Source organism: Podarcis gaigeae, assembly GCF_964106915.1.
Source record: "Podarcis gaigeae genome assembly, chromosome: 6".
Taxonomy (NCBI): domain Eukaryota; kingdom Metazoa; phylum Chordata; class Lepidosauria; order Squamata; family Lacertidae; genus Podarcis; species Podarcis gaigeae.
In genome coordinates this window covers 21,776,979-21,921,157 of record NC_139682.1, presented here as the reverse complement: position 1 = coordinate 21,921,157, position 144,179 = coordinate 21,776,979, and the positions used below count along the sequence as shown (strand labels likewise).

Genomic DNA, 144,179 nt, shown 5'->3' with positions numbered 1-144,179 from the left:
AATTAGGTTGGTTTTCATTACTGAAATTGGAAGTGTTTGCTTCTTTTAACTGTAACTCGTACCCATAGAATCTGGTGATGAAACCCTTTTTTTTATATCTGTTGTTAAGTTGTGGGTGAATATATCAGACGACACAGTGACTCTTCAAACAGCTCTTGTTTATTCACAGGCCAGAACAGAACTGAACGGAAGGGTTCAGTCAGCCTGCTTATATAGAGCTCCAGTACAACGTAACTGTAACAATTTTCTAAAACTATCCAATCACTGAACATCACTTTCAACCCCTTATTTACATTGCTATCTACAGTATCCCCCTGCTGGCCCAGGATGAGAACTTCAGTACATAACATCTGTGATGAGTTCATCCTTCCTAGTCTTCTTGGTTTTCATGCCTGCTGCCCAAAGAGAAATCTGCTGTACTTAGTAGGTGAGGAGATCATCATGATAATCCTGGCATTTTCAAAACAATGAACAAGTAAAAACAAAACTAAGGCATCATCTGTATATGAAATGCCACCCATTTCAATAAGATGCAATCTGAAAGCATGTTGCTGATCCATGAAGCAATCTCCCATCATTTTATTCTATCTTAAAAGGTGGTACACAAAACTCTTTTGTGATAAAAAAAACCCCATGCCTATCTCACTTTGATAAAATTGCTAGACTTATTATGAAGTATTCATTCTAACAGGCACAAAAATACTGAAAGTACACTGGTTTTGAGGGGAGGTCAATATAATTTGAATATAGATTAAAACATGGGCCTTTAAGACTCTGCCACATTCCATATGGGTCTTTCATTTCCGTAACTTTGAGTACCTTTTGGTCCTGGAAACATGCCATTATTCTTCCCCTCACATAAGTTTATTGCCTTTCAGACAATAGTAGGATCCCAAAGCAAGGAAGGCAATTATCTCTTGCTTTTTCTGTTGTTGCACACCCTCCAGTACTATCCATTTACCCAAGTCAATATCAGTTTTGGAGATGTGGTGCTGCGCAAATGGATACATATTTGAAATAAGGCTGGGCACCATATAGTGCAGAGACTGGGAACCCGATGCAAAATATGGAATAGGTATCAAAATATGAACACGTATCTCATTTCTGCCAAGTATCCTGGAGGAAAAAGGGATGTCCCATTTTTTCGCGTGAGAATGCTGTAGCAATTTTGGGTGCTGCACTCTTGCGCTGCAACCTCGCCCCGAAAAAAGCACATGGGTCACGTGACTCGCCCGGGAGCATGTCCTGGAAGACATCCTGGTATTTGATCTGAAATAGTTGGATGCTATGATATCTACATCTTGTGGCAACCAGGAAGAGAGCCTTTTCTGTTGTGGCTCCAACAGAATACCCCACGCACCTGCCCTCCAAAAAGAGATATCATAGAATCATTGAATTATAGAGTTAGACATCTCCACAATGGTTGTCTAATCCAATGCAGGGATCTTTGGCCCAACGTGGAGTTCAAACCCACAGCCCTGAGATTAAGAGACTCATGCTCTACCAGCTGAACTAGAACAGCAGCACGTATGACAAATGCCATTGTATGATGTCTTTCGCCATCTTATTCCTTTGGCCAAGGCTGATTTGAATACCTAGCTCTTGTGGGTATGTCTTATAATTACAGTATTTTTTGCTCTATAAGACTCACTTTTTCCCTCCTAAAAAGTAAGGGGAAATGTGTGTGCGTCCTATGGAGCGAATGCAGGCTGCACAGCTATCCCAGAAGCCAGAACAGCAAGAGGGATTGCTGCTTTCACTGCGCAGCGATCCCTCTTGCTGTTCTGGCTCCTGAGATTCAGAATATTCTTTTTCTTGTTTTCCTCCTCCAAAAACTAGGTGTGTCTTGTGGTCTGGTGCGTCTTATAGAGCAAAAAATACGGTATGTACTGCGGTTTGTTGTATTGACAATTCTGAGTTGTCCTTTGGTATATAGGCAGGCCAATTCAATGTACTGGCTTTGATGCAGATGAAAAACCATTTCATTTAGTCAAACTTACCCAGATGTGCACTTTTATTATCTGCAGAGTTTTGTTTTGTTTTTTAATCCATTGATTTTGGGTTGCATATCCAGGACTGTGCTTGTACTTACACAACAAACCTCTATTTCTGCAACACAACTTCCTCCTCCTCCTCTGCTTTCCCTAGCTGCCCATCGCACACCATCAAAATCTGTTCCAGAGCATTGAGATGAGGAGTGCACAGGGAGAGGAAGTCCTGTTGTGCAAGCAGAAAACCACTCATGCAACATTGGATCCACCCCATTATCTAGATTTTTTTATGTCCACTGCTTAAAAATCAGTTTTTATTGCTATTTTTTATTTCTCACCACTTCCTGTAAACCAACTGGAATTCTTTGTTTAAGCGGTATATATCTCTTACTGACATAGGAGCCAGCTCGAGGGCTGTGGCTCCCTGGGCACCCACAATAATATAATTGTGGAGATCTGGCACATGTGTGGGTGTGACTTCAGCCAAAGCATGGCTCAAATCTAGGGGAGAAGAAAGAATTGACTCACAGAATGAGAAAAGCCAGCAGGCAGCAGCGGCCCTGGCTCCGAGAGAGAAGCAGTTCAGCTCCTCCCTCCGCAGCCTGCTAGCAAGGCACCATTTCTAGGGGGCTTCCTCGGACATGGGGGCAGGGTCGTTCTGCCTCTGAGTCCGAGCTCCTCCCCACAGAAAAGGGTGCCTCACTGGCTGTGGAAAGGAGGAGGAAGAGGAGCTGTTGTTGGCTGCCACAACACAGACGTGCAACTTCACATGCAGACGTCTGCATTGCGGTGGCAGGCACCCACACTCCTGTGGGCAAGATGGCACCCCTGCTTATGGATTCATTAATTTGAATGTGTTTTGTAAACTGTCCTGGATTTTGATAGCGGAGTGGCCGGAGTGGCCGCCGGGACCACATAACACCGGTCCTGAGAGATCTGCATTGGCTCCCAGTACGTTCCTAAGCACAATTCAAAGTGTTGGTGCTGACCTTTAAAGCCCTAAACGGCCTTGGTCCAGTATACCTGAAGGAGCGTCTACACGCCCATCATTCAGCCCGGACACTGAGATCCAGTGCTGAGGGCCTTCTGGCGGTTCCCTCATTGCAAGAAGTGAGGTTACAGGGAACCAGACAGAGGGCCTTCTGGGTAGTGCTGCCCACCCTGTGGAACACCCTCCCTTCAGATGTGAAGGAAATAAGCAGCTATCCTATCTTTAAAAGACTTCTGAAGGCAGCCCTGTTTAGGGAAGTTTTTAATATTTAATGCTGTATTGTTTTAACACTTGATTGGGGAAACTCAGCCAGATGGGCAGGCTATAAATAATAAATTATGATTATTATTATTATTACATTTAAAAATAAGATAATTAAACAGAGAGAGCTGGTAACTGACACTGGGAACTTTCTAACACTCAGGAAACAGAAAAGCCAGAGCCAATTCTTTCTTCTTCCCTAGATTTGTGTGTCTCTGACCAAACTTGAGCCATGCTTTGACTGAAGTCACACCCACACCATGCATTTAAAACCCATGGCTCCCCACAAAGAATCTTGTGATCTGTTTTTTATTAAGGGGGCTGGGAATTGTAGTTCTGCAAGGGGTAAACTACAGTTCCCAGGACTTTGGGGGGGGGGAAGCCATGGGTTTTAAATATGTGTTAGATGTGTGGTGTGGGTGTACCTGGTACGAGAGCAGCATGCAGCTTTTCCATTTAGTTCAATCATAATTCGAAGGCAGATCGTACTGCTTGCTGTTCAGGCTCTCGGTCCTGGGTGTGTTAAGCAGTTCTATGTATCTGGGAGTAAAGAGGCCAGGCACATTCAAAGAAGCTTTCTCCCATTTTGCAGAGCAATTTCCTTGGGCACATAAATGTGTTTACAAATAGGAATTGCTATCAGTGAATTGCTAACATTGAGTGGGAGTGAAAAGGGCAAAGGGGGAAAACAGATTTGTTTCACTGAGACATTTCAACATACTTTTTAAAAATGCTTTGTTAAATGGGAAGGCTATCTAGCAACTCAAATACAACATGCATCCATAGATCAGTATGTTTTGAAGCATGTGCCTTATTAGCACTGCAAGATTGTTCAACAAACACATTAAGGGAAGAAGACTTGCTAATTTAGGAGTTACTGTGCTATTGTGTACTTATAATTCTACGCATACAGATACTTGGGACTTATTTTTCTGTAAAGATTTTGAAGATTGGCTGACTGTATGTATGCTTTCTCTCAGAAAGGTCTTTTCTGTACAGTAATTGTTTTTTTTAAAAAACTAAGCTCTACCTGTGTGAATGACACAGTTAACAACGTCCAAGATCACAGGGCCCTGCCCCAATGAACTTACAACCCACAATCTGAAACAGGGAAGATGGCAGTGGAAGGATAAGGAAAAGGGTAAAGGTATAAATGGCAAGATCATGCATTTGGAATTGAAAACTGTACAGTGACGGATCCTGCCTAATGTCAATAGGTGGGGAGTTCCAAAGCTTAAATGATCCCACATTGAAAGAGCAATTCCTAGGAAATGCAGAACAAATATTATGTGGGTCTTGTAAAAGTGCCATTTCTGCAGATCAAAGTGGTCAAATAGGTCCTTGTGGGGCAAGCCGATCCTTCAGGTAGACTGCTCCCAAGCTGTCAAGGTCTTTATATACTGATAGTAAAATCTTCAGCATCTTAAAAAGCAGAGACTTCACCTTGCCAACAAAGGTCCATATAGTTAAAGCCATGGTTTTCCCAGTAGTGATGTATGGAATTGAGAGCTGGACCATAAAGAAGGCTGATCGCCAAAAATTGATGCTTTTGAATTATGGTGCTGGAGGAGACTCTTGAGAGTCCCATGGACTGCAAGAAGATCAAACCTCTTCATTCTGAAGGAAATCAGCCCTGAGTGCTCACTGGAAGGACAGATCCTGAAGCTGAGGCTCCAATACTTTGGCCACCTCATGAGAAGAGAAGACTCCCTGGAAAAGACCCTGATGTTGGGAAAGATGGAGGGCACAAGGAGAAGGGGATGACAGAGGACGAGATGGTTGGATAGTGTTCTTGAAGCTACCAACATGAGTTTGACCAAACTGCGGGAGGCAGTGGAAGACAGGAGTGCCTGGCGTGCTCTGGTCCATGGGGTCACAAAGAGTCGGACACAACTAAACAACTAAACAATTAAAATCTTGAACTTGTCATCAGTGGCCTTCTCTAATAAGGGTCTCTGAGTCAAACTTCCTCTTTCTCCCCACCTTCCCATGCTCCTCATATGTCAAGGAGTCAAAAGATGCATGGAGTTTTCTGCACTTCAGATGCCCGGGATCTTGTCTTAGGAGAAGATGCTAGTTTAGAACAATCCAGAGTGTGTTTATTTGGAGAAATTTGCACTACAATGCTGAATAATGTGGAGGGCTGGATTTAAACTGGGGGGAAATAGGAAAGTCTCCCTTTCAGATCTACCAAGGCTGAATTCATCTTGCAGTCAGGAAGCCTGGTGACTGTGAAATCCCTGACAACAGTTTTGCTAATTTCTTTGAACTGCTTGAACACTGACTGTTTAATTTTCTGTATCAGAGCAATGAAAGTACCCGAGCAAGCATGATTCTTTCATTCCCTCTTAATTACTGCAAATCAGCAGAACGAGCAATGTGAATAAAAATTAATTTTAGATTGTGTTTTTGCTGTCAAACTGTTTCTGCCTCATTACACATAATAGCCTCTCATTGGCCCTGCCTCCTGGAAACTAGTGAGTGTCACATCAACAAAGAGCAGATTGCACACATGACTATTTTGCCAGCCTGGTCTTAGTGACCGCAAGCATGAATCCAGCTAGCAGAATATAAATTTTCTTGTATCAGGAGGTGCTGCATTCCACTTCTGGCAAGAGATACAGATGAGGCAGCCTACAAAAACAGGAGACACAGGAAAGAAGGCAAGATACATTTCAGTCAATAAGGGTCACAACCTAACCAGTGTAGCGTAGCAGTTAGAGTTTCAGACTAGCACCTGGGAGACAAAGGTTCCAATCCCCACTAGTGAAGGGAGAGAAATTCAGGTCACTTTTCATTTAAAGGTAATTTGTTTCAAAAGTGGGAATTTCGCTGCCGTTTCGTAGCTGCAGTGAAAGGTCTGGTGAACTTTGGGCAGAAGGAACAGGGAACTGGGGGTTGCTTGGAGTGTAAAACTCCTTTTGCAACCACTCAGCAGCACATACACAAGAGCCACCGGTATGGAGAAAGGCTGGATTCGACCCATATCTTGCACACCACCATGTTTAACTGGGGGAAATTGGAAGCAAAACTCTTTCAGCCTCCTAAGGGTTTGCATCACCTATATATCCTGGGTTTTGTGTATGTGTGTGACAGTGCTTTATAATACGACATTTAATAGTAGGTTTTCATGGTTGTACATAAAAAATTTGCAACCTGCCCTGGGGCCTCAGGGTGAAGGGCAGGTAATAAAATAAACCACCACCTCAACAACCACATGGATGCTTTAGTTGAGATTCCAGCGTTGCAGGGGGTTGGACTGCATAACCCTTAGGGTCCCTTCCAACTCCACAATATTATGATTCTAACCAAAAGTTTCTAATTAGAATTAGCTTTCTCTGGGGTTCTGCCCAAGCTGCTCTTTGAAGAAAAAGAGTTTGGATTTGATACCCTGCTTTATCACTACTCTAAAAAGGTAAAGGTAAAGGTACCCCTGCCCGTACGGGCCAGTCTTGACAGACTCTGGGGTTGTGCGCCCATCTCACTCAAGAGGCCAGGGGCCAGCACTGTCCGGAGACACTTCCGGGTCACGTGGCCAGCGTGACAAAGCTGCATCTGGCGAGCCAGAGCCGCACACGGAAACGCCATTTACCTTCCCGCTTTGAGACTCCTTAGAGTAGTGATGGAGGGACGCAGGTGGCGCTGTGGGTTAAAGCCTCAGCGCCTAGGACTTGCCGATCGAAAGGTCGGCGGTTCGAATCCCTGCGGCGGGGTGCGCTCCCGCTGCTCGGTCCCAGCGCCTGCCAACCTAGCAGTTCGAAAGCACCTCCGGGTGCAAGTAGATGGTTTGGCCCCTTTCCATTTTAACAGTACGAATTCTACAAACACCGTCCAAATCTCCTCCTTTCCTGCAAATTCGCCGTCTTACCTTAATGGCACATGTTAATTTATCATTAATAGCTATATCCCACATGTCTTTATACCATTCTTCCATTTTATTCTTCCTAGCTATCATGATTTGTGCAGCTGTCAATAAATTTGTGAGCAAGTCCTTCATAGCCTGCAAACCTTCCACCCCATCGTAAATTGATAATAATGCTACCTCTGGGCTTTTGGTCAGCTTTAAACCAGTGGTTTCTGTTATCTCGCCTTATAGCAATTGCTGCCTGAGGCAGCTGCCTCACTCTGCCTCATGGTAGGACCGACCCAGGACAAGAGAACAGTATGGTCTGCTTTGGCTTCCTTTGCTGTATTCTCCTAAAATGGATTAATATTTGTGTATTTGTAAAGTCCTGAGGGGTGGTGGTGGGGAACCTAGCAATTGGTACTATGCACAAAACTGCCTATAGCGCATGTGGTTCCATTGCAGATGGTAATCCCCATCTACACCCTTGCAATGACAATTCCTGGGCCCTTGATGGAACTAAGTATCTTTGTTGTCTCTCCTATAATGCTACTGCTATCGCTACTGGAATTTTAACTTTTATGCATGTAGGACTGATTGCATACCCTCCAACATTTCTCTGATGAAAATAGGGATGTCCTATTCCATCATAATAATTTTACTGTTTATACCCTACTCATCTGACTGAGTTGCCCCACCTACTCTGGGCAGCTTCCAACATATATAAAAACATAATAAAACAGTAAACATGAAAAAACTTCCCTATACAGGGCTGCCTTCATATGGCTCATGGGTCAGATAACTCCATACCCTCCAACAGTTCTCCAATGAAAATAGGGATGTCCTATTCCAAAGTGGGACATTCCAGGATAAGATCAGAAACTGGGATGGCTTCTGTAAATCCAGGACTGTCCCTGGAAAATAGGGACACTTGGAGGCTCTGTGATAGTGTTCTACTCTCCTAGGAAAGATGCAAAAATTCATATTCAGAGCAAATATGCAGTGCCCTTTTGTGTGGATAGATGGCATTTCACGCTGTTTCTTTATTACTTTGCTTTTATCATCATGTTCTTTTGTGTTTTTCTTTCTGGCTGTTTTACTTGGATGATTATTTCAGATCAATCCTTAGCTGCTCCCTCAAGTCTCTTCACTTTCCCAACAAACCTCCTCTCAAGCTCATGCTCCTTCCCACTTTTTGCTTTTTCTTAATTCTGAAAACAGCAAGCAACTGCCCCCAATTTCTTCAGTGGGTAACAAGCTGTAAACATTGCCACAAACTGAAGTCAGGAGGTAGACGGTTGGGTTGTCCCTCCCACCTGTCAAAGTTGGCCCTCAGGAATGGTAGGGAGGTACTGTCCAGGCAGGATTGAACTCTGCACACATCATTTGAAATCCTGCTTTCTGCAGGGCTTGGGTGCAGTTCCCCTGGGAACTGGCTGGTTTGCCCAAACCAAGCAAGACTGAACATCACATGCTTCAGCTGATGGGCATGGGGCTCAACCTCACAGGGTTGTTGTGAGGATAAAATGGGGAGAGGGAGAATCATGTTTGTGTTAGAATATTCCGTTCCACCTTAAGAGGAACAGACATGACTGCTGTGTGTCACATGCCTGTTTACACTCCAGCACAGCTTGCTGGGAACTTCCGTTTTGTGTATAGCTATTGCTTATGCTGATTGCTCTTGGACACGAAGGAGAGAAGACATGTTTTTCCTTTGTCCTGATGTATGCTGAAATATACTCAGAGTCGAGAGTGGATTTCATGCTCTTTATTCAGCTCATAGTGGTGACGAGGAATGAAAGTCCCCTCAAATTATCTGCTTTATATACATTATTTACACAATGGGCTGCATGTGATTGGCTAATTCTGGAATTCTCCTGTAGGCCAATCAGGTTGTGGATTCACTTCCATCTGGAGCCTGAGTGGGAGGCTCCTGCAGACCAATCATACTGCTGCATTGTTCTAGGACCAATCAGACTGCTGCATTCTGAATCCTATTGTTCTAGGGCCAATCAGACTGCTGCATTTTGGATCCTATTCAACTCAGTACATAACATATGCTGAATAAACTGCCTGTAAATATGCTCTCACAACCGTCTCATGCCACTTCTGTTGTGCAGCATTATTTACTCTGCTTAGTGTTGTGTGCTCCAGCTTCTGAAGGCTTCTGAAGCTGTGGGTCACTGTTTCATGCTGAGCCAAGGACTGGAGATTGCCTGGCTTACTGGCTGGTGGACTGGGCCAGCTGGGGCTTGCAAATTGCCCCCGTTCCCTTGGCTGCATCCCAACAGTTTGCCACTTTACGCTCCTTGGAGAAAAAGTGAGATGGAAATGCAGCAAATATATTTAATTTCCCCACATTCATGGCAGTGACAGCACAAAGGGCAGAAGTGGGGTGGGTAGAAGACTGCTGAAAACCTCATGGCATTCAAGGTGCTGAAAGGAGACCCTGCTCTGGAAAGAGGCCTCTGCTAGGGCTGTACCAGATTGTGTGATGTAGCTGGCAGGCCTAGAGAACAGCTGGCAGAGCCTGGCAGAGATGCAGAACAATCCCAATGGAACAATTGTCCCTTTAGTGGTTGTTCTGAGGGCAGCCCACTCAACCAAGAAGCCATAAGACAACACTACCCACACGAAAATATGAACCAGGTACAAAGAGAGTTCAGCCATTAAAAAATAAATAAAAACCCCAGCCAGCTATAATAAATAAATTTGTGTTTTTTAAAACAAAAAAAAAAGCAACAAAAAAATCCCCAGAGAAATTGTGACTGCACTCATAGCTCTACTGAAATATGCACTAGGAATGTGGCAGTGATTAGAAATCATCACGGTCTAATTGAAAATCCATCTTTCTTCAGATATATCCAGGTGATCAATCGCAGCAGGTCCCAAGCACATTTTAGAAGCTACACTCACACAAATGCACCAGGGAAAGGTAGCTGAACTCATCACAACATGTCACCCTGAAATTATTGTGCTTTTTTGAAGACTTCTACAAAATGCATGTTGGGTCCAAGGTTAAGTATCTAGAATAAAAGACTACTTCCTTTTTCTCCACAAGCTGTCTCATCAGGAAAATATTTCAAGCTATTGATGAACTGTTATTTGTTTCATTAGCTTTACAGTGGTACCTCAGGTTACAGACACTTCAGGTTACACACTCCACTAACCCAGTAATAGTACCTTGGGTTAAGAACTTTGCTTCAGGATGAGAACAGAAATCGTGTGGCGGCGGCGCAGCAGCAGTGGGAGTCCCCATTAACTAAAGTAGTACCTCAGGTTAAGAACGGTTTCAGGTTAAGAACAGACCTCCGGAACAAATTAAGTTCTTAACCCGAGGTACCACTGTACTATGTTTAATTGATCTAAGAAATATACTCATTATATTGCTACAAGTTGTAAAAAAATCTGTGTTTCGCACATACTATATGCTCTAACTCTTCCCCAACCCGATTCCTCCAGATATTTATTATTACTAGTACTTGTACTATTTCCATCCCTTCATCCTAAGGTCCCAGGACGGGTTGCAACAACTTAAAATTCAGTTTAAAATGGTTTTGAAACTTGCAATTAAAAAAAATACTCTGAATATCATGAACTACAACTTCCGTTGGCCCCTTACCATACAGCTACTAGTCAGGGATGATGGGAATTGTAGTCCAAAACATCTGCAGGGCACCAAGTTGGGTAAGGCTACTCTAGGTCTTTCTTTCTTTCTCTCTCCCCACACATGATTTGCAAGCACAACAAGGTGTTGAGCATTTTATGGCAGAGAGCCTAGAGCTATGGATGTATGCTTCGCTCGAGGTGTTGAATCATTGATAAGGTGGGTGACTGCATATGTTTTATTGTTTGAATGGAGCATTATGTGGCAAATATAAAAAGAAACATCTTGCAGCAAGTTTATTGCTCGAATCGAGCATTCTCACCTGAATTGAGCATTGTGCTGAAGTATTCAAAGGGAACCATAGATTGTAATGAGTGTCGCGAGGAGAGGAGGACTTCTTAAGTGCTGCCATTTCTTTGCTGACAAAAGTTAGGTAATTGAAAAAACAACACATGAAACCACAATATTAAAAAGAAAATGTGTATGCGTGGACACCTTAATATCACGTCCACAAAAATCCATTTTGTGTGTAACGTCATATACAATGAAAGGTGGACTGTACACTTACCTAGAAATGAGTTCTACTGAAATGTATGGAAATTACTTCCAAGGAACTCTCTTCGGGATTGAGCTGCGTATTTACACAAGTCATTGCCTTTTCCACAGTAAAATGTTCTGGGTGCTCGAAGCTAGGGTTGCAAAAGACCTTGTCTGTTTTCCTAGTCTTCATGGGTCTTTGAGCATGATAACCCTTGGTGTGATAAGGCAACTTTGTCCTCCTTTTCTGGTGATGTGTAAGTACCGTATCTTGTTCCATCAGGTAAAGGATTTATTTGCCCGCATCTGCTCCAGAGGGTTTGGGGAAAACCCAGGGTGGATTTTGCCGGGTGGCAGAAAAGGTGAAAGTTCCATTGCACAAATGTAAAGCCTTGTGCTGACCAAAAGTTAGTTGGATACCGCCCTTTATGTTTGGCCCTGAACAGTGGCGTGCGGTCAGTGGGCTAGGGGGACTAGGCTGGTCCTCTAAATGTTCCCAGTAAATTAGAATGTTAAAGTATTAAACCCTGGTGCCTCCTTCCCAAATCCTGGGAATCTTCTGCCTGGCTTAGGAAGGGAAGTGTGATGCTCTGACGGGATCCAAGACCCTTCTGCCACCTCCCCAATAACAACAATAATAATTTATTACTTATACCTTACCCATCTGGCTGGGTTTCCTCAGCTACTCTGGGCAACTCCCAACAGAATATTAAAGACACCATAAAACGTAAAACATTAAAAACTTCTCTAAACAGGGCTGCCTTCAGATGTCTTGTAAAAGTCAGATCATTGTTTATTTCCTTGACATGTGGTGGGAGGGAGTTCCACAGGGCAGACGCCACTACCCAGAAGGCCCTCTTCCTGGTTCCCTGTAACCTCACTTATCGCAGTGAGGGAACCGCCAGAAGGCCCTTGGAGCTGGACCTCAGTGTCCAGGCTGAACGATGGGGGTGGAGGTATACTGGGCTGAGGCCATTTAGGGCTTTAAAGGTCAGCACCAAAATGACTTGAATTGTACTAGAAAACGTACTTTGGGAAGGAGGCAGCAGGACTCCAGCAACCTGTCAGAAACTTGGCGCTTCCTTTCCAAAGCCGAGGAAGCTTCTGCCCAGCTTAAGAAGGCATGATGCTCAGGCACACGATGTCAGGATGTCACACGCACAATGAAAGTTCCCCTCCATCTCCTCATCCTGTGCGCCCCCACCCCCCAGCTTTATCCCCAAGCCTCCAGAGTGGATTAGGACTTGCTGATCAGATGGTCAGCGGTTCAAATCCCCACGACGGGGTGAGCTCCCGTTGCTCGGTCCCTGCTCCTGCCAACCTAGCAGTTTGAAAGCACGTCAAAGTACTAGTTGATAAATGGGTACCGCTCTGGTGGGAAGGTAAACGGCGTTTCCGTGCGCTGCTCCGGTTTGCCAGAAGCGGCTTAGTCATGCTGGCCACATGACCCGGAAGCTGTATGCCGGCTCCCTTGGCCAATAAAGCGAGATGAGCGCCACAACCCCAGAGTCAGCCACGACTGGACCTAATGGTCAGGGGTCCCTTTACCTTTTAAGCGGAGAAGAAAGAGAAGTTTTGTAACATGAGTGGAAGTCATTCCACTCACACTCAGCCCTTTTGTCTCACTACCTTAGTCCTTAGCTTTCCCTTCAGTAGATCTCTTTCAGGCAAACTTCCTTTTTAGGGATTTAGTTAAAAGTACAATCACAAAGTTTACTTTGATTACCTTTCCCCCTCCTTTTTCTCAGGCTGAAAAGTTCCCCCAAGTGAAAAACGTGTCACCCAGGCTAAAATGTGAAAAAGGAGGTGCTAAACGGTAGTCACGCTTTCTTGAGCCTCTTGACAGATGCAGAGGACCTGACACTGTTGATGGCAGGGCAGTTAAGACCTGGAATCATTTCCTTCTCTTGCTTCATTATTGATTTAACCATCATAGAGGGAAAGTTCATACTCTGAGCATAAATGTGCTTTGCTTCTAAGTTATAGCTCTGGCAAAAGGAAAAAGGGCCATTTAAAGTTTGGATAATAAACATGTTTTTCATGTGGCATGGCTTAATTTCTAAATAAGTGGTATGGAATCAATCCTGTCTTAACATCATACTTGGACCCTCTTTTATAGAAGCTTTCCCTTGATATGCAGAGAATAATGGCTTATTTCCCCGCACACAGTGTGGTGTAGTGGTTAAGAGCAGTAGTCTTGTAATCTGGTGAACCAGGTTCGCGTCTCCGCTCCTCCACATGCAGCTACTGGGTGACCTTGGGCCAGTCACACTTCTCTGAAGTCTCTCAGCCCCACTCACCTCACAGAGTGTTTGTTGTGGGGAAGGAAGGGAAAGAAGAATGTTAGCCGCTTTGAGACTACTTCGGGTAGTGATAAAGCAGGATATCAAATCCAAACTCTTCATCTTCTTCCTTTAAAAGGTGCTGTACAAGTCCTATAGTGATGAAAACAGCATGGTTAAAAATTGCAGCCCCACCAAGTCAGAATGTTACCAGAAGCTACTAACAATATGTGTACAGTACATTGGTCAAATATCCTCAAAGAAGATAAGGTGGGATCCTGTAGCCAGGAATGTACACCACACATTTACTCCTCATCTCCAAACCAGCAATTAGGTTTGGAAAAAGATGATTAATCCTCCCACTCCAGGTTAGGTAAAGTGGAATAATTCATTTCACTTCACATTTAAAAGTAAATCCACCTAATTCACACTTTCCTTTGGAATTTGTATTTCTTCAAATTTTGCAATGTAGTTTTCCAACCAAGTGATATGTAAAAAAGAAAAAGAAAAATGCACATTTCGGAGTAGGTAAAAGGTAAGGGTAAAAGACCCATGGACGGTTAAGTTCAGTCAAAGGCAACTATGGGGTGCAGTGCTCATCTCGCTTTCTGGCCGAGGAAGCCATTGTTTGTCCACAGACAGCTTTCCGGGTCATGTGGCCATTATGACTAAATCGCTACTGGTGCAACGGAACACCATGATGGAAGCCAGAGCGCACGGAAACGTCATTCACCTTCCCACCGCAGTGGTACCTATTTATCTACTTGCACTGGCTGCTTTCAAACTGCAAGGTTGGCAGGAGCAGGGACCGAGCAACGGGAGCTCACTCCGTTGCGAGGATTCAAACCGCCGACCTTCCAATCAGCAAGCCCAAGAGGCTCAGTGGTTTAGACCACAGCACCACCCACGTCCGGGTAAGGTGGGCATAAAAACAGATATATTAGTTCAAATAAGTAAACAAACATTCATTATAGCAGAGGACATTGCTTTGCAAACAAAAATAAGTGTATTCAGCAAAATTGCATATAACACACCTCTGTTGGAAGAAATCACACTAAACTGCTGGGGTTGGGGTTTTTTTTGTGTGTGTGTGTGTGTGTTTTGCAAACTGATGTGGAAATCTGGAGAATGGAAAGTGGGGAAAAGGAGAAACAGAGAAACAAAAACTGACAGATTTGACTAGCCCTATCAAAGCTACAAACTCCAGGAAAATCAGTCCCATGCCCTGCAACATAGTCATACCTCATGTTACGTTTGCTTCATGTTACATTCTTTCAGGTTATGTCCCACGGTAACCTGGAAGTACTGGAAAGGGTTACTTCCGGGTTTTGCCACTCATACATACACAGAAGTGCTAAATTGCACTTTGCGCATCTGCACAAGCGCCAAATCGCACCACACAACTGCGCAGATACGGCGCTTCAGGTTGCGCTCTTTTCATTTTGTGAATGGGCCTCTGGAATGGATCCCGTTCGCAACCAGAGGTACCACTGTAATTAAGCTTGAAAAAGACCTTCTACTGGGACCAGCATCTATTAACTCTTCCCACTCCAGCTGTGACCCCCTGAAAATGCTTCCTTCGGTGTGGCAACTAGGTTTGAAGAAAGCCTATCAAACCTAATTGCAACTGGGCTGAGGAGGGGAGGGAACTCTGTCGGAAGTCGGTGGGGGCATATGCACACCATGCTGGCCACCATAACAGAAGAGCCTCCCTCACCCAGAAGAAAAAGCGTAAAGGAAACCAGTAAATGTCTGCTTTAGAGAAAGTGGTAATGGCAAAGACACCACTAGGAGGATACTTTTCCTCAATGCTCCCTGGCCCGCTACTAACCCCCAAAGTTTGTCTTGTGTTACAAATGTTTCTTGCTTAACCTTGCCAAACATAACATGGTTTTTGTTGTTTGTTTCACAAAACACAAACGACACTGTGACAAACAGGCTAAGAAATTTGCATTCTCTCCCATGGGCGAGATTTTTGCTGATAGACTGGCATGCTAGATCAGACATCAGAAATGGGTCTCTGTTCACTCCAGTAGCAGAGCAGTAAAAATTATTAGATGGAGGGCTGGCACTCGTTATGTTTGATGAGGCCCTAAGCTACTGAAGGTAATGGGGCCCTTTATATGTCCAGCTGTCCTTTTCAACAACAAATTGTCAGTGTTTTTGTCTTGAATATATGCTATATGGTAATTTATGGACCCTAATAGGTATCTAAAGCCATTTGCACATAACAAAATATGCATTTTATCAAAGTAATTATTGAACTGAAATAGAATTAAGAAGTATATTCATAGTGAAATTTTTTTGGGGGGCGGGCAAGAGAGTGGGGCCCTAAGCTATAGCTTGTTTAGCTTATACGTAAATCCGGCACTGGTCATGAATGGAGTTCAATCAAATGAATAAAATCCTCATTCACATAATTATTGTTGTTTGTCAGCCTGAAAATTATATGTTAATTAATGACCTTTTTTTACATTGTTTTGTTGTTTCCTTTACAGTGCTACCTCGGGTTAAGAACTTAGTTCATTCTGGAGGTCCGTTCTTAACCTGAAACTGTTCTTAACCTGAGGTACCACTTTAGCTAATGTGGCCTCCCACTGCCGCCACGCTGCTGCCACACCATTTCTGTTCTCATCCTGAAGTAAAGTTCTTAACCCGAGGTACTATTTCTGGATTAGCGGAGTCTGTAACCTGAAGTGTCTGTAACCTGAAGCGTATGTAACCGGAGGTACCACTGTACATTGAAATGAGCATTACTTGCATAACTTACACTAAATAGTGAGCAGCAAGTACTGTTCTAGTGCAGTACTTGGAGGAAACCAAACTGCAGCGGAACGGAAACAGTGCCAGTGGTGACAAATACAGATCAGAATTGAAATTGCTGCTTTTTTACATCCCTAAGCACCAGGAATGCCAGCTTGGCCCCACGAGCGTGGGTGTCTGGGGCGGAGGGCGCCATGCAGCATCCATGGCCCCGCGCTGAAATTTGTGGGTGCCTTGCACCTTCATGGGGAATTTTGTGGGTGCTCAGGCACCCAGGGCTCCAAGGAGCCGACACCTATGCTAAGCACCTTGAATTAGGCCCAGAAATGTATGGGAAATAAAATGTGAAGGTAAGAGACACATTGGGATGCGGGTGGCGCTGTGGGTTAAACCACAGAGCCTAGGACTTGCTGATCAGAAGGTTGGTGGTTCGAATCCCTGCGATGAGGTGAGCTCCCGTTGCTTGGTCCCTGCTCCTGCCAACCTAGCAGTTCGAAAGCACATCAAAGTGCAAGTAGATAAATAGGTACCGCTCCAGAGGGAAGGTAAACGGCGTTTCCGTGCGCTGCTCTGGTTCGCCAGAAGCAGCTTAGTCATGCTGGCCACATGACCTGGAAGCTGTCTGCGAACAAACGCCGGCTCCCTCAGCCTATAGAGTGAGATGAGCACACAACCCCAGAGTCAGCCACGACTGGATCTAATGGTCAGGGGTCCCTTTACCTTTCTAAGAGACACATTGTAAAGCTCTTTTCATGTAGAGATGCTTACACAAATGATGGGGTAGAACAAAGACAAGGCACAGACCTCACATTTGAGCTTGGAGTGTTGCATTTCATAACACTGATACTCCCAAAGTCAGCACAGGGACATGATTTGGAGCACATCAGAATACTGTGGATGGGAAGAAGTTGACTACTTAAAATAGTTCTCCGTGTGGCTGAGCGAGTACACCAAATGTTCCTGAGGAGATAATTATAGGACTAATGGGGAGAGGAGACACGAGGATCAAATACATTATTAGGAGGGCAGAGATCCATGGCAGAAATACAGGAATGTAATTACCCCTGATTTCAATGCCTATAATATCTAAGTGTCAACTTTTTGACACTACAATAATAAACGCTTTAGATACAAAGCCACCACATGGTGCTGATTTATTGCAGCCCTTTGGGAAGATAAAGCTACAGACATTATTCCTTCGCTTTTGCTTATATTAGAATGGACAAAAAAACCACAAAATGTTAAGAACCTCTTTTGTGGTTTCTGCCTAATGGATGCTAGCAATTGCATCCAAATTGAAATGTCAAACACAGCTGATTCTTCACAGACCTAAGGACGGATGGAAGGAGGGCATGGCTTTTTGCTGAGGCGCTTTTGTTGGCAACTGTTTTGCCGTAAAATCATAGGCATTTACCTCTCAGGTGGCCCATTTAGGAGGAACAAGAAGAAGGTTCATCTGATTCCTCCTGCTCTCCATGTTGTGAGCTGGAAGGGTCTGTAAATGATAATATTAATAATAATAATAATAATAATAATAATAATAATAATAATAATAATAATAATAATAATAATTTTTTATTTATACCCCGCCCTCCCCAGCCAAGGCCGGGCTCACAGCGGCTGAGCAGGTAGACATTTTATAAAGCTAACCTGAGGCAGTTATTCAGCTTTCGCACTTCACCAATTGTGGCAGTACAACTCTCGGCTCAAAAATATGCCAAAATGCTCTTTGTAAAGCCCAGACAGCCACTTGTCTCTTTGAGCTTTCCTTCTCAATGTGCTTCATCATGGCTATATTTTTTTTTCATTAACGGCTGTAAACTTTTCAGCTGATGCAAGACAGCCTATTTGCTTTTGAATAGGTCATTTCAAACCATAAAGGTGAAGACAGATGTACTTGGAAACAGGAGCTTCTGCAGGGGGGATGGCTTTGTGTGGAGTGAGCTTTCAAGCTTATAATAATGCACATATAGCCAATGGGCTGCATCCTGTTCACTTGCTCCTGTTTGCCCAGCATCTCTTGCTTCAGGTAAGCTATCTGCTGCCCCTCACTCCTATTCATTCCCCCCTTCCAAGTCAATGACATATTTAACCCATTAAATATTTGTTCAATATTTTTGCAAAAATTCTTTAGCTTTTTTAATACTCATTTTGGAGAGGGGAGATGTTTGATGCTGTGATTGACACAAAGGTTAGCAAATCAGCACAGCCTTTCCCTGAAAAGGAGGGAAAGTGATGCCATCTGTTACTCGGGTGCTGGCCAATCAGTGCTGAACCCAGCAGACTTTTGCAAAAAGCCAAAAGCATATGGTTCCCTCAGAACCAGATCTGGGTGAGTAGACTGTACACATCTCCATCTAAATGACAGGGAGAATACACCCAAAGCAGGTTCACTGCCTAAGCTAAGGACTTGTGCTTTCACCCCCACCTTCCCCAAGGAAAATGCACTCTCAATTGAGATACACAAGGTGTATCTACACCATAAATGTAAACTGATGTCTTTTTTTTTTTTACATGTTTATCTCACTCTTTTGCTAAGGAACTCAGGGTAGTGTGCAAGTTTTATCTCTCTCCGTGTTATCCTCACAACAACCCTGTGAGGTAGGTTGCTTATTTCATTCTATTTCTATCCCACCTTTTCACCTAGGAGCTGAAGCTGGCATACAAGTCCCCCCCCCCCATTTTATCGACACAACAAACCTGTGAAGTAGGTTAGGCTGAGAGACATTGATTGCCCCAAGGTTATCCAGTGAGCTTTATGGCCAAGTGGGGATTTTGAACCCGGGTCTCCCAGATCCTACACCAAACAGGCAGACAATGACTGGCCCTAGGTCATTGCATCAGGGGAAAAAGCACAATAATACATGCCTTTTTGAATTATTGAAGGAAGTATTTTTTAAAAGCTATGATTAATTATAAGAAGAAAAGGCTCTCTCTCTGTCATATTTTCTCTTTTTTTGCACCTTATTGTAGTAAAACGACAACACCAAAATAGGGGTTATCCACACTTCCTCTTGTCAGCTGCTTTGCTCTGGGGTAAAAACTGCTATTTAGCATGCTAATGGCTAACACCATGCCCACCCCAAATTGTGTATGGCAAACCTCTCCTGAAATTAAGGGGCATTTCAAAATCAGTTTGAAGGCATGGCAAGGGGCGGAGATGGTCTGCCATTGAAAGTAGAAAGTTTGCACGGATTGTTGCTTGTTCTGGTTTAGAGCTAAAGAGTGAGTTTTCCCTGGTGAACACTGGAGAGCTGGGCTAAGATGTGAGAAAGGAGCAGGGCAAGGGGAAAACAGCCCATCTAGGATGGGACAAGCAGAAGTGTGGAAAAGCCCATACTCTCATAAAGGCCACATTCAAGTCACACCAATTAACTAGGGCTGCAATCCTATGCACACCTATTTGGGACTGAACCCTATTGAACTCAGGAGGGCTTGCTTTCAAGTCCAGTGGTACCTCAGGTTAAGTACTTAATTCGTTACGGAGGTCTGTTCTTAACCTGAAACTGTTCTTAATCTGAAGCACCACTTTAGCTAATGGGGCCTCCTGCTGCTGCCGCGTCGCCGGAACACGATTTCTGTTCTCATCCTGAAGCAAAGTTCTTAACTCGAGGTACTATTTCTGGGTTAGCGGAGTCTGTAACCTGAAGCGTATGTAACCCAAGGTACCACTGTATGTGCACAAGACTGAGCTTTCAGGGCTGTAGTCCTAAGCCTAAACATGTAGAAGCAAGACCCATTGAACTCTATGAGACGTACTTTGGCGGGGGGAGCAGGGAATGCTCCAGAGAGCTTATTGATTAAAGATCATAGACTCCAGTGTGCCATCCAGGATTTAAAAGCACCTGGCTTCAGAAACATGCACACAATTTAAGTTTTCTCACATCTTAGCCCAGCTCTGCAGGGTTCACAAATGTAGAACCATTAATTATCTACCTTGCACTTACATGCAATGCCACAAAGGTAGAAATCTCCAGCAACTACTGCTTTGTTTTCTAACTATTAAAACATAACCATGCCAGATGTTTATGTGGTGAGCACATTGGCAACATCTATGGCTGATGGGAACTGGAGCTGAGCAACAACTGGAAGGCCACAACTTCCTTGTCCCTGCCCTAGAGATCCCTAGCTTAGGGCTCTTGCATGTGCTCTTTTCAAGAGATCCTTGGGAGTGAAATATTGGAAGAAGCTTGTTCACGCGATCTTCGCTGAAGCTCTACAACAGACGAGGCAACCCTGTATGAGCCCAGATCTGTAGAGCAACCCTAAGTGTTTTATGTCAGCTGAAACAATCCAGTCCCAACTAACTTACTTGGTGTGCTTAGAATTGCATACCTTAAGACCTGCTAATGAAGTTCTGCTGAAAATGCCATTTTAGCAGGAGTGGAACTTAATACCCAGGAAACACAGCACAGGACCTTTTCTGCTCTAGCCCAGAAATTTGGGGTGACTTCCTGCAGAATTTCCAACACAGGACTCTGCCTTATGCCAAATCACATCACCAGTCTATATAGCTCAATGTTGGCAGCCATTTTTGGCAGCGATTTCCCAGGGTTTCAGACAGGAAATTTTCCCAGCCCTACCTGGAGATTGACTGAATTGAACCTGAATTGGGCACAAAGTATGCAAGTCTGTCACCGAGCCACAATTTCTGCCCTTCTTTTTGGCTCCCAGAAGCAGACAAAGCCTTCCTTTCTTCCTGCCTTTGAAAACTGAAATGAGGAGCGTTTCATAACTTTTGGAGCAGCTCTTGAAGCAAAATGGTCCAAAGAGTCTCATTTACTTGGTGAGAACAACCCTAAAAGCTAGATTAAAAAGAACAAACTTGCTAAAGCACCAAATTCGTTTTACAGATTTTTAAAAAGCAATTTGTCCACATTATTAATCCACTAAAACTGCAGTTTAATTACTCCATCAGAGTATTTCATAAATCTTTGCATATAGAGTTAGGTATGCAATTGATCATGAAAGCAACTAAACAGCACTGGAAATAAGTAGACTTATCCAATGGGAGGTAGCATCTCCGTTGCCCTGGCAATGGAGTGCTCATCTCTGCCCTGTTCCTATCTGACTCGGCAGCTTCTAGAGATGATGCTATCACTGTTGCCTGGACAACTGCAGGGCTGCCTGTCCTTTAGGGTGGCCATGTGTCCTACTTCCAGAGGGTGGTCCTCTATTTGAAAGGCTAACAGAGGACAGGTATCTATTTAAAGAAGTGTTCATTCCAAGTCTGATTTAAAGATAAATAACTGTCAGGAGGGAGAACAGAGGCCTTGGAGTTGCCCATTAGCCCCTGGCAGCAGACTAAGGCAGCAAACTCAGCAGGTACATGGGTGTGATGCACACTATGGTGTGATGCACCGTATTTCTCTTAAAATTATGCTCATTATTTCCACATTAGCATATATACACCAAAATTACCTTGTGCACATTTCATGGGAAACTTGTGCAAAACCACTAATAACTCTTTTGTCTTCTTTTGGAAGACAGTGCTTTCCCTCTTTTTCTTTTCTTTCTGAAATCATATGTATTTGATTTTGCCAGTACAAAATTATAAAAATCCAAATATATATCCATATACAGAGATTTCTCTGAATCTCAGGACTTCCCCCAACCCCCTCCATGGAGTCCCATTTTAAGCATTTAAAACTGCATATTCTTCCAATCGAAATCCTGCCAATGTTTCCATCCGCTTACAGTGGTCTTGTTAGAGACTTCAGAATCTAGACCAGAATGGAAAAATCCAGGCAGCAATATTTTTTAAAACACAAGTTTTATTGACTTTGGTTTAATTTGTCAGACAAATAAAGCAAAGGGGTGCATTCAGGAAAAATGAGAGAATGCCCCCGAACACCAGGGGCAGACAGTTTTTATCCCCTTAGGCAAAGCAAAGTTCAGCCCTTGACCCACCCCTTACATATTCCTCTTTATACATATTCATTAAAAGCTCTACCAATTAAAGAATTGATGGTGGCCCTTCGGTTCCAGGCTGCATTATTCACTAGGTGGCACTGCGAGCTTATAATCCTCTTGACCTATTGGCAATTCCCGTAAATGCTCCTTGACCCCCGCCTCTTTCTGTGGTTTTTAACAGGTTGCTCGGTTTAGAACTTTGTGGTGGGCTAAACATCCTGAGCAAACGGACAGTTTCTCAGAATGAGCTCAACCACTAGCAAAATCCCCTGGCCGCATCCTCTTGCAAAGAGCAGGGGCAAGCAGGGGAGAGAGAAATGTCTTTTTAGCTTTTAGTTTGCTTTCTAAGATGGCTTTCAGCTTATAAAATGGCTCCAGCCTGGCTCTCCAAAGAGGACCCAGGTGGACCCTTGGTCCTCACTCCTTCATTCCCCCCTTTCCATCACGAAAATGCCGACCGGTTACGGTCTCCATTTTCGTTTTGATGGATATATAGGTCATAGAGAGCCAGGATATGAGAGAAGTGGTAGTCCACTCGTGGCATCTGTTGGGGCCAAGGTGCATACCAGACATTCTGACTTATTGGCAGAATGGGCTACCATCTCAGCCATTTGTAACCGCCTATTGTAGGGGTTATGGACGCCCCACTCAGTCATTTGACGGAAAAAGTTGGCATGGGAGGCCAGGGGACTCTTTCCCGCTTTGGCCAATACACAGGTAGGTTCTCCAATTCTCCAACCAGATACGATATTGTTCATGCCAGCAAGAATACAGGAGCATCCAAAGAAATAGGGCAGTACATACCACTCCTACCCACCAACCTCAATATTTCCATAGTTCCTCCCACCAATACTCGGGGCCATTCCTAATATTCTTTTACCGCTGAAGGGCCCACTGATATTCGTATTGGGCCTCTGGGGTCATTTTCCACCTTATTTCGGAAGCTCCTGCCACTTGGATCAACTTCCCAACTATTCCCGGTGGGTGGGGACCCCTGTGGTTTCCTGGGAGAGTACTATATCCAAAAGGGGCTTCTTCTTCCACGTAAATGATGTTGCACCCACAAGAATATATCCACCCCTGCAATGGCCTGACACACGGGGTGACTATATCAAGGGGTTCTGGTCCCAATACCAAAAGTCCCAGTGGTGCCTCTAAATTTGCTGGAGAGCAAGTCTCTACGTTGGGGATGCTGCCCTCGGGCACCCCTCCCATCCAATTCTTCCGTAACTAGGTGCCCTGTCTGTCTACTGGGTGGCAACTCGTATGCAGCCACAAGAATACCCTGCCACATTCAAGGGTATTAGGTATGGAGTTACCAGGCCCAGTAGTTCAGGCAGTATTCTGGGATTTTGGGAGACTCGAGCCACCACGATAGTCACAGGTGGGACTGCAGAATTTACAGGCACCTGTTCAGCAATTTTAATGTGCACCTGATTCAGACACCCTCCCATGCAACACCCGGAGTAAGATTTGGGCCTGGTTTATCAAATGGGGTTGGTACAATGCTCTACCCTGCAACCAGCAGGCTATTCTATAGAGTTGGTATGGCTCGGTAGGGTCAGGGCAATAAGACATAGAGCAAGTCAATAAAGAAAATAAGAGAGAAAAGAGAAAGTCTTTGTGACTGTCCTTGTGATGAGTAGTCGCAGGATCTCGTTGCCCGTGGCCCAACGCTTTTCCTGGTAGCGTCAGACACAAGGTGATGATCAGCTTCAGAGGGTCAGCAGGATTTCAGACGCGTGTGATGTACCCAGGGGATCACCTCGGCTACTTTCACCGCAGTTGGGGATGAGGGGGTCGCCAGACGCTGTCACCCAGAGGAACTGGTGAACCGGCTCAGCGAGACTGCCGCGGGACTGCACGATGTACGCTCGAGGGAATACCTGGAAAGGAAGCAAACACACACGACAAACAAAGGGATTGTACTTGTCCTTGAGTGATGTGATTTTTTCATCTGCCCCAAACTGGCGGGGATGTCTTGGACGAAAGGGGGTGGCCTGCCATACAAAAGTTCAAAGGGTGATAGTCTCAGTCTCTTGGTTGGCGCACAGGACACAGTTTTGGGATGTAGCAGCAGTTAGTTATAGCAGCAGTTAGTTGAGATAGGTTGGTGATGTAGAGTATTCTCCCAAGGTGTGCTTTAGCAGCTGGGCTTCCCAAATGGGTGGATTCGTGGCAATTCTTCACAATCACGCTGGCCAGATGCTGGGGCACCACAAACACGGCTGTCTGGTCCTTCCTGGAGCGTTGCTCCTTCTTGACATGCCCACTGATGTTCATCAAGGGTGTAACGCTGTTCCACATCATCTGGAGTGAGTTCTGGGATTATTCTTTTGGCATAGCAGGCATTTCCTGGAAATCTGGGCTGCCAGTTGATAAAGGTTGGCTATATAGACATACTTTTCCAGCTGCTTGGTTGTGGCATCTGGCCCCATGTGGGTGGACTCATAGTATCTGGTTTGTCAGCAGTACTTAAGATCACTTCTGGGACCACTGCTCCAATAACTGAGGCGGGTTCCCGGGCTGCTTCCTTGGCCACTCTGTCTGCCAATCGATTTCCTCTGGCCACTTCTCCTGGTCCAGTCTTGTGTCCATAACCTCAATGCAATCGTGCGTCTGCTCCTCACCTTCTCCTACCGGCAACAGGGTAGCTGGGTTGAGGGCGGTGGTGCCCACTGGTGGAGGTCTCAGAGCTGCCTCACAAGCTGCATTATCTACTTTCCGGTTGCCTCTAGTGACCATGTCCCGACCTCTGCTATGGCCTTTGCAGTGCATCACATCAATCTCTTTGGGGGCCCATACAGCTTCTAGTAACGTCTCAACTTCTGGACCGTATTTCAGAGCTTTCCCGTGGGCTCCATTCAAGCCCCGCTCTTTCCATAGGGCGCCATGCGCATGCAGGGTTAAGAAGGCATATTTAGAATCAGTATAGATGTTAGCCTTGCATCCAGCTGCCAATTGCATGGCAATGCCTTTCGCTGTTGGACTTCACCTCAAAGGACAAATAACTCTTGGAGACTTTGGCCTCCTCAGAACTCTTGGAATGCTTGCCTGGCCTGCACTCCCACTTTTGGGTGCTCTATTGCCTGAGGAACAGCTTGCAACTGCCTTTTCAGCCTTTCTCCAACACACAGTCCATCACACAGATGCGTTGAACCGTAGAAACAACTTCCCAAAGCAGCCTCAGCCCCCTCTGGGCTTGGTACTCTTTCTGGGCATCCTCTAGGCCCCTCTGGGATTTCTGGGCGTCCCACAGACCCTTCTGGGCTTCCAGATCCCTCTGGTCTGGCTTCTACTGCGGCCTGACATGCCGTCTTCAGTCCCTGCCACGCAACCCAGGGCTTCTCTAGAGCATCAGCCACGTCTGCTTCACAAGCCTCCACTGCGCCTGTAAACTTCTTAATGGGCTGGGCAAAGCCTGTTTCAGCCTATGTACTTTCCCATAGCTGCTTTTCTGCCAGCCAATAATACGTGCATTTTGACCAGGCTTCCCAATTGGCTCCATGTAGCCTTTTACAGGGGTAATTCTTATGGCCTTGCTGTTGCTGAGCAGGCATCTTCCTCCCCCTTGGCCGCGGGTATCTGAATGGCTACGGCGGACCCCTCGGATCCTTGGGCTGTGAGCCATTGCCGTGCCTAACACTGCTGCCTTTTCTTTCCTCCACTGCTTTTTCTCCCTCTTCTCAGCCTCTCCTCTTTGTTCAAACACCTTCTGGGCCATGGCCATGATCTGAGATCTGGACATGCCCTGGAACCCAGGCTGTTTTTGGATTTTGGTTCTAATGTCCTTTGCACATTGTCCTATGATAGGTACTTAGAGCATTGCGATTGTCCACATTATTTGGGTCCCACTGTGGGTTGGTTAAGGGATATCGTTGAGGCCACTCTGCCTCCTGAACCTGCTGTTCTTTTAGGTGTTCTAGAGCCTGTGTATTAATTCTCCTCCTTTCCTCTGAAGTAAAGAGAGTGTTCAGCAATTGCTGACAGTCTGTCCAGGTAGGCTCATGTGCTGCAAATATAGAGGACAGCAAGTCCACCACTGCCTGGGGCTTCTCAGCAAACGCAGGGGTGTGGGTCTGGTCTTCCAATTCATCAAATCAATGGTGGTGAAGGGGACATATTGGAGGGTGAACGGAGGCGCAGGGAGCGGATTGTCCCAAATTACACGAAGGGGGGTCAGGACTTCTGCTTCTCCTGCCTCATGTACTTCCCCAATGCTTTGGCTCAAACATTGCGATAAGCTTTTTCAGCTTCTCAATACATAGTGGTCAAACTTCTGTATTTGCTCATCTTTTTCCTCAATTCTTTAAGACTGGGGTATAATTCATCCAGGACCTGGTCACTGGGCTCTGCCTTGTGTACTTCTGGGCTGGCTGGCAGCCCCCCCCCCTTTCCTGCTTCGGCTCCTGGGGCCGCATATCGGGGCAGCGGTGGAGCTTTGAGGATATGGGGCTGTCCCTGTCCTCCCAAGGGGGGCCACCACGGCACTTGGATCATATGGGGGTGGGGCCAGGACTTTTGCCTCGGATCCCTGGTAAATGGGCTTCTTGAGGCGTTTTCCTGCCTGTGCTCCTTAATTTTGCATTGATCAGTCTTATATTTCTTCAGCCAGGGGGTTGGGGGGGTTCTCTATTATCACGTGAACCTCTAGAACTTCATCCATGTTCACAAACTCATCCAAGTTAAATGGAGAAAGCTCTTCTTCCTCTTTTGGTTCTGTGCAGTTTTTTTTTGTTTGTTTTTTAACTTCTAATATTTCTTCCAACAGACACCTGCCACATGGCTGCTCACACCCTGTGTCAGCTTCAGGTGTCCGGCTTGTTTCTTCATGCCTTCCTTCATCTTTTTTTCTGTGGCAACTAACTTGTCAACTGTGGTGGCCACAAAGATGCAGGTCCTCTCTTGAGGCTCCTCTGCCTGAGCCTCAAACTAGGGGTCTATTTCAGTGTTCTCTGAGACACACCTAAACACTGAGCCATCCAGCTGGTGCCTGGTTAAGGACACCAATTAAATTGCCCTCCCTGTCTCAACTGTAACTGCTATAGGTCTGAAACCATTTCGTATTTCCTAGCCATAGACCACCTCTCACTGGTCATCAGAGAAGCTAGGGGGCTGCTGGTGGTTTCCCTGATGTGTTCCAAACTGTCGCTGGTCACAGAGGTACCCAGCTCTTCCCTAACTAAGTTCTGGGATTTAGGTTGGCCTCCCTGGTCAAGCTGTAGTTACTATAGGGATCAAAACTATTGGAGGTCTGCAAGGCTCATGTGCTTCCCAGTTCAGTAATGGGCTTTGGAGAAACTAGGAGGCTTGCCTTACTACCAAAGCCACAGCTCAGCAGAGAATTCTCCAGCTCTGCCTGGCTGAACTCTTGCCTTCATTGAGGTCCAGAGATCTGAAACCTTTGTATACACTCTAGTTCTGTATACAAACTTGGATAACCTAAGGGATCTCTGGAGCGATCCCCTCCATCGCTCCCAAAGCTGAATCTGAGTCTGAAACTCTTCCCTAAATAGATACTCAGCCTCAAAGATACCCCTTGTTGCCCTGTCCCAGTTAGGGCCCCTATGTTACTTCCCAGTTCACACAGAGTGCGCAAGCATTCTGGCGTCATCACAACGCCATAGTCTCCGCTGAATCCTTTCTTGAAATTGTTCAGCATACACTGTAGGGGAGTTACCGGACCTTTTGAGCCACCCCCTCCATATTTAATATGGCCCTTGTGCAGCGTCCCCAAACACCAAACACACAGACACGCAGTTCCCAACTTTCCTCGCCCAGTCGAGCTCGCGCTGCTGGGAAACGAAGTACTTATTGGTTCTACCCCAGGGGAATACCCTGGGGTTGCACACACACACGCACCAAGTGCCTCTTTCACTGGACGCTGTACCACACACTAGCCTCCCGGTCCCCCCCTTTTTCCTTTCTGCCTTCCTTTAAATCCTTAAGCGTGGGTGGGTATTAGGGGCCAATCCTTCCCTTACTGCCACCAAGCACGCTTGGACATGTGATCAAGATGTCCCTTCTCCTTAAAAAAGGAGGTTTCCTATGTCCTCAGGGCCCTTTGCCATGTACTCACCCCAGCCGGCTGGTTCCTCCTGCCCTGTCAACCTCGGTCCTTCAATCCGTTGTCTCCTCTCACAGGATCCAGCAGAAGGGTCAAATTGGCTTCGCCCTCCTCCGAAGAAAAACCTCGGTGGTGCCAGGAAAGCGGCCTATTGGCTCTTCCCCTGCGTCCTGCCTAGAAAAGGACAAGGGAGCTGCCTTCTGGTCTTTTTGAGGACTTAAGGTCCTTGATCCGAGTCACCTGTGGCACCAGAAATGTTAGAGACTTCAGAATCTAGACCAGAATGGAAAAATCCAGGCAGCAATATTTTTTAAAACACAAGTTTTATTGACTTTGGTTTAATTTGTCAGACAAATAAAGCAAAGGGGTGCATTCAGGAAAAATGAGAGAATGCCCCCGAACACCAGGGGCAGACAGTTTTTATCCCCTTAGGCAAAGCAAAGTTCAGCCCTTGACCCACCCCTTACATATTCCTCTTTATACATATTCATTAAAAGCTCTACCAATTAAAGAATTGATGGTGGCCCTTCGGTTCCAGGCTGCATTATTCACTAGGTGGCGCTGCGAGCTTATAATCCTCTTGACCTATTGGCAATTCCCGTAAATGCTCCTTGACCCCCGCCTCTTTCTGTGGTTTTTAACAGGTTGCTCGGTTTAGAACTTTGTGGTGGGCTAAACATCCTGAGCAAACGGACAGTTTCTCAGAATGAGCTCAACCACTAGCAAAATCCCCTGGCCGCATCCTCTTGCAAAGAGCAGGGGCAAGCAGGGGAGAGAGAAATGTCTTTTTAGCTTTTAGTTTGCTTTCTAAGATGGCTTTCAGCTTATAAAATGGCTCCAGCCTGGCTCTCCAAAGAGGACCCAGGTGGACCCTTGGTCCTCACTCCTTCAGTCTCTTAGATAGCCTAATACATTTTCCCAATTTTTTTGCAAAGTTTTTATCCTCTTGGTTCTTGAGTTTTCCAGTCAGCTTTGCCTTTTTTATTGTTTGCTTTAATGCCTCATTCTCGAGTTTTTTTTAAACAACTCTTTTCCTTTTTTCATCAAGCTTTCCCTCTTTTTCACTTGTGAAGTTGAAGTTGCTCAGCGGTAGCCAACTCAGGGCTTTCCTTGACCTTGACTGATGCACCTCTGGCAGGATGAGAATGGTAGGCTTCCCTGCAAAAGTCGGGGCATATCTCCTTTTAATAAACTTACAACAACCCTGTGAAGTTAGGCAAGTTAGAGTTAGAGGCAGCTGTTTACCCATTCACCCAGTACAGTGGTACCTTGGGTTACATACGCTTCAGGTTACATACGCTTCAGGTTACACACTCCGCTAACCCAGAAATAGTGCTTCAGGTTAAGAACTTTGCTTCAGGATGAGTACAGAAATCGTGCTCCAGCGGCACGGCAACAGCAGGAGGCCCCATTAGCTAAAGTGGTGCTTCAGGTTAAGAACAGTTTCAGGTTAAGAACGGACCTCCGGCAGGAAAGTAGGATTCCAGAAGGAGAGGTCGAAGTTAGACACAGAATTGTTAGAACCCAATACTAAGAATCTGTCTAGAATGTATAACTTGCTGCTGAAATGGAATACACAGGAAGAAACGGTTAAATCAGCTATTATTAAATGGGCACAGGATATCGGTTATGACATTATGTTTGCTGACTGGGAGCAGTTATGCACCACTGGTATAAAATTTACGGCATGTAGTGCCTTAAAAGAGAACATAATGAAAATGATCTATAGGTGGTACATGACACCAGTCAAGCTTGCAAAAATCTATCATTTGCCCAATAACAAATGCTGGAAATGTAATGAGTCTGAAGGAACCTTTTACCACCTTTGGTGGACCTGCCCAAGGATTAAGGCCTACTGGGAAATGATCTATAATGAACTTAAGAAAGTCCTTAAGTGGACCTTTTCAAAGAAGCCGGAGGCCTTTCTCCTGGGCATGGTTGGCCAACTGGTACCAAAAAAGGATAGGGCATTTTTTATGTATGCAACTACAGCGGCAAGAATTCTTCTGGCAAAGTATTGGAAGACGCAAGAACTACCCACTCTGGAAGAATGGCAGATGAAGGTGACTGAATTTATGGGACTGGCGGAGATGACCGGCAGAATCCGCGACCAGAGGAAAGAGACAGTGGAGGAGGACTGGAAAAAATTTAAATTATATCTTAAAAATTGTTGTAAGATTGTGGATTGTTAAGATGTCAGGGGGTAAGAAACAGAGAATTACAGCTGTAAATAATAATGTTAACAAATTGGAGAGAGATACAAATAGAAAAAAGGACCAAAGGGTTGCTAAAAAATTGCAAAAACAAGGATGCAGTGTAAGGGAGGTATGGGGAAGTCACACCTTTTGTGTTTTGTATATGTCTATTTCTTTTCTTTCTTTTTTTCGTGTGTGTTGTTGTTTTCTTTTTTGTCTTTTGTTAGTTGTGAAAATTAATAAATATTATTAAAAAAAAAAAAAGAACGGACCTCCGGAACGAATTAAGTACTTAACCCAAGGTACCACTGTACTTTACACAATTGAGTTAAGGGTTGAGCCTTTATTTTTTCCAAACCAAACATTTGTTCAACTGCACCAGACCAGCTTACTGACTGGAGCTTCAGTTCAGTTTGAATACTGCTGTTGATTTTGAAGAGCTTAGTCTTTGGGGAAAAGATTTAACATTTAGTTTTGTGCCCGACCAACCCCCAACCCTCTCCAAGAGTACAAAAAGCACCAGCTCACATCTTGCAGATCGACAGCACCCTTAAAAATACATTACGTTGTCTCTTTCATCCAGTTCCAACCATTAAACCAAGCTGAATTGTCATAATCTGCCACATTGTGAAGCTAAATTTTCCATTAGTGAAGCTCTCATTAAGGGCATAGAATGATAAGACAGGAATGACACCTGTTCTTTGTTTCCATTTCATATCAATAGCTTCTCTAACGAGGTTCTGCAGCTAATTAAAGTTGGATCTGACCCCTGGAGGTACAATAGAATCATGTACTGATAGAATAACTATCAAGTACTTTTCTCCTCTGGAGCATAAATTAGTTGAAAGAAATCACCAAGCCACAGAAGTGTTGTCTGTGGGATCTGCGTCTAAAATGTCAAATATGAACATCTTTTGTGAACAGAAATGCCTGACCCCAGAGGGGTAGTTGTCACAGAAAATAATAAATGTGCCCTTGTTGCACTTTAAAGACTACCAGCTGGAATAGCTCACAGTCAGTACAGCATGAGACTCTTAATCTCAGGGTTATGGGTTCGAGAACCTCATGAGGCAAACTGTGGATTCCTGCACTGCCTGGGGTTGAGCTAGATGGCCTTTGTGGTCCCTCTAAGCTATATAGCCTTTTTTGGCTAAGGAAGAGGTGGAAATTCAAATTGGTTTGCATTTTAACATTTGCAATCCTGTGTCTACTCAGAAGTAAACCCAATTGAATTAAATGGGGCTTGTTGCTCTTGTTGTTTAGTCGTTTAGTCGTGTCCGATTCTTCGTGACCCCATGGACCAGAGCACGCCAGGCACTCCTGTCTTCCACTGCCTCCCGCAGTTTGGTCAGACTCATGCTGGTAGCTTTGAGAACACCATCCAACCATCTCGTCCTCTGTCGTCCCCTTCTCCTTGTGCCCTCCATCTTTCCCAACACCGGGGTCTTTTCCAGGGAGTCTTCTCTTCTCATGAGGGGCCAAAGTATTGGAGCCTCAGCTTCAGGATCTGTCCTTCCAGTGAGCACTCAGGGATGATTTCCTTCAGAATGGAGAGATTTGCAGTGCATGGGACTCTCAAGACTCTCCTCCAGCACCATAATTCAAAAGCATCAAGCACCAGAGATCAGCAATTGTGCTGGTTGGTGCACTGAGATTCTCAACTATTCTCCATTAAAAATGGAACTTCATCTCTACCCTCTCATTGCACAACTGTCCCAAAGCTGCAATCCAACTTTATAATTCATGGTAGACCAGTAGGCAAGCTGATTAAAAGAATATATAGAGATCTGAGTGTGCTGCGCAGCAGCTAAATGTTCTCTTAGCTTTGGCAATGTAATTACCCTCATTAAAGTCTCTTTGGCTTATCAAGAACATTCTTCTTCCTTCTTCCAGGATAAGAGTGTAGCTCAAGTTTCAGAAAAAGGCTCCAATAACTAGGAACATGGCTTATTTATCTGTCATCTGCATGGGGGAGAATGAGAGGAAATCAACATTAATTTTTCATAGCAAGGAAAGATGGCACCTGAGAAAATACTTTGTAGAGAAATGTGTTTAGGAGGAAAGCCCATTAAAAAATCATAATTTGGGATGTATTGGGAACAAGTCTATGGCAGTTATTAAATATTGACTTAACGGGCATATTATTTTTCGCTGCAGTGTGTTGGTGGCTGACCCCCCTCCCCAAAGACTGTTCAAATAATTGATATGTCTATTTACAAGTGGAGAAAAATAACTATGTGTTTACTTTTAGGGCTTTATTTCCACTCTCCAAATGCACACTAAGAAGCAAGATTGTTGTGACATCATGTTTAGGCTGGAATTCAATGTCGCAATAAGGAGATTGTTCTCCTGCAAGAGCATTTTTGCTTGTCCAGTGGGAATATCTCCGCTCTTTGCATGCTGTTCTGGGAGTGTTCCTGACCGCCCCACCGCCCCCGAAGATTTGGGTGAGGTGGGGGGGAGCTAGTGGGAGTCCTTGTTCTGGCTTGCACTAACAGAATGGGTTTCTTGACTCTGGCCCTAAGTATTTATGTAGCCCATTTTAAATAGCCAAAGCAGTTCACCACCATTATATCAAGTATCCTTACAACAGCCCTTTAATGCAGACCTGCACTATTGACCCCACACTGCAGATGAGAGACTGGGGCTGAGAGAATAACAGCTCCAGAATCACGCTGCAATCCCAGCCCCATTTACCTGAGTGCAAGTCCCATTGAAATCAATAGGACTTACTTCTGAGTAGATATGGTCAGGACTGCTCTGCAGCTTGCCTATCCAATCGATGGCTGTGGTGGGAATTGTGGTATTTTTGTAACCAGCTCTGGAATCACTCAGTTAAAAGGTAGGTTATAAGTAAGCGAATCCTGACCATGCCTACTACTAATAATAATAAATTTTTATTTATATCCTGCCCTCCCCGGGCAAAGCCGGGCTCAGAGCGGCTAACAACAGTAAAAATAGCACAATTTACAGTCAGTTAATTAAAATACATTCTAAAATCAATTCAGAATCAAATTAATGGCAACCATTGGTCTAGAGTTCTATGAGGATTACAGAAGGAGAGAGGAGGTCAGACTGTGTCCTGGCCAAAGGCCCGGTGGAACAGCTCTGTCTTGCAGGCCCTGCAGAAAGATGTCAAGTCCCGCAGGGCCCTAGTCTCTTGTGACAGAATGTTCCACCATATCGGGGTCACAGCTGAAAAAGCCCTGGCTCTTGTTGAGGTCAGCTTAACCTCCCTGTGGTCTGGGATCTCCAAGATATTTTTATTTGAAGACCGTAAGGTCCTCCGTGGGACATACCAGGAGAGGCGGTCCCGTAGGTACAAGGGTCCTAGGCCATATAGGGCTTTAAAGGTTAAAACCAGCACCTTAAACCTTATCCTGTACTCCACCGGGAGCCAGTGCAGCTGGTATAGCACTGGGTGAATGTGATCCCATGGCAAAGAACCCGTAAGGAGTCTTGCCGCGGCATTCTGCACCCGCTGGAGTTTCTGGGTCAGTCCCAAGGGCAGCCCCACATAGAGTGAGTTACAATAATTAAGCCTGGAGGTGACCATTTTGTGGATCACAACGTCCAACCCCATACCCTTCAACAAGATGTGGCCCAAATCTGGGACACCACCTTCCAGTTCCAAAATCCTGTTTGAGTCACGCAACCCATGAGAGATTGTGGATTTGGAAAAAGTGCTTTTCCGGGGTGAGATCTCAGCCCAAAATTGTGTGAGGTGGTTGACATACTCTCATCAGAAAAGAATGGCATGTCCTGTGTTGTCGTTTTCTGAGGCAGTTGCCAGGTATGCAACCCACCTCACGATTCTCCCCTATTCTGCTGCATGAGAAAAAATGCTTAGGGGTGCTCTCATGTTCCTACTCATATTGAAATACTGCCCCTCAATGAGGCCAAACTTAGATTCACAAATGTTTAGGGGTATGCATACCCCTGCGTACCCTCAGAAAAAAAAGCACTGCTTAGGCCAAACCTAGCTACACTTCTGGAGTAGCTTATCTATTTAGATACGAAAAATATGATCCTGCTTAATAAAGGAAACTTTGCCACCTCCTCTACCAATTGCTAGTTTGATAATAAGATGCCACTATTGTCAACCCAGGGATCAGCACGGAAACCGTTGTCTATGCTTTTGGCAGAGTTCCTGGATCATCTTCTGCCAGCAACGCTGTCTGCTCATGTTTCTCAATAACTTTTAATTACTCAGCAGTTGCAGAATGAATACACCCAAGAAAATTGTGGGCCAAGAAGCCTACCCTCATAACGAAGCTGTCCAGGACAGTTAGAAAAGTATTAGAGCAAAAGCTCTGTGAGCAAGCAGGCATTTGTGTTATGAAGAGGGCAATGGAATTGCAAAAGGCTCATGCCATAAATCATCCACTTAAAATAGCTGATTAAAACTGGGTCATATGCCAAAAGAGAAACGAAGACGGTCATTGTAATTGCAGCAGATATGCTTTGCAATCTTGGGACGTATTACTGCAATAATGAATAAGGATTGTTCCAACTTTTGTTCCAACTAAATTTAGGCTGCAGTCCTAAATATGCTCGGGATTAAACCCCATTGAATGTGATGCATGATGTTGCATGTGTTATTTTTAGGGCAAGACTACATATGACTAGCCTCATGTTTGCTTCATAATAGTAAGACAATGGCAGGGGGCAGTTTTGTTGACATCTGTCTGTCTTGGGAGACAATGGAGGAGTGTGCCTTTGTGGGTGACGTCAAACTGTTGGAAGGTCGCAGCGCCTGCTGCGGCTGTAGAGACCAATATGGAAGAGACATGTTTTGTTGCAGCTGGGGCAGGTGAAGGCCTCCAGTTGTGCTGCTACAGATGCTCCATGGTGTTTCTTCTCTCTGTGCTCCTCCTAGCAGACATTCCTCCTCTGGTCTCTGCTACGAATGCACAAGCTACCGTATTTTTCCGTGTATAAGACGTCCCCATGTATAAGCTTGTTTAGCTTTGTGGGGTGGGGGAGGTCACTTCCGCCAATCGCTCACCTGCCTGCCCACCACTGCCGATCGCTTGCCACAGCCACTGCTGATCACACACCTCACCACAGCCGCCAATTGTCTGCCCGTTCACCACCACAAACAGCCCACCTGCCTACTTGCCAATTGCCTACCCAATTGCTGCAGCCACAGCCAATGGCCAGCAGGCCTTGCCGCAGCCACCAATCACCCGCCCAATTGCCGCTGCCAATCTCCTGCTTGCTGCTACCATTAATCGCACGTCCCCTCTCTGCATTCACTATCCATGTATAAAACAACACCCAATGTTTGCCTAATTTTTTTAAGCAAAAGCATCGTCTTATATATGGAAAAATACGGTAGCTTGCCTGTCTCCAGGCACTGCAGTCATCTGCAAGGGATTCCCATACAGTAGTGTTGATGTTGCCACCCTTCAGGTTTACAAACTTCTTGGTCTGCCAATGGCCTTGGTGCTTGAAGCCAGGTTCCCATAGAGCACATCCTTGGGGAACCTGCCATCTTCCATTCTGTGGACAAGACCAAGCCGGAGTGGACATCACTGAGACAGTGCGAACAGCCTGGGTATGTGGGCTTGGGAGAGCACATTTTTGAAACTCTGCCTGGTCATGTGATGCCCAAAATTTCTCTGACTCAGGAAAGTGGAAGGTGTTGAGACATCGCTTCTGATGGTTATAAGTTGCCCACGTCTCACTACCATAAAGTAGCATGCTCAACATACAAACCTGGTAGACTTCCATTTTAGTATTAGTCGTTAGCACCACATTCTCCCATACCCTTTGGAGAGGCAAGCCATTGCAATAGCTGCATTGCCAATGCACTTGTCCAGCTCAGCATCAATGGAGAGGTTGCTGGCTATGGTAGAGCTCCCATTGCTCTGTCCCAGCTCCTGTCAACTTAGCAGTTCGAAAACACGCCAAAAAAGTGCAAGTAGATAAATAGGTACCGCTCCAGTGGGAAGGTAAACGGTGTTTCTGTGTGCTGCTCTGGTTTTGGTGTTCCATTGCGCCAGAAGCGGCTTAGCCATGCTGGCCACATGACCCAGAAAAACTGCGGACAAATGCCAGCTCCCTCGGCCTGTAAAGCGAGATGAGTGCCTCAGCCCCAGAGTCATCTGAGACTGAACTTAACTGTCAGGGGTCCTTTACCTTTACCTTAGGTAGATAAAATTGTCTACCTCCTCAAACATGTAGTCATCAATGCTTATATAGGATGTGATGAATAAATTCAATTCGTTCACAGAGAGCTGCTATTGCAGTAGCTAACTCTGGACCACAGACAAATAGCCTGAACTTTAAGGTCAGACAGTTTCCTGTTTTCTACAAGCACTTTGTCCAAATTAGGGCCATCTTTTAAGATTGCTCCATCCAGTTCAGGATCCCTCCCCAAAGAGACACATTTCCAAAAAGATCCAGACCACTTTATCACCCCAGGGAACTGACTGGCAAAAAGGTTTGATGATTACTTGTTTGAAAGATGTTCTCAGCATCCAGTAAAGTCTTATATCCCTCTGTAACTGGAGTTTAAACCCCATGACCATTGTTTCCCATTAATCTTGCTGTAGACAAATCTGTCAATAGAAACTTAATGCTTGAAGGAGTGTCTTTATCCAGAGAAAATGTCTCCTTCAAAATAATTAACTAGATTCACTTAATGAGATTAGAGATTACTTAATGAGAATCCCAGATAGCAAAAGCCTTGGCATACCCATGACAGGTATGCTTAGTTTTCACAGTGCATTGAAGCATAGTGATGCTTCCCTCGAGGAAGGGATTGGACTGCTAGAATGAAGTTAATAATGGAATGGATTCGATGCAAATGCACACCAGGGGAAAAAAATTAGTTAATGCAGTCTAGGTGCTTTCTTTCAAAACAAATCTGCTATCTTATTTTTTTTTAAAAAAAACACATTTTTAAAATAAATAAAAAACACATTCTGTTGATTTAATTGGTAGAGCTGAGCATATTCTTAGCTTTCTGAAGTTGAAATCAATGAGACTTATAAATATTTAATTTTGGCTAGGTCATGCCCATAATTTCCATTAAGGAAGCCACTGGGCATGTTCCAGGCAAAGTCAAAAACTATCACAAAATTCATTCCCTTGGGAGCTCCCCCCCCCTCTCTGTTAGCTTTTATTCATCAGTTGATAACAGTTTTATGCAGTGGCGTAGTGTGGGGGGTGCAGGGGGGCCTGGCTGCACCGGGCGCAACATCTGGGGGTTAGGGTTAGGGGGCGCAAATCCACGGGTTAGGGGGTGCAAATCCATGGGTCAGGAGGTGCAAATTACTTGCCTTGCCCCGGGTGCTGACAACCCATGCTACGCCACTGGTTTTATGTTAGAAGCAGTTTGAGATTCACTGAATTTACCAAACTGTGTTTCCTGATGGTTGTTTCAGAGGCAGTCATGGCAAGATTTGTTTTCTTGGGAAGAGAAAGTGCCAGGGCCTCATTTTTGTTTGCTTACAAAGGAAAGTAGGCAAGGACCTAGGCAGACAATGTTAATATCTGAAGCAGCATTAGCGGCCCCCAAAGCAACAATTGCTGTGTTATAGCAGAAAAAGTAACAACTGGTGGGTTTAAAAACAATACAAAACAGACACCTATGGCCGAGATGTATTCATCTAGCTAGGAAAGTTTCATGAAATACAAATGTCTTCAGTTGTTTCTGGAAAGTGCAGATAGTGGGTGCTTGTTGTATCTTGTCAGGAATGCTTGTCCACAGAACATGGTCAGCAACACTAAAAGCCAGCTCCAAGTTGCTGTGAAGTCGGCTTCTGGAATCTTTGAAATTGCAGGAGAAACTCTCCCGCAGAGTGCAGTGAAGAGATAAGGCAGACTCTCAAGAAACCTAGTCCCAAGCTGCATAGGACCTTATATCTTAACAGCACTTACCTGAGGAGTAAGTCCCTTTGAATCAGAGTGCTTAGTTCTGAGTAAACATGAATGGGATAGTTCTGTTAAGCAGCTAACAAAGCTGCCAGTCATGGATGGAGGTTCTTAATTCCATTTTGAAATGGAATTTCGTGAATTCTCTGGCTTCTGTGATTCCATAATTCCCTTTGTTCAGACTGCCAGCGCCTTTGATTTTGCAGCCAACAGCTTCCCCCCCCCCCCATCCCTGAGAAGTATTGGCAAACTTGGGGGGGGGGAGGTTTGCAGAAGTACATGTGAGATAACCATCCTCATAGAATGAACACGCTTAAGTCTAGTTAATGCATGAAGGGGTTAACACCACAGAGTAAGCTGTTCTGCCAGGTTTAGCTAGGTCACTCCACCTCACCTTGGGAGGAAGGTAATGAAGCCTATTGTTGTACCCCAGTCTACCAGAGAAGCTCAGTATGTAAAGAGGTTTGAGCTTGGAGCAACCAGCTCCAAGCCATTCTTTTGTTCCTATACCAATGATTTAGGAACTTTCACCACTGTAACTAAGCCAAGTTTTACTGCCTGTGCAACGTTTTCAGAATTGCTGGCAGACTGTTGTGGGGACGGAGCACATGAGCGATGGAAGAGAGAGATGCAATGGAGTCCTGAACAGCAGCCCTCTCTGCTGCATCTTCTCCTTGCAGGTCCCAGTTGTGCAATGCCCTTTGGGACAGCTATCTCGTGGATTAATACTAATGATTAGGAAGATTTTCCTTTAGCAAACAAAAGTACAGGCTATGAATAATGGATGAATCATTCTCTGAGCACTTTTTCTTTAAAGGACTACAGGTCTACGGTACTTTGTATCATGTTTTTAATTATAATGAATTAATCTTAAATTGAGCTTGGCTCTAATGAATGTCTGTTATAAAAAGGGCTCCCTAATTGCATATTTTTGCCGCCTGCATTAGTACTGGATTTCAGAACTAATTAAACAACAATATTCAAATCCTTTCTCTCTTTATCCTCTTGTCTCTTAAGACACAATCTCTCAGATGCAGGTTAAGTTCCAGTTTTATAAATGCAGCACAAGTAACGGGATAAGGAGAAGATTAAGAATAAAAGCATTTGCATCTTATTTAAAGACCGGTGGCATATTTCTTGGGCCTGAATATTTAGCTGAGAATGACGCAGGAGGGTTTCAATATGAGGTTTACAAGGAAATTTGATGAGTATGGTAGGAACGACCAGGTGAAATGTCAGTCAAGCACAGCTAATTACAGGAATGATGGTAAGTAGGCAGGAAGCAGCCTTGTACTGAAGCAGCCCCACCAAGTGGCTCTGATTGTCTGTGGTTCAGACAGGAGCCTCTCCTAGTCCCACCTCGGCAGAACATGAGACTTAATCTCAGGGTTGTGTGTTCAAGCCCCACATTGGTCAAAAGATTCCTGCTGCATCAATAGGAGTATAGCATCTAGATCAAGGGAAGTAATAGTGCCACTGTATTCTGCTCTGGTCAGACCTCACCTGGAGTACTGTGTCCAGTTCTGGGCACCACAGTTCAAGAAGGACACTGACAAACTGGAACGTGTCCAGAGGAGGGCAACCAAAATGGTCAAAGGCCTGGAAACGATGCCTTATGAGGAACGGCTAAGGGAGCTGGGCATGTTTAGCCTGGAGAAGAGGAGGTTAAGGGGTGATATGATAGCCATGTTCAAATATATAAAAGGATGTCACATAGAGGAGGGAGAAAGGTTGTTTTCTGCTGCTCCAGAGAAGCAGACAAGGAGCAATGGAACCAAACTACAAGAAAGAAGATTCCACCTAAACATTAGGAAGCACTTCCTGACAGTAAGAGCTGTTTGACAGTGGAATTTGCTGCCAAGGAGTGTGGGGGAGTCTCCTTCTTTGGAGGTCTTTAAGCAGAGGCTTGACAACCATATGTCAGGAGTGCTCTGATGGTGTTTCCTGCTTGGCAGGGGGTTGGACTCGATGGCCCTTGTGGTCTCTTCCAACTCTATGATTCTATGATTCACTGCAGGGGGGTTGGGCTAGATGAGCCTCAGGGTCCCTTCCAGTGCTATAATTCTATGATTCTATGACTCTAACTCGAGATTCTGGGACATGAACCTGGGACCTTCTGCATGCATCTGCTTTGGTATAAAGCAGCTTCCTATTCAGCGGTCAGGTACCGTAAGTCTTGGGGCGACAGGATACTGGAGCAGCAGGAGAGGTGAGGAAAATCTCAGCGTGTTCCTCAGTATCAGAGGCCCATAAAATGTTTGGTGCGAGCATAATAAAAGAGCAGAATCATATTTATTAGGAATTTTGAATGGAGACATCCTGAATGACAAAATTAATATTTAATTGTACGCGACAACAGCAGCGAGAATGTTGATAGCCAATAACTGGAAAGGAAATAATGTTCCAACCAAAGAAGAATGGTTGAATAAATACTTGGAATTAGCAAAGTTGACTGATTTGATAAGACAAAAACCAAAAAATATAATCCAAAAACAATGGAAATGTCTAAATGATTAATTATGTAGACAAGGATTACATGTAAGGCATTGGTTGTGTTTAGAATAGATTTATGAAAGATTTAGAAAACTTATTGATTAGAATATTTGTGTGAGATTGTATGGGAAAAATACGGAATAGCAGATACAATCTTGTTTAAAATGTATATAGGAAGTGCAGTGTAAGCATTGGAAGTCAATCAATGAAATTTTATTACTATTTTCATATTGAGATATTTGTAGAATAAATTTGGAAGAGATTCTTTCAAATTTTCTTCTTCTTTTCTCTTTATTTTTTCTTTTTTCTTTTCTTCTCTTTTGTTCCTTTTTTTCATATATATGTGCTTATTTGAAATATATATGAATGTATGTATTTGCAATATTTTGCTTATATTTTGTAACAATTATGTTAAATATATATATATATATATATATATGCAGGTTTTGGTGTCCTCGGGTGTCTTCCCGTGTAAAAGTTGGGGTGTCTAGGCGACGTTTCGACGAGGTCTCACTCGTCATCTTCAGGCTGGTGCTTTCGGCTTCTTGTTACTGGAACAGAGCGGGATCTCAATGTTTGAGTTCCTATAAATACTGTAGAGGGGGTGTGGTGTCTAGCCTCCAATGTTCTGGGCAGAGAGGAAGTTCCCAGGCTAGTGTGCCTTTTCTTCTTTTGTTCCTTAATTACTTGAGAGATACCTTGAGTGATTTCTTGAGTGATATCCTGAGTACCACTTAGGTGGGTCATTAGGTGTGGATTAGTTGCTAAAGTCTTTGTGTCTTGACCTCTTGAACTTTGTGAAGAGTTTTCCTGAGAAGATGGCTGTATTGCACTTAGTTGTGCTTTGGCTTGGCTTCGTGTATAGGGGCGAGCTGTGGTTTTGTGGCTTGTGTCAGCCAGATCTGTGTAGGGATTGCAGGGGGGTGCAGCATCCGGAGGTGCCACCATGGATTGGCTACTGGATGGTGTCAGTAATTCATCTGTGGAGAGGGTCTGGGTTTGGGTCTGGTGTGGTTGATTGGTGTTGGCGTTCTGTGTGCCTCTGGATCTGGTGTCAGTTTTTGTGGGGAGGGCTAATTTCCAGATGTCTGGCAAGCGGGATGTGTCGTCACGCTTGTTCATGTTGTGAGGGTGTTTCTCTATCTCGATGGCTTCCATGATTATTCTCTTGTGGTGATGTTCCGTGTTAAAGAGCAATTTGGAATCTGCAAAATTAATTTCGTGTCCTGTTTCTTTCATGTGTTGGAAAAGAGAGGAAGTTTTTTCTTCTTTTTTGACGGCATTCTTGTGTTCTGCGATACGTGCATTTATTCGTCTGTTTGTTTGTCCAATGTACGTGGCTGGGCAGACTTTGCAGGGTATTTCATAGATCCCTTGGTTTTCCAACTGGATTTTATCCTTGGGGTTTCTGAGGATATTGGCTATTTTTTGGTTGGTGCAAAAGGCTGTTTTGATATTGTGTTTATGGAGGATTTTGCTAATTTTATCTGTAGTGCCCTTGATATAAGGAAGGAGGGCCATGCCATTGTTTTCTTCTGTGTCTTGGTTTTTGGGGGGTGTTTCCTTTTGGATTAGCTTCGTAATCCTGTTTTGCTGGTATCCATTGGCAATTAACACATTTGAGAGATTCTGTAACTCAGTTGTCAAGTGGTCTTTGTCAGCCAGGCGTTTGGTTCTGGAGATGAGAGTCTTGGCTACGGAGTTTATTTGTGCAGGGTGGTGGTGTGATTGTGCATGTAAGTAGCGGTTGGTGTGTGTTTTTTTCTGGTAGATAGTGTGTCCTAGGGAGCCATCAGGTTTTTTGTAGATTAGGACGTCAAGGAAGGGAAGTTGGTTGTTGGCTTCTATTTCCATAGTGAATTGTATTTTGGGGTGTAAGTTGTTGAGATGTGTGAGGAAGCTATCCAGTTTTTCCTTCCCGTGTGGCCAAATTACAAAGGTGTCGTCAACATATCTGAGCCAAAGTTTGGGTTTGTGTTCTGACTTGTCTAAAGCATTGGTTTCAAAGTGTTCCATGTACAGGTTTGCGATGACCGGTGAGAGGGGTGATCCCATAGGTGCTCCTTCTATCTGTTTGTATCTTTGTCCATTGTGGATGAAGTACGTGTTGGTTAGGCAGTGGTTGGTCAGGTCCAAGATGTATTCGGGGGGATTGTATTTGTTTTGAATAGCTGTCAAGGCTTCATTAATGGGCACTTGTGTGAAGAGAGATACAACATCGAAGCTCACAAGTAGGTCATTAGGATGTAGGTTTTGCTTCTTTATTGTTTCTATGAACTGGAAGGAGTTTGGTACGTGTGAAGAGATGGATTCTGCATAGGGCTGAAGTTGCTTGGCGAGAAATTTAGCGAGATTTTGTAGAGGTGAGCCTATGGAGCTGACTATTGGTCTGAGTGGTGTTCCTTCTTTGTGTATCTTGGGGAGGCCGTAGAGTTTGGGGCATCTGGATGATTTTTCTCTGGGGATGATTCTTAGCTGGATTTCTTCACTGATAGGAGAGGCTTTTATTTTGGATTTGGTGGTTTTTTCCAGATAGGTGGTGGGATCTGTTTTTATAGGTTTGTAGGCAGGAGAGAGCCAAGACTCTCATCTCCAGAACCAAACGCCTGGCTGACAAAGACCACTTGACAACTGAGTTACAGAATCTCTCAAATGTGTTAATTGCCAATGGATACCAGCAAAACAGGATTACGAAGCTAATCCAAAAGGAAACACCCCCCAAAAACCAAGACACAGAAGAAAACAATGGCATGGCCCTCCTTCCTTATATCAAGGGCACTACAGATAAAATTAGCAAAATCCTCCATAAACACAATATCAAAACAGCCTTTTGCACCAACCAAAAAATAGCCAATATCCTCAGAAACCCCAAGGATAAAATCCAGTTGGAAAACCAAGGGATCTATGAAATACCCTGCAAAGTCTGCCCAGCCACGTACATTGGACAAACAAACAGACGAATAAATGCACGTATCGCAGAACACAAGAATGCCGTCAAAAAAGAAGAAAAAACTTCCTCTCTTTTCCAACACATGAAAGAAACAGGACACGAAATTAATTTTGCAGATTCCAAATTGCTCTTTAACACGGAACATCACCACAAGAGAATAATCATGGAAGCCATCGAGATAGAGAAACACCCTCACAACATGAACAAGCGTGACGACACATCCCGCTTGCCAGACATCTGGAAATTAGCCCTCCCCACAAAAACTGACACCAGATCCAGAGGCACACAGAACGCCAACACCAATCAACCACACCAGACCCAAACCCAGACCCTCTCCACAGATGAATTACTGACACCATCCAGTAGCCAATCCATGGTGGCACCTCCGGATACTGCACCCCCCTGCAATCCCTACACAGATCTGGCTGACACAAGCCACAAAACCACAGCTCGCCCCTATACACGAAGCCAAGCCAAAGCACAACTAAGTGCAATACAGCCATCTTCTCAGGAAAACTCTTCACAAAGTTCAAGAGGTCAAGACACAAAGACTTTAGCAACTAATCCACACCTAATGACCCACCTAAGTGGTACTCAGGATATCACTCAAGAAATCACTCAAGGTATCTCTCAAGTAATTAAGGAACAAAAGAAGAAAAGGCACACTAGCCTGGGAACTTCCTCTCTGCCCAGAACATTGGAGGCTAGACACCACACCCCCTCTACAGTATTTATAGGAACTCAAACATTGAGATCCCGCTCTGTTCCAGTAACAAGAAGCCGAAAGCACCAGCCTGAAGATGACGAGTGAGACCTCGTCGAAACGTCGCCTAGACACCCCAACTTTTACACGGGAAGACACCCGAGGACACCAAAACCTGCATTCCTGTACCCGTGAAAATCTACAAAAGCAAATATATATATATATATATATATATAAAAGTTTGGTGTGGGGAGGCCTCTGAACCTCGTTGTACTCTTGATGACGTGAACAACAGAATGACAAGATGGGGTAGTGTTTTTCCATGTGCCAATGTATAAACATAGGTGCAAATTTAAATATAATTGCTAGCATACCCTCCGAGAGTCCCAAGGGTGACACATGGCTACCCATAGGCAAGACCAGATGCTCAGAATGGGCCCAAACTTAAAACAATTCAGCCCTAGTCAGAATCAACCCCAAAATCATATTATTCTCATGTCGGTTCTAAAATAACCAGGAGGCTCAATTCCACACTCCACCCTGCAACCTACACTTTTTGTGCTTGTACAGTGTTATGTATGCAGGCACTGTAGGCCGAATCCAGACTGTATGCATGCAATGTATGAAGCTTCATCTGCATAACAAAAGACAGAGAGGATTCTAAAACCCTCCAATGACATTGTTAGTAGCTGGCAGCCAGCCAATCCTTGCTGAGATAGGGCCAGTGTTGTGATTCACAAATTGCAGCATTAAGGCGACATGTGGTGTGTGTGTATTGCCTGGGCCAGCTTAAGGTATACATATTGGGCCAAGTGCCCCTGTTTGTCGTTCTTGTTCTTCTTGTTCCTGATGTTCCCATAAGTCCTTTCTGAGGTGAATCTAGGTCTTGGGTCATGCCTGAATCCACCTACACTTCATACAGAATCATAGCATATGCACACACAACCCTCACTTAACATGTCCTTTAAGGCTTTGATAGATAGTTTAAGTTAGCACAGAAATCAAAATACAGTTGTTAACATAGCTGTCAACGTTTCCCTTTTTAAAAGGGAAATTCCCTTATTCCGAATAGGATTCCTTGCAAGAAAAGGGAAAAGTTGACAGCTATGCAGTTGTACCTCGGAAGTCGAACGGAATCCGTTCTGGAAGTCCGTTTGACTTCCAAAACGTTCAAAAACTAAATCACAGCTTCTGATTGGCTGCAGGAAGCTCCGTGAAGATGTTCAGGCTCCAAAAGAACGTTTGGAAACCGGAACAATCACTTCCGGGTTTTTGGCATTTGGGAGCCAAAATGTCCGGGTTCCAGGGCGTTTGGGATACAAGGTACGACTGTAATTGAAGTCTGAGTATCTCTGGTTTGGTGACATCCTGGAAGATTATTGAACCAGGACATTGGGTGCTTCCTTCTAAGCATGAGGACCTGAGATGATGGCTGTTCAGATTGCCCTGCCATTGGTGATGATGAATGTAGGGAAAATGTAAGAGTCTAATAACTCAATAACTCATTTTCTTTTTGCAGATTCATATCTTGCCTTTCAACATGGGCCCTCTGAGCAGCATACAAAATGGAATAAATTGCCACGAGTCCTGGGGAAACTTCCTGGCAGGACTGGTTTTTTTGGGGGGAAGGGATGGGTTGAGTGCCCTGATCCTGGTGCTGGCAAGGGGCTGAGGAGGCATCTCCACAGATGTTCTGCTGGATGTCTCAGCAGAAGAGGGACAGCCACCTGAATCAGACCCTGCCATACCTCCTACTAGTCTCCCTGGCAACCAGGCAAATGCCCAAGCCTGGATCAGGCACTGAGGTGGCTTGGCAAACCATGCCTCTGTCTCCAAGGTCACCACTGTCAGATGTTCTGGTGTGAGCAGACCCAACTTGTTTGCAGGAGCACTTGCTTGCTTGATCAGTCCTGTCCCTCAGGACCTGAAACTCACAAATGGCTTTGCCCACTCTACTTTTCAGACATTCTCAGGGCTGGGAAGCCTTGGAAAGTCACTGCTACCAATGGTCTGACTTGGTAGCTTTGCATGTTCCTAAGTACTTTTAGGAGGGACGCAGATGGCACTGTGGTCTAAACCACAGAACCCAGGGCTTGCCGATCAGAAGGTCGGTGGTTCGAATCCCCACGATGGGGTGAGCTCCTGTTGTTCGGTCCCAGCTCCTGCCCACCTAGCAGTTTGAAAGCATGTCAAGTGCAAGTAGATAAATAGGTACCGCTCTGGTGGGAAGGTAAACGGCGTTTCCGTGCGCTGCTCTGGTTCGCTAGAAACGGCTTAGTCATGCTGGCCACATGACCTGGCTCCCTTGGCCTATAGAGCAAGGTGAGCACTGCAACCCCAGAGTCGTCTGTGACTGGACCTAATGGTCAGGGGTACCTTTACCTTTACGTAAGTACTTTTAGACAGGATGGGCCTTGTTTCTAAATAAGCATGCATGAGGTCGTACCCTTCTTCTCAATGAACTGCTCTGCCTATTGGATGGTTTACAACTCTCTGGAGAACTGATGGTATGCCCAGTGGCTGAACCAGGAAAAAAATTCAATGGGCTGGCGGGGACGGACACACACAGAAGGGGCAAAGTATTTTAGTTGGCTTGGGGGAAGCATATGTTAATGACGAGTTCAGAAATAGGGGGCAAATGGGGAGTGAGCTCTTTACCTGGGGGCTTGCCCCCTCATCCTCCTCTGGCATTACTTGTGCTAATGCCCTGAAATTTCCACTGTCTGTCTGCTCTATTCTCTAATTGAAAACTGAAAAAGAGAGGAAGTGTGTGTCTGAGAGAGCAGATATTATAAGATGCTGCTGGCACTTTTATAATAATCACTTCCCATATGTCAGGCCACCAGCTCTGTTCTAATACGGCACTGAGTCTTCAAATACTAGCATTCCACACAACCCAGACATGGAGAAAGGTGAAAAAAGAGAAGACATAGTGATTTTTTTAATACCCATAATTTTATCGTGGACTCCATCTTTTGCACCATTTAATTTGCACCACAGCATTATTCCTTAGGAAAGGAATAACGGAATGGAAGGAAATGATTAGCTAATAAACAGCAGATGAATCAGACACTGAAAATACACCATTGTCTCCAGATGCAATTTACATTTGAATAAGTGGTTGGCTTTATTAAAGTACGTTCACGTCCCCTAAATGGAAGGGAAGGGCGATGAGGATGAGAAATAATAAGCCACGAAGCGCCTCTCTGTGTTTTTAATTACACTGTGTTTGTTCTAAAATAGATTTTCCAAACTGTCACCAACCGTGCGCTGTTATGACAGCCGAGGGCTGATGTTTAGTTAATAAAACATAATGCAAGAGTCAGAATGTGTGCACACCACATTCATAGCCAGTGGTGCTTCCACTGTGATTAGGTGCATATGAAGAGTTTATCTCACTCCATTGCTTTCACTGATAAATGTCAGCATGCAATTTTTTTTTTTTTGAGCAGTCCTAAAAAATATCAAATCCTCATGCCTTTAAATGCTGCCTGATCTCTCAGAGGTGCAACAATGCACTGCACACCTGAGCATCACCTTTTTCCCCGAAATGCCATGCGGTTCAGGCAGCAAGGGTGAGTCATGCATCTTGAAGCTGTCTAGGGAAGAAGTCAGCACACAAATCGGATATTCTCTGTATAAGTTATCTGTTGAGTTTCAGTTTTTGTTTCTTAAAGGGAGCGTCTCTCAAGCTGTCATGGTTTTTCAAAAAAAGAAGAAAAAAGATAACAGTGGCGGCAGCAGCAAAACTCAACCCAAACTCTTAATAAGTAAACTAAGCATAAACAATTGATGCAGGAATGATTATAGAATCTGCAGGCAGCACAACATGCTGGTGATTATCCGCCAAGGTGCATCACCAGTAGTGGCAATCACTTGCCCATTCTGTGTTCTGAATCCCCACCTCTGCTTTAGATAGGAATGTGGCAGTTAAGATGTGATGCAAGAGATCTGTGGTTGGATCTTCTGGGATCTTTCTCTCTCCCATTAAGCAGCACTGTGTATTTGTGTGCTCACTAATTTGATTGGGGAAGCAATATTTCCTGTTCTCATCTATACAGGGAAAGATATAGAGCTGCTATAATTTCAGCTTGTGTGTGTGTGTGTGTCGTTGGCAGGGTGGGGGGAATAGAACTATTTGCATTTCCCCCTAGCAGGGCTAATGGAATCTTGGGCATCTTGGAAAATGACATGGGGAAGAGTTAAACAACCCCTTTCCCCAGCAGTTTCCCATTCAAATAAATGCATGTGTAATTGTTTTGGAGTTAAGAAAGAAACATGGCAGGAGATCAAATTAAAACTTTCCCATCCGTTTTGGCCCTGAGCCATGTACTTATGTTCTATTTTTCTAGAGATGGACATTGTCCATGTATTGGAAACCACATCCTTCTGAAGTTGTATCACAATTCCCACTTGGGGTGCCAACTTGAATAAAATATTGGGAGGCAGGTGAGCCCTGCCCCACATAATTGATAACAAGATGCTGTGCATGCAAACCATTTGAATGGCAATGCCCACCAACTTTTTTTGGGGGGGGGCGGCTGGCCCCATCAGATATTTTATTGGGTGTCCTTGACCCTAAGAGTTGGCTCATATGCTCCCTACTATCCTCTTTAAAAGTGTACTGGGCAGATGGTCAAGATAGCATCACAACCCTACTCACAGCAGATGGCCCACCTTTTCAGCTCATGACTCATTAGCGTAGCAAATCACCATCATCACGCATCCCTTTTTTAACTCCACATTTCATAACCTGTAAAATGTACTTAGTCACCCCTGGCAAACTTCCCTGATTCCCAGCATAGCCATTCATATCATTGTTGGTTTGATTCTTTAAAAAACCCAAAAAACATTATATTGTAACAGCTCAGTTTCCAGCACACTTATCAGCCAAAATATCAAATATGTGAATCCCAAAAGGACCTAGGGCCAAACTATATTATACTAGAGTTCTGTGAATGGAATTCCCAACACAATTTTCTTCTTCGAAAAGGAGCCACAGAGTTGCGAACTGGGGGGGGGGGTGAGAGAGGGATTAGCGGTCAGCAAACTTTTACAGCAGGGGGCCAGTCCACTGTCTCTCAGACCTTGTGGGGTGCCAGACTATTTTTTTTTGGGGGGGGGGGAATAATGAACGAATTCCTATGCCCCACAAATAACCCAGAGATGCATTTTAAATAAAAGGACACATTCTATTCATGCTGATTCCCGGACCGTCCGCAGGCTGGATTTAGAAGGCTGGATCCAGCCCCTGGGCCTTAGTTTGCCTACCCATGGATTAGCCCTTTGCTCCTCTACTAACTCACCAATTTAAATGCCTCGCCATACACTGCTCACTCCCTCCCTCCCTCCCTCTCTCTCTCTCTCCTTTCCTCCAAAGAGGTCACAGTGACCTGTGATAGACGCCTCCCCCTCCCTTCAATTTTATCCACACAACAACTGTGAGGTGGGTTAGATGAGGAGAAACTGACTGACGCAAGATCGCCCAGTGGGCTTCATGCCCGAGTGGGGATTTGAAAGCTGGTCTCCCAGGTCCTAGTCAGACCCTCTAACCACTCTAACCACCACCAGTGTGACATGATGGTGCTAGCATCAACAGTGCATTGCTTCCAAAGTATATCTTTTAGGAGACATCTGAAGGCAGCCCTGATTAGGGAAGTTTTTAAAGGTTTGATGTTTTACAGTGGTACCTCGGGCTAAGAACTTAATTTGTTCTGGAGGTCTGTTCTTAACCTGAAACTGTTCTTAACCTGAGGTACCACTTTAGCTAATGGGGCCTCCTGCTGCTGCTGCACCGCTGAAGCACGATTTCTTTTCTCATCCTGAAGCAAAGTTCTTAACCTGAGGTACTATTTCTGGGTTAGCAGAGTCTATAACCTGAAGTGTCTGTAACCTGAGGTACCACTGTACTATGTTTCTATATGTGCTTTATATGTGCTGTAAGCTGCCCAGAGTGGCTGGGACAACCCAGTCGGATGGGTGAGGTACAAATAAATTGTTGTTATTGTTGTTGCAAGGGGACAGCTCAGCTTCCAGAAATAATGCTGAAATGTTGCATACATTGATATTGGAAAGACATGGCAGGCCACACCAGATAGCAAAAAGCAGGACCATGTTTGTCAACCAGACTCTTGTCTTCAAAACAGCTCTTGGTAAGGTGGTGGGGAAACCTCTGGCACTCCAGATGTGGGTCTGCGATTCAGATCATTCCTTGGGTGGGGGAACACCAAGAGGCAGCACCCCTGTGGGCACGGTGCCCAACCCCATGCCAGTGGAGAAATGGTATCTGTTATGTACTGAAGTTCTCACCCTGGGCCAGCAGGGGATACTGTAGATAGTTTTCACTCAGTCCACATATGCAAATAAGGGATTGAAAGTGATGTTCAGTGATTGGATAGTTACAGAAAGTTGTTACAGTTGTGTTGTACTGGAGCTCTATATAAGCAGGCTGGCTGAACCCTTCAGTTCAGTTCTGTTCTAGCCTGTGAATAAACAAGAGCTATTTGAAGAATTGCTGGATCGTCTGATATGTTCACCCACAACTTAACAGTATTGGCAGCTTCTGGCGAGACCATGCCGACATCCCACGAGATGTCCCCAAAACCTGCTGCTTCATGGATGCTGCCACACAACCCAAATAAGGGAGGCAGCAGATAGTGGTGGTGAACCCTTTTAAAAAGGCACCATCCTACTTTAAATGTATAGTGTGAATGTGGTCTTTGATTGATTCAGAACCAGCAGCTTATCTGCTCATGCTTCTTGATATGCTCCGGAGGTTATCCTTGGCACTGTGGGGGAAATGGTTCTACTGGGATTGTGGAATCCTGACTCACATCCATCTCTACAGCTGCTTTTGCCTTCAGGTTATCTCGCTTTGACTGGGGGGATATGACTCTGTATATAGATAGCTAGATTATAGAGCATCTGCTGTTCTTACTTATAATTACTACTACCCTTTTTAGCTCTCTTGAGATTTGTGGGTCTTTTTAAAGCCAGCTTTTTTAAAAAATGTAATTAATGTTACTGCCACTTTGGAGGTGGCATTTAAGATAAAGGAAAATAAATAAATCCCCGAGGGGGAAGGCACATAACCACATATTTTCAAACAAACCAAAAATGTGGGCTGCATTTGAGATTCACCCCTTCTTAATTTAGAGTGTGGGAGGGGACTATTCCAGGACTTAGTGCACAATTTCTCTGTTGCTGATTTACTCTGCAGTTATTCCTACTTCATTTGTGTCGTTTTACAAACCTAACTAGAGGGATTCCTGTCTGCTTTAACTTGAATTTTTCTAGTTTCTTACTCAAGGCTTTAAAGAGATGTGGTTTCCTTGAAATTCTTATGCAAATAGACTGGGTTATGGTTTGCAAAGAATGGGCTGTTTTTATGCTGCAAACTTGGGCTGGATCTACACTGACCTGTTTAACGTCATTAGAACGATATTAGATATACCGTTCTAAAATGTCACAGCCCATACTTGTAAATGAAAAGCGATTCTTAAGTTTGTTTTCTCTGTCAAAATGCTGGCTCCTGATTGCTGGTTGCTCTCTGGTGTCACATTTTAATAACACATTATGAACATTAAAAGTATGATGTCATGTGTCTATCTATGCTATGAAAACCATTCCTTAAACCTTTGTTAAGTTTAAAAAACCATGAGTGCAGATCCGCCCTTGGTCTCAGCAGGGGCAGACTTTGATATTATGGCACTGCGAGGGATGACAGAAGTTTGCAATTCTTATTTTCCAAATAATTCATTTTATTACTGTTGTTGTTGTTGTTGTTGTTATCTTGCACACACCCCTTGACTTGGCACCCTGTGTGAGGCAACTGCCCGCACCACACTAAATCTGACACTAGTCCCAGTGAGCCAAAGGGAGCACAATTAACTATTTGGCTGACAAATGCAAGGGACTTTTCCCTTCTTCCAAGATTCTCGGGGAAGTCCCAGAACTGAAAGCCCTGTGAATCTGAAAAGAATGTCACACGAAGAAAGCTAACAATGGGTGCAGAGCTCAGAATCGTATGGAAATGATTACAGCAGCAGTTTCCTTAGGAAGGCATATGAAAGTTCCCAGGGCGTCTCTTACAGCATTTTATCTTTCCTAATAATGTGCCTGAAGCTAATGGGGTTTGTCGCTTGCGCATATGTGATTGGAATGGCATCCGGTTATATTACGTAAATCGGATGGAACAGGCCCTTAGCAGCAACTTGGATTGCTGCTGAAATTCTGGAGAGAGAGTCCGATTCAGTCAGAAACATTTTATTCATAATAGGAATAAATTGCCAAATCAATTAGATAGCTTATCTGTGAAGAAGGTAAAATGCCCTTGACAATGACAAAATGGTGAAAGGAGGCAGGACCTCTGTTTTCCAGCTTTAAAGTGGATTTTGTTCTGTTGTTTCCATTGATTGGTTTCACTTTAACCTAGTCACAGCTGCTTTTCCAAAAATATTTTATTATGGTATAAAATAAAATTACAAAGATCAGAATAAAAAAATCTATTTTTTCAATGACCATAAATATAAATCACATAAATTTCTTGGTTTCTCCAGCATCAGCTTCGGGTGATTTTATGGGCTTTGATTCCATAATCTTTCCCACATAGCCATTGGATTGTTTACTCCCAAATATTGCTCCCATTTTATTATATAATATTGAATTTGCTCTGCTTCAGTTGTCCTAAACTAGCAACAGTTTGCTAATATTTGAAAACAATTGCCTTCTGTTTTTTCAATATGAGCTTTTTGAATTCTGCCACAACAGAAAAGAAAAAAAAATGCATATTTTGCTAAGGCTACACAATTTTGAAAATATTCAAACCATGGATGAGACTTCATTTCTTTTACCCCGACATAAACCAAGAGGTTCTTTTGATCTAAAAGACAAAAATCCTTATATCTAAGAAGATTACTTTTTTTTCATATTTTAATTTTTTTGGCTGAGACTGAATCTAAGTTATTAACAATATTAACAATATCCTCAATGTTAAATCTCTCTCTCTCTCTCTCTCTCTCTCTCTCTCTCTCTCTCTCTCTCTCTCATTTCTATACTGCCCTTCATCTGAGGATCACAGGGCATTAGATGTCAACTTTCTTAATTGGTCAATCTCCAATTCTGGTGTATTGACTGAACCTGGTTGAATCTTGGGTAGCCTTGTCAGGTCAATGCATATTGATTGTGGAGGTGTGGTAACATTTCTCCCATGGACAGTTTCCTACCCCATGCCATTGGTAACCAAAAACCACATGAGTCCGATGACAAATTTCCATGCCAGTGTTGCAGCTGCCTGGGGTCCAGCCGTGGTGGTGATATGGGCAAGAGTTTCATCATCTCTCCGAACCACACCGCTCCCGGCTGTGTAAGCACTTGCATTGCAACCTAAGTACCTAATCATGTTGACAGAGCAACCACACAGCAGCAGTTCGTATGAATCAGGACTTTGCTTGAATTGCTTCGGCACATTCTCCACCCCAACAGCATACTCCTGCCCTGCCTGATGCCTACTGTTCTTTTTACATCCTTGTCTGTGTTATGGATGGTTATCCCAACTCCTGTTTGTTTTGCCATTAGACCTAGCAGAAATGGATTTATTTTTCTTTAAATAAAAGGCTTAAGCCTTTCCTGGTTGGACCCACATCACATGGAGGCATTCTGCTCCTCATACAGGTTGATGGCAGAGAATAATTATTATTATTATTATTATTATTTATTATTTATACCCTGCCCATGTGGCTGAATTTCCCCAGCCACTCTGGGTGGCTCCCAATTGAGTGTTAAAAACAATACAGCATTAAATATTTAAAACTTCCCTAAACAGGGCCGCCTTCAGATGTCTTTTAAAGAGAAGATAGCTGCTTATTTCCTTGACATCTGATGGGAGGGCGTTCCACAGGGCGGGCGCCACTACCAATAAGGCCCTCTGTCTGGTTCCCTGTAACCTCACTTCTTGCAATGAGGGAACTGCTAGAAGGCCCTCGGCGCTGGAACTTAGTGTCCGGGCTGAACGATGGGGGTGGAGATGCTCCTTCAGGTATACTGGACCGAGGCCGTTTAGGGCTTTAAAGGTCAGTGCCAACAGAAGTAGAATGAACCCAGCAGGTTGTCATCCGAGTGCTCACACTTTTCCTGTATTATCATATTGAGGCATCTAATCATAAGCCTGCATTTTTATTAAGGCTTGATCAGGGCCTGAATCTTAAAATGAGCTTAAAGATTTTCAAATGTTTCATGCCAGGCAGAAGACTAAAAAACCTTGGCAAAATGTTTTTCCTCCTAAGACAAGGGGGCCCCCTGATTTATAGCAGAAAACAATTCTCAAAGTCATAAAAAGGGAATTACAGGCTGAGAGCGAGGACACTGACCTTGCATGTTACAGAAGATAAAAAAAGGCTGAGAAAACAAATTAAGGGTTGGTAAATAGTAAAATGAGCCATATCTTCTTCCTAAGGTTAAAAAGGCCAAGAGCAGTGAAAAAGGCAACTGGCTTGGCTGGAGAAGAAGAAGCTTCTTTCTATTTTTATTTTGAGGCTGGAAACTGTTCCTTCCTTTTCACTTTGAGAAGGGTTAATTCTTTTAAAAGGCTACCTATGATAATGTATTAAATATATTAGCTTAAATGTAATTATGCAAAGGATTTAAGAAATGCTAGATTCTTATTTCATAGAGTCATATTGCAATAGGAGACCAGAAGGGCAAATGAGCCCAGCCTCCTGCCAGACAGGAGACGCCATCGAGCACTCCTGATATATGGTTGTCAGGCCTTTTTGTTTAGACACCTTCAAATGAAGGAGATCTTTCAATGTTGATGTGAACTAAAGATCCTTGAAGATAAAAATTTAAGATTAACCATCTGTTTTGGAAGGCAATAGGGCAAGGAGGGCAAGAGGTGAGCTGGTAATTAAGATTCCTTGTTGAGACACATGTAAGATATATTACTACTTATTTGTCATTTATAGATGGAAGAATATATAGCTCTTTGTGTCCCATAAAAGGACAGAAGGAAATGGGTGTATCTTTTGTGATTGGTTCTAGCAAACAGCCAATAGGAATTTCAACCAGGCTGATTGGACAGAGGCAGCCAAAGGAGGAGCAAGGGGGCTGGATTAAGGAAATATAAGTGCTGGCCAGAATGGCAGGAGGCCAGGCCAGAGCTTGGTAACCATATACCACTGTGCCTCTCATTTATTTGTCTGACAAATAAATTACTATTTTAATTTCTCTATTGCTGCGTTGAATATTTCATTCCAGCTAAGCGTTAACCACAAGCAGGGTGCTACAATATAGATACATGGGGCACAATCTAATATATTTTCTGCCCCCGCCCCGCTGCAAAACCCCACATGCACCAAAATCCTTTGCTAGTTCTCTAATGGCTATTTTGCCTGAAACCTCTCGCCCCAAGGCTCTTGTCTTGCCAGCTCTGTTGATCTCTCTCTAGCCTGAGCTTCTCTCCATTCCCAATAGGCTCCAGCTGCACATTCAGCAATGCTCAGTCAAGGGGCAAATACTATCAAATGAATCACTCTGAGATAAGGATGATGACTTATTACTTTACTCAAGGCACTGACTTGTTCCTTACAAATGCAATCCTGCATTTCATACCCACAGCATTACAAACCATCGCAACACAAGCTAAAAATATGTCTCCAAGCTAGAAATCGTCCTTCCATGCATAAGTTCCAGAGCTACCAAGATTTAAAGATTCTCTGGAATTACACTGCAAAGAATTGCTAAATTTGCAATCTGTTTTTATCTTAAAAGAAGGCTTTTCTATATATTATGGCCAGATACAATACACCTGCTAAGTGATGATAACTCTGTTGACCACACTGGAAATGCAGCGCAGTTAATCTTCTCCTAGCTCTAGAAATCTCCTAAGCTTGTGCCATAAATGCAAACATTACAATAATAACTGATTTTATTTTTACCATCACTTCTGTGCCCATGAACCAATTAGCTAAACTTGAGTGGGTGCAATCATAGGATAAATCATACAAATCTGATGGTGATGATATCATTATTTTAATACATTTGGCAAAAATGTGACCACACTTTACTGGCCATTCTAATATGATAATCTTGGAATGTATGGGCTGTGATCCTGCGGATGAATGATTCCTGCAAACAAAGCTCATTTGCTGCCTCTTACCTTCCACAGAGAGAGTGGGGCCCATCTGCCGCTGGTGCATTTTGCTAGCTGTGGGGAAGGAACGATTGGCAATTTGGGAGATAGGGTGAATGTACTCAAAACTAGGCATATTGTCCCATCCCCCCAGTGGCTGGTTATTTGCATTTGGGAACAGGCACCTTGTGGATTTGTTCTTACGTGTGTTTTCTCTCTGGATTGAAAAAGGAAGGTTTGTTCACTTGTCTGTTTTGTCAGAACAAGGTGCTGCAGAGGAAACCACCAGCCATTAGCAATGAACAAAGGAGGCAAACAGCAGACAGTGGCACTTAGCGAGAGAACATAACATTCCATAATGTAGCATTAGCCCTCCAAAGGTCAAATAGCGAATCACCTCCCTGTATATATGAGTGCCATTTTCAGCCGTGGTGTTTATCTGAAAATCAATTCACTCTGAGCTTTTGAATCTCACAGAAACAAAGGGTTTCTTGGGGCAGGATTCAACCAATGAGTCTTGTCAGTGGACGCTCTGAGCAATGCTCCCCTCCCAACCCCCTGAAATTGGCTCAGGGGGTCAGGAGAACCATTGGAGGAGAGGGGGATCATTCCATCTGACAGAGCAAAATGCTTGCACTGGTGGAGCAATAAGAAGAGTGTGACATTGAATCTCTCCCTTTGTTTCCAAGAAACAAAAGCGGTGCTGGTAGAGTCCAACAGCACTTCTGTTTCCCCTTTTCTCCCCAAATCTTCTCCAAAGGGGCCCCAAATACTTTGGGACTGATTTTGAGGGCATTTAGGGGGCTCCAGAGGAGAGGAGGAGGATGCTCTGTTTTTGCTAGTGCAAAGTCTAAAAACCTCCTGGCATAGTAACACAATTCCATCCCCCCCGTGGAAGCAATTTAAGACGGCGTGGTTGGTTTCTGCTGGTGTCCATTCTTTTTCTTGTGTTTCCCAACAAGTTTCCTGTAGAGGTACTGAACTCTCCGGTCTTCTTGGCTGTTGAAAAAGGAGGCTGAAATTTTCCGGCACAGCCGACGTGAGTATGTTTCCAAAAAGATCATGGTATAAATGATGCAGTAGAGGAGCCCAACGGCAAGGACCACAGCTTTGTTGGGAGGGTTTGGCCACCTCATGGGGCAGTTAGCAGAGACAAAGGTCAGATTCTGATGATAGCTCCTTTCAAACGGAGGTAAGGATTGCTCTGTAGAAAAAGCACCGTTAAAAATATATTCCAAAAATGGCACAAAAATCAGCTTCGCCTGAAAGAATAAAAGAGAATGATTCAGTAGAAATACAGAAACTCACACAGAGCATTTAGTATTTCTGATCCCATGCTGTGGAATGCTCTTCCAGTAGAGATTCAGCAGGCATTCTCGCTTTCCTCTTTCACAGGAATAGCTTTTTTTTTTAATTCCAGCAGCTGTTTAATCAGCCAGTCATTTTAATGATGATGATGATGATTTTTAAGTGTGTTTTGTGTTTTATTGTTTTATACTGCCCTGATATTTTCTAATATGGCAGGTGGATATGAAACAGTGGAAAAGTACTCTTTGTAATAAGGTGTAAGGTCCTTAGAAAGTTAGTCATATTTACATGCTGTCAAAATCATTTGGACAACTTACTCAAGGCTAGTTCAGGACTAGCTACAATCCTAAATCATACAGAGATCTCTTTTAAGATTCTGCTTTACTGCTAAAACTGTGGTAATTATTATCATCTGTACTTTTCCATATTTCTTTTCCTTCTGGCCTCACTGTTTACAATTTCAGTCCATGTACAACCATGTCTCATATTCATGCATTTGATGAAGTCTAACCTATTATGCCTTTAAAAATATTGTTAGTTTTTAAGTGTAACCATGCTCTGGGGTTGTTTTTATGCTTATAGATAGTAAATCTGTAAAATAGGTTCAGAGGAGTTACTTCTGAGTGAACTTGATTAGGAAGCTTAGGATTTTGCAAGTTCTCCCACTGATTTCAGAGGGACTGAAGTGAGATTAAAGTCTCTGGATCGAGGACTTAAGAGTTACATTTCACCCACACCCACCCCATAAAGTGTGCAGTCCTTATGTCTTTCCATGGAAATTGACCAACAGCCAACCTAAATTAATTGCTTTTGAATAATTCCAACTACTCTTTAGTTGAAAGTCCTGTGATGCTGGAGCTTAAAAATGTAACTCTCATGTTTGGAGCCCTATTCTTCTGAAATTGAAATGAGGTGTGATAATGCAGGGCCTAATAGTATGGTGAATGTTACAGATGACCAATTCCAACCTGCATTTGCAGGAATCGTATGATGACCTTTTACGTCCCTACACATCACTTGTCATCCGAATTAATACAGTGGTACCTTGGTTCTCAAACTTAATCCGTTACAGAAGTCCGTTCCAAAACCAAAGCATTCCAAAACCAAGACGTGCTTTCCCATAGAAAGTAATGCAAAATGGATTAATCCATTCCAGACATTTAAAAACAACCCCTAAAACAGCAATTTAACATGAATTTTACTATCGATAAAGACCATTGATCCATAAAATGAAAGCAATAAACAATGTACTGCAGTCACACAATCAGTCACAAAAACAAAGCAAAAAAGTCAGGAAAACAAAAATGCAAAATAAACAGCAAAAGCAGACAGACCGCAAAACAGAAGCATGGCACTCAAAATGGAGCACGTTTGGCTTCTGAAAAATGTTCGCAAACCAGAACACTTACTCCTGGGTTTGCAGTGTTTGGGTTCTAAGTTGTTTGAGTACCAAGGTGTTTGAGAACCAATGTACTGCTGTACCATGTTGTGAATAGGAGGCAGGGTTAATTTTAACCATGCTGTGGTTGTTTCATTTATAATTCTGACTGCAGGAGCATTCAAGCGAAATCTTGATTTGCATCGGCATCTTGCATCCTTTCGCTTGAAAATGCCAAGGTAGAGGCTTCCATACTCACCTCATATTTTATCGAGATGACCATTGGCACAATGGGGAACTGGGCGACTTCGGTCACAGCCGCTTGTGCCAAATGGAAGGCGATATAGTCCGTTGCTATGATCACTAGTGTCAACATGAGCACTAAGGTAAGAAGAAAAAGGTGCATTACACAAGAAAGGAGTTCCTCTCGGGATAGCTTGAATCCTGTGGACTTAATCAGCTTCTTTGGTGAACAAACTAGCAGGTGAGTTGCTTTGTTCTCCCGAACCAAATCTTCTAGCTTTTTGGTGATGTAAACATTGTCAAAATGGAGATCTGTGAGGTAGCTCTTCAGGTACCAAGCAGACTCAAATATCAGATAGAAGAGGAAGAAGCCAGCAATTACCCGGTTACCCAATAGTATGACCTTCTGGACCAGCACATCAACTTGCAAGAAATCTTCCTTGATCCCTTGGCTAGCACTGATAATTCTCTGACTCAATAAATTGTTGTTGTTGTGGGTTTCAAACCGGACATGGCCATCCCTAGCTCTCCCTGTTTTGTCCGGCATGTTGTCAGTCACCCGTTTGAGAGCGTCACTGAAGTCCCATGAAGCGTTCCCCAAGAGAACTGTTGAGTTCAGAAGACTCTCAGAGGAATTCTTGCAGATGCATTTGATGACCTGCAGGATGGTTTCGATGTTGCTCATGATGTTTGGCACTATGTTGACAGCCACAATCATGAAGGTGGCAGACAGGAGCAACCTCCGCCCTTGCTTAGTCCCTAAGGTGGGCACAATTATAGTGAACATGCAACGGATGGGGTGCATTAAGAAGAGGGTCAACAGGGCCAGAAAACTAATGGCTGAAGCAGCTGCGGCAGAGAACGGGAAAGAATATTGCAGTGAGAAAAACATCCAGTTGTAGAAGAGGCCTCCAATGGCTGCAGCAATGCAACAGCACATCAGAAAAAGGGATAATAGCTGGTTGTGGCTTGATGGCAGAGGTCTGGAGTAAGCAAGCCAAGCTTCTGTGGCAAATTCTTGTATCCTTGGGAAGAGAATGTCTTGAAAGTAAGTCCCGACTTCCATCCTGTATTAATAATGAACAGATATTCCTGAATGATATGATTGAAACTGCTAATACTTCAGAAGCAGCTCTAACCTGTGTCAGAAATGCAAAGAAATAGAAGGAACTATGTACCATATGTGGTGGAAATGCAAAAAGATAAAGGAATTTTGGGAGATGATTTACAATGCGCTAAAAAAAATGTTTCAATTAACCTTCGCCAAAAAACCTGAAGCATTTCTCCTAGGTATTATAGGCGTAGGTATACCAAAAGATTCGAGGACGTTATTCATGTACGTAACCACGGCCATGAGAATACTATTAGTCCAATGCTGGAAAGGAGATAATATACCGACAAAAATGGAATGGCAGATGAAATTATTTCAGTACGCTGAGATGGCAAGAATAACAGGGAAAATTAGGAAACATGACGACCAAAAATTTAACAGAGAGTAGGATCAATATAGACAATACCTAAAAGATCATTGTAAACATTTGAAATCTTTGGCAGGCCTTGAATGACTCCTGCAATGTGACATAATTTATGGAAGTAATGGATAAATATAAACTAGATATTCTTCAATATGCAGTTAATACAGAAATGTAGAGAACCTATGTTGGGGTGGAGGGAAGTCTCAATATTTCGTTATACAACTTTACTTTATTTCCAGCACTTCAGTATTTCCTTTGTGTATATTTCTGATGGAGAAAGATAACTGTGGTGTCTTTTATAAACCAATAAAGATTAAAACATAAAAAAGGAGAAACTGCTAATACTTCAGATTTGCCAAATTTCCAATTTCACCACTCAAGTTTTGAACGTGAAATTCAAAATCAACATTCAAATTTTGAATGTGAAGTTTTACCTAAATCTGACAGCTTTAGACTGATATGCTTTCATTGTTCCGGGTGGTGTCAGATATGAAATCTAACTAATTATTACTTGCTAAATTCTGTTTCACGAGTGCCAGCCACTAAATAACATCCTTCACTGAATGCAGAATATTACTGCATTTTATCAACTGTGAAATACTGACATGTATTATTTATTATTGCATGCCAGTACTGTGCACTATCACCCCATAGTAATCAAATACTCCACTCCCCCAATACTGTGTTTGTTCTGAGACTTTTCTGAGCAACTCATCCACCCAAGGTCATATTGTACATACATTCACATGGTATTTCTCTGAAGCAATACATCAAAACTTGCCTCCATTGCCTCAAAAACAGCAGCGAATGCCATTTTTTCTGGTTGCAATCACTTTTTAGCAAACACATTTCCCAAAGCAATACATAACATAACCATTTTTAATTCTAGGGGGAAATTCTCAATAACAGCTTGATAATTTTGTTTTTCTAGACACAGAGAGATGGATATTTAAGTTAAAGTCAATTCTACATACCCAGTATTATGAAGGCGTCTCCAGGTCCTTTGTAACCACTCTGGGATCCTGCAAATTTTCATTTAGTTTTCATATATTGAAAAAATATCTGACAAGATAATAAAACCACTAACCGAATGAGACAGAACCATTAAGGTAGGCCGTTCTGGACAAAGAGGTGTGTGGGTGTGTTAAAAGCAGACACTTGAAAAAAGGTTCAGATGAACAGCAAAATCTGGTCTGCAAATGTAACCTCAATATTAATGTGAGACACCTCCTCTAATGCATCCCACCGCTGGTGAACATCATGTTGTGGCTTTAGTAGTTGTTGCTGTGTCTCTTAAGGAATCACTACCAGGCTGTATGTATGTGCTGATGACGCCTGTTTAAAAACCACCCTATATATTGCAAAAGTCAATTTAGAAAAAAGGAGAAGAAATAAGTCAGAAAAGTTCTATTTTTACACTGTGGTAAGGCTGGTCGCTATGAGTAAACACTGAATCTTGGTGATGAATTTGCTCAGCTGACTTTAACCTCAAAGTGTCTTGCAAACCGTTGGCACAGCTGCCCACTGTGTGTTCCAGGTTGCCACACATCCTGCAGGGCTGTTCCCACTATCTGAAGCCTGGGATGGAAAACTCAGCTATAGTGCAATCCTGTGTCTACTCAGAAGTAAACCCAATTGAATTAAATGGGGCTTGTTGCTCTTGTTGTTTAGTCGTTTAGTTGTGTCTGACTCTTCGTGACCCCATGGATCAGAGCATGCCAGGCACTCCTGTCTTCCACTGCCTCCCGCAGTTTGGTCAAACTCATGTTGGTAGCTTCGACAACACTGTCCAGCCATCTCGTCTTCTGTCGTCCCCTTCTCCTTGTGCCCTCCATCATTCCCAACATCAGGGTCTTTTCCAGGGAGTCTTCTCTTCTCATGAGGTGGCCAAAGTATTGGAGCCTCAGCTTCAGGATCTGTCCTTCCAGTGAGCACTCAGGGCTGATTTCCTTAAGAATGGAGAGGTTTGATCTTCTTGCAGTCCATGGGACTCTCAAGAGTCTCCTCCAGCACCATAATTCAAATGGGGCATACTCCCAAGTAAGTGGGTTTAGGCTTGCTGTATTCCTATGACGGACTGCATTTTAAAAGATTGTTGCCACGTATTCAGACTTCTACTCTTGGGAAAAAATTGAATCTGCATTTCTTTAGCTGTTTTGAAAAGAAGCTCTTTGTTATTTTCCAATACCTTTGGATGCTTAAGCTGAGATTCTTACATTGCCGGGGGTTGGGCTAGATGACTCTTGAGTCTCTTCCAACTCTAAGATTGGAGTTCTTGTGCAAATCCTATTCCCTTCAAGGCATATTGTGCAAGCAACATCATAATCTCAGGATAAATGTCCTTTAAGCGGTTTTTCTGTTCTATGATTCTATTATTCTAAAGCAGGCTCCCAGATATTGTTGGTCTCCAACTCCCAACATTCCTGGCCATTGGCAGTGCTAGCTGGGGCTGCTGGGAATTGTGGTCCATCATAATCTAGAGGGCCAAAGGTTCCATCCCATCTCCATCCCTGTGTTAAATCCGTAGACTATAGGGTGGGACATTTCTTTGCTTCTCTATCAGCTTGAAAAGAAGCACATCTAGTTTTCATAATGTTAGGGAGGAATAGATACAGAGATTCTACTTCCCTTAATGACACCTCCTGTCTTCTCTTCAACCCGCTGTCTCCTACCTCTGACTCACATTCCTGCCTCTGACCTGGCTACCCTTCATTAAGAAATAACAGGGGAAAAGCATTATCAGACTGCCAGTCATAGCCCTGAGTAAGGCTCCCCGACCACCATCCAAAGGGTGACTCTTCATTTCCCCCCCCAAAAAAATTTTTTTATTCATTTTATAACACAAATAAAAAACACAAACAGAAAAGACAAACAATACGAACAAATTCTTGCCATATCCTTATTTTTCTAAACATTGTTAAGTGGGCTTCCCCAAGTCCCACCTATCTGGTTTTCATTTCATCTTTAGCAGTTTACATATGTCATAATTTCTAACCATCTCTCTCTTTTTTTAATCACACTTAAAATAACTTCACATTTTATCACTTACAAATAATACTATTTTAAAATACCCTATCTTCTACTTCTAACCCTACAGCCTATATCCACTTCCAAAGCTATTCTAAGGTTTAAATATTAACATGTTTTTTCCAAATATTCCTTAAACGTCTTTCAGTCTTCTTCCACCGTCTCGTCTCTTCTGGTCTCGGAGTCTCCCGGTCAGTTTGGCAAGTTCCATATAGTCCATCATCTTCATCTGCCATTCTTCGATAGTTGCTAAATCTTGTTTCTTCCCTTGTTTCTTCGATAGTTGCTAAATATTGTTTCTTCTTCGCTAACAATATTCCCGCAGCTGTTGTGGCATACAGAAAAAAAGTAACATCCTTTTTGGGGATTTCACCCCCCACTATACCAAGTAAAAAGGCTTCTGGTTTTTTAATAAATGTGTTTTTCAACACTTTTTTCAATTCATTATAAATCCCCAAAGGGGGCCTCTTCAAATGGGTTCCAACTTCCATGAGGTGCAGCCAACATGGCCAGAGGTCAGGAATAATGGAAGCTACAATTCAGCAACACTGGAAGGCCACACAATGACCATTTCTACAGTACAGAGACAATGCTGTCATTCTACTAAAAAAAACTTATTTCGGTGACTATAATTGAGGTTTGCCAGAAACAGTGCTTTTTTTTCTTTAAAAAATGTTTAAAGGTACTCTCATTTAAACTCAAGAAAATCACCATTTTATACTTCAAATCGGGAAGAATAAATATAGTAAATGGACAAAAGTACAAAGATTCACAAAATGTTTAGGGATATGCATCCCCCTGCATCCCCCCAGAAAAAAGCACTGGCCAGAAACAATTTCCCATACTCCCATTTAAAAACAACACAATACTTTATCAGTTCTGTATCATATGTGTGTAATCTTTCAGACCTATCATCATAGTGGTGGCAGAGAGAAAGAGAGAATACATTAATCAAATATATAATATATCATTCCCTCAAATGATTCCAAGACGTATTCCCAAATGTTTGAAAAAGCCCTTTGAAAGTTTGTTCCCTGTTTCATTTTCTCCAGTTCTAACAAACATATTGGCTTTCTGCAATGTCCTTATTTATTTTCTTCTGCCGTGGACCAACATTGCTATCGATGCTTTTTATGGCTTGTATATTATTTACGTTCTGCACTTCCTTTTATAATGAGAAGTTTCTTTGCAGCCTCACAGTATTTACTATCAAGAAGACAGAACAGGAAACTTTTGAAAGTTTTGTTAAGGAAGTAAAAGAAAGAAAGAAAGTTTTAGCTGTCCCATTAATTTTCATTATGAAAACCCCATTCATTTAGTTATTCATTCAAATCGCATTCATTTTTATTCATTTGTGTCATTCCATTTGTTTCCTATGCCTTTCAGTGGGAGACCCAGATGCTCATCTGCTGCCTGCAACTTCTGCGATTTCCATCCAACTGCCACAAAATATTCAGATAGTCTGCTACCTCTCCAAGAGATTTCTTTCACCTGTCAAATTTCAGCCAAATGGAAAGGGCTCCATTTTATAGGTGCGTTGAAATGGCATGCTAAAAGTGCATGCATGCATGCAGTGGATATGCACACTTCTTCAAACACCAACACACAGGCTATCAGCTTTAATGAAGTGAAGAAAATATTCCTGGCACACATACATAACCACCAGAAAATCTGCAGCCCCATTACTCGCTATGGAAGGAGGGACAGGCAAAAGTTGTCCACATTCACCACTTGCCATGGGTGGGACAGAGAGCTCTGAAGTGGTGCATTAAAACTAGCATCACTCTAAGGACAGAGGCCAGTGGAGCTGTCCATAGTGGGCAGAGGGACATTACTGACACATCTAACCCCCCGCCCAAGACACAGGACATTGGTATTGGGTTAAAACAGGCCACAACATTTATCAATTACAGATGTAAACAGGCTTTGGCAAAGACATTGGGTATGTATCCGGAATCAGCCAGCTTGCCTTCTGGTTGGTCAGTAGGCCGGGCTGACCTTTGATTAAGGGTCACCTTTCAACATACATTAAATCAGGACAATCCCTTCAGAACCACTATTTGGAAGGGTGCTATGACTCATCAGTCCCTGTGTGGGCTCCCAGACAGAGACATCACTTCTTGGACCCCTCATCTAATCCCTCCCCCTCCCCCAACTGCAAATAACACAGTAAGCACAAAAGAATAGGACAGGTATGGGACTAGTAAGGAATGGCCTGGAAATACTCAAAGGAACGGTAAATAGGTGACTGAGCGAGGACTGTTTTGGAACAAAGAAAGGTAAAAAAAGGTAAAGGACCCCTGGGCGGTTAAGTCCAGTCAAAGGCGACTATGGGGTTGAGGCACTCACCTCGCTTTCAGGCTGAAATAGCCAGTGTTTGTCCACAGACAGCTTTTCCAGTCATGTGGCCAGCATGCCTAAACCGCTTCTGGCACAATGGAACACCATGACGGAAACCAGAGCAGATGGAAATGCTGTTTACCTTCCCGTCACAGCGGTACCTATTTATCTACTTGCACTGGCATGCTTTCGAACTGCTGGGTGGGCAGGAGCTGGGTAAGAGCAATGGGAGCTCACCTTCTAATTGGCAAGCCCAAGAGGCTCAGTCGTTTAGACCACAGTGCCACCCACAGAGCAGCAGAGGAAAACACTCAAGCCCTCTTTAGTCATTCACAAACTAAAGCATGTTCATCCCACCTCCTCCATTGCACCCCATTTCATGTCTGTAGCAAGGGAGCCTGCATGCCCCTGCCACTGTACACCTATGTATTGCTGTGGACACTTGATGGGTGACAATGCATGAGCATCTTCATGCAGATGGTCTTTATCAGGACACCTGTGTAGCCAGGAGTTCCAGGCAAGCTAGTGGTGCAGCTCTGCTCTCGAGTCATCACAAAGAGCCACCTGGTTATCTTTACAGGGTTAATTTCACTTTCCACGTTCTCTTCTTCCACTCCTTACATCCCACATAAACTGTCTCTGCTCTAGGAGGAAACCAAGGTCACTGACTGAGTCACAAACGTGACATTTGAAACTCCTTTGTAACTCTAGCATGTGTTTCTTTACTAGTGACAAATGAACATGACAGGCCCCATTTGTTTCAATTTTCCATTCATTTGGAATTAATACATTTGAAGTAGCTATGCATTTGCCAATGTACAGGCCAAGCAACTTGGAAGAAAAATGCTGCAGAGGTAGGTGCAAAGTATAGTCAACCCTCCCCAAAGGATTGGCAATCTCCTTGCACCCCACAACTGCTCCAACCCCTTCCCCCCAAATAACACCCCAGTTTCTTTCACCAGAATCATGCTACCTGCAGTTGCCATAGAAATTGTTTTATTGGGTACTTCTTGTGGGGATTTACACAAAGACAAGTATGAAATTGGGAAGTGTAGTTTGTTAAGAGTGCTGAGCTCTTATGCAATTCCCAGGGAAGAGGAATGGATTGTTAACTAGTTCTTTTGACATACAGTATTTGCAGACTTGAGGTGGGGACAATAGAAAGGGAGGTGGAAAACCCAAAGAGGGGAGAGCTAAATTATTTTTTTAGAATTTACAGGCACTTTCAAGGGCAGGCAATTGTAAGGCAATTGCAGAGGCTTCTCTTTGCTTTGTAAACACCCCTCTTTTTATTATTAAAAAAAGGTTTTACTCCCATGAGAAGGCAGCAGAGATCCTGTCCTGATCATGGACCATTCTTGCCCCATCATGCATCTTAGAAAGTGCCCTTTCTCATGATTTAGCATCCTTTCAGGTGCATGGCAGAGGAGGTGGAATGGCTGTACAGCAGTGGTTTCACGCACACACCACTGGGGATGGGCAAATCTCTCTATTTCTCATTTTTCCAATCAGAAGTTCAGTTCTCCCCATTCCCACATTGTGGGGAAAAAATTAAGTGTTCACAAAAATTTGTTAGCAATTTTGTGTGAATTTTGCAAAGCAGTGGCAGATTTGTGGCTTTCAAATTTCAGAAGTGCCCTGTGCAACACTAAAATTTGATGCCCCCCCCATCACCTCTCTCTTTCTGTTCCACATCATTTCTGTGGCTCCCTCTCTGCTCGATGCCCGGTGTGGACGAACCAGTTGCTCTCCCCTAAATCCTCCTCTGCTAATAGGATGCATTTCTGCATGTTATTTTCAGCAATATATGCATTTTTATTCACACCTTAACCTAGTATATGTACTTTTGTGGACATTTATTAGCTGGAGAACTGTACTGAAAATTCAAAGGTGTGCGAACACTCAGGATGGCTGTGTATTTCAGCCAAGTTTGAATTAGATAGATCTGCCTTTAAATGTGAACTGTATAAAAGCTCTCCTCCATCTCTGTGCCCAAGGGGACTGATGTCATAAGAATTAAGGTGACCTGGGAAAATTGCATTTCCCAGACTCCCGGGTGATTGGCACAGTGTTCCAAATGACAGAGAGGGAAGTTTTGCACAAACACCTCCACTGAGAACTTCCCACAGCTGCTATCAGGTAAGTCAACAGGGAGGGGTTTCATGGTGTGGGGGTTTGTATGCAAGGTCCAGTTGACAGGAGATTGAAAGGGAGGGAGGGGGAGGCATAGGTGTTCCATCTCTGATTCAATCCATACAGTAGAAGGCTATTGTGAATGGATATTGCTCTTGTCACAATGAAGGCTATTCCATTAGTACAATTTCGCAGGAGTACTAGAAATTATCAAGATTTCGCCTCTGTGGAACCAGTGGGGTCGCAACAGGGGGGGCGGGGGCGGTATGCCCCGGGTTCCATGCCTGCAGGGATGACAAGAATTCACCCTGCAGGGGCTCATGGCGGCGCAAGCTGCCATCGTGCCACTGCAGCTGCCTTTGGAGGATCCTCCATTCATGGCTGCAGCCACGAGCAGAGGATCCCGGCACCGGCAGCAAACTGCTAAGTACAGCGCATGTGTGGCGTCACATGCATGCGCTGTACGTAGCGACGCCACACATGCGCTGTATAGCGGTTTGCCGCCAGCGCCGTACGGACGGTGCCCGGATCCCTCTGGAGCTGCAAAGCTGTGTTCACGGCTGCAGTGGCCACGGAGGGATCCCAGCACCGTCCGTATGGCGCTGGAGTGGCGCCGGCGGCAAACTGCTATACAGCCATGTGTGGTGTCGCTACCTACAGCACATGCGTCCTACCCCAGGTGTTACGACTCCTTCCTTCACCCCTGCGTGGAACCATTTCCCCTGTCAAATGTGTGTCCCAGGCTTGTGGTTTCGAATTAGAATGCTGCTCAACTTTATTCAATATGTTTTTTTGTTAATGAATTACTGTTCTCTTTGCTCACATACTCTGTCCTGCTGTGACATTTTTGTTCAGAGCAATTTCCTTTGCAATTCCTTTGGACATAAATCTTCCTTCGTGCTTGCTTCCACACCACCACCAAGCATCCCAGGCATTTTTTATTTTTTTAAAAAAAGCAACTCACAGGGAATTGTCAGAGGCAGAACTTGACACGGCTGAGCCCCAGGAAGTGTTTTAAATGTCAGCTCCTGAAACAGTGATAGCAATGAAGAAAGTAATTCTGAACACATTCAGAATATTTCTAGCTCATCATTACTGGGCAAGAGCAGCCAGTGCCCAACACCTTTGGATAAGGGAATAAGGTTTGCAGGTCCAAGTATTTGACTTCGGGTTAGACTTGAAACCCAGCAGCTCTCCATTAGGAGATGGAAGTCTCACAAAACCAGGCTGCTAAACATCCCCACAGACAAAAAGATGCATCAAGGACGGTTTCAAAAGAGCAAAATGAATTGATATGATTTCTCTTTCTAAAAAAGCATATAAGCAATTCCTGGTGGATTTCCAATAGAATATGAAAATCTTCAACAGAGTGAAAAAGGGTTAAATATCCACCAAGCCAAGGTGTATAAAACCAGCCTGCATGGATCATTCACTGAAACAGCTGGTTCAAAACAATGCATCTTTAAGCTAGGGACCATATTGCTACAGGATGTTGCACAAACCATGAGGCTAGATGGATTTTTAAAGGCTAGTGTATGTATGCGAGACAGATACTTATTTTGTTCTACTTGATCCCTCCTCTATAAAGGTGAGGAAAGGGCTTCAGCCCAGTGAGAGAGCACGTGCCCAGCATGCAGACAGTGCCAAGTTCAATTCCTGACATCTCTAGGGTGACCGCTTATGCAATAGAGGAAGAAAAGGCAGTGATGGAGGAGGAGAATGTGGTAGAGGTGGAGAAGAAGAAGAAGCACCAAAATAAGAGGGCATGGGTTTGCTTAAAATGTGCATGTGCTGATTAAAATGTATGCAAATTCGTAACTATAATATATAAATAGGGGTTGCAGCTGCTTGCCCCATCTCCCTTACCAACCAACCCCCACCATTTACATCTTACCCAACCCCTTACAGCTCCTTCAACACTCCACTCCCATCTACCTGCTAACCCCCGAACCTGTTACCAATCTCCATGCACTCACAGCTTACCCAAAATTCCTCCCTCTCCATCCCCACACAGCTCGCCCCAATCCTAAGATCCTACTTCTTTCACCGCTTACCCTACATTGCTGATAGAAATATGCATTTTGATATATTTGAAGGTGGCTATCATATCTCCTCTCAGTCTCCTTTTTCCAGGATAACCATACCCAGCTCCTTCAACCATTACTCATAAGGCTTGTTTCCAGACCCTTGATGATCTGGGTTGCCCTCCTCTGCACACACGTTCCAGCTTGTCAATATCCTTCTTAAATTGTGGTGCCCGGAACTGGACACAGTATTCCAGGTGTGGTCTGACCAAGGTAGAATAGAGTGGTACTATGACTTCCCTTGATTGGGACCCTATATTTCTGCTGATGCAGCCTAGAATAGCATGAGTGTTTTTTTGCTGCTGCATCACTGTCAGGTGGATGCCAGCAACTCCCACGGCCGGTTGCCCAGGAAAGTACAAAGACAAGGAATGTTTCTTACCATCCACTTTTTATTCAATATTCACAGAGAGAGTCTTTGGAACACAGCCTCTTTGATAATGACATTGTCCCAAGTGAATCTCCACCCCCTCTATCTCTGCCACTCCCTCATGCATCATCCCTACTGACAAGCACCCTCTGCCTTTCAGCTCTTTGCTCTCCTACTTTCAAGGCTTGCTGGGTTCTGGGAGGAAGTCTGGAATGCTTTCTAAAGACACAGTGTCCATCAGCTGTCGGCATCCCCGGGGCTTCCTCTTCCTCTTCCCCCTCTCCCATTATTTCCCAACTTTTCCCCTCAGCTGCCTCTGAGCTGTGACCTCCCTCAAATCCCTGTTGTAATTCTGAACTGTCTTCCTCTTCTCTGGAAGGGTCAGCCTTCCATTCCTCCTCTGCCCAGCCCCTAACAATCTCCCTGTTGACTCATGTTAAGCTTGTGGATTGAAACTCTTGATGGATCCCTGCTCTCCGTTTGGATGGTTCTTTACACTCAACTTGGACTAAGAACCAGTGGCGTAGCGTGGGTTGTCAGCACCCGGGGCAAGGCAAGTAATTTGCACCCGCTAACCCGTGGATGTGCGCCCCCTAACCCTAACCCCCAGATGTTGTGCCTGGTGCAGCCGGCCCCCCCTGCATCCCCCACGCTACGCCACTGCTAAGAACCCTTCAAACAGTAAACTGTCCCTTGCAGGAGGACATATGGCCCACATAGAGATCTCTAAGTAGGGCTGGAAAATAACCCAGCAGAGCTGCTGTCCTTCAATGTGGACAATACTGAGCTAGATGCATTAATTAGCTTAGCTTAGCTTGATATAAAGCAGCTGTCTTCCAATATTCCACCGAAAAAGCTCCGTACTTGCCATCCTGCCCTTGGATACTGCTGCCAGGGTTCTCTGGCCTTTATGTGTCATCTTCACTTTATGTGCTTTCTGTGTCAAACACACCACTGAGTTTGATGCATAAAGGGTGCAGCTGTCCTCAGGCAGCCTCTCTTGGGGGAGAGGAGCAACTCTTGGGAAATCAGCAGTAGGTGCTCAAGCATCTCTGGATCAAGACCACTGGGTTCTAAAGCATTTTAGTTCGGGGTGAATTAGTCATATTCAGAAGTTCTAACAATCCTAATTTGCACTTTGTGAACCAAAGCACAGCTATGCTTTGAAATTCACACTTCTCCAAATGCTGCGATGCGGTTCTCCAGTCAAGAAGTGTGATTATATATATATATATATATATATATATATATATGAAAATAGTGTACAAAATGGCATATATTCAAACTGCATACAAAAAAATGCAAATGAGGAACAAGAAATATGAAAAGGCATTTTTTTGTGCAGACTTTTTAAAAAGAAAAAAACTGAAATGATGTGAAACTAAGTTCAGAGTCAAAAAATGGGGGGGGGGGGTGAAATGGAGATTTATCGATCCCTGGTTGTTACCTGTCAGCTAAGTACACCACAAGTCAAGCTTGTGATATAGTCAATCACTGCTGGTTGTGGAACATTCCCGCCCCCCCCATACCCTACCATTGGATCCAGGTTCTATCCTTTATTGAGATTAACGTTTACCTAGACCATTTCCCGAAAAGGTATTAGTTGTGTATGATAAATGTGACTTGCAGTAGATTTATTCAGTGCCTGTGCCCTTTCTTCCAATGAACTCATTTATTCACCCTCTCTGGCTGATGACTAATGGAAAAGTTTGCACAGAAGACTATTGGGGGGGGGGAATTGTAGATGTTAATCAGGAACCCCCATGGGGCCCTTCACAAAAAGGCAGAGGGGGAAAGCGTGGATCTTTTAAAATCCTTCTACCATTCTTTGCACAAGCCCTTGGTGATTTAACACAAAATCCTGATTTTCTGGAAAGGCTAATGCATGTGAATGAAACATTTGTTGCCAAGAGTTTAATTTCCATCTGTGTGAAGCAACTCTGGCTCCCTGTGGCCAGATGTTGTTATTCCACTGCAGCGCTGCCGGTTGAATATGGCCAAAGCTATAAAGGGCAGAATTTAGAGAGAAGACCTGCAAAGGAACTTCTGGGGAAATAATTTATCATGTATCAGATGCACCAATTCAGCATCCTCAAGACTGGCAAGCCTAAACGGGTTATACTTTCCCCCCTTAAACCAACTGGTGGGCAGACAACTGGCATAGACCAAATGAGGAACCACAGTGGTACCTCAGGTTAAGAACTTATTTCGTTCTGGAGGTCCGTTCTTAACCTGAAACTGTTCTTAACCTGAGGTACCACTTTAGCTAATGGGGCCTTCTGCTGCCGCCGCGTTGCCGCTGCATAATTTGTGTTCTCATCCTGAAGCAAAGTTCTTAACCCGAGGAAATATTTCTGGGATAGCGGAGTCTGTAACCTGAAGCATCTTTAACCCGAGGTACCACTGTATTGTGCAAATCCAATGCAGCTGTTAGACATTCATTCTGGGTACAGATTAATGTGTGAAGGAGCCATCAGCACCCAGCCAGATCGACAGGTTTCCAACCATTCAAGGTTCTATCTGAACAGGAGCCTAAAGATAGTACATTTTAACAAATCACTATCTCATTGTACTTCACTCTCTGTTCCAGGGGCATTCACAAACATCTTAACAGGGCACTACCATCCAAGTTCTGGTAGTGCAGCCTCCTTAAAAAGCTTCTCGGGTGTGACTACTTGCTTTAATATTCTCTGCCAAACTGGAACAACAGAAGCTCATCTGGGCAATATACAGACATCCTCATCATCTAGCTCTGTTTGCCGCTGCATCCTTTGCTTTGAGAACCTTTGCAAAAGAGGATCCAGCTGGGAGGCTTTACAAAAAGCAGAGGAGCCTGTCAAATAAGCTTTGCGTCTTCCCATTATGGATGTCAGTCACAGCTACTATAATGTTCCTGCTCAATCTGTTCCCAGTCAGGGCAGAAGCTCCTGATCCTTTGCACAGCAGCCAGAGCATTGACTCCATCTGGAACTATGGCATGGGGCTTGTGGAGTTTCTCTTCTGATGAGAAGACCCCAAGAAGAGCTAAGAGGGCTGCTAGGGGCAGGCTATGTGGTGGCTTTTCTTATGTCACGTGTAGATAGGCACATGGTGGTGTGGCAGAGGGCCCTGAATTATCTGGGTAATTGCTTAATGAACACTGACGGGCACTTTATAAAACAGGGAGGGCTAACCTTTCTTGGCCCAAGGGATGCATATCCTCTTGGCCAACCCCTGGAGATGCATGTTGGCTGTGGTTGTGACCACTTTGCATTTCTGCCAGTGTGGTGTAGTGGTTAAGAGCAGTGGACTCGTAATCTGGTGAACCAGGTTCGCGTCTCCGCTTCTCCACATGCAGCTGCTGGGTGACCTTGGGCCAGTCACACTTCTTTGAAGTCTCTCAGCCCCACTCACCTCACAGAGTGTTTGTTGTGGGGGAGGAAGGGAAAGGAGAATGTTAGCTGCTTTGAGACTCCTTCGGGTAGTGAGAAAGCGGGATATCAAATCCAAACTCTTCTTCTTCTTCTGCATGCACACATGAAGATGTCTGCCTCTTTAGCTAATTCAGACAGACCTAAGAGGGGTTATTCCCTTATTCCCCCCTTTTCACTTATCAAATGATCAATCTGATGGCTGGGGAGAAGGTGCTTCCTCCCCCCCCCCACCACCAAAATTGGCATGGCCTTGGTGGTGGCAGAAAATTTGGGGTGGGTGGACAAATCAGGGGTCAAAACAATGATAATGGCAAACTGGCATTTCCATTACAACTCAAATGCCTTATCCCTATAACTGCTTTAAATTATCACCTAGGATTCGGGCGGATATATTAAATCTGCTAAACAGGAGATGTCTGTGTGTTGAATCATACCTTTGTGTTGTCTGCATGACAATTACTGGATTTTGATAATAACTAAAGTATAAGATTTAGGAGGGCTATAATCATACTACTTACAATACCCTCTTCCTGGATATATCTGCCTCTGCAGCTGTGCACTATTACCAGGCGCTTGGGCAATTGAGGGTTTGGAATGACTAAACAACCATTAGAAAAGGAAGAAAGAGAATATTCCCAACTGAGAGTTAAAATGAAGTAGCAGTAGCAGGCACTGGCCACTGTTGAAGGACATACAAGAATCCTGGGGGAGACAGGACAAGACAGAAAGAAAGTTTGTAGATTTTCTGGTCTTGCCCCTGTGCTTTTAATTGCAGCCTGATACCTGTACAGTAGTACCTCGGGTTAAGTACTTAATTCGTTCTGGAGGTCCGTACTTAACCTGAAACTGTTCTTAACCTGAAGCACCACTTTAGCTAATGGGGCCTCCTGCTGCTGCCGCGCCGCTGGAGCACGATTTCTGTTCTCATCCTGAAGCAAAGTTCTTAATCTGAAGCACTATTTCTGGGTTAGCAGAGTCTGTAACCTGAAGCGTCTGTAACCTGAAGCGTATGTAACCCGAGGTACCACTGTAATTCAAAAAGTGGATTATGTCCTATCATACACCCTATTCCTGGAAAATTATGCCTGCTTAAATTTCTGCTGCCCAGGGCATAGCGGCAGGGCTGGTCACACAAAGGTAGAAAGCTAATAGTGGCATCTGGTAGACACTGGGGCTAGTGGGGTGGAAGACATGGAGCACAAACCACAGGTGTAGCCAGAACAAATAAGAGGCAGAGCCAACTCTTTCTCATTTTGTCCCCATCTTCCTTCTCTATGCTGCTTTCTACAAAGGGAAACAATGAGTCAAAGGTGGAGGGGAAAGCTGCCAGGCAGTGCTGCCCCCTGATATGGTTCTAAGTAAGGACCTAGGCTGGCTGGCTAAAAATAGACTGAGGCCCCCAATGGGCCTGCTGCCATTGCAACCCAAAATAGATATGGATCCTTGCAAAGTTGCCCTAAAAGCTATCAATGCCACTATACACTTTAATACAATGGTTTCAATGGCTTGGCCAACTATCTACTCAATCCCATGCATATTTATTCAGAAGGTCAGCATGATTTATGCCCAAGTAGTCTGAGCCTAGGGCTTGCCGATCAGGTCAGCGGTTCGAATCCCTGTGACGGGGTGAGCTCCCGTTGCTTGTTCCCTGCTCCTGCCAACCTAGCAGTTCGAAAGCACGTCAAAGTGCAAGTAGATAAATAGGCACTGCTCCAGCGGGAAGGTTCTGGTTCGCCAGAAGCAGCTTAGTCACGCTGGCCACATGACCTGGAAGCTGTCTGCGGACAAATGCCAGCTCTCTCGGTCAGTAAAGCGAGATGAGCACCGCAACCCCAGAGTTGTCCGTGACTGGACTTAACGGTCAGGGGTCCCTTTACCTTTACCTAGTCTGCATAGGATTACATCCTAAATTTTCCATTGGGATAAGTTTCTTTTTGAGTACTGTCTCCTGTAATGCTCACGAACCCATGACAATGTGCAGCAGGAGAGACATAAGTGCCACACTTTCCCTAAGACTAAGAAGTGTAGATATTAATAGTGCAAGAAAGAGGCTGATAAATGCATTGCATTTTCAATTCTCATAACAGTGAGGCTTGGGCAGCAAAGAGTGATCTTAGTTGATGATGCTTAGTTGATGATGCATTTTTTGTGCTTTTGGCTTGACCTCTGGTTACACTTGTATCCATGATGCAATTTTAATGCGGTTTTCAAAGCAGCAGCAACTGTGATTAAAGAGAAGGAGAGAGAGAGATGTAGATCTAATGGCTGTATTCACCAGCTGTGGTCCAGGAACAGATCCTGAATAAGGCAAGGCAGCAGAATTACGAAGCCACTGAATCTTTCCTTCTGCATCACATCAAGAATTTGCTTTTAAGCCTCCTCCCCAGCCCCAACGCAACTTCCAGTGTCGTATCTTTCAAAACATGCTTTCAGCAGTGATATTTCATTAACAATAAGTCCATTTCTTACAAACACACACACAGCGTCAAAAGGTAGAATTTGCATTACAGAGGTGATTAGAATCACTGTCCATTTACAAACACTTTCATTGAAAGTACCCAAATAATCAGTTTTATATAAAAAGAAATCAAAGAATCAACCCCTCCCCCCCTTAAATCCCAACAATAATAATCCTCTGGAAATGTCCACTAAATTAGCACATCTCTTGTTGGCATGCCAGTCTCCACAGTTTAGACTTTTAAGGTTTGCATAGTTAAGACCAGAGAGAGACATATTTCACACAGCTAAGGGTGCACATTCACACCACTTATCCACAATTCTCAAGTCAGCATCAGCAGCTGAGTGACTTGCATTTATCACTTCTACAACCCTTCAGACTTCTACCATCATTATATCACTCATCCTCACAACAACCCTGTGAGGTAGGTCACAACCCTTCCCATTTGTTTGTGGCTGCTAGATGGTGAGCTGCCTTAGAGTGAAAGATTAAGCCCACTCAGGATAAAGACAGATGTAACATTTAAGAGCAGCGGTGTCAGTATAGAAGTGCCCTCCTATGGGCAGTGTGAACACACGTCTTTCTGTCCCAGAATGACCTCTGAAAAGCCAAGTTTGTATATTTGGTTTGGTTTAGTTCTGAACATAGGCAAAGCTACTTATGGAGAGCACCTACTGGCTAGCACCTGTGTTGTCACCAATATACTTCTCTGAAGTAGTCATTCCCACTGTTCTTACTTCATTTTTTGTAAGCTGTAGAATGAATACAGATAGGTCTAAACATATGTACCACTTTAAAATGAGGCAAGCTTATAAGCTTGGATCACAGTGCCGGGGAAGGATCTGCTATAGCCATGGTTAAAACGTCAGCCTTCATCCCAGTGAATTTTCATCATTCACCTGCAGTTCTACTGCTATATAGTATTTGGATTATGTAGTATTCTACAACATATGCATTTGGGATTGTTTATCACTGATATCTGGGTGGTTTATTGCTTCTGCTTATATTCAGCTTTTACATTGGTTATTTATTCCATTGAAACATAGTTTCATATTGTTTTGTATCCTTATTTGTGAACTTCATTACTAATTTATTCTTCTTGTCATTCGTTCTTTGGTCCATGACCTGAATATTTTGTATGTCTTATTGAGGGATCTCTTTCTTTTGGTTTATCACTGCATGCAAATGGTACCCTATACAAACTCCAGCATCTCCACCTACGACTGAGAAAGACCTTGACTAAGACCCCAGGGAGCTGCTGCCTGTGAGACAATACAGCAGCAGACAGATTATACTGATGTATCTCTCTCTCATTCTCACTCAGTATAAGGCATCTTCCAATATTCCATTGGCTATAGGGGCATTTTGTGTGAGTAGCTGGGCTACAGACCACTATAGGCAGATTTTAGGATCATGGCTGTACAAGGTCTAACAAGACATGACGTTTGGATAATGGATATGATCTGATTGGGTATAATATGTGTATTAATAGTGTTCCTGACTTGGCAGTTTTTCACAGAATCCACTGCAGCTACTTGCAGAGGGCTTGCAGTTCACAGTCACTGTTTATTTACACACAGTGTCCTAGGATTCACACTCTGAGGGTGGAATTCAATGCAGCACTAAGGTCTAAACCTACCTAAGAACTGCTTGATGGGAGTTTTTTGGCATGAAAGTGGAGAGACTCTTCCAAGGCACAAAATAATTATCCAGTGAGTACTCACGAATATTTATAAAAACAAACATAAAAGGAACATGGCAGTCCTGTATAAGGAGGGGCATCAACGACGCCATCACCTGTGCGTTATTGTACTTTCTGTGGATCTAATTCAGTGCCCAAATTTGAAGGGGGAGCACTCCTCCCGCAACAAGGTTGTTCTGTTCATAATTTACTCATTGAGTTTAGAGTGACGTTCTGCACATCCACCAGCAGGGTCGTGTTTTCTGAATGGATGTTGGCCCAGTCAGGGAAGCTGCCCAGCTGAAAGATGCTCGTGGCCCAAGTGTTGATAGCCAGACTCAGAAACAAAACTCCCATCAGATTCATAAGCAGACCCGTCCTTGCCTGTGGAAGAAGCCCACGAGGGGTGAAACAGATTTAGAGATCATGATGATCTGTGACATCATAGAGCCCAACTGTTCGCTGTGTGATACAGAAAACGCAAAGCTTTCCAAAGTGGCTGTCCAAAGACCTCGGGGGGGGGGGGATCACAATCCTTCTAAGTAATCGGTTCCATTGTTGAACTGTTAAGAAGTTTTCCGAACAAGCCTCTACCCTCCTGTAAATTCATTAGAGCTAAACCTGCCTTCTGGGTGAATGGTTTTGTACAACGGAGAACAATGCATTGGGGTTTACAAATCCCATCCTCTTTAAAGAAAGAGAGAGCCTGCTTCAAAGGGAAGCTGGTAAAGCTGCAAAGGAGATTTTGACAGGTGGGTGTCCTCCCTACTTGTCTTTGACCGTTTAACTAAATTATAAATGTGCATTCTATCTCTCCTAAGGTAGTATGTTGCAATTTCTTCCAACCTTCCTTCGTCTAGGCCTCTTCCTGAATGAAAACCATCAGTGAAATTGTTCTAAGCATGTTTGTACAAATAATTCATATCCAATCAGAGAAGTCAAGAAAATTATAGTGCTGGAATTCCATGCTGTTTCAAAGTCTGATAGCAGGATAGAAATGTAACCAATGAGCATATGAGTGTAATATGCATTTTAGGTGAAAGTAAGTGAGAAGATGTAAGTTCTTCTGCAATATCTGGTGGGTATCTACCTGGAAAATTTTCATTTGCAATAATTGGTAAATTCCTGTTTTCCATCTCTTTTTAAACAAGGCTTTGGTTAGTTCATACCCTCAAGCTCTGGAAACTTGAAAACAAATGAAGAGTGACAGGAGCCAGGGGTGAGACTGCAATTACTTGTTAGTTCTCTGCTGGAATTATGTTCTTTGAATAGAATAAATATAGAAGCTTGCCAACAAACACGAGGATTAACTTTTCCATTGTCAGCCCTCACATTTGTGAGCAAACCTTACTGAACCTTAAAAACTGAAAATTTCGTTCACACCTAATTCCCAATTTCTTCTGTAGTACTGAAAAACTGCTATGGGTGCTTCCAGGAGAGTGTTTATTGTGGCATCGGTGCTCCTCATGCATGTAAGTTTATTGCAGTGTCCAAATGATGTCATCGACATCAAAATGCCAGCCTGAATCTCACCCCACCTCCCCCCCAAAAAAACTGGAATTACTCTTTCCAGGTGAAATCCATTATGGGTTATTTGTTTAGCTATTTACAAAGCCTGTTGACAGGGTCCTGTTGGCAATATCTCACCTAACCATTTACAATGTTAAGCCCCAATCTGAAAGTACCCTTGGTATTAGACACATATGAACAATGGCACTTTGCTGCTGAATAGGCTCCTCCTGCACTGAATGTTCGTCACAGCGAAACATTCAGGGTTTTGTTTTGTTTTGTTCTTTTTTTCCAGGGTGCGAGAAGAAATTCTCCCAAAGTTCAGGGGCAAATTTGGGAAGAACTGCTGGACGATAGCCCCTGGTCTGTTGTACTTTAAAATCCAAGGCACTGCCCTCATAGTAGTTTGAGCTGAGAGATTGGTAGCCTGGCTGCCATTTTGTAAACAAAGTTGAGAGGAAGTGGATAGCGAACTAAGCGACGGAATTAGCCCCTTCTCACTTCTTCTCAGCTCCATTTTCAAAATGGTTGTCAGGCCGCTGATCTTGCTAATGCCACCCACCCACAGCTAAGCAATTCCTGCAAAAGCAAGCAAACAAACAAACCTGAAATTTGGTAATATTCTGCTCACATTTTGGAAAGGAATGAAGACGTTGTGAAAGTGGTGGCAGAGATGTGTTCTTCATCCAGTGTGCTTCTACAGTTGACCAGACATAATTTGGTGCTAACTTACTGCTGGAAGACCCAACAATAATTTACTGTGACTGTAGCAGGAATAAACAGTTTGATGTTTTGATGACGTCCATCCTCCTGGGCACAAATAGTTGGATAGGGCATGCCACATTAGATATGCCATCACTTGTGTGAATGCAAGTAAGGTGCATGCCTTTTTATTATGTAAATAGCAGCCAAAGGGAAACCAGAACCCGACTGAAGCTGCTGTTTGCATCTCAAGGGATGCCTCCATTGGAACCAAGGCGAGCTTCCCCCGAAATACAAATAGCAACTCCTGAGAGGGGCTGTTTTGGGGAAGTTTGGCAGGGGGGGAGAGTTTATGATTTATTAGCTGAACTGTAAGCATCGCATGAGATTCTTGAAAAAGACTGCAAAGAACACCCTTTCCTCACCTTCATGGCCTTCTCCTCCTCTAGATAATTAAGCTATTGTTAGTGAGTACTATGTAAAATTACTTACCATATCTTTAACCAGTAAGTGCCCAGAAGCAAAGGCAATTGAATTTGGGGGTGTAGAGACTGGAAGCATGAAAGCAAATGAGCATCCTATGGTTCCTGGTATCATTAAGTAGAGGGGATGCACTTTCAGACGAATGGCCTTTGACAAAAAAAGGGGGGGGTGCGTTATGATTTATTAGCTGAACTGTAAGCATCGCATGAGATTCTTGAAAAAGACTGCAAAGAAGTTTTTGTGTGATCATAGTTTCTTCTGAAAGCTTGCAGTAGATTTGACATGGGAAGCCTTTGGCCCTCCAGATGTTGCTGAATACATCTCCCATCAACCCTGCCCATCAGTCATGATTGCTGGGGCTGATGGTAGTTGCAGTTCATCTGGAAGGTCAAAGGTTTCCCAACACCTGCTCTAGATGATCCTGGTAGAACATGCTGGACCAGGAATGAGCAGCCTGCATCTTTTTCAATGTTGCTGGACTACAACTCCCATCATCCTTGGTTATTGGCGATGACAGCTGAGGCTGATGGGAACTAGTGTCCAAGAACAACTTAAGGTCTGCAGTGTGGGAGTAATAATAGGCTAAGGAGGAGTAAAGAAGCTGTGAGCTCCTCTCCAGCAAGCTGCATGTTTGTGTGGTCCCAGTAAACCAGAGTTTGGTTTATCGTGTTGTGTGAAACAGGCCACTGGAGATTTGTTTTCCATCATCACACACACACACACACACACACACACACAGAGAGAGAGAGAGAGAGAGAGAGAGCCTTCTTGAAATAGGCACAAGGAGTCTTATTTCTGGCTATCTGAATATGGGGAATTGTGGAAGAAAGCCCAATCATAACACAAAATCCTATTCAGCTGAGTCCAGAAGTTTCCTCAGGCAGAATAAGCAGGTCAGAAGAGGGCATGTTGTTCACTGAGAATAGTGCATGTGGAGTCTGTGGGTTCAAAAGCTGGCTGTCCGCCTTGAGTTGTCAGCCTAGTAATATTTTTCACAAGTAAAGCTGAAAAGTACTTTTGAGTCTCCCACTAGTTACTTCACATGGAGTTGTTGTTAATGAGGGACAGAATGCAGAAGAGAAACCAAATGTACACCGCCTTGAGTACACCATCTTTGAGTGAAGGGTGGGATGTAATAATAATGATGATGATGATACAAAAAAAAAATTCCTTCCAGTAGCACCTTAAAGACCAACTAAGTCAGTTCTTGGTATGAGCTTTCGTGTGCATGCACACTTCTTCAGATACACTGAAACAGAAGTTTCCAGACCCTTCTATATAGTGCGAAGGTGGGGAGGGGTATTACTCAGAAGGGTGGTGGGAATGGGTGATTGGCAGATAGCTGTGATGAGCCTGTTGACGACTCTTAACGACTGCAATAGGTCTTACAGGAAAAAGCAAGGGGTGAAAAGGTGAAAAATGGCTTTGTCATGTATAATGAGATAAGAATCCAAGGTCTTTGTTCAGACCAGGTTTCTCCATGGTTTTAAGTTTGGTGATAAGTTGCAATTCAGCAGCTTCTCTTTCCAGTCTATTTCTGAAATTCCTTTGTAGTAAAACAGCTACTTTGAGATCTTGTATAGAATGTCCTGGGAGATTGAAGTGTTCTCCTACTGGTTTCTCTGTCTTGTGATTCCTGATGTCCGATTTATGTCCGTTTATTCTTTGGCGTAAGGTCTGGCCTGTTTGTCCAATATAGAGAGCTGAAGGACACTGTTGGCATTTGATGGCATACACAATGTTAGACGACGATGATGATGATAATGATGATATAGGCCAACCTTCCTCCTACCACCCAAGATTAGGGTGAGCCATGTGTTCAACTTGCTAAGGAATACCTTATATCCAAAGAGTTATTTAAAGAGTCTTCTACTCAGAGGTGTCCTCTATTTGAAGAGCTGTCCTGCCCAAGTCCAGTTCAAAGAACCATAAGAAGAAAGAGCAGGGGGAGCCTTGAAATTGCCCATTAGCACTTGGATAGCAGACAGAACAGGCATGCTGGTCACCCAGGTCAAATCTTCCCCGCTTTGGTGAGATTAATTTCTATTTAAAAGGTCAAGGGACCCCTGACCATTAGGTCCAGTCATGGCCGACTCTGGGGTTGCGGTGCTCATCTCGCTTTATTGGCCGAGGGAGCCGGCGTACAGCTTCCGGGACATGTGGCCAGCATGACTAAGCCGCTTCTGGCAAACCAGAGCAGCACATGGAAACGCTGTTTACCTCCCCGGCGGAGCGGTTCCTATTTATCTACTTGCACTTTGACGTGCTTTCGAACTGCTAGGTTGGCAGGAGCAGGGACCGAGCAATGGGAGCTCACCCTGTCGTGGGGATTCGAACCGCCAACCTTCTGATCGGCAAGTCCTAGGTTCTGTGGTTTAACCCACAGCGCCACCCGCATCCGAATTTCTATTTACATTATAATAATTATGTCTAAATCTGCATCTATACATATAAATCAACATATGTGGTAAATTGCCTATATATATTTCTCTCTCTCTCTCTCTCTCTCTCTCTCTCTCTCAGCTCTTTCTCTCTCAATAGCAGCAATGGCCACTCTACCCTTAACTTAGTATGCTTGGTTGTTTGGCTGTAATAATAAACATTCATTCACATTCATACCTTTAACTTAACCCCTTGATTGAAAGGTATGCATATGCCCCTTACCAGTTCTGCCAGGACAGGCAGGAAGATTATGATTGTGGCTGTGTTACTTGCAAATTCTGTGAATAGCGCAATCACTGCCGTAATGAGAATAACAGCTACAGCAGGAGGGAGGTTCTCCAGGGGGTCAAGCTGGCCTCCAATCCAGATAGACAAGCCAGACTCCTATAGCAGGGTAGAAAAATTATGTGTTTGTTAAATTTAAAGCCCACCCATCCTCTTAAAGGAGCCCAGGGAAGCAAATACACCATTGTTAAAACAACATGATTAAAAATTAAAACAACAACATACTAAAAACATACATATAAAAACAATCACAGTTTGCACAAGTGATTCTATGGTGGCTGATTTTTTCCTGTGTTTTTCAGCTCTCGTCATGACATGATATCTCAGGAACAGATCATTTCACTTGCAATTGAAATTTACCCTCCCCCAGGCACCATTTTAATACCCAAACTACCACATGTATGCTCCACACATGGCAAAATCTTCCTTAGCACTGGCAGTATGGTACCAATGGTCAAGCTATCACAGCATAAGAGAGCTTCCTCTGCAGTAGTTTTGTCAGCTTGTATGAGCTGTCGGACATTTGTCCTCTTAAAACACAAATCTACTGCAAATGAAAGCCAACTCCCATGACCGACCATTTTTGAAGCTGAACATTCACCACAAGATGACTTTCTCCTCAAATGCTATGTGGTGAATTTGGTCTTGCGAGGATACTAAGATTGTGACCACATCCTGGAAAACCCTAGTTTCGTAATGTTTCCTAGGGTGATAAAATGTGAAAACACTACTTGGTCACTTTAGCATGTGAAAATGAGCAGGCAAATCAACTCACCAAGGCTCTTCCACATCTGAAAGTCCTGCTTGTTTTAGCACTTAGGCCCAAACTACACATTACATTAAATGCAGTAGTCATCTGTGGGGCTTATCTGATCTCCTGTCAATAGCAGTGCAGTGCAAACAGGCTGGTGGGATTGGCTCTAGTCTTGATTAAAATCACCCCCACCAAAGCTATCATTTACCACAGGAAGAAACCTCCACTTGGGTTGAAGTAGGCCACAGCATTTTAAGTAGACTTTGGCGAAGGCATTGGGTATGTATCTGGCATCAAACAGCCCACCAACTGGCAGATGAGAGGGCTGAGCTGGCCCTAGGTTGAGTGTCGCCTTATGATGCAGGTCAAATCATATTTCAGGTCTGCTGCCACAACCTCACCTCCAGGCAGCCTCCTGATAGGCTCGTTTGAAAATGGTCCCCAGTCAGCTGACCCATGGCCATGGGGGGAAGAAGGAAGTGTATTCCCTCAACAACCAGTGATGTAAAATGGCTCTGGGCCACACTGCAGCCATGCTGAGCCCACAAACCATCACTCCTCAAGATTTCCAGGTAAGCGGCCATTTTCCAGAACATTGTGTATGTGTGTAAGAATGGTTAAAAAAAGAGAGCTGGCCATGCTCCGAATTAGTCACACACATGAATGCAAACATGCATGCAAAGTAGCATGTAGCTTATTCTGCAGTAATCAAGTGTCATGATGCTGTCAGTAGCCAAAGTCTGGAGCAGCTCAGCAATAAAACACCTGGTTTCAGAGAAGTTAACTCTTTAATTCAAAGAAACCAACACAGCAAAGGTCTTGCCCCAAGGAGACAGTTGCGAGGACTGAAGCTCCCTGCGTTCTCACCGCTCTTGAAAATTCCTCCCCCAGCTCCTTCCCCAGGAACCTGAGGCTCCTTCACCTTATCTCTCTTTGCTCTGCCCTCTTCATTCCTCTCAGTGTTCTGGGAGACTAGGGTGGAGGGGAGCTGGTCACAGCAGGAGGGGGAGGCTCTCCAGCCTCTGCTTCAGATTCAGATTCTGGACTGCCCTCTGCCATAGCCTCTTCCTGCTCACTAAACCCTGTTGCCTCTTCAGCTTCCGTTACCTCCTCCTCCCAGTCTGCTCTCCCCCTCTTCTCCCTCTGACCACTCATTGTTGTCCCACCAACAATCCCCTGGCTTTGAGCCTTCTTCCCCTGGGTTCCCTTGGGGGTTCACCAGCTAGTGCCTCCCACCACTCCTCTGCATCCAGCCAGTCTGTGACAGGTGCCCTAAAAAACAACAGCAACCCAGTTCCTTTAGAAAAGAAGGAAAGTGGTGCATTATTATTATTTTACAGGCTGCATTCTAACAACATACCTCACATCCTTTTGCCATGGCAAAACCTCCTCCAAGCAATAGGATTATATTCCATGGTACACTTTCCTGGGCTTTTCTCCAAGTCAGCAAGGGCTGGTTCTCTGTGTTCGGTGCTAGACAAAGAGGTTTGAGAACATAGAGAGAAATTAGCAAACTTTGTGATCGCAGCCTAAGGCAGGGAGGGGGAAGTAGTGGCCCACCAGATCAGACCCAGATCCAACTCCCATCAGACCCAGCCAGCAAGGGGAGTGGTTAGGGATGATGGGAGCTGTAGTCCAGCAATATTTGGACATCCCCCTCCCCCTTTCATTTGCACTTTGGATCTAAGTTAACTGCAACGTTAATTTTCTACTCGCAGCTCAAAGATTGTGAGATGTATGGTAAAGGAAAACCCAGATCTCATCCATAAAAGGTCATAAAAGGATTTTTTTGCAAAGCAAGGTACCCTATTTCACAAGAGAGGCCTTATTAACACATGAAGGCTGAACAAGAGATAGCTTCCACTTTTCTCTCTTAACCCTTTATAGAGCTATTCCTTGCAATTGCTCAAGTCCTCATATGCTGTGCTTTTGTTGAACAGCAAGCAAGTCACATAATCTTCATCTGTGTACCAATGTTCCAGATGTCTGTGAGCACATTGGTTTATTTCATACCATGAAGCACTTCACAGGCAGAAAAGATACCACCAGGGACGTATAGATGGGGGGCAGTAGATGGTGTTTGGAGAACCTTGGACTGTTAGGCAGGGAGAGAATCTCCCAATCAGCACCAGAAAAGGATGAATATCTGTGTCCCTTTTCTAAAAAGAAAAGAGGATGAGTATTTTAATGCTTGGTTGGGACCCATTGGGACATCAGGAGCCAGCAGATGAGTCTTATTCCTCTGCTCTCTTCCTTGTATGAGTGATCTTTAAGCTCCTCTAGAAGTGAGTCATTCAGGAAATGGTGACCTAGTGACCCTGTACCTAGTGCTTGTTGAAGGCTAGTTTTATAATCAATTCTACAGAAAGCAGAAGAACTGGGTCAAAGGGTTTCAAAAGCCAGAAGCTTACCTTTCAAGTCAAACCACCATTTAAGGGATGGCCTTTTCGATGGGAAGAAGAACAATATTGTCACTATTGTGACTCCAGTAACAGCATCAGTGACAAACCTAACAGGGAGGGAGGGGGAATTTCAAGAATAAGTGGTGGAAGAGAAGAAACATTTGTCAAAGGAGACCAAGGTCAGTGACTTTGCATGAAGATATCCCAGACTCGATTCCTGGAATCACCAGGGAGTGCTAAGAATTACTCTGGGCTCGTCCACAATTCTACTCCTCCCATGCCTAGAAAACACAGGTCCTAACAGCTTTCCACTTGTCCCAAGCTTTCTAGGTGATGAGTGATGTTGCCTTTGCCCACTGCCTTCCCCCAGAAGACTTGCTCTTTAGTGCTAAATCGGAACAAACAGCAATCTGCAGAAGGCCCAATTGCCATTGGTTCCGATTCAGTGCTAAACCGTAGGTTTCCTCCGGAGGAAGGAGTGGGTCAGATGGAAGTGTGGATGCAACTCTCTGTGTCTGAAACCCTGGAGAGCCACCGCAAGTCAATGTGGACAATACTGAGCTTGATGGACCAATGGTCTGACTCTGTGCAAAAGTCGTATGTACACATTAGTGGCTAGAGGTTGAGGTTGGCTAGAGTTCTAGAGGTTGATTCCCCTACTGTGTTTCAGGTCATATATACACATGACTGTACGCACCAGAGAAAGAGCAGGGGTGTCTTCATCCAAGGCACATGACCTGTTCAGTTTCTGCTGTCATCTGCACATGCGCTCCCAAATGTGCACACCTCAGCTTAACTGTGATGTGAATGTGGCCTTGAGTTCTCCATTTGGATTGAAGCTGGTTTGTGGGGAAATGCACGGAACAGCAGTATTTTCCAAGAAACTACAGGGTAGCTCTGCATCTTGGGTAATATGATGCAAATTCAGAAAAACAGAGGTGGGAGCACACCAGAGCCAGACTAAACGGCAATGTGTACACAGCCTGAGGCAGCTTCTATCTATCTTCAGGTACACTCACAATTTGTAAATCTGTTTTTAATCTGTGAGTTACAATCCTAAACTAGGCAACTGTTCTACTAGAAAACTAACTGTAGGCCTTGAAAATGCAACCTGAAGAGAGAAGCAAGAGAAAGCACATGTCTCTCAGGAAGGTTAACCAGCTTCAATTTGACTATTGATCACTGATGGATTGACTACTGATCAAAGAGACCCACAACCACAACCATCTCCCAAGATTAGGGGACTGAGAATACTATGTCTGCCCCAGGCAAAAAACCAAAACTGAGAGAATCCCTTGAGACGAACATTTAAATGAAACATTAATGCTGGTGGGGGGGGAGTTTTGTGTGGAAGGCAGGATGGAGAACAAAGGCCCGACAGAAATATACAGAAATAAATTTCTCACCCTGGTGTGAACAAGCTTGCCCAGCCTGGAATGAACTTAGGGTCTCTGGAGAATAGCAGGATTGCGAATAAGCAGAAAAGTACAAATACTGCCTGTTCAGCAAACCTGTAGAGGAAGGAAATTCAGCGAGTCATTGTAATGAAGACATCATTTCCCCCAATCTTGCCTGAGGATGAGCTCAACTGTGGCCAGTAGGTGGAAATCTGAGGAAGGCTAGCAGTGTTGCGCAGAAAAGAGCAAAAGGGAATTTTGATTGTTTCAGAACAAAATGCAGAAGTGGCCTTGGGCTAGATACACATTTCCAAAATTAAAATATAACCCAAGAGGCAGCAATTTTTCTATTGCTAAAGTTCATAGAGGGGAATTGTAAAAGATACATAGGAGAAGATATTTGTGTTTCAACATATCTCCACAGGCATTTGGGTTAACAACTTGGGCCTCCCATGTTATAACTAGTAAATCATGCAATAAGAAGAAACACATGGTTGCTCAACTTGATAGTGTGGTGTGTGTTTTTTACAACGATGAATGTGATAGAAAGCAGAAGAGTGATCATTTGTGGGAGGTTTCAAGATTCAATGACCACAGACTTTAGCCCATTTCAGGCGCTCTCTCTCTCTCTCTCTCTCACACACACACACACACAGAGAGAGAGAGAGAGAGAGAGAGAGAGAGAGAGAGAGAGGGAGGTAGGACAGAGCCTGCCCCCTTCCCTGGCTGCCTTAGTTGTGTGTGTGTGTGTGTGTGTGTGTGTGTGTGTGACATTCTAACCACAAACAGAAAATCATGAAACAGTAATTTGAAATCTCAATTTTTGGAAGTTGAGGACGGAATAGGATGAGAAAGCTACCTTATAATAGGGCATCATTAAATTGTACTCTTCTCTTCCTGGTTTTACATAACAAGAGAAGGTTAGGAACCAAATTACAAAACAAAACATTAGATTTAAGGAACAAGAGATACATAAACCATTTGGAAGAAATCTGGAGTTGCTAATCAAATTGGCCATGGCTGGTTTAATAGACTTTCTGTGCTCTTAGAATGGAAAAAAGGGCCTTTGATTCTTACAATGATATTTTGCAGGTTGCTGGTTTATAGTGACATGAATGCTTCAGTGGACACTAATCTTTCATAATATCCACCAAGGGTGAAAAGTGCTTTTCCCCCAGATATGTTCAGGTTCACCCGATTTCTTTATTTTGCGATAGTTATGTGATGCTTAAAAAAAAAAAATACAGCAGTTTGCAAGGGGGGGGGGAGAGAGAATGCAACCTTTGTAACAGATAAAACAGAAGAACAAAATCAACAACTAAAATCAGCCTGCAGCAGTTTTATCAGATAATAGTCTCAAAGACTATCAGATGAGTTTTTGTTACTTTTCTAAAAGTAGCCAATGATAGTAGCCAAGCATGCCACCTCCCAGAGGGGTTGGGGCAACTGGTAAGAAGGTCCTATTCTGAAGGTCCATGACTGGATAATTAATTGATGGAACTATGAGCAGGATCTGTTTAGCAGCTCTCAAAGGGCAGAGAAGAGAGGATGCTCTGCTTGTACTCCACACTCAGATTGTCTAGGGCAAGTGTGGGGAATCTATAGCCCCCCAGATATTGTTTAGCTACAGCTCCCATCTGCCCTAGCAAGGACAACTTTATTAAGGCATAAGCTTTTGTGGACCAGTAAACTTGTCAGCATCTTTAAAAGCAGAGACATCACCTTGCCAACAAAGGTCCATATAGTTAAAGCTATGGTTTTCCCAGGAGTGATGTATGGAAGTGAGAGCTGGACCATAAGGAAGAATTGATGCTTTTGAATTATGGTGCTGGAGGAGACTCTTGAGAGTCCCATGGACTGCAAGAAGATCAGACCTATCAATTCTTAAGGAAATCAGCCCTGAGTGCTCACTGGAAGGACAGATCCTGAAGCTAAGGCTCCAATACTTTGGTCACCTCATGAGAAGAGAAGACTCCCTGGAAAAGACCCTGATGTTGGGAAAGATGGAGGGCAGAAGGAGAAGGGGTCGACAGAGGATGAGATGGTTGGACAGTGTTCTTGAAGCTACCAGCATGAGTTTGACCAAACTGCGGGAGGCAGTGGAAGACAGGAGTGCCTGGCGTGCTCTGGTCCATGGGGTCACGAAGAGTCGGACACGACTAAACAACTAAACAACAACAAAACTTGTCATAGAGATGAACGCTAGTCCATGAAGACTTACGACCCAATACATCTGTCAGTTTTTAGGCTGCCACAAGACTATGGTGATTGACAGGACAGACTGGTCAGCAGTAAACAGTGTTCACATCAGTGAACACAACAAACCGTTTCACTGATGCTAGCAAGGAGACTTAACTAGGTCTACAGGCTCCGGTTATTTGTGAGTGCTCAAATACAGTAACAGCTAATGAAAGTGCCATTTTAAGAAATGGTTAGCACCGACTATATCTGAAAAAGAAAGGACTGGTTAACACTAAATGATTTAGCCCATAAATTTCATTTAATTAGAAATGCATTATTTAAAGTCTGGAGCAAGTACAAATCAAGACTGGAGCCAATGATACCATGGTGGCTCTCACCTCTAGAAACCCATGCCATGAAAAAACTAAACATGAACAAGGAATGGGCAGCATATAGAGATTTGATAATGGAAGATCAAGGTAAATTAAGAATAAGACCATATGAAGAAATAAGGCATTATGTCTCCGACAGATGGCAAGATATACAACTTGGAAGTGTCTTTAATTCGGACTCGAAGAAAGGCTTCGCTAAAGAGAATTCATTAATGTATGAAACACTATTTTTTAAAAAATTACTATCTAAAATCTTTTGCTAAATCTGGACCTGACTGACGAGGAAGTGAAAGAGACAATGATTACATGGGCGCAAGACTTTGGCCATACAATATATTTAGAGCAATGGGAGAAACTTTGGCAGGAAAATATAAGATTTACCGCCTGTAGTACAATAAAAGAAAATTTCATCAAAATGTTCTACAGGTGGTATTTAACACTAGTCAAATTAGCAAAAATCTATAAACTGAAATCCAGCCTCTGTTGGAAATGCAACAAGGAAGCTGGAACAACAATGCATATGTGGTGGAGTTGCACCCCAATTAAGTACTTCTGGGGAGAAATACATGAGGAGTTGAAAAAAATGCTTAAAATCCTATTAATGAAAAAAACAGAGGCTTACTTACTGGGCCTAGTAGGAAAAGAAATACCGAAATAAAAAAAAAAGAATTTTCTTATATGTGACCACTGCAGCTAGGATAGTAATAGCATCTAAATGGAAAGCTAAAGAGCTACCTACCAAGGAGGAATGGATTCTTAAATTAAACAAATATTTAAAATTGGCTAAATTAACAGCATCTATACGACAGCAGTCAAATAAAAAACTAAAAATTGAATGGCAATGCTTTGGCAAAATACTGCTCTTAAAAATACATGCTAATATGCTTAGACTAAGAATGTAAATGCATCAAAACAATAATCTATCAAAGAGATATATATGTATATGGAGAAAATAAAAACAATCAGAATGCAGTGATAAGGGTAAAATTGATTCCAGACAAGACGAGTAGTGGTTTGAGGGACGCTAAACAGGGTGGTGGGTTTGTTTTATTTTGTTTATGTTTTTTTCTTTTGGGATATTGTATAATGATTTAATGTATAATGATTTAATCTTTCTTTTCTGTTATGTATTATTTCTCTTTCTCTTTTCAGTTGTATGACAGAAAATCTAAATAAAAATTTCATAATAAAAAAATTAAAAATAAATTGCCGGCTTTAATGTGATATGCAAAAACAAAACAAAACACTAAATGATTTAGAAAGCCAAATCCTCTTAATTTCCCCCTTGCAATCTGCATGCAACTTTTCTATCTCTCACAGAGACTACATAAATGATCATTCATGACATCTTGTCATGGACTGATTGGCTGCAGAGGAATGGTGGGAGGAAGCATGAAAGAAGGCTCAGATCTGAGGGATTGGTGGTGGAATAATGATGAGTGGTCAGAGGGAGAACTGAGAGAAGACTGGGAAGAAGTGTCGAAAGCTGACGAGGTAACAGTGCTCAATGAACAGGGGGAGTCGGTGGCAGAAAGCAGTCCAGAATCAGCAGTAGAAGCGGATGCTGGAGAGGAGGGAGCCCAAGAAGCAGAGATGAGTCTGGCTGGTGAAGAGGTACGGGTGTCTCCCCCTCCTGCTGTTTCCAGCTCTCCTCTCCACTGGTCTCCCAGAGCCAGGAGAGGCATGAAAAGAGTGGAGGCAAAGTTAGCTTCATGCAGGTGCAGTATCAGATTGTTTGGAGAAAACCCTGGATAAGAGGAGACTTCTGCAGCTGTGGGGAGGTGGGCAGCTTCAGTTTCAGCAACTGCTTCATGGGAGCAAGACCTGCTGGAGATGGGTTGCTATGCTCCTTAGGCCTTACACTCCTGTGCAGAGCGTGTTTTTGCTTTAAAAAAAGAGTTAACTCCAACTCGTTGGTGTAATTTACTGCTGGCTCACTCCTGTCATGGCTTCAGTGCTTCATTTGTCTTTGGGACTGTTCGTGAGTGTGCTACAAATGCTTCCAAATGCACTAGACTGGCTAATTAGAGAATAAGTTTGTTCCTTGCATAAATAATTTAGCAGAAGTAATTAAGCAGCCCATCATCAACTGTAAAGTCTCCAGTTGACTCTGCAATTTAGGATTTGCTTCAGAGGTATGGCCTGAGCTAAACTTTCTTTCAGCTGCGGCGGAAGAAGTTGAAAGCTATGGTGTTTGTAACAAACAAGAAAAATGCTTATCCTATGGTAAACGATAAAATGCAGAAAAACAAAACTTTGGGGTTGTTGCAACCCCTATCAGCCCCAACCAGCATGTCTAATGGTGAGGAATGGTGTGGACTGGAATCCATAAATACCGTATTTTTCGCTCTATAAGATGCACCAGACCACAAGCCGCACCTAGTTTTTGGAGGAGAAAACAAGAAAAAAAAAATTCTGAATCTCAGAAGCCAGAACAGTAAGAGGGATCACTGCGCAGTGAAAGCAGTGATCCCTCTTGCTGTTCTGGCTTCTGGGATAGCTGCGCAGCCTGCATTCGCTCCATAGGATGCACACACATTTCCCCTTACTTTTTAGGAGGGAAAAAGTGAGTCTTATAGAGCAAAAAATATGGTACCTGGAAGGCCATGGAATAGCCATCCATGAACTAAGGAAACTGACCCCAGACTACAAACAAAAGAAATATCACACACTTATTTAATTATCATACACAGTGGAACCAAATGCTACCTTAGTGAATGTGCGCGCCCAAATCTGAATTTGATGAAATAACCTCTGTGTGTGTGTGTGTGTGTGTGTGTGTGTGTGTAGGAGAGAATTAGCAGATGGGAGAAGAGGGTGCTGAACCCTTCACGCACACATAGAGACACACACCAATTTCCCCCAGCAAATTCTGCCTCCCCCGCCCAAAGCCATTTCTCCACCCCACAGTCAGGTTTAAACATAGTTGATTGAGTCTTGTATTGCTTTCATTGTGACTTACTTTATTGGTCCCAGCTTCCGATAATCATCCCTTATTACTGTCCTGGCTCTGGCTTCTGCATCAGCTCTGATCTCCGATTTCTTTTTTCTCCAGCTCAACAACAAGGGAGGGAAAAAATGCTTTGTTCACACGACCTCAGGCACTCTCATTCATAAATATTACTGAATCAAACTATTTTGCAGAAAGCTTATAAATGGATTTAAGGTCGTTACATTCAGGAGGGCTTTTGGCTGCATAATTTCCTTCTGCTGTTTGAAGGTTCCAGTTTTTACTCTCCGTTTTGTGGTTTCAGTTTTATCCCCTTAATGTGATTTCAGTTTCATCCTTAAATGTACCACCACTAAGAAACTGCAATAAAAAAATTAAACTAGCTAGAATTGTACACTACCTTAGGACCATTTGCTAGGAAAGACAGTTAACTATTTTTATTTATTGGTCAGTTTCGCACAACACAATAACCCATTCTGTGTTCCCAAATTCTCATCCTGTAATCAAAGATAACTTCATCTTCTTGGCATTATGCAAAAGACACATCTCTCGCAGTCACAGAAGAACCACCAGAGCATGCATTCATAGGAATGATTTGTCTTAAAAATCAGGGCAAATTCATTCTGTCTTCTGCAGTAATTCATCGCCTCCGTGCACCTTCTCTAGAGATAGCTATTGTTAGGTTTCTTATTCAGAGAGGATGTCAAAAAATAGGACAGCTCCATTTTTCAGGTGTTAGAATAGCCAGAAAACAAGCGAGTAATTATGCAAAATGTGCCACTGATGATGAAACAAAGCATAAGGAATTTTGAGGCTCAGAGGCTGAAATACTAATGTGCTTCTGTGAGGCTCAGCCTTTTTTAGTAGGCAACTTCAGTGCCCATCTGCAGTTTGACCTGCCATCTCCTCCACCCACCTCACACAATTAGCAGTCCATATGAAGGACAATTTCATCTTGAACTGTTTTCAGGTTAACAGTGTCATGCTGCTTAATACATTTCTAGCACTGCTTAGATTTTCATTAAACCTACAAAGCTAGTTTGATTCCATCAATCACATAAAGTGTACCCAATGTTTGCGAACCAGTCAAACATAAGACTATGAACAGAATTCTGAAGGAAAGGGTCACTTGCTTGATTCTTTGGGCAAACTGGCATCTACTTTGAGTCTTTGATTTTAAAAAGTGAGGTTGCAGGAGGAAATCTATTTGCATTGTATGGTTTTGGTTTTTTCTTACCCCGTTTTCAATTTTTTTTTTTTAAAGGCCTTAAGCATCAGTTCCTTTAAAAACAATTCAACAAACAGAACAGAAATGAGATCCACAGTATTCCAGTGCACATAGTTTTGGAATTTCACTTATGAGGCCCGAATTCAAATCCCTACTCATCAGACCTCAGTTTGCCATGTGTAAATGGGGACAGTGACTTATATATCCTGCTGAGTGGATCAGCAAGATGGACTATATATAGTTTTACACACCAATAAAAGTATTATATAAATTACTAATAGTGGTACATAATGCAATTATTACACTTTCATAAGAGTATAAGAAAAGCCCTGCTGGATGAGACCAAAGACCTATCTAGTCCAACATCCTGTGGCCAACCAGCTACCTATAGGAAGCCTGTAAGCAGAATCTGAATGCAACAGCAGTATATTCTCCTGCATTGAGTTTCTGAATTAAATTGTAGCTCTGAAGGTACTATTCATCTCGCAGATGGAAAGAATAATGGCACTTCAATGAGCCATATATTTGTTGGAATTACTATAGCATTGCAGGCTTAAAAGAAGGCTATGGGATGTCAGAAATGCATGTTAACAACAACAGTGTAAAGTGCACAATAAACAAAAATGGCTCATAATCTCTGTGCCACCACCAAAAAAATTACCCCGAAACAAACTCTAGCAATGCCTCTTGTTTTAAATACTGCAAGTGAAGGAATATGGCGAAGTTGGAAAGCAAGTTGTAAGTACCCAGATTAGCAAAAGATTTACAATAAAACCATGTTACTGCTCAATTACTGATTAACACATTGTTTTATGAAATCACTGAAGCTTAATCCCTGTCAAATGTAACCTGTTCTTGGCCAAACTTCCAGCTACGGACTTTATATCTTAACCTACGTAACAGCTACAGTAAAAAGCATCATTCCTGGAAAAATACGGAACACAAGTCCCATACCGTGCAATGACATGCACAAATCCCTGAATGGTGCAAGTGCAAAACAGCCAGGTCGAAATATCCCAGGAATTCAGTAACTAGTAGAATTATCAACAGAACACCTCTTTTAAAAAAAATCTTATTCTTTGAACCCTGCTCTCATTACAACAAATTAGCAAAACTCTGTAGACCTCAACAAATCTGTACCAATATACACCGCCTTAAGGTCATTTGTGACAAGGCTGAGAAATTTCTGGGGCAATGAGATCACCAACTCAGTGGTCAGGACACCTCTGCAGTGATCTTGTGAGAGAATGCATCTGATGTGAATTCACAAGGGGAAAGGGTGGGCCTCAAAGGTCTGGTGCTCATGAAGACCACCAAAATATCCCATAAGAACATAAGAGGAGCCCTTCTGGATCAAGCTACTCAGGGCCAGACTTGGGTAGTCTTTCGTAATATGACACCATATATGGAGCTGAAATTTAGCACCCCCAAATGGATCTTCTCAATTATGGGTCATCTCAATTTTGCACCCCCTCGGCTCAGCACCCTGTGTGGGAGAACTGTCTAGACCACCCAGCACTGAAGCTATTGGCCCATCTAATCCAGCATTCCCTTCTCACAGAGGACAACCCATGGGAGGCCTGCCAGCAGGACCTGAGGGCAAACAATGCTCTCCTCATCCATGATTCTCAGCAAGTGGTATTCAGAGGCATGCAACCTCTGACAGTGCAGGTGGAGGACAGCCTTATCTTCCATGAAATTGTCCAATCCTCTTTTAAAACCAACCAAACTGGTAGCCATCTCTACCTCCTGTGGGAGCAAATTCTATAGTTTAACTATATGGTGCTGTGTGGAGAAGTACTTTCGTTCATCCATCTTGCATCTTCCAACATTCAGTATTATTGGATGCCCAAGTTCTAGTACTAAGAGGGAGGCCTTTCCGCTTTCTCCACACCAGAATTTATTTGATACACACCTCTATCTGTTTTCCTTGCTGAAGTGCTTATGTCAACTACTGGGAAAATAGGAAAGGACCATTGCTGTCAAAATGCTTCATAAAATAGGCTGGTCTAACAGCTCTGAGTAAGGAAATGAGTTAAATATGCATGCAATAACTTATCTGAGGAGAGATTAGAATTATTTAACTATTGTTGGAATTCTAATTGAAATGATATTAAGAGAAACTCTTTGCCTTAACCATAGACTGTTGGTATTATAACATTTCCCCTCTTTTTTATGAACTGTATAATCTTTATTATCTACGGTTGCTTTGCTTAATAGATTTAAACTTTATAAATTAACTATCTTAAGTCATGTATATTAAAATGAAAGCAGTTTTATTATCAGCTCTGCCTTAGTGCATGTGATGAAGTTTCCATATTATTCAGCTATCGTTAGAAGTATGTTTTTATAGTATGAGCTGCTTGGATATTTTTTCTTTAAAAATAACTCCTTTGTTTCTGAACACAGTGTCTTCAAAAGCGTATCTTCAAACTGGAGTTTTGTGGCCAAGCAAAAAAGTCACAAATTGTATTTTTCAAGTGCAAAAATAGAAATATTAAGATGTAGCATGTAGAGCCTCACCCAACTTTAAAAGCAAAAAAGAAGGACCTGTCAATGAAATATTGTTTTGCCAAGCCAAAATGCTTGCCCTGATGAAATGACCCCATTAGTGCACTGTGTCATCTAGTTTTTCTTTATTCCTTTTTCTTTTAAAAAATTTATTTGCATTTTCAAAAACAGGAACAGAGAGTTTTTCTTGTGCAACAAGAGAGTACATGTACACCTGAAAGACAGGGGTGTTCCCAAGTCAAAAGAAGGATAGGTCCCTCATAAAACCATCAGATTTCCAAGAAGGACCCAGCTAAACTGGTTACTTTGACCACAATTTCAATCAATGTTAAACCATACAAATAAATCAGACATGAAAGTACCTCAAGCTAATGCATCCATAAAGGAATGAGATCCAGAGCCATCCGAAAAGAAGGAACAGCAGCATTAAGGGAAAGGCAAACACAAACCAAGAGCCAAAATTCACAACGTCACACCCTGGAAAAAAGCTTCGAGAAGGAGAAAACCTGATTAATGTAAGGTGGAGAAACCCATTTGGATAAACTGAAGAAAGAATCTGAAATATGCAACCAAGGCCAGCATGTCATACAAACATCTCGGTTGTGATTCAAGACCACATCTAGAGGCTACCATTGTCACTTTCTGCAGCTCACGGACTCCCAAAGGGGGTGCAGAAGATAATCTGTCTGTGTTGTATAAAAGGGACAACTATAGTCACAAAGATCTCCTCCTCCTTTGTCCTTGCCTAGGTGTCACGTTTTTACTAGTTCAGAGACATGTGCAGTTCTTGGCTCCATAGCCTTGGGAAATCCCCATGTACATCCATTGTCAATACCAGCGTGTTCAGTTCCCCACAAGCCCTTTCCCTCCATACCTTTTGAGTTGTCCTGAAAGAATGAGATTTGGGGCAGTTCCCGTCAGCGTCGCTGTTCCACCAATACTGGCTGCATAAGGGATCGAAATGAGGAAACCTTTCCATACATTCTTCTTGTGCTCTTCCTCCTTCTGTATGTCTGAGGAAACTTCAATTGTGACTTCCTTCTCCTCTGTCAAGTCTTTTCTTTAAAACATTACAAAAGGCTACTCTTGACATTTGTCATTTCTCCTATAACTTAGGGCTCATTTATTTGTTTTTGCTTCTGTATCTGATTGCTCCCCCCCCCCCATCTGCCAAATAATTTGGCAAGGGGACTCATTGGTCTTCAGTTGATGGAACAGGATCTACAGCAGGTACAGTTTGTCTCTCCTCTGCAGAATTAGCTGCATCTACCCAGATTATCTCTTGTTTCCATCTGTGAAAGGTAATCTGTGCATCCTAAAGTAGGATGGACTTGGGGAGGGGTCAAAACTTGGAGGCAGACCACATGCTTAGTTTGCTGAGTTTCCAGGATCATTTATACTTAAAAGCAGCATGGCTAGTAAGGGCCTCACCTTGAGATCTAGAAGAATCATTGCCACAGTAGACAATGGCCTCATTTGGACATGACTCTAAATAATAGTCTAGTGTTACATTGACATGTTTGCTCCCCACTTCCCCTCTCTTCCGGCATGGCAACAATATCAAAAACACTTGCTTCTGTTTTCAACTAACCAAAGTTTTAGTTACGTCTGAACCTGGAACTGGGGTTATTTGAGTTATACTATATCCAAACAAGCCAGAATTATAATCTGCTGCATGATCTTTACTTGTTCAGACAAGCCATAGTTAAAACAGCTAGTTGAAAACAATTATGTTCATTTTCCTCCTCACAGCCACGCCAGAAGATGGGAGATGGGAGGGGGCAGGCACAAGTCTAAAACCCATTCATGCATAGTTTTATTTATTAATCAAGCTGCAATCCTAAACCCAGTTACGAGGGAATAATACCAGATTTTTTAATGAAACAGTGGACACTTTTCAACTTCAATGGATTTCGTATGGGGACTGATTTGTAAATCCGGTGCCCCTGACTTTAGTGGGTCTTACTTTCAAGTAGACACCATGTGATTGTGCTATTCCTTATTAAAATAATATCCAAACCCACCTTTCAGGGCACACAACCTTCTGAAGGTGGTTTGCAAAAAAAAAAAAAAAAGAAGTTTTGAAGCACACAGAAACATCAAAACCACAATCCATAAATATAACGATTTACAATATCAGCCATTAATGTAAAGCCAGCAGTGGCTCATTCTCTCTCCCCCCCCCCCCCCCGCCCCCAAGCAACACATTCACCAAATGTGGACTGGAGCAAAAATGCTTTCAAATATATCTCAGAGACCAGGCCAAGGGTACTTCCAAAGACTTGCTGCAATTGTTGAAAAGGCTCTGTCCCTGGCCTAGCAGTTCTTACTGGCAGGTCAGATTTCAAGGCCTCCAATTATGGTAGGTCTGAGTGCAGCCAATATTGAACTTAGTCCCTTGACATAAACTCAATATAGTTACAATTTAGTGCAATGCTAAAGCAACGCTATAGCTTCCTTGGAGCACAGGTGGAATGCAGCAAGTGACATAAGCAGGAAGAAGTTAAATAGGGCTTTACTCCCAGGTAAACAGCCTTAGTTCATACTCATGAAACAGAGGAAGAATACTTTGGTGATCATTGTCCTCCTCTCCAATGCAAATCTTTGCGTAAACTTACTCATCAACATTTGCTAGAAGCTGCATCTCAGTTGGCACTGTGTGAAGTTTATTCTGATGTACTGAAGCTGAAAAAGAATAATACCCAAAGAGCTTTTTAAAATACAGAGAAACATTTCCAGAGTCATAACGACAGAAGGTGGTGCTACTATTCCTAAATTGTAACAGTTAAATATCCCAGCATAGTTGAGTTGCAACAGCAGGATAAAAAGTGGGGAACAGGTATGTCTGCCAACAGCCAGAATATGCAGCAGTAGGACTTGCTTCCAATTGGCAGGGTTGGTAAAAGTACAATTTCAAGGCATCCTGCTGATACCTCCTTCGAAAAGGCTAATTTATGCATCCAAATCACCCATTTGGTGCCGTAGCTTCGCACACATGTGAGTCACTCTTGAGTCTCTCATTCTGCACTGATCAGCTGGAGTTTCCAAGATTTCACAATTAATTAAATAAGTTGGTCCAGTGAAGGGTAGAGTGTGCTTTATATTTCTGCACTTCCAAGAAGCACGGAAAGATCTACCAGCTTAAAGCTGTCTTAACATAAGCACAAGTTAAGCCTACAGAAAGGTTTCGGAGCCAAAGGAAGCAGAGTGATAAATCAGCCCGAATATTTCTATGTTGTGGCTCAAAGTAGAAGAATAAGCTGCTGAAAGGAATTGCTGGTGCATCCAACTCTCCGTCTCACCCTGCTCCCTTATCAAACTGAGAAAGCAGAACCTGAGCAATGTACCAAAGCATTATATACATCTATAGCTATCCAGTTAATGTCTACCATTCTGTACATGTCATTGCTTTGTGACACTTTGGATTTCTTTCTAATGGAGCAACACATCCATCTAACTGCATTTTTTATAAGTTATATAAAGTGTGCATGTCTGCTACAAAGGAATAACTCCCTAAAAAGTGATGAGCTTGGAAGTCCCGGGAAGTTTATTTATTTGAAGTATTTGTTGTTCACTGTTCACTCAAAAAGTCGCAGGGTGGCAAACAATAAAATCAACAATCAACATTTAAAACAAAATAAACAAATCAGCATCATAAAATCAGAGCCGCTTTCAGTAAAGTGCTGTATTTGGATTTTTCATGATTCCTAATTAACTAAAACATTACTTTGGAGTTTGTTTTTTCTCTTGATTCCAGAAAAATCAGCTTGTTTTATTTACTGAAAAAATGTTTCGCTTGCTTGATGAAATGTCTGATCTTGCCTCCTTTAAAACTTTATTATATTATTGTGTTTTCAGCAGAAGTCGAGGATGGGGATCATTAAGCACTGGGGTGCTTACTGTTCCGAATGGAAAAATTTCCATTTGGAAATGCTGCCCTCCTCTTACCCATTTCCCCACATTAAGATGGATAGAACATTACAAGGAACGCACCCAGTGGTCAAAGTCTGTGAACTCGTTTGCTCTGTTGTATCAGGTTTTAATACTGTTCAGTGGACCAGTGACTTCTGCATTGTCACTTCAGTGATTCAGCAACACTGACATTTCTTAATGAAGCAACGCAAATGTGTCTCGGATCCATGACAACCACGAAAAAAGGGGAGGGATTAAAAGGAAAAGAAAGAATTCAGGTGCACACACGTAGTGTGCCTCCTTTCCCCCTTCAGACTGAAACCATTCACATTTAGGTGGTGGTCAAGTTGGTATGATGGAGAACTTGTCATGCAGGCCTAATTTGGCCCATGTGCCGGTTTTGGGTAAACTGCACACTCTTTCCTATCACCTGATGCCATATGACGTCAGGTGTGGAACACTTAGAGGGATCTCCTATCTCTGATCCAAGCACTACAGTGCTAAGATAAGAGATAAGTCCACCTGCCTTCATGTCTATTGTGGGAGAGGGCATGCCTCAGTAAAGGAAATTGTGGACAGAGATGGGCCTGGAAAGGAAAGGACAGTGTCGTGCGTGGAGAGTCCGCCTCCCCCTTCAGTAACGTCACAGATTAGAATTAAGGAGCAGTTTATCTTTTATAGTCCTTTTTATTCAGGCATCAGGTTGCAAGCAAAAATCCACATCCCTCCACAAGGAGAGCAGTTGGCTACTCTAATTCTTCCCCCTTCTGTCTTGCGCAACATCCTAGGCGCCAATGGAAAGTCCCTCCTCCTCTCTGCATCCTTTGTTCTCTAAAACGTTCGGATCTCCTAGTTTGTGGGGAGGGACTCTCTAATGGCGTCTGCTATCTGCCCCCTCCCTTCTGTTTCTCTTGTCATTATCTCATAGCTAGGTAACTCCTGTCTAATCTGTTCCGTATCTGTTTCTCTCTCTGCTTCTGAGACCGCTGGAAACAAGGGAGGCGAATCTTCCCCTCCAGCTCCTCTTCCAAGAGAAGCTGATCTGCCTGAAAATGCATTCCCCAGTCCTCTGCTTCAGGCCATTCCCTGACAGATAGACACATTGGAAAATAGGAGAAAGGATCCTTACCAGCACTCTTTCAGAAACGGATGTGCTCTTACTAGCCATCACATGTTAACTGCCCTGCCCTGCCCTGCCCTAATATGGGAGGGGAGGCACTAGATCTCTATAGATTTATAAAGGACGTTTATAAAATGGCGCAACCAAGGTGGAGTTGTTGGTGTGATGTAAAAGAGTGATGTCACTAGCACCATCCAATAGGAGCATGTGACATTTATACAAATACCATCTACAGGGCACAGACTATCACAAAATATATCCTTTATCGGTGTACAGGGAAGCAGGTGGCAAACCTTATTTCTCCAGCAAACTCAAAGTTGCCATTCTGAGCAATAGGGGAACTGCATATTCCCCCCCCCCCCCGAAATGTGTGCATTTACAAGTGGAATGTCCTATGGATGCCGCTGGAACACACCTCAGTAAAAGATGACTTTACATTTGTCAAAAATGCCATGTTTTATTAAAGGTAAAGGTAAAGGTACCCCTGCCCGTACGGGCCAGTCTTGACAGACTCTGGGGTTGTGCGCCCATCTCACTTAAGAGGCCAGGGGCCAGCGCTGTCCGGAGACACTTCCGGGTCACGTGGCCAGCGTGACAAAGCTGCATCTGGCGAGCCAGAGCCGCACACGGAAACGCCGTTTACCTTCCCGCTGGTAAGCGGTCCCTATTTATCTACTTGCACCCGGAGGTGCTTTCGAACTGCTAGGTTGGCAGGCGCTGGGACCGAGCAGCGGGAGCGCACTCCACCGCAGGGATTCGAACCGCCGACCTTTCGATCGGCAAGTCCTAGGTGCTGAGGCTTTAACCCACAGCGCCACCTGCGTCCCTCTCCATGTTTTATTAGCAACACCCAAATGAGCTGACCAGACCGACCTTGGCTTTCCTCATTTTCCCTCTTGAGGTCCCGAGATGTTTCCTTGTCTCCGAAGAGGCTCTTCAGAACAGCCATTGCAATAGGTAGCATCATAGCGGTGGAGGCTGTGTTACTCAGCCACATGGACAAGAAGGAGGTTGTTAGCATCATTCCTAAAATAAGCCTGGAGAGAGAGAGAGAGAGAGAGAGAGAGAGAGAGAGAGAGAGAGAGAGAGAGAGGGGCAGGCCTCCTACAATTAATCAGAACAAAGCTGTCTCAGTTATATTCTGTAAGAAGTCCAATCCTGTACAACTGGGATAAATGTTAATCTGATTACACAGTGCTGAAATACTTATGTTTCCTCTCTATTCAGCAGTTTAAAAAGTTTGGAACTTTTGGAATGATTTTTTTCTTTAAAGCCCATACTCCAACCTTTAACACTATGCTTTCACTAACCGAGGCCTTTGACAGAAGCACTGCCATCATGAAAAATATCTGGATCCACCAGAATAAATTCACCAGCAAATTCCACGGAGCAGGTGACTGGGCTGCTGGAGGGGGACAGATCTAACACCATAGAAACAAAGCAGGCTGGTGCAAGAGGCACAGGTCACTTGAGCTATCCAGATTGCTTAAGCTATCTGGATTAGCTTTGGTGTATTTATTTCCCCACAGGCCAGTCTAAGTAACCCTCCTCCTGCTGCATATGGTCATAGTGCATTTAGAGAGTGCTAAAGAGTTTACATATACAGTGCAACCTCAGAAGCCGAACGCCTGTAAACTCGAATGTTTCTGGTTTTTTAGTGATTTTTGGAAGCTGAACATCTGCCGTGGCTTCTGTGGCTTCCAATTCACTGCAGGATGCTCCTTCAGCCACTTGGAAGCTCCGCCTTGGAAGTCAAACAGACTTCCGGAACAGATTCCATTTGACTTCCAAGGTGTGTCTGTACATCTTCTGTCCAACTCTGCAAGGCTAGGGTTGCCATACGTCTGGACTTTCCCAGACGTATCCGGAATACTGCAGTCGATTTTCCTTAAAAATAGCTCAAAAACTGTTTGAAATATGGTAACCTTAAGCATGGCAGATCAGTTTTAATAGTTGATAGCAACTTGCCTGCTGATGGAGAACACTACTTGGCTGCCATTTTGTTTCCTCCCATGGCTCACAAGGCTACATTTTGTCTGGGAGGTCAGCTAGTAAGATACTAAACAAACAAGCAAATTCCTAAATTAATAAACGTACCACGGTATCATTTATCGTATAACTATGAGGAACCCTTTCAAACCCCACCTAAAGTCTAGCAGACCCCCTTTTCTGTTAAGCAGAAAACAGACGGTTGTTTTTCTTTCATAAACATGGAAATCATCGTTCTTTGAGTACCCTGCTCTTTTGATAAGTGGTTTTGGAGCTCTGAACTCAGTAAGCTCTTCAACTGAGCCTCTCCCCATATGAGGTCCTGAAGGGAGACATTCAGTCTGACCATCTTTTAGAGCACCTGTCCATTCTTGAAACCTCCAAATCCCTGAACTTTGGGTGTTTCCAGAAGAGATCAGCTTTGGGTGCCTTTTGACTGCACTCCCACAACGACCTGCAGCAGAGCTGGTCTCCAAGATGGGATCTTGGAGCCAACCTCCTGGCAGCAATGTTGCTCCTGCTTACCTGAAGAGTGTGCGAGTGGGGCAGGGCACTAGAGAGGTCGGGATGGTGTAGGTCCACCTGTGACTTCCTAACCTTACAGCCTCTTTGCTCCACCCTTACACCATCCCAGTAAGTGACTGTGATGCCATTGCTTGGAGGTTGGCTCTACCCAACTGACCTACTCCTGTCCGGTGGTCCCCACCTAGAAAAACCTCATGGAGGCCAAGGGAAGTCACTTCATTTGGAATTTACCCTAATGCTAAAATCCATATTCCTGTCAGGAGTTCAGCCTACACTCGAGTAGGACCCTGGCAGAGACACATGCCCAACTGGCATGTTCTCTCCCTTCCTGTTCGATCTTTCGGGAGGTTCAAAAGCTTTCTTCAGCCCGAACATAGACTGATGCCAACCGACACCGGCACACTTGGGGATCTCGGAGTTTGCGCACCTTGCGTGACAGACCTCAGCAACTCAGCATTTTGGCTAATCTACTTTATTTACATATGAACACACACGGAGCACTGCAACATGGCTCCCTCCCTCTCTAGCATCAGACAGCAAAGAGGAAAAGAACAAAGGACAATAGTCCCACTTCACGGAACACAGTAACACAAACATCCTGTCTCCGTCACTTCCCACTCTGTGGAGTCAAAACATATGTGAGTGAACTGGACTCCTTGGTGGGTTTTGAATAAACAATCACAAACTTTTTATTGACAATAGCTAGTCAGATAAATTAAGGATCTATACAATTTTGTAACATGCAGAGAATAACATTTGTTGATAAACCAGAGAGAGGAGCTGAGGGAAGTCGGGAGGGGAGGGGAGGTTACTTTATGGGGAGGGGGGAAATAGGGGGGGAATTAAGGATGATATGTTTTCTGATAAAATGTTTTGTTGAAATTCCTAATAAAAAATATTTAACAAACAAACAAAACATATACCGTCATGTGAAAGACATAAATCCCATGACTGCAATCACAGAACAGGAATTCTAACAGTTCTTTCCCCTATGCTTGGACACAGCACAATGAAGGAAAGGTATAACTCTCAAACCTGTGCAAAAGGCCTTTCAGTTTCCATTGGAATTCTTTCGCATTCCCCAAGGGCAGAAGCAATCCAACACACAGCCTCTTGGCAGCAGCAATTCTTCAGGACAGCCTTCGATTGCTAACCATTAAATTGTCACTCCAGCTAACTTTCTCATTAAAACTCCATTTCAGGAAAAGCCTTGATTATCGTGTCAAGAACATGCTGCAGGACACCCACAATAAAACACCAATTTGGACGGGCCCAATCCTAGTGATTCGTGGTGGATTTATTCTGCTTTAATTTGTTCTACGGTGTTTCCCCAGTGCTACCACGTTATTGCTGTTCAGAGAAGCTATAGTGCAGCAGAAGTAAATAAAAATAAACCAGAATTCATGGTATAAAAAATATGCAGTTTCAGCAGGAAGTTACAGGATGTGCACTGAATGGAAATAAAGTAGTGTGACCACCCCAATGCCTTTGCAGATGCAGACAGTATTTTGTGGGGTGGCATGCGACCACTCCAACAGCACCATGAGGACAAATGAACATGAATGGCCAATGAAAAGGACATCTGGAAGGCCCCAAAGTTGAGCACAAGCTCATTGATTTCATTGGTTACCTGGCCGGCTGGACTCCCACCAACATAAGGATTCTCAGTGCAATTCTACGATGCAGATTCCACTCTTCAATGGCAGCCGCCATGATCAAGCCACTCAGGAAGAGGAAGTTGGTATCTAAAAAATACTGCGGGCAAACTTTGCTGGCTGGGAGGACACTGAGGAAGGGGAAGAGAATTATGGGAAGTAGAGCGGTCACAGACAAGGGCAGAGCTTCGGTGCACCAGTATACGGCCATCAACAGAATTACGTAGAGGCATTTTCCTTCCTGCAAAGAAATCAAATGATAAGAAGTAAGAGACAATGTTATAAACAGTTTCTACTGCACTTGGAAAAGTGAAAGGTCTGCATATAAACGACAAGAGAGTTCCACCATTGTAGGGCAGCCACTGAAACTGCCTCTCCATGTTCATTCATGCCATCAAAAACACCATGCTCAGACAGCATTACCAGGAAGATGCCCTCATTCTGAAGTGAGCAATCTGAAAAGGTCACAAAGGAAGGAAGCTGTCCATGAAGACACATGATGCTTTGGGGGAAAGAAAAGGGGCAAAGAAACCCTAATGGAAAACGTTGTGAAAAACACACATGGTCCCACTTTTCAAATTCAAGAAATCAATTGCAAATCAAGCCACGTAGACTGAAACAAAGTCAACTGAAATTATTTCTGCATTCAAATGCAGAAACAACCTCCATGAAACAGACCCTCTAAGTGTCCCTATTTTCTAGGGACATCCCTGATTTAGAGAAGCAGTCCTGGTTTATGATTTGATCCCGGAATGTCCTGCTTTTGTTTAGGATATCCCTATTTTCACTGGAAAAATGCTAGAGGGTGTGGTGTTATTCGACCCCCAAGCTATCTGAAGGCAATCTTGTATAGTGTTTTAAGGTTTAATGTTTTATTATGTTTTTATATATGTTGGAAGCTGTCCAGAGTGGCTGGGACAACCCAGTAATTTGTGTGGGGTACAAATAGTAAAATTATCATTATGGATAATTCAAGAAGGACACTGACAAACTGGAACGTGTCCAGAGGAGGGCAACCAAAATGGTCAAAGGCCTGGAAACGATGCCTTATGAGGAACGGCTAAGGGAGCTGGGCATGTTTAGCCTGGAGAAGAGGAGGTTATGGGGTGATAGGATAGCCATGTTCAAATATATAAAAGGATGTTACATAGAGGAGGGAGAAAGGTTGTTTTCTGCTGCTCCAGAGAAGTGGACACGGAGCAATGGATCCAAACTACAAGAAAGAAGATTCCACCTAAACATTAGGAAGAACTTCCTGACAGTAAGAGCTGTTCGACAGTGGAATTTGCTGCCAAGGAGTGTGGGGGAGTCTCCTTCTTTTGAGGTCTTTAAGCAGAGGCTTGACAACCATATGTCAGGAGTGCTCTTATGGTGTTTCCTGCTTGGCAGGGGGTTGGACTCGATGGCCCTTGTGGTCTCTTCCAACTCTATGATTCTATGATTCTATAATTCTATGATTCTATGAATGGGATGTCCCTATTTTCATCAGAGAAATGTTGGAGGGTATGATGAAACCCTCACCTTTATACATTTTTGAGGCCTGGCTGCAGAGACACATCAACCCAGGCAATTCAAATGATAGATTTGTGCCAAGCCAAATATCTGACCAATGGCTTAGTCATTCATTCACCTTTCCTATTCCAGTTTTTGATTCCTAGAAACAAATCTAATGGAGCAATCAAATTTCCAGCCTTTCATTTCCAAGGGAAAGCACTGGAAAAGCAAAGTCCACACTGTCTGTGTGTCCATGTGCTGGTCTTGGTCAAAGTGCACCCGTCCCTAAGGAAATGAAGGAGAGATGTAGACAGCATCTTTTCTTGACCACCTTTGGCCAGATGAGTGTTGCAGCACCCTTCTGACCACTTCCAGATCAATGGACCAGTAAATGTAGACCCAATCATGTGAATCTGCTGCTCAGTGTTGGGAAACTGAACTGCAAAATAGGATTTCTCTCCCAACAAGTTTCCCATCTGCTTCTCTAAAGCAGGGGGGAAGGCTAACCAGTGGACCTCCAGGTACTGCTGGACTTCAAATCCCATCAGCCCCCAGCCAGCATGGCCAATGGTCAAGGATGATGGAAACTGTAGTCCAACAACATCTGCATAGCCGCAGGTTCCCCAGCCCTGCTCTGCAACCTCATGGCAGCCAGCAGTCACCTTCAACCAGGCCTCTGAGCTAGACCACATGATTTCTGGAAAATAATTATCCCACTCGATTAAAGTTCGTATCAATTTTTTTTTTTGTCCCTAATACACACTTTCTTAGGAGACTTGTGATTGGGTTAATTTTCCAACTATGTAATGATTGCCAGAAACAGAGGATTTTTCCTCAGTTGCACAATCACATTTTTTTTATGACAGAGAAGGAAGAAGACCAGATTATTATAAGGTGACATCCAATTAAGTTAGTCATGCCCATTAATTTCGATGAGTTTACTCTGAGTATGACTTACATTAGATACAACCCATATTTTCCTTCTATAGAGCACTACCAGAGCTTTCTTCCTACATATTTGAACCTCTAGTGAAAGCAAGGCCTATAGAGTCGCTGTTGGTTATTGGGTGATGCCTGCTTATCTGGAGACTGTCTAGAGGAGGAGGAGGAGGAGGAGGAAGAGAGGTCCAAATCACACAATCCACCTGGTGGTTTCCTGTACAAATGCCACTGAAACAAATGGGATTCAGTTGGTCCTCACTAGCAACTGAGACAAAATGAAGAAATCTGTCTTCATTCAAATGCAGAAGTTGCATCCATGAAAAGCCATCAGCTTTAAAGGCCAGATAATTTCAGTTCTATTCTTTATTTGATTCATGTATTGCTTCTCCCTGACAAAACAATTTACAGGAGCCTTGATATACAAAATACAGTATGCAATATTGATCCATTAAAACAAACAATGTGGGGGGGGGGGATCATCCCTAATAATAAAAAATTATCCTGTCCACAGAAGAATACAAAAAATAAACATCCATAAATCAAATTGATAGTGCTCTCCAAATAATTTATTTGATTTAAGCAACGTTTTGAGGGATATAAAGGTAAATGTACCCTTGACCGTTAGGTGCAGTCGCAGAAGACTCTGGGGTTGCATTCTCAACTCGCTCTATAGGCCAAGGGAGCCGGCGTTTGTCCGCAGACAGCTTTCAGGTCCTGTGGCCAGCATGACTAAGCCGCTTCTGACGAACCAGAGCAGCACACGGAAACGCCGTTTACCTTCCCCCTGGAGCAGTACCTATTTATCTTCTTGCACTTTGACGTGCTTTTGAACTGCTAGGTTGGCAGGAGCAGGGACCGAACAACAGGGGCTCACCCCGTTGTGGGGATTCGAACCGCCGACCTTCTGATCGGCAAGCCCTAGGCTCTGTGGTTTAGACCACAGTGCCACCCGCGTCCCTTTTGAGGAATATACACCCCCTATATATATATATATATAATATAACGCCATGGTGCATCTACATCAGCACAACCGGACGCTTTCATCTGCCCCAGCAGCAACAAAACATGTCTCTCCCATATCAGTCTCTACAGCCACTGCAGGCACTGCTGCCTTCCAGTAGTTTGATTTCACCCCCAAAGGCACACTCCTTCATTGTCTCTCAAGACAGATGGGTGCCATCAATATTGTATCTCCCTGGCAATTCATGCAATCAGAAGAATGGTTGCCAGGAGACATATGAACTCACCTAACCCACACCATTAAGCACAGAATTCCTGCCTAATGGCTTCTGTCTCCATTTTCTACGAAATCCTCTCTTAGTTTGAAGGTGAAAATATGCACATTTTTATTTGTAGATGAATATCCTTGCAATCTTTAAATTCTGTTCTCCGTCATTGCAGGAACTGAACATTCTTTTTACATTTATAAATCTAGTTGTCAAAGTGTCATTCAAATTTAGTTCACTGCGATCATCATTTTTAAGTTAAATAATAATAATAATAATCACTTAACAGGAAAACAAGCCAACTAATTTCTAGACATTAAATTGGTTAAGAATGGGTGATTAATGGGAACAGAAGAGTAAAAAGCCTGTGTTATTCTGTCTATTTTTTCTTCAGTAATGCACATCCTTCCTTTCTATCACATAGACAAGAATAGGTATTCTGAATTTTCCCCTTATATATATTGGATTTATAAAGAATTTACAGGCTTAACATAATGATTAAATTCACTACTTCCTTTATTAATATTAATAAAATATTATCAGCTGCTGTGCAATGCCTTGTTTTAATATTCCACAAATGATTAATACCCATAGTATTTCCCCTCTCCCCTTCTCATATTTTGCTATGGTAAAATTCCCTCTGTGGCCAAACTGTCATAGGAACAAAAAGGATGCACACCTTAGTACTTTTTAATCAACGTGTCAAAGAGCCAGTCAATCATGGTTGAAATAAAAGCTGCAACATGTAAGGCACAGCCATGTGCTCCACTGACTGGGGAGGCTAAGGAGCCAGTTTTGTCAGTACACCTTTCAACCGATGTGCAGCGACTGGGCTCAATAACTGGTTCTGCCCTGACTGGGCTAGGTGACTGGAGCACTTTCAGAGACCATCCAATCCTGGAAAACAGGTCCCAGTGCACTGGACTCACAACTGTGCATTGTGAGCACCAGACTCATGCAGAGTATAAATAACACGGAAGCTAGCTGTGAAGCATGACTCCTTTTATTTCTAATAGCTACTAAAAGGGACACGGGTGGCGCTGTGGGTTAAACCACAGAGCCTAGGACTTGCCGATCAGAAGGTCGGTGGTTCGAATCCCCGCGACGGGGTGAGCTCCCATTGCTCAGTCCCTGCTCCTGCCAACCTAGCAGTTCGAGAACACATTAAAGTGCAAGTAGATAAATAGGTACCGCTCCGGCAGGAAGGTAAACGCGTTTCCGTGCGCTACTCTGGTTCTCCAGAAGTGGCTTAGTCATGCTGGCCACATGACCCGGAAGCTGTACGCCGGCTCCCTCAGCCAATAAAGGAAGATGAGCACCACAACCCCATAGTCAGCCACAACTGGACCTAAGGGTCAGGGGTCCCTTTACCTTTACCTATGTAAGCCACTCTGAGAGCCTTTTTGACTCTACAAATACTCTAAATAAAATGAATGAATCCCCTGCCTTTCCAAATAATGATAGATATATAGAACAGTAGGGCCTGCTCATCTAAAGAAACAGCCATATGATAATCGAGGTCACAGCTCATATATCATTTTCTTTCTTGGCCTCAAAGGATTCCCTGAACTCAATTATTGCTAAGAGCCTCCTCTTGAGCAGAAAGACCTACATCACTGCTGCTTACTTCAGAACTGGGTATCACTGACACAGAGTCCCATTTGATGGTGGAGCGGCAAACTCCTTTTGCACACCTCATTAAGAACATCCCCTGTGCTCCCTTACCAAAAACATTGCTTTTCCAACCTTCTTCTGCTGCTGCTGCTGCCCTGCCTGCTCCTCCCGCAATCATTTGTGCCTTGGAGCAGAAGGGCTTGCTGACGCCTTCTGCTCCATAATCAAGGAGCTTCTAGGAGCCACAGGTGAGAGATGAGTGCAGGGTGGGGACCAAAGGTGGACAAACTGCCCCAGAAGGAGCACAATGTGTCCCCCACCAGAGATACTACCCCCATCCAACCCCCCGTACACAAATATGCAACATAAAGGACCCTGTTGTAACCCAAGCCTGCACAACCTTTGATCCACCAAGCCAAACCAACTATCTATGGTAGCCTGAATGTTTTGCAGGCTCGAGTAGGAAGTGAAACAGGAGGATTGGTAAGCTTCTAGGGCAGGGTTTGGAACCTGTAGCCCTCCCAGCTTTGTTGGACTCCAACTCTCATCAGCCCCCAGCTAGCATGAGTGATGATGTGGGATGGTGTCGGACAACCAGCGATGGTGGGAGATGTAGCTCAACAACACTGAGAGGGCCACAAGCTCCCATCTCCTGTCCTAGTGCCCCCATAGATGTCCTATGGGTTGCGCTCAGCTTGGCAGTCACAATTGCATGGTTCTACTGCAGTGCAGAAAACCAGAACAGAACAAAACACCTCTGAGATTCAGCATAAAATGTGCCAAAATCCAAGTACAGCATGAGGAATACAATACCTATTATTCATCTGAAAGCTGAGCTCTGTTTGATGAGAATATTCTGCAGTTATAAGACAGCTCACACCTCTACATTTGGGCTTACAAGTTCAAAAAGCATTAGAATCTAATAAAGCTGTTTATTCAGCTAATGTACGTGTAGCAAACTAATACAATGAGATATTTACAAGCCCCCAAAAGGAATTAAAATATCCATTATGTAATCCTATTTCTACTCTTTGAGATAAATGAAACTGTACATAGGCACTTTGAATTACCTAAATTACCTCAAGAGCAGCAACAAAAGGAAATTACGAACAATAAAACCCTAAAGGAGCCCTTCCATCCTACATGCTGCGGTAGCAAATGAAATTTCACAAAGCCATCTTATTCCAGTGTTGAGGATTCAGTGAGATGAAGAATAAAGTTCTGTGTCTACAGAAAGACAGCACCGAAGTAGCTGTCCTGAGTAGATACGCTACATGGGAAATGACCACAGGCCTGTTTGTTTCAAGTACACCCCCGTTCTCTCCTCTGTGCCTCCTTCCCATCTCTCCTGTCAGAACTAAAGATATTTTTTTTGCACCTTGGGTGAATTAAATCCTTCCCTTTTGACTTACTGCATGCTGAGCAACAGAACATTCAACAGCGCATAAAATGATCACAAGTAGATTGAGGTGCTAAAAATACCTGCCCTTTATAAATAAAGCTTGAGAACTAAAGGTATGTCTAGCTGAACACCCTCTTTCCCAGGGGAAATGCCTCTGGGAAGCCCATTTGCAATGGGGAAGGCAACAATAGCCCTTCTGGTAATTTAGAGACCAAATGCCTCTGAAACCTGGATGCTGCATTTAGGGGCATACAGCATCATCATCATCATTATCCTTTTATATAGGTAAAGGACCCCTGGATGGTTAAGTCCAGTCAAAGGCAACTATGGGGTGCAGTGCTCATCTTGCTTCAGGCCAAGGGAGCTGCAGACAGCTTTTCCGGGACATGTAGCCAGCATGACTAAACCGCTTCTGGCGCAACTGAAAACGCTGTTTAGCTTCACGCCACACCGATACCTATTTATCTACTTGCACTGGTATGCTTTGGAATTGCTAGGTTGGCAGAAGGTGGGACAGAGCGGATTCAAACTGCTGACCTTCTGATCGGCAAGCCCAAGAGGCTCAGTGGTTCAGACCACGGCACAACCCATCTGCCTGGGTTGCCTCAGCCTCAGCCATTCTGGGTGGCTTTAAAACACATTCAGCACAATGACTTTCCCCTCAAAGAATCCCCTCACAGAGCGACAATTCCCAGGATTCTTTTAGAGAAGTCTTGAGAGTGGTTTAAATGTTGTGGCAGACATTGATGAAACTTATCCTCCATGAATAAAAGGGTCCCATTTTAAAGACATCTAAGATAGTCATCACATCTTGCGGATGGCAGCAAATGCCTTAAATTAATCACACATTGTGTAAAGCACTTCCTTTTACCTGCCCCTTTTACTGGAAGTCCCCAAATTCTAGCATTGCAAGAGATGGAGAACTGCTTATCTCCATTCATTTTTTCCCCACATCACACATACTTGTGTAAGCTTCTATCACATCTCCCCATGCTTCTATCACATCTCCCCCATTCTCCACATTCACATCTTCTATCACATCTCCCCCATTCTCCACACTAAAAAGCCTCAAGTCTTTGTAGCCCTTCCTCATAGACAGCGTGTTCCACAAGTCTGATTGTTTTGGTTTCCGTTTTCTGCCCCCCCCCCCCATTCTGCATCGGCCCAGTATACCTGAAGGAGCATCTGGCGGTTCCCTCATTGCGAGAAGCAAAGCTACAGGGAACCAGGCAGAGGGCCTTCTCGGTGGTGGTGCCTGCCCTGTGGAATGCCCTCCCATCAGATGTCAAAGAGATCAACAACTATCTGACATTCAGAGGACATCTGAAGGCAGCCCTGTTCAGATAAGTTTTTAATGTGTGACATTTTTAATGTATTTTTAATCTTTGTTGGAAGCTGCCCAGTGTAGCTGGGGAAACCCAGCCAGATGGTTGGGGTGCAAATAAATTATTATTATTATTATTATTATTATTATTATTATTATTATTATTCAAATTGATTGACTGATGGATTGCTTTCTCCCATTTGCAAATCTGCCCACGCTCTGGACAGCTGGCAGACAGTGGAAGATTCTCTCTTACCTCTTCTGGAATGCATGGAATATTGCCCATCTATCAAGCTGCTAAGCTGCCACTGTGCATCTTGTTGTCTAAGAGTACATTCATCTCAGCAGGTTAAAACACAGCAAGGTCGTTCATCACCACCACCTGCTGCGTTTCAAGCCACATTTTCACTGTGCTGTTCACGTTAAAGGGAGTTGGTGGGGATGTCTTCACCCAACCTGAATGACATTTTTGGTTTCCCTGCCCCTGTGATATTCCCCGTGAAGTCCTAATTCATTAAGCTGTCATGTGCGCATGTGCACTCATCTGATCATGCTCAGTACCTGTTGTGGTAATGTGAACCTACCCTTTGCTCTGCTTTTAGTTTTCTAGTTGGATTGAAGCTGGTTTGCAAAATAATAATAATAATAATAAATGCATCAAGTAGCCATTTTTGTCAAGAAACTACAGGATCAGTATGGATTGGCTAACGGTATCTGAATTCAGTTTCAAAACTAACAGTGGGAGCCTAGTGGATGCAGAGTATGTTGTAATGTGAACATACCCTAAAACCAGACCACAGCTTTCTTTCTGAGCCATTCACAGTACTGGGGCAAGCATCTTTTTAACTCCAGCACCCTGCTTGCCTCTGCAGTTGGGCCAGTCCTGACACAGACTGTAAGCTCCTTGGGGCAGGGACTTTTGCCAACGTTGCTTTGTAAAGAGCCATGTACACCGATGAAACACTCATAGGAATCATAACATCCTGGGAATGTGGTTGCAGAGAAATGCATTGGACCTAACATCTCTTTTTGGCAGAAAGGGCATTGATAGGGAAACGTGTCCAAGCAACATACTCAAGAAACAAACACATACTAATTTATTTATTTTTTCCGAATGCCCATATTCTTTACAACGAAGCTAGAAAGTTAACAAATCCACAACCAAAGAGGTTGAACAAAGTCCAGAGGTGAGAACAGCCCTCCTAGAACATTCCCCTTCCAACAGCCCCTTTCTGGTTAAGCTAATGGCAAGCGCTGTTAAACAGATGTGTTTGCATCTAATATGTACTTTTTGGAACATGCATATTGCATCAGCTGGGATGGGGGAGTGGGTTGTAGGGGGGATTTTATCATTTTCTCCCTTGCGAAAATCACTCTTCTGAATCTGGCATTTCCTTTGGGGGAAATCCCCCATTAGTGCCAATCTACTAAGGTAGAAAAGTGTTGCATTTGCTCTCCATGCCTGCTCTGATCCCATAAATTAACAGCTTTTCCTGTCCTCCACCCTCAAGCTGATTGCCTTCAAACACACACACACACATTTGAGAAGCAAACATGCATTCAACATCATGTGTAGCTTAGTCCTTAAGAACAGAATATACTTTGAGCAACTATGGGTATTTCCATACAGGTGTTTATTTTTGGATCAGTGTTACTCATGCATGCAAGGTTTTTACAGCCTGCACATGGCAGCATCAACACCAATATGCATTTTCCACTTCCATTTAATCTGCATTTACTCTTCCTGCTGAAAAACCAATGAATTTTAAGGGGGCGGGGACACCTGTTACCAATGACCTGTTTGCAATATTTGAAAGGCTTGCTTGCAACATTAAAACTCTTGTCTGGAATCACTCCTCCCAATAGTAAACCTATGTGGTAAACCGGTTTCATAGACTGGCACTGGATCCAACATGGGGCTTAGAGGCAGATGGGCCAGGTTCAAATCCTAGCTAAGTCTGACCTGCCCCAACTTTTCCTAGCTTTGGGAAGTGGTGGAAGGAGCTTGAAAGACAGTGCAATATGATGGGCCAAATCATATACATATATGTCCCTTTGCTTATTTTCGACCCTTTTTGGTTTGACAGATTTGTGTCAAGTTAGAGAAAGTCTGTCAGGAAAACAAGGCTGCCAAAAGCTTCACATAACAGTTGTCTCAGAAATGTCATCTTCCCATTTCCCATGTGACTTGGATGATAGTGTAATCATTTCCAGGGAATCTGTAGGGCTCTACCGAACAAACCAAAGCGACGTCTGGAGGTTGGTGGGGAGGGATGAAGCAGAGAGCTCCTGGTTTAAGCCGTGAGCTGAGAGAACCTATTCAATTCTTGATGCAGAGGGGGGAATTTTCCATGATAGCTTGCCCTGCTTGATGGGTGGGGATGCAGCTGAGAGCGGTATCAATATGCCGTGGAATAACAGTCCTGTATGTCTTCAGGAATGGCAAAGATGCAAATAAAGGCACTGTGGGAGACGCATAATAGCTTGGAAAACAGAGGTGGTGAAATCCATGCACAGCAGCATAGACCGTCCAAGAGCGAAACAGACAATAATCTGGCAGAGATTTAAGCTTTAGGGGCAGAAGCTGTGGACGAGACCAGAAAGAAAAGGCATGTACCGCTGGAGAATGAGAACTGTGTGTCCCAGTTGCAGATCCCTTCCATGTCAATGAATGCAGCTCTGAAAGCCCAGTCCAAGCTTGGCAAGGAGAAAAAGGGGAGGTGGACCATTCTAAGCATATGAGGAAAAATCTGCACCATTCCCCACACCCACCACAATTTATTCTTTATTAAAGTTATGGTTTCCATACTACTACATTAATTTGAACCATTTACAGGTGTTACACAGACAGCTTAAATCGTAAGTCTGTAATTAAAGTCCCCCTGCGGCAGGAAAAGCCACAGGGAATTGCTTAGAAAGTTGCCCATCAGCCTTGCCTTATGTATCTCCACTCCAAAGAAGACACATGATTCTCAGGCTGCACACTTGCCTGGGTGTAAACCCCACAGTGCAACCTCCTTCCAAGTAAACATGCATAAGGTTGCACTGTTCATCCTTTGTTGATCAGGCCCTCTGGAGCATCTGTGAAAGAGCACCTTCTGTAGAAGCTGCGAGGGGAAGCATTTTGGAAGCAGGACCGAGAAACAGAAACAAAGAATGAGTGATGTGATGCCTTTTATTGATCTGTGTTGCTTGGAGAACTGCAAGAAGAAAAACTGCCTGGAAAGGGCATTCAACGGGGCAGCAGTAGACAAGGTCTAGGAGTTTCTTCAGGGAATTATTTCCCTGTGGTGTTGGTGACAATGAACAAAGGGCAGCTCTTGAAGCAAAGTAAGCTAAATATGCTTTGTGAGGATTTTCTGTTACAGAATGGCGTATTCTCCAGTAACCTGGGCTAGGTGTTACTTTTCTGTGGCAGAGATGGGGACCCCATGTTGTTGGGCTCCAATTCTCATTCAACATGCCCAGTGGTTAGGAATGGTGGGAGTTCTAGGCCAGCAACATCTGGGGGCGAATCCTGTTGTCTGCCCCGGATAATGACAGATGGATCATGTTACCATCAAAAAATGCACTGCAACAGTAATTGCAGGGACTTTGTAATGACAGTAATTACAAGGGTGGACTTTGGTAATCTTTGGTAGTATAGTGCCCTGACAACCCTCAATCTCCATGCTGGATTTTCTCAATTTTGCACCCCATCAGCTTGGCGCCCTGTGCTGGGGAACTGCCTCCACTTCCTTAAATCAGGTGCTGATCCTGTATTGTAGACTCAAAAGTCTGTGATAATAAGAGACTTCTGAAAAAGTATAAGATGAGGCAACTATTTAGTTGGGGCAGGGGAGAAAGATTGGCTTTGGGGGAAGCAGTGGATCACTTGAGCTGTATATGGTCAAGGTGACATTTAAAAGTGACATGATGTTAATCTGGGGAGTTGGTCCTAGGGTTACAAAGTGGCAACAGAGTAAAGGCGAAAGGGAATTTTTAAAGAGGATGATCATTTCGTTTGGAGGAGGGGATATTCCTTAAAGGGGGCAAGTAGGAAAAGGTAATTGATAAGGTAAAGGGAAGGGGTAGAGAGTTGGGTGGGACAGGGATGGATTTTTCTATGGACAGCAGACCAGCCGATTTCTTGGAGAAATACTCTCCAAAACTGAGAAAGGGGTTTGGGTTTAGTTCATTGTCTCCTGCAGACAACCTGTTATGTACTGAGTTTTATATTTATTGATCATTCCTCCCAATTTACTTGCACAAAGCTTAAGCAGAGGTTAGACTGTCTCTGGTCATTCTCAAGCATTCATCCCAATTTGAGGGGAAGTTACACAGTAAGCATTCATTCAGGCTTGCTTGTGCAATGTTTATGCGTCTTCCCATTAATCATTCGGCCACCCCACACTTTCCCCCATCACTTTCTCAATAGCAAAAAGTCCATTATTATTTTTTTAAAAAGGTGGGTTTGTTGCATGCAGTCAGTAGAGCAGTTTAATCCACTTTAATTGCACACACATACATTTCTGATAGGAGCTTCAATCCCACCCACCCCCAAAATAGTAACAGTCTGGAGGTAACCTGAGTTCCCTCAAGGACAATGAGCATGTGGTTCCTTGGTTGGAAGCAACATTAAGTAGGAGATGACAAAGAGATGATGGACCAGAACAACCATCAGTGTGGCAACCTTTGGAGGACAGACTATAGGTCAGCAGTAGAGCATCTGCCTTGAATGCAGACGGTGCTGGGTTCAATCCCCAGCATCACCAGGTAGGGCTGGGAGAGGTTCCCTATCTGATACCTTGGAGAGCACTACCATTCATATTGAACTAGATGGACCAGTGGGTTTGACTTGGTCTAAGGCAGCTTCTTATGCTCTTCCTTAACTTGAGTTTCATTAGGAGCCACAGTTCCCTACAAGTAGTCAAAGTGCAGGGAGCAGAAGGCAAGGAATTGCTCTTGGTGGGAATATTGGGGAGTGCAAAGAGCTGCTGCTGGAAGTTATTTGCGTTGGCAGGATAGATATTAGGGAAGCAGAGAATAGCGAGAGCAGAAATCGTAGTATTATCTTGACAGGGATCAGGGAGGTAAGAGGAGTTAGGGCAGAGGGCAAGGAGCTATTCCCAATAGTCTGATGACTGTGGCTGAATGAAGGAATTATTTGAGTACTTTCTGCAGGAAACTGGTTTTCTAAAGGGGAGTGCAGCCTTTCCAAAAACAGAAGATGGGGGAGGGTTCTTGATGGGAGAAGAGACTAAGAAAGGGAGGGGGTGTTAATTGAGTTGGAGACTCAGGTGGTGCTAAGGATCGTGGGTGGGTGACACAATGCTGTCCCCCCTCTTCATGATAAAACACCTCCGCCGACTTTGTGACAATGTCAACAGACAGAAAGTCAACAGGTGAAGCAACAGGGAACTCACCGCCTGTTGAAGCTCTGTCTGCTGCACAGCTGTTTAAAGGAGGGAAAGGCTCCTTGCAAAAAAAGGGGGACAGCGCAAGATGAAATGGTCTGGTGGCTACTCTAGAAGCAGGAGTGGGGGTACAGCCACTTTTGACTAGGGCAAAGAAGGAAGTGGGGGGCGGAGAGGAGGAGGAAGCCCCCTTGCAGGGTGGCTTTTACAGGGGGCGGGGTGGGGGCAAAGGGTTACCTTGGGGGGCAGGCTGAAGAGGACAGGCAGCAGCACCAGCGGGGTGCAGAGCAGCACCAGGTAGCGGCGGATACTCCACACTTTCTTCACTAGGGCTCCAAGCGCTGCCATAATAACCCGACCGGACCGGCTTGGGAGAGACCGGCCGCGGCGCCCGGGCTGCCGCTTTATCCCGGGGGAGGGAGGAGGGCGAAGGAGGCAGGGCTCTTACCTAGGGGCGGCGGCAGGGAGCACGGGGCTCGCCGTCCGCCAGCCCGACCGACTCCCACCTCCCGCTCCATCGGCACAGCCAGAGAGCCAGGAGAGGGAGCCGCGGCCGTGACCGCCGCCGCCTCCTCCTCCTCCTTCAAGGGACCGCCTCCTCGGGGCTGCCCCCTCGGCCACTCCGCTCCAGCCGGAGACCGAGGAGAAGCGAGCAAGCGGCTCATCGCCACGTGGAGCGCAGCTTTGGAGCCGGCATCCCCCGAGCGCGCTGTGCGTCCTAAGCGCAAGGCGCGCCAGCTCCAAAATTTCGCTGCACATGGTGGACCACGGAACTTCCCCTGGGCTGCTGTGGCGCCAGGACAACAGTTGTAATAGTGGGGAGGCAGGAAAAGAGGAGAGTGAGCAGCCAAACCCCCGGATTCAGGGGTGTCAAGTTGAATAAAGTGTGGGGGGGAGGTAAGCCCCTCAAATATTTTAGGGGGCGGCAGCGAAGAGACCTCGACTCCAAGAAGTTGGCTCCTATGCACGGATTTGTTATTTCTCCTCTCCAGTTCTCTGAACAGAGTTTAACCTGTCAGAGGCTTTCGTTGTTGCATCTGACCCTGCCATTTTCTAGTCTCTGGAGGCGAATACGTCCTGTGAGCAGTCACCCCTTGGGGAGAGGTGCGGTTCCTTCCGCGTCCATGGAATGCCGTTTTCTAATTGGAAACCTTACCTTTTGACCCAACCTTTATTTATTCATTTAGAGCGTATGTGCCCTGTTCTTCAGCCAAAGAAAGAAAGAAAGACTCCCAGGGTGGCTTACAATAAGACAGTGCCTGCCCGTAGGCTTACAATCTAAAAGACACAGCACAAAAGGAAAAGGACAGGGGTGGGAGAGGAAAAAGGCAAACTCCACTGCCAACCCTTAAAAGTTAAGTAGTAGTTCTTACACTGTGTTTCCTGGGACAAACACTGCAGGCTACTTCCTAACAGTACAAGGTTAGTTCTTGGTAATTTAAAAATAAAATAAAATAATTCTTATATTCTGAAAGAGGTCACCTTCTGCCTGATGATGTGAATGAACTAATATATACTGACAATCTTGGTCCAACTGCCAATGCGTTTCAAAGTGCTGCTTTGACCTATAAAGCCTTAAACGGCTCAGGGGCCAATTCTTGTGATGATGGGGCTGCCCTCAAATGCCTCCACATTGCAGCTGCTTGAAAAAAAAAATCAACAACTCAGGTTGCTTTTACAGGCTTGTCATGCAGATCTCCTAGTATGTGGCTTGACTCTGTGCCACTAGACACATGTGCCAGCAGGAAGCTGTATGCTTGGTCCTTTTTAAAAAACAAACAAGTGGAGATAATTGATCACTCAAATTCTGTGCATGGCAATTCTGAAACATGTATTCTTGCACTTTTGCAAGCACTTGACCTCCCCCCCCCGCCCCCGCCCCACCCCCGGTTTCATTTTGCTCCGGTTGTTCAGGGCCCATTCTCTGACCCACTGTCAGAGTGTAGTGCTGTCCGGGCAGGACTTTGGGGCAAAAGTTTCAGGCTCCACAACAAAGAATGTGCAGAAGGCCTGGCTTATCACATCTTAAAGCAAGTGAAGTCATACACATTACCATCTATTGAGACACCCTCACAAGACAACTGAGCACAGAGTCTAAAATTAGCTAATGGCACCACTATCTGGTCCCCTCCCCTTTCCCCTGGCTTTGCCCCCCCCCCCCCAGTGCCGGATTTGCGTATAAGCTAAATAAGCTATAGTTTACGGCCCCACCCACTCTCTTGAGGCCACCCCAAAAAAATTAAGGAAAAAATGCTGGATGTACATTTCCCAAATATAATATAAAAAACAAATATATACAGCAACAGTGTTTTGTGTTGTGTTGGCTCCTATGATGTAAGTAATGGGCCCCGCCTGCTAGCCTGCTCCCTAAAATATCACTGGTTTGCTCATGTCTATATACAGAGGTACACAAAAAACAGCAACAATTAGTTGTTGACAAAGGACAGCTGGACATATAAAGGGTCCCCTTACCTTCAGTAGCTTAAAGGTAAAGGGACCCCTGACCATTAGGTCCAGTGGTGACCAAATCTGGGGTTAAAACAAAAAAATTCCTTCTTGTGTGCATGCACACGAAAGCTCATACCAAGAACTGACTTAGTTGGTCTTTAAGGTGCTACTGGAAGGAATTTTTTTGTTTTGACTATGGCAGACCAACACGGCTACCTATCTGTAACTGGAAATCTGGGGTTGTGGTGCTCATCTCACTTTATTGGCTGAGGGAGCCGGCGTACAGCTTCCGGGTCATGTGGTCAGCATGACTAAGCCGCTTCTGGCGAACCAGAGCTACGTACGGAAACACTGTTTACCTTCCCGCCGGAGTGGTACCTATTTATCTACTTGCACTTGACATGCTTTCGAACTGCTAGGTTGGCAGGAGCAGGGACCAAGCAACGGGAGCTCACCCCATCATGGGGATTCAAACCGCCTAGACCAGGCATCCCCAACTTGGCCCTCCAGATGTTTTGGGACTACAATTCCCATCATCCCTGACCATTGTTAGCTAGGGATGATTGGAATTGTAGTCCCAAAACATCTGGAGGACCGAGTTTGGGGATGCCTGACCTAGACCAATAACAGAGGAAGTGTCCCTGGAAAATACAGAACCTTCCTTTTGAAACACACAAAAATATAGGAAGCTGACTTGTACTCAGTAAGAACATTGGTCCACCAAGCTGACTTGCTGGGGTCGTCCGAAGTTTCAGGCAGGCATGACTCTTGTAAAGACAACTAGTAGTAGAAACAGTAGAAAACATGGTGAATAAAATATTAAATACAATTGGAAAGGCATATACCATAGAATTCCATGGACCCACGTAAGAGGTGGAAGGAAGTCCGGTGCAAACAAAGTAATAACAAAATAAGTAGATAAGTAACATAGTATTTATTTTCTTTTTTGCTTCTTTCAGGCATTAGTCTCCCCTAGCCCAGCCTGACAATGCCAGGGCAGAGGAAGTTTTAGGGTGGCACAACTGGTGCGTTCTCACTGGACGCCACACTGCAGAGGGTGCCAAAGCAATGCTTTAGAATGGAGCACAAGAGGTGGGGTTGCTGAATTTTAGCATTGCATAGGGCATCACTGGAATTTGAGAGCCCTAAGTCCACCACTGGCCAGGGACTGCACTTGGAACCTTTTTGCAAGCCAAGCATTTGCTCTACCACTAAGCTACAGCCCTTTGCCTACTCAATATTTAGCCCTCTCACCATTCAAAAGCTCAGAAGTAGAAATATACATTTCAAAGTTGCCTCAAATCAGGATAATACTTTAGCTTTCTTAGCACTTGTATAGTGCTTTCGAGTGCTCAAAGGAATCCTATTATTATTATTATTATTATTATTATTATTATTATTATTAAATCCATAGCAGCGACCAGAGGAGGAATGACAGATGGGAGGAGCACAGAGAGAAGAAAAGCCATGGTGCATTGGCTGTAACACAACAAGACCGCCTTCTTTTCCCCCTGCTGCTACAAAACATGTCTCTCTTGCACCAGTCTCTACAGCCACAGCAGGCGCTGTAACCTTCCAACAGTTTGACTTCACCCCCAAAGGCACACCCCTCCATTGTCTCCCGAGACAGACAGATGTCAATATAATATTATTATTATTATTATATCTTTATTTATACCCTGCCTTTTTCCCTGACAGGCTCAAAGTAGAGTGCAGATAAAATAACAACTAAATGCACTGGGGGTGGAATCAGTGAAAAACAATTAAACATTAATAGAATTAAAACTCTATCTGTCATCTGTCTATGATCTATTTAAAATATACAAGCAATCGTAACAAAAACAGAACAGCATAAGCCCCTTTCTTAAAAACTGTCATTTCCCAAACATCTGTTGGAACAAGAAGGTCTTCACCTGCCAGCAGAAAGATAGCAAGGAGGGAGCCTGTCTAGCTTCTCAAGGGAGAGAGTTCCAAAGTCTGGGAGTAGCCACCGAGAAGGCCCTTTCCCATGTCCCCACCAAGTGTGCCTGTGAGGGAGGTGGAACTGAGAGATGGGCCTCTTCGAAGATCTCAGAATCCAGGCAGGTTCGTATGAGGGAATATGGTCTTCCAAATAGGTTGGACCTAAGCTGTATGTAGATAAGCAGGTAAGTCGGTATCCTTATTCCCCATATGAGAGATGGGAGACTGAGAGAGGATGATTTGATCAAGATCACGTAGTCAGTTTCTGGCAGAGTTAAGAGTCAAACCAAAGGCTTTCAGATTCATAGCTCAGTCTCTTAGCCACTGTGTGACATTAGCTGTCGGTTCCTCTTCTTGAGATATTTATCCCTGCCTTGAAATGCTGAACATCCTTCCTGGATGTACTGGAGCATCAAAAATTCGTGGGTTGCAAAGCGTATCACAGATGGTCTTTACTGCCACAAAACAGATATGAAGATTATTGCTCCCAACATGAGTACCCTATGAAGACACTAGCTATTTAAAACATTCCTTTCTTTGAGAATGGTTTTGCATCACACCCAGCATGAAGTAAGGAATGGAAAAGTTTAGAATTAAGGCTCCTGTGCCAGAAGGCCAATGAGATTACAGAGAACAAAGGGAGGTCGCTTTTGAAAGAAACAGAGGCTTAAGGGGCGAGGGGGAGTCATCTGAAAGCAAAGTTACACATAAACTGCTGATAGAGGTGACCTACAAACAGGCTTCCTGCGGTAAAGGGATGGATGAACTGTTGAACATAATATCCGGGTTAGAAATTCTTTGGTAAATGGGTATTTGGGTTTTGTCTATTGATTAACTTATGCCCTTCCGAGCAGCGGCAGCAGAATATAGGACTGTTCCAGGTGCAAGCTCGAGGGGGGTGGATGCTTCACCTTCTTGAGTTGACGAAGCTCTGCGTCAATTCTTTTTCTGCCCCACGGCAATATAGCAGCCATTGGCACTACGATGCTTGCGCTGGGGAAAGTGCCTTGCAAGAGGCTTGGGAGCGTGCAAAGGGTGTGGAGGAAAATGAATGCAGGACCCATGGACAAAACCTAGCCTCTAGTTCCGAGGGCAGGGACAGCAGCTATGTTTTCCTCCTGAGATGCACAAACTTGACTATAGCCAAAGTTCCCCCACCCCCAAACTCTGGAATCTTGTATTAAGGGCACAGTTGATTGGTGGAGCATGTGCTCTGCATGCATAATATTCCAGGTTCAATCTCTTGCATCTCCAACTAAAGATTCTAGGTTATGATCTGAAGGCACATGAGGCCACCACTTTGCCAAAGCTAAGCAGGACCACGACTGGTCAATCCCTGGATGGGAGACCACTTGGAAGCTACACATGTGAATCATGAAAGAAAGGTGTGGTATGAATGTAAGAAAAGCAAATAAATACATAAAAATAATTATCAGGAAGCAGAGTTCAGAAACATGTATTTCTGATATCTTGGGAAGCTCTTACTAGTTGAATTAGAAAATGCCAATAGTCTGGCTTGACATAAGGTGCTGCTTTATCCTGAGCTGCCTCTCACATTTCTCACATGTTACCAGAGACAGGGAGGGCATCATGCCTGAGTCCAGAATCAGGCAGAGGGAGGCAATTGCAGCACCAACCTCCCACCAGCCATTGCCCCTGAAGCCGTGGGCATTCTCCTCTGTTGGAGATCAGTCAGGAACCCCTAAACCAGCATGATGCCCTCAGCTAAAGTTGAAGTTGCTGTTCCTTTGTCAGTGTGGAATCAAGAGGCAAGTGGAAGGATCCTGGTCGTGGGCGATTTGACCATTAGGAATTGAGGCAGTTGAATGTGTGATGGGCAGGCAAGGAATAGGGTGAATTGCCTGCCCCATGCAAGGTTGTGGATGTCTCCTAAATAGCCCAGCGTATAGTGCTAAAGAGGATTCAGGGCCACTGGCACCAATGACATGGGGAGAATGTAGCTGTGAGGTCGTGAAAATGAAACTTGGGTTGCTAGGTAGAGTATGTTTTAGACGAGGGTTCAAAGTTTTGAAGGGATATTTTAGGAACATAAGGAGCTGCCTTAAATGCAGTCAGACTATCCATCTTCTTCTTCTTTGGCAATCACTAGTAGCTGAATAAGATTGTCTTCCATAAACACAGTTTTAACAATGAGTCCGTAAGCGACTGTGGAGGCCAGTTCTGGATCCACACATCCTTCCACAGTGGGGACATAGGTGTCCAGGTGGGAGTTGATCACGGTGAGGGTTTGCCAAGCATGCCTTCCTCTTAGCGCATTTCTTCCTTTTGCCCTGAGTTCAAGTCTCTTCAAAACTCATGACACCTTTGGTAAAAGCTGTTCTCCAATTGGAACACTCACAGGCCAGTGTTTCCCAGTTGTCAGTGTTTATACTACATTTCTTTAGATTTGCCTTGACAGAGTCTTTGAACCTCTTTTGTTAACCACCAGCATTACGCTTTCCATTTTTAAGTTTGGAATAGAGTAGCAGCTTTGGAAGATGATAATCAGGCATCTGCACAACATGACCAGTCCAACAAAGTTGATGTTGAAGAATCATTGCTTTGACACTGGTGATATTTGCTTCTTCCAGTACACTAGCATTAGTTCTCCTGTCTTCCCAAGTGATGTGTAAAAAATTTTGGAGACACCATTGATGGAATCTTTCGAGGAGTTGGAGATGGCCTTTATAAGTGGCCCACATTTCCCAAGCATACAGTAAGGTTGGTAGTACAATAGTTTTGTAAACAAGCATTTTGGTTTACCTGTGAATGTCCCGGTCCTCAAACACTCTGCACTTCAATGGGGAGAAAGCTGCACTCGCAGAGCTCAGGCAATGCTGGATTTCAGCATCAGTGTCTACCCTTGTGGAAAGATAACTACCCAGGTAGGACTATCCAACTAGCTCTGTATTGCCCACACTGTGTGACAGTGTGTGCCTAAGATTTCAGATGAGATTCTCCCCATCCTATTTGTAGATGCTGGGGACTGAATCTGGGACCTCCTATTTGCAAGACAGATGCTCTACCACTGAGCAAAGATCCTTCTCCTTAAAAAGCCGGTCGCAAACTCCAAAATGCAATTAGAGTGCCAAAGAAGTTGCGGCTTTCAGCAACCTCCTGGTATCAGCAAGTCTCACAAAGTGGGTTCCTGCAACTCCCAGGCAGCACTGCTTCCCCTCTTCCTGAATAGGGAGAAAACTGTTGACATGAAGGGAGATGAGACGATTCCTTTTAAGAGTCTAACAAGCAAGAGAATCCCTCACTGCAGGGACGTTGGGCAAAGGGCAGAAGGCAGCGTTTCCATCCCATTCTTCATAATCAACTTGAAAAAAGAGATCAAAGCGCTGAAAGATGAGAGAGAAGAGGATAATTATCAGCCGAGTCTCCCCTTCTGCCTTTGCTTATGTGTTTGTGAGGGGGGAAATGAGAAAAACAAAATAACCTGATCTCACCTTTCAATCTCACAGTGTCCTCAACACATCATAGAACATCTTTCCAGACACTGATGAAATAAACCCTACATCATGCCTGGAAGACAGGGGAGCTGTATTAGACAGAAAACAAGCTATCTCCTTCATAGATAATTGCCAATAAAGAGAATTGGAGATACTGGACAGGCAGAATAGCTAATAGATTCAAGTATAAAGCAATCAGAAGTAAAAGCAATTCTGGGTGGGGGGAGGACCCAAAATTGGAGAGCATCCTCCTAAGCATAATTGCTTATTATACTGGATGTGCACAGGGTGAGGCTGTGATCTAACAGGTGTGCCCAGTGAATTACTGAGATTTTGACGGAACCTGGGAGACAAGGGGCTAATTTGGTCAGCCCAGGTGCAAGACCATATCCTGTGAACTGTATTCACCAGACTCTAAGAAGGATGTTGGCAAATCAGAAATGACTCAAAGGGTGGCTACAAGGGTGGACATAAATCAGGAATGTTGTATGTTTGGCTCTTATTCAGCCCATAACAAGGAAAAAAATCAACATATGTATCTTTCTCTGCGCAGAACAACTGAACCTATTAAAAATCTGCCTGTCATGCAGCTCTTAAAGATGCTCTTATTGTTCATCCAAAAAGAAAAGCTTTATGAATCAGAAATACTTTTATAAATAAGAGTCTTCAGCTGTGCTCAGGTAGCATTTTGCTATCCAGGCCAGTCTTCGCCATTCTTTCGAAATGGTTCAGATCTTCAGAAGTTGGTTGGTCATTCTCGTCTCCTGGCCATGAAAAGCTTTGCCTGCTCATTTTTTTTTTTCCAGATAAAGCTGCTGTTAAAGGCACAGAAGGAGGCTCAGACATTTGGTAGAGGGGAGATGCAAAGCAACCCCAACTCCAGTCCTTGTTTTCTCTTCCAGCTGGTTGGCATCCATCTGTCTTGGGAGACCTTTGAGGGTGGAGTCAAACTGTTGGAAGATTACAGCATCTGCTGTGGCTGTAAAGACTGATAAGGGAGAGACATGTTTTGTTGCAGCTGGGGCAGATGAAGGCTAGCTGACTAAAACAACCACTTGTATTAACATAAAAGAAATCAATTCAATTTTTTAAAAAAGGAGATGTGAATTATTTTTCCGGGGGTGGGGATGGAGGCACATCAGAGGTATTTAAATTATGATACTAATATTGATAGGGATTTTCACATCATAAAACTAGTATCTAACTCTTTCTCTTCCTCTTTTAGGGCATGTAAATAATCCCTTTCACAACAAACATATTTCTGCATGGAAATTTCCATTTGGAATGCCAGTTTTAAAAACAAAAGAAAAACCCTTCACCACTATGTTTTTATTAATATTATTATGACAAGATCAGCTCAGTTGAAACAGCAGTTCCTGCTTCCAAAATACACACACTTCAAACCAGCAACCTCAACACGCATGCCTCACTCCCTACTGCTTTCGCCATTCCAATCTTGCTCATAAATATATTCCTTCCTGCAACGGCTTTATTGTCATTCCTCACAAGGCTGATTTGTAATCAGCTGATTGACAACTGAAGTCACTGGAATCTTTAGTAGGCCCATTATAAAAGCCGACCTATCTCTCAGCACGGCTGGGACCTTCAATGCAGAATGGACAAATATCCTTTTAGACGTAGGGCTCTATATCTTCAATAACTGCATCAAGGTGAGAATTTTAGCATTTGCACCGTGACATATTACTCATGGCTGCAAGTGTTTAAGAAATGTCACCTGCTAAAACCCCATTCTTTATGGAACCACAAATGGAAAAGGAAAGTAACAGTATTGAAGGAACTTAACAATTAGATGAGTTGTCTTATCTCAGTCAGGAGATCTTTGCCATGACTTACTACTGAACAACACGTTCCTAAGCATGTCTAAAGGTAAAGGTAAAGGGACCCCTGACCATTAGGTCCAGTCATGGCTGACTCTGGGGTTGCGGCGCTCATCTCGCTTGATTGGCCAAGGGAGCTGACGTACAGCTTCCGGGTCATGTGGCCAGCATGACAAAGCCGCTTCTGGCGAACCAGAGCAGCACACGGAAACGCCGTTTACCTTCCCGCCGGAGCGGTACCTATTTATCTACTTGCACTTTGACGTGCTTTTGAACTGCTAGGTTGGCAGGAGCAGGGACCGAGCAACGGGAGCTCACCCCGTCATGGGGATTCGAACTGCCGACCTTCTGATCGGCAAGTCCTAGGCTCTGTGGTTTAACCCACAGCGCCACCCCCGTCCCTAACCATGTCTGCTTAGAAGTAAATCCTATCAATTCAAGGGGGCTTACTCCCAGGCCAATGTGGTTAGGGTTGCAAGTCTTGGGTCCTTTTAAGAGAGGATAACTAGGCACTGAACTTGGGATCATCAGCAGGCAAAGATTAAGGACATAAGAAAAGCTCTGCTGGATCAGGCCCATGTCCCATCTGGTCCAGCCTCCTGTTCTCACTGTGGACATCCAATGTCTACAAGAAGCCCACAAGCAGAAGCTGCTTCCCAGCAAATGGCATTCAGAATTATATTGCTTCCTGGGGCTGTGAGAATGGGCAGCAAGGCATGTCATTTTAGGGGCTGAAACTTAATTTTTGCAAATTTCTTCAGTGAGGCATCTTAAAAAAACATTTTGGGGCATGTGGAATTCAAATCTGCCATTGTTTTTCTGATTGGACAACATCTAGCTTCGTAAGTCTATGTTTGATGAAGAATTTTGATTTTGCCTTCTGAAAATGTCAGGTAATATACTAAATTGTCTCTCCCATATTGGTCTCTACAGCTACAATAGGCACTGTAAAACTTCAACGGTTTCACCCCCAATGGAACACTCTTCCAGACAAATGCCAACAACGAAAATGTATTGTCAGGGAACTGCCATCGGAGGGACAGGTGGTGGAGAGGCTCCAGGAGAATAGGAGAGACTCTACAGCAGAAGAAGGAACCAGTAGGGGGAGAGCAGGAGTTCCAGCGGAAAGGGAATCGGGGGAGAGGCTCTGGGATACTTCTAGTGAGAACAGTGAGGAGGTAACAAGACCCCCTTTAGCAACCCCCACCCCTCGCCGGAAGCTGTCACGCAGAGAGTCCAGGAGGCGTATGTCCGTCAAACAGCTTTTATGTTGGAGTAAGTTCCGTAGACGCCCACTGTCGGATTCTACCAGCGACTGACGGAGTCATGCTTTGGGAGGCTCCGTTAGTGCCTAGGTTTGGGTGACTAGCCAAACCCCAGAGGGATCAAGCTTTTACGCACAAGCAGCTCATTATCCCATCACATGTATAATATAACTGGAAGTACTTGGCAATCATTTTTAATAATTTTTATGCAATTTTACACAAAAAATGACCTACATTCAAAACTAAATTATATTAATTTAACCAAAATATCTTTTTAATTCCCAAGTCATGTTACAACTTTTTAGCAACCCTCGTTTTTGGAAAAAATCAACACACCCTAATGGACAGGCACTGCCACTGAGCTAACAGGACACTCTCCTATGTTCTCTGGGGAATATTTTTTGATAATTTCTAAATGACTGTTTGCTAGTTATCTTGGTCATGAACTATCTTGTGGGATTGATTTTTTTCCTCTTGCAAAGAGAAATGTGGCACATAACTAAAAAAATTAAAGGCAATGGTGATCTAAACTAGAAAGCTTAGTCACTCCTGAATTCTTGGAGAAGGAGAGTCACCAGAGTGTGAGATTTCACATGTAATAAACTAAACCACAAATATCTGGAATTATCTGTCCAAACAGTTGATGGTGAAAAGCGACATCTAGTGGTTGCATATGACATATTATTTCCTTTTTCTGCTTTTATCCTTCTGTTCATGCCTTGAAATCCAGTCCACTCATAGTTTCTTTGCTAATCTCCCTTTGGTTTGCTTCAATGCAGTTTTCGCTTCTTTTTCATGAAAACGGTTCAACCTTCATCCAATAAAGAAAACAAATGGAATTACTATTCTAGCATACAATCAAGGCTGCCAGATTCTGAACCAACTAGTGTAGATTGTTTATCAGCAGATTGATTAGCCCACCCAATAGTAATGAATGATTTTCTCCATGCTTGAAAAACATCACTTTCTGGCTTTGCTCTTTTTTCTCTCCATATCATGCTTTCTGTTAATAGCACAAGAGCAAGCCACTTGGCAATTCTATATCCAATAAATTAGCATCAAGGGGTCTTGAGCCACCATCTCTTAAAACATTGCTTCCCTCCTAAACCTTGCATCTGTTGACCCAAATTATATTCAAAGGACATTGCCAATATTCACATCACATTGAACAAAATGTGGGAGATTTGCAGTCAAATCTAACAATTCTAGTTAGTATGTGAAAGGGTTAAGAAACAGAACCATGTAATAAAACTTTTACTGGATTTTCCAACTTTAGGCTACAAATAGAGCTGCCCTGACCAAAAAAACCCAGCCCAAACCCTGCCCCTCCCTGCACACAGAAAACTAATATTTCAGGGAGCAGCTTCCACCTTAACCTTCTTCCCAACTTTGTTGTTTTTCTGCATGCAGAGTTACTTTGATGATGGTTACAACATGCTTGCAGTGTGGAAAATACTTAACATTTGGTTTTCCTGGTAATAGAAATTGGCACTAAACCGACATTTCACTACTCATTGGAACTTAGTTTGCATTGTCAAACAAGATCTAAAATAAAACTGCATCATTTCCCTATTAGGACTGAACCTGTGAGTACGTATGGAAAACTAGCGGGCTTTTTCCTTCACCCATAAACTTTTAAAAGGGAAACATATGGGAGTCTTCTCCTCAAATGTTTCTTTGCCAAGGATGTAAAAAGTATTGATTGCCTGCATGGGGCTGCTAGATACAGTGATACCTCGGGTTACATACGCTTCAGTTACAGACTCCGCTAACCCAGAAATAGTGCTTCAGGTTAAGAACTTTGCTTCAGGATGATAACAGAAATCGTGCTCCGGCGACGCGGCAGCAGCAGGAGGCCCCATTAGCTAAAGTGGTGCTTCAGGTTAAGAACAGTTTCAGGTTAAGAACGGACCTCCAGAACGAATTAACCCGAGGTACCACTGTATTGAAGTGGAGCGTAAGAAAAATGCATGGAAAAAATCAGAGATTTCCTCAGCTGAAACTTCTGCAAGTTTGTCACCAAGCTCAAGTATCTATGAATGCTTCGCAGTGCAAGCCCACACATGCCTACTCAGAAGTAGGCCCCAGTGAGGGCAATGGGACTTACTCGCAACCAAGTAAGTGCATCTAGAATGAAGTAGTTAGCATTAGCAATGCAGAAATAGAGGGTGGGTGAAAATAATTGCATAATACTTCTCCTGCTAGCAACTACAAGTCCACCACAGGAACAAATCTAGTAAGCATCTAAGTGGGGGTTTTGTGGTGGGGTCTCTGCCTCATCCCTCAAAAACTGCACCTGGCTACTTGCAGGGAGCAGCCAAAGGCTACATTGTAATAGCTTCACAATAATATTAATAATTAGAAGCGAACATCTTCAAAGCCCTCTGTAAGCAAAATTTAATCCCTCTGCCACCCTATGGGGTATTTTTACAGATGACGACCTCAGGCCAACAGCCAAAGCATGCTGCCTTTCATCTTGCGGGGAAAGGATGTTGGAATGCAGGCCGGGTCTCATTTCAGCTCCTACCTCGCGACTTTCTATTCACATCACTGCCCCAAAGCTCTCTTCCAGACTCCCTCTGTGCATTATTCCGGCTTCCTTGATGTTTGTTCAAGGATCTTATCAACTCAGGACTCACCAGGCATCTGCAAAGTATACGCTCTTTCCACACATCCGCTCAGTGCGTCGTGTTCCACCTTGCACGTAAACACAGTATTCCCCGCCCCCTGTGCAGGTGTCACTCTCAGAAGGCTCCACATGGAGTGCAAGCCATTGGCGCCAACTACGGAGACTGAGTGGCAGATTCCCACATGCAGTGGCTTCCCATCTTGGAACCAATTCACCCTGATCACGCTAGGGGAGAAGTTATTGATTCGGCAGCTTAGCCTCAGCTCCTCTCCTGCAACAGGAACTGGAGGGTCTGGAGTGATCCAGAGGACTTCTGGGGGCGTTCCTGTAGGGACATGAAATAACAAAGTGAGTTGCTCCCCTTAAGATATGGTGGCAAGAGATGCACCCTGTTTTGCCAAGGCCATTTGGGAGAAAGATGTAATGCATCATGGTTGAAATTGCTGTTTGGTTGGTTGGTTGGTTTTAATTAAATGTAACTTTCTAGTCCTCGTTGCTGTAGAAAAAAATGTTGAAAGCGTATGTCCCTAGAATATATGTGTTATGGCTATTAGGTGGTTGCTCAAGAGCAATCAGGCAAGATGCCTCACTGGTCTGTTCTAAAGCTTTATTATTGGTGCTAAAAACCTTTACAATGCAGAGCACCTCTATTCCATGTCTTGCTCATTCACTAGAAGAATCTGAGAGTGGGCGGTCCTTAAATCTTCCCCAGCAGAGTAGTTTCTTGACCTCCCTCTCTGCGCAGAAGCCTATTGCTCAGGGAAGGCTTGGGTAAAGGGGGACCTCCCTCCTCCCCACTTTGCTCAGGCAAGGTGTCCTGGCACCGCCTTGCATCCTCCGAGCCCTGCATCTCCTCCCCACTAGAAGCGTGGCTTCCTTCCTCCGCTGAGGAAGTGCTGCTTCCCACCATCTTTGGGGGCTCTCTGTAATCCATCCGCCTTTGCCCCCCTCGCGCCTAAGCCGATGGCAGTTCCCTGACAATATGCATTCAAGGCCAAAGGCAATAATAAATGAGAAATCAAATCTGCTCCAACCACAGAGGCATCGTACCTTGCAAATTTATTTCATAGGACAGTTCTTCGACATTTCCAAAGCTGCTGTGCTTGATCCGACAGGTATAAATTGCTCCTTCATCATCTCTGGTCAGGATAAACTCAGTCTGGCTCCATATACTATAAAAATCACTTTCACAAGGGAAAGGCCCAAACTGTGTCACTTCTTCAACAGGCTGTCCATTTCGAAACCAATCCAGAGTGATGTCCTTTGGGTAAAATTTCTCCACAACACAGATCAGAATAAGCTTATCCCCCTGTATGGGAACCTGGGGCGAGCTGAAGATGTAATGACTTGCTGGTCGAGCTGCCAAATAGAGATCAAAAGTCTGTGTGTGTTTGTGTGGAGGGGAAAGATATTCCATACACAGCTTTGAGACATTACACTAGCTCTACAGGAAAAGTGACAGAACAAAAGAACCTGTACTATAGGTATCTACTTGGCTACTGTGGGCTTCTCTTGTTTTTGTGGTAAATGATGTACCTTGTCTCTATTATTCCAAGTCACCCTCAGGTAACACAATCGGAGGCTGTGAAAATTTTACCACTTGCTCCGCCTCCAGCTCAATCCCACTGCTAGCATTTGAAGCCAAGTGGCGCTGTGGGTTAAACCACAGAGCCTAGGACTTGCCAATCAGAAGGTCAGTTCAAATCCCCGCGACGGGGTGAGCTCCTGTTGCTCGGTCCCTGCTCCTGCCAACTTAGCAGTTTGAAAGCATGTCAAAGTGCAAGTAGATAAATAGGTACCGCTCTGGCAGGAAGGTATACGGCATTTCCGTGCACTGCTCTGGTTCGCCAGAAGTGGCTTAGTCATGCTGGCCACATGATCCGCCAGCTCCCTCAGCCAATAAAGCGAGATGAGCGCTGCAACCCCAAAGTCAGCCACAACTGGACCTAATGGTCAGGGGTCCCTTTACCTTTACCTTTACCTTTACACATGATGTTACCTGAAATCTGTAGGTATACAGTGGCTTTCTGAGAAACACTTCTGTTTGATGTACTCCCCCTCAAACTAGCCTCCACCCAGCTTGGAAATGGAAGTTGTGGTTGTGTCTTGGCAGATGACAGCTTCAGAGAACTGAAGTTTGGTGGGGGGCGGGAAACAAATCAGGTAATGGGCATTGGATTAAGACATCCCTGCTCCCTCTCTGGTCTGAAAGGATGTGTCTTGAAACCCAGCAGGAGGAAATGACCTTGCTGAATTTCAAGTCACTAATCAATAGGGAATTCAAAGCACGAGGTCAGTTGATTGACAGGCAGACGTCCCCACCCACCTGTCAATTTTTGGAGATAAGGATGTGGCCAGCCTGGCAGGAGAGGCTTGCCACCCCTGCACTATTGGAATACATAACCTGTCTGCTGCTTCCTTTGATAACCGCTATTAATCTTACCAGTTACATGAATAATTGTGGTCCTCCGTATTGGATTTTTGAGTGTGCTGTGCTGGATGTTGCATTCAAATTCCGCCCTATCGTCCTTTATCGTCGGCGTGTAGCTCAGGCAGGAGGAGATGCTGTAAAATCTGCCATTGGCTTCCAACGGCTGCTTGGCCATACCAGTAACATCTTCTCCAGCTTCACAAAGGGCTGCATCTTCCTTTGAATGGTCTGCTGCCGACACCATCCTGTGTGGGTTTCTCCGGTACCATTTCACCTGGATTCTTTTGGGTCTAAATCCATTTATATTGCACATCAGCCTGATCTTTTCATTAATCGGGATCAGGTCAGGCTGGATGATTGAGGAGACCTGGGGCTCTGCTATATATAAAAAAAGCAAAGGCAGTTAGGGTACAATGCACTTAGCGAAAGGTCCCTTGAACATAGTGTGGCCATCTTCCCAAAAAAACAGAGATAGGAAACTGTTGGCCCTCCAGATGTTGCAGGACTACAACTCCCATCATTCCCAGCCATTGGCCATGCTAGCTAGAGCCCATGAATACCTAGAAAGCCACAGGTTCCCCATCTGTGCAGGAAACATAAAACACATTTCAATGTTAATTGAGAAATTGCTCTGCAGAGGATCTTGGAGGCCAAGGTTATCAATTACTACTACCTACAATGGCCTTTTTGTACCTCCACTGGTAGAATCAGTGAACTGTAGAGTTGGAAGAGGCCATGGGGGTCTCATCTAGTCCAACCCTCTGCAATGCAAGAATCTTTCACCCAACATGGGGCTCAAACCCATGACCCTGGAATTAAGAGTCTCCTGCTCTACCGACTGAACTATCCAGATCTAGAGACAGTGTGCCTTTGAATAACAGCTGATGGGAACCCCAGGTGGGAAGAGAGCTATTGCTTTCAGAGTTCCTATAGGTGCTTGCTTGGCCACTGTGCAAACAGGATGCTGGACTAGCTGGGCCTTGGTCCAATCCAGCAGAGCTCTTCTTGTTATCTTAGCACAAAGTGGAGAGAACAGAGTGGCCCATGAAAAGCCAAGCTATGCCCCCTAGACATATCAGTAGTAACTTAGTAGTAACTAGAATATTTTTATTGGGCAGTAAATAAATACAGCAAATAAATAAGTAAAAACATGTGTTGGGAACAGAAAGTTTCCATTTTTGGAAGAGGCAAGGAATAGTGACAAATACATGTACAATCTTTCATGGGTCATTTCATGCAGATCGTGAACTGGGCTAAAATGAATGACTTCCACTCTGAAATGTTTTAGGATTCTTTAAAATTTACCTTTTGCAAGCCGCGTTTGATAAAAGATGGTTAAAAATATGCTGCATAAGCCTGTCAGTATGATGCAAGAGGTGGCCACCCCGACAATAAATCCTGTGTCCCGATGATAGGATTTTGGTACTAGAATACAAATGAATTTATTAAAACCAATAGCAGTTGTTCTGTTTTTGACATATGCTTTGTCACTTCTTTGGCTTGGGCCTCCAAGACTGCTTGCTGGGACTCCCCTCCTTGAAGATGGTTTATTTTTTACTTGGCTTCTCCTGTTGTTATCGCTGAGAACAGAACAGTGGATCTAATGAAGTGTAATGGACTGTGGTCCTGCAGGATTCGCTTTTGGTATATGAATAAAAGGGGGCGCAGGTGGCGCTGTGGATTAAACCACAGAGCCTAGGACTTGCTGATCAGAAGGTCGGCGGTTCAAATCCCCATAACGGGGTGAGCTCCCGTGGCTCGGTCCCTGCTCCTGCCAACCTAGCAGTTCGAAAGCACGTCAAAGTGCAAGTAGATAAATAGGTACCGCTCCAGCGGGAAGGTAAACAGCATTTCTGTGTGCTGCTCTGGTTCGCCAGAAGTGGCTTAGTCATGCTGGCCACATGACCCGGCAGCTGTACGCCAGCTCCCTCAGCCAATAAAGCGAGATGAGCGTCACAATCCCAGAGTCTGTCATGACTGGACCTAATGGTTAGGGGTCACTTTCCCTTTACATGAATAATAAGCCATTGTCTGGATTCAGACCTAGAGCTTTGGACAAGGAGCAAAGTGGATCTTCCAGCAGATCCACACTGCCAATGAGCCTGAAGATCTGGACATCTAAGTCCCAGGACGGAAGGTCCCCACACCAGCTTCCTGGGTGGTGCAGGTGCCTCCAGACCCCCACCCCTCCAATTATTGCAGGACCATAGAAGTAGAGGAGATCGCGAGCAAGGCAGGAACTTCAGAGCCACCAGGAAAGTGTGTGGCTAGTTGCCTGTGAGGCTCCTTGGAGACCAGACCTCAACCCCCAACTCAGCTATGAAGTGTAGTAGTGGGCCAGTCCCTCTCGCTCTCTCTCAGCCTAACTTACCTCACAGGGTTGTTGTGAGGATAAGGAGAACTATGTATGCCACCTCGAGCTCCTTGGAGGAAAAATGGAATATAAATGTAACAAATGATAACAAATAGATTTGCGGACACTTACTTGTGACCAACAAAGTTGTGTTTCTACGTAGCGGCTTTCCCAGGGACTCGTGTTGGACTTCACAGATATATAAGGAACCATTATCAGCCTCAGACACCATTTGGGTGACACGACTCAGCACAGCAAACAAACCATCACGGCCTTGGGAAGATGGGGCCCCTGTGCATATATCTGAGGGCAGTGGTGTTTCGCGTAGGCTGCCTTGTTTCCTGACCAGCCAAGAGATGTTAATTGCTTGGGGGTAGAAGTCATAAACGTTGCAAGTAAATGTCTTCTCTCCTTCGGCAGCAGCTAGGAGACTTTGGGGTGACAGCAGCACAGCAGGCTGAGCTGGAGTGGGAAAGCAGATTATTATCAGAGAGGAATATCGCTCATATCCACAACTGAGGAATGCCTTCCGCATATCTGCTGAAATGGAATCTACTCCATGGAAGCTTTTGCTCTAATAAAATGTGTTGCACGCTATACATTTAAAGCAGTCTCCTACCACTTTAAACAGGGACGCGGGTGGCTCGGTGGGTTGAACCACAAAGCCTAGGACTTGCCAATCAGAAGGTTGGCGGTTCGAATCCCCACGACGGGGTGAGCTCCGGTTGCTCGGTCCCTGCTCCTGCCAACCTAGCAGTTCAAAAGCACTAAGTGCAAGTAGGTAAATAGGTACCGCTCCGGCAGGAAGGTAAACGGCATTTCCGTGTGCTGCTCTGGTTCGCCAGAAGCGACTTAGTCATGCTGGCCACATAACCCGGAAGCTGTACACTGGCTCCCTCGGCCAATAAAGCGAGATGAGCGCTGCAACCCCAGAGTCGGCCATGACTGGACCTAATGGTCAGGGGTCCCTTTACCTTTACCTTTGTCTGGAAGAGTGTTCCATTGGGGGTGAAACCGTTGAGGTTTTACAGTGCCTATTGTATCAGTAGAGACCAATATGGGAGAGACAATTTAGTATATTACCTGACATTTTCAGAAGGCAAAATCAAAATTCTTCATCAAACATAGACTTACGAAGCTAGATGTTGTCCAATCAGAAAAAACAATGGCAGATTTGAATTCCACATGCCCCAAAATGTTTTTTTAAGATGCCTCACTGAAGAAATTTGCAAAAATTAAGTTTCAGCCCCTAAAATGACATGCCTTGCTGCCCATTCTCACAGCCCCAGGAAGCAATATAATTCTGAATGCCATTTGCTGGGAAGCAACTTCTGCTTGTGGGCTTCTTGTAGACATTGGATGTCCACAGTGAGAACAGGAGGCTGGACCAGATGGGACATGGGCCTGATCCAGCAGAGCTTTTCTTATGTCCTTAATCTTTGCCTGCTGATGATCCCAAGTTCAGTGCCTAGTTATCCTCTCTTAAAAGGACCCAAGACTTGCAACCCTAACCACATTGGCCTGGGAGCAAGCCCCCTTGAATTGATAGGATTTACTTCTAAGCAGACATGGTTAGGGACGGGGGTGGCGCTGTGGGTTAAACCACAGAGCCTAGGACTTGCCGATCAGAAGGTTGGCAGTTCGAATCCCCATGACGGGGTGAGCTCCCGTTGCTCGGTCCCTGCTCCTGCCAACCTAGCAGTTCAAAAGCACGTCAAAGTGCAAGTAGATAAATAGGTACCGCTCCGGCGGGAAGGTAAACGGCGTTTCCGTGTGCTGCTCTGGTTCGCCAGAAGCGGCTTAGTCATGCTGGCCACATGACCCGGAAGCTGTACGTCAGCTCCCTTGGCCAATCAAGCGAGATGAGCGCCGCAACCCCAGAGTCAGCCATGACTGGACCTAATGGTCAGGGGTCCCTTTACCTTTACCTTTACCTTTACCTTTACCTTTATCTACCACTTTAAACAGTCATGGCTTCTTCTCCCAAAGCATGCTGAGATTTGCTAGGAGACCCCTATTCCCCTCATGGAGCCACAATTTACAGAGTGGTTTAGTAGTCAATACAGTGGTACCTCACAAGACGAAATTAATTCGTTCTGCGAGTTTTTTCGTCTTGCGATTTTTTCGTCTTGCGAAGCACGGATTTTGGAAAAGCTTCAAAAATCACCAAAGTCTTCAAAAACCTCAAAAAAGGCTACCACACCGCGTGCTATGAGTTGCTCCTCGAAGTCAAGTCACAACTGCACCCCCTGAATGCACGGTTTTAAGAAAAAGGAAACAAACTTGCAAGACGTTTTCATCTTGCGAAGCAAGCCCATAGGGAAATTCGTCTTGCGAAGCAACTCAAAAAATGAAAAACTCTTTCGTCTTGCGAGTTTTTCGTCTTACGAGGCATTCGTCTTGCGAGGTAGCACTGTACCTCTTCCAGAAAACTAAAGAGGCACTAAGGAGGTGCAGCAGGGCCCAGGGCAACTCACACTGTATGGCCTCTACTGTTGCTTTCCTCTCCTCCCCCACCCCCAGCTCTCCTCCTCCTTCTCTTTACCTTCGTGGCAACAATGATGACAGTCACTCCTCCCCTCCTTACTTTGCGTTGCTGTTGCTTTCCCCCACCTCCCATTCCCTGATTTACTTGTGGGGCTGGGTGAGGTTTGCCACAGCTTTAGAAGCACTTGTTCCTTCTATTCACAATGTTGGGGGGGGGGTGAGTGTCAATCCTTTCGCAATCAAAATAGCATCCTTTGCGCACATGGGTGAAGGTTTTCAGAAGCACAATAGATATGTGGGTTGGGGATTAGAAACTTAAGAAGGGAAGGAAGGCAGAAAACCCCCCGAGACAGACCCATGAAGACTTAGCCTGCTCAGTGGCACAGAATAATGTTGCAGGGGACAGTAAACCAGGAGAAGGAATGACGTGGACTGTCTGAGAAGAATGTATGGCTAGCTAAGTGGAACATTGCACAACAGCACTGCAATATTTTGTGGCAGGTGTAACAGCCTGCTCTACTGGACCACTTTATTGATCTCAAAGATTCTTCATTTTGTGTTGGTTGGATAACTTCAAAAAGCAATTTGTACCTCTGACTTTAAGCTGGATCTTTCCATTTCCATACTGCGGAGTTACCAACACAGTACACGTGTAAATCCCTTCATCCCTTAATGTCACATCGGACAAGGTGAGTGATGCAATGCCATGGGGTAGTAACTCAACATTCACCAAGGGCCCATGCCGGTATCCTGCTGTGATGTTCCCATCAAACAAAAACACTGCCCTCTCTTCTCCAGATACAGTCTTCACCGCCCATTTCAGAGCCACGTCTTCTTTTCTGATGCTCTCCTGAACTGTAAAGTTACAATGCAGCACAACTGGGTTGTGTACCAGGCCTACTACAGGAGAAGGACTAGTCTTCACCTCCAAAGCAGCTGGAAACAAAATAGAAGGGGTGTATGTAAAGATGTAGCACAGGTGTAGCATAGCCAGGGGGGCAGCTGCCCCCTTAACGAACTGACCCACTGAATCACAGGTAACTCGGTTCTGACACACACACACCGAACATAATGCCTGTCCTCCCTTTGGCACCAAAAATGTTGCAAAGATTGCAAAATAATAGAAAATTAATCAATGAGCAATAGACTCTCTCTGACTCTTTTTATCTATCTACACACGCACACATATATCCACAGTCTGCATAGTTCTTTGACTGAGAGTATGTCCCCTTTGAGCAAATATAATTTTAAATTAGACAATATAGATGTTTTTAAAGACCAGTGGCAAGGTTTTAACAGTATCTTTTTTAAATCAGTGTATGTAATACAAGGTCAGCAATATGCCAAGAATGTGTGTCACTTTTTTAAACACTGGCAAAGCATAAACTTTGTGTCAATTTCTCAGTTAACATGATTTCCCAAGGCTTCCTGTGGTTGTTTTTTTTTTTTTTAATTTAAATTATTTATTAAATTTGTATATTGCCTTTCATCATAAGAGAACAGGGCAGTTTACAACATAAAATGACAAAATAAGAACACAAAATACATACTCAGAAAACAAACAAGAGCAAACTCTCCCCACATATTTTTTTGGTACTATTTTACTATGTTTAAACCTTAGGTTTTCAAAAATCTTGCCACTGAGATTCCTGCAGCTATCAATAGATGGCCTGCCACGTTTTTATGTAAAATATCCCAATTTTCCCCTGTAAAGAAATTTGATAGAGCCAGTTGGGGGTATTTCTCCCTCCTCCCGGCTGCTGATTACTGCTGAGATTTCTTTTAAAACCTTTTCTAAATGCCCTTTGTAAAAATATGGGGTATCAAAGTAAAATACTAGACGTTTGGGGGGGGTGAGAGCAGGCTAATTTCTCATCCACAAAATGATTGAAACCAATATTTTGTTGGGGGGAAAGGGGTCGGGGAGCCTAGTGCCTGTACATTTCGTCTCATATCTTAGGTTCTGCAAATGCTAGAAACTTAACTCTTTTTTAAAAAGAAGAGGAAGAGGTGGAAGAGTAGGAAGAAAGCTGGGAATCTGTGGGTTACAGTTCATATGAGGGCAATTATCCCTACCCACCATGCTTCATCCCCTGCCCCATTCCTCTGACGCGGCTTCCAGAATTTTACAAGACATCTGAAGTCAGCCCTGTTTAGGGAAGCTTTTAATGATTAATAGACTATTGTATTTTAATGTTCTGTTGGAAGCCATCCACAGTGGCTAGGGAAACCCAGCCAGATGGGCGGGGTATAAATAAATTTATTATTATTATTATTATTATTATTATTATTATTATTATTATTATTCCAGTATACAAGCAGCGACTCCACCGAGTAAACGAGGAAGGGTCCCTACCTGCAGCCATAAGGTAGGAGAAGAAGAACGGCAGTTCCATTGCAAAGGTTAAGGAAGCAAAACAGGTGGACTTTGTGCCACACCTTCAGAGGTTAAAAGTACCCAAAGGAACGTTGCCAAGAGGTGCCTAAGACGCTAAGCCTCGCCCAGGAGAGGCTTTGCAAACAGCAGCTAATTGTCAGAGCTTTTCCGCGTTTCATTAGCCTATGGACGTTTCATTTCCCTATTAACTCAGCTTTTGCAATCCCCTGAGCACCCCCACGTGCATACTGTATATGGTAACATTTCATGCATCTCAGTAGACGGTAGTTCTCGCTCCCTAAGAGGGAGGTCGACTGCTCTTGGTAAAGGGACCCCTGACCATTAGATCCATTTGTGACCGACTCTGGGGTTGCGGCGCTCATCTCGCTTTATTCGCCAAGGGAGCCAGCATACAGCTTCCGGGTCATGTGGCCAGCAGGACTAAGCCGCTTCTGGTGAACCAGAGCAGCTCACGGAAATGCCGTTTACCTTCCCGCCAGAGCTGTACCTATTTATCTACTTGCACTGGTGTGCTTTCGAACTGCTAGGTTGGCAGGAGCAGGGACTGAGCAACGGGAGCT

The 144,179-nt window shown here is 44.0% G+C and overlaps 2 protein-coding genes, 1 long non-coding RNA gene and 1 gene segment (V, D, J or C); all 4 read right to left on the bottom strand.

Annotated features, from left to right (window-relative positions):
* The window catches only part of LOC310848003, a 222,727-nt gene extending 220,845 nt beyond the window's left edge, over window positions 1-1,882 (bottom strand). The window contains exon 1 of the long non-coding RNA XR_014566123.1: window positions 1,626-1,882. This is a non-coding gene — a long non-coding RNA (uncharacterized lncRNA). The remainder of the gene's footprint in view (window positions 1-1,625) is intronic.
* Window positions 1,883-56,386: 54,504 nt separating this feature from the next.
* On the bottom strand, window positions 56,387-62,324 carry OCSTAMP (osteoclast stimulatory transmembrane protein). Its single transcript, XM_083745807.1, has 3 exons — window positions 61,987-62,324; window positions 59,554-60,604; window positions 56,387-57,870 (listed from the first exon to the last, which is right to left on the bottom strand). The coding sequence occupies exons 1-3, from the start codon at window positions 62,046-62,048 to the stop codon at window positions 57,511-57,513; spliced, it is 1,473 nt and encodes a 490-aa protein (XP_083601933.1). The 5' UTR covers window positions 62,049-62,324; the 3' UTR covers window positions 56,387-57,510.
* Window positions 62,325-76,630: 14,306 nt separating this feature from the next.
* On the bottom strand, window positions 76,631-120,892 carry SLC13A3 (solute carrier family 13 member 3). 4 transcript variants are annotated; one of them, XR_014566079.1, is made up of 14 exons: window positions 120,591-120,892; window positions 106,931-107,196; window positions 103,660-103,823; window positions 100,373-100,439; window positions 98,629-98,814; window positions 98,117-98,242; window positions 94,028-94,120; window positions 88,502-88,606; window positions 87,105-87,202; window positions 86,054-86,166; window positions 83,877-84,038; window positions 81,222-81,359; window positions 78,158-78,902; window positions 76,631-77,962 (listed from the first exon to the last, which is right to left on the bottom strand). XR_014566079.1 is itself a non-coding variant. In XM_083746235.1 (13 exons), exons 1-13 carry the CDS (start codon window positions 120,699-120,701, stop codon window positions 78,720-78,722), a joined length of 1,812 nt encoding a protein of 603 aa, XP_083602361.1. In that variant the 5' UTR covers window positions 120,702-120,892; the 3' UTR covers window positions 76,631-78,719. The 4 variants fall into 4 exon arrangements, 3 of the variants coding, with proteins under 3 accessions (XP_083602361.1, XP_083602363.1, XP_083602362.1); XM_083746235.1 differs by having other exon boundaries at window positions 76,631-78,902; XM_083746237.1 differs by lacking the exon at window positions 120,591-120,892 and adding an exon at window positions 110,004-110,527 and having other exon boundaries at window positions 76,631-78,902.
* A 10,610-nt stretch (window positions 120,893-131,502) lies between these two features.
* Window positions 131,503-143,823, bottom strand: LOC310847923 (immunoglobulin heavy constant mu-like). The segment is given in 8 exons: window positions 143,578-143,823; window positions 141,813-142,157; window positions 138,867-139,196; window positions 137,687-137,806; window positions 136,394-136,759; window positions 135,001-135,309; window positions 133,961-134,275; window positions 131,503-132,132 (listed from the first exon to the last, which is right to left on the bottom strand).
* Between the last annotated feature and the right edge of the window lie 356 nt (window positions 143,824-144,179).

Bases quoted from the DNA above. Each gene is read 5' to 3' on its own strand.
- SLC13A3 (XM_083746235.1), bottom strand. From the start codon at position 120,701: ATGGCAGCGCTTGGAGCCCTAGTGAAGAAAGTGTGGAGTATCCGCCGC. The intron at 86,167-87,104 runs GTAAGCTTCTGG...CTCTTTGTCTAG, and splicing joins ATGGTGGTTTGACTTGAAAG to CACCGAACACAGAGAACCAG. The intron at 84,039-86,053 runs GTATGTTGTTAG...ACCCTGCTATAG, and splicing joins CCATGGCAAAAGGATGTGAG to GAGTCTGGCTTGTCTATCTG.
- OCSTAMP (XM_083745807.1), bottom strand. From the start codon at position 62,048: ATGAAAATTTGCAGGATCCCAGAGTGGTTACAAAGGACCTGGAGACGC. The intron at 60,605-61,986 runs GTATGTAGAATT...TTATTAATACAG, and splicing joins AGACGCCTTCATAATACTGG to GATGGAAGTCGGGACTTACT. The intron at 57,871-59,553 runs GTGAGTATGGAA...TTATTCTTTCAG, and splicing joins TCATCTCGATAAAATATGAG to GCGAAGCTGATTTTTGTGCC.